General features: G+C 39.4%; 5 protein-coding genes across 12 annotated transcripts in view; 2 read left to right on the forward strand and 3 right to left on the reverse strand.

Moving 5' to 3' along the window:
- The first annotated feature begins 1,579 nt into the window (after positions 1-1,579).
- On the forward strand, positions 1,580-11,049 carry LOC144044514 (uncharacterized). Of its 3 annotated transcripts, none has more exons than XM_077558978.1 (11): positions 1,580-1,753; positions 2,864-2,919; positions 3,026-3,132; positions 3,206-3,297; positions 4,768-4,945; positions 5,921-5,964; positions 6,045-6,120; positions 6,206-6,592; positions 7,906-8,385; positions 9,091-9,143; positions 10,615-11,049. In XM_077558978.1, the coding sequence occupies exons 1-11, from the start codon at positions 1,643-1,645 to the stop codon at positions 10,621-10,623; spliced, it is 1,593 nt and encodes a 530-aa protein (XP_077415104.1). In that variant the 5' UTR covers positions 1,580-1,642; the 3' UTR covers positions 10,624-11,049. The 3 variants fall into 3 exon arrangements, with proteins under 3 accessions (XP_077415104.1, XP_077415105.1, XP_077415106.1); XM_077558979.1 differs by having other exon boundaries at positions 4,771-4,945; XM_077558980.1 differs by having other exon boundaries at positions 1,581-1,744.
- Positions 11,050-35,493: 24,444 nt separating this feature from the next.
- LOC144043355 (rho GTPase-activating protein 12-like) lies at positions 35,494-74,878 on the reverse strand. 5 transcript variants are annotated; one of them, XM_077556897.1, is made up of 18 exons: positions 74,662-74,878; positions 71,082-71,898; positions 52,227-52,490; positions 50,718-50,924; positions 50,504-50,584; positions 49,042-49,170; positions 47,197-47,271; positions 45,550-45,611; positions 45,392-45,473; positions 45,202-45,303; positions 44,186-44,284; positions 42,944-43,040; positions 42,585-42,704; positions 39,800-39,898; positions 39,618-39,695; positions 39,415-39,549; positions 37,744-37,849; positions 35,494-37,082 (listed from the first exon to the last, which is right to left on the reverse strand). In XM_077556897.1, exons 2-18 carry the CDS (start codon positions 71,835-71,837, stop codon positions 36,908-36,910), a joined length of 2,667 nt encoding a protein of 888 aa, XP_077413023.1. In that variant the 5' UTR covers positions 71,838-71,898; positions 74,662-74,878; the 3' UTR covers positions 35,494-36,907. The 5 variants fall into 5 exon arrangements, with proteins under 5 accessions (XP_077413023.1, XP_077413025.1, XP_077413024.1 ...); XM_077556899.1 differs by lacking the exon at positions 50,718-50,924 and having other exon boundaries at positions 74,662-74,877; XM_077556898.1 differs by lacking the exon at positions 47,197-47,271 and having other exon boundaries at positions 74,662-74,877.
- Positions 74,879-76,580: 1,702 nt separating this feature from the next.
- Positions 76,581-104,281, reverse strand: LOC144043024 (kinesin-1 heavy chain). 2 transcript variants are annotated; one of them, XM_077556212.1, is made up of 26 exons: positions 103,895-104,281; positions 95,746-95,833; positions 95,602-95,675; positions 95,422-95,526; positions 95,300-95,348; positions 93,761-93,816; positions 93,606-93,693; positions 93,404-93,528; positions 93,221-93,325; positions 89,722-89,867; positions 89,481-89,629; positions 87,331-87,518; positions 86,864-86,932; positions 86,578-86,784; positions 85,694-85,837; positions 85,420-85,608; positions 85,231-85,348; positions 84,280-84,335; positions 84,091-84,200; positions 83,915-84,016; positions 82,621-82,681; positions 82,469-82,540; positions 81,982-82,086; positions 81,675-81,891; positions 80,392-80,533; positions 76,581-79,652 (listed from the first exon to the last, which is right to left on the reverse strand). In XM_077556212.1, the coding sequence occupies exons 1-26, from the start codon at positions 104,018-104,020 to the stop codon at positions 79,649-79,651; spliced, it is 2,895 nt and encodes a 964-aa protein (XP_077412338.1). In that variant the 5' UTR covers positions 104,021-104,281; the 3' UTR covers positions 76,581-79,648. The 2 variants fall into 2 exon arrangements, with proteins under 2 accessions (XP_077412338.1, XP_077412337.1); XM_077556211.1 differs by having other exon boundaries at positions 85,420-85,611.
- Positions 104,282-107,045: 2,764 nt separating this feature from the next.
- pold3 (polymerase (DNA-directed), delta 3, accessory subunit) lies at positions 107,046-114,396 on the reverse strand. The gene is made up of 12 exons (XM_077558034.1): positions 114,240-114,396; positions 113,739-113,794; positions 113,553-113,652; positions 113,441-113,480; positions 113,229-113,361; positions 112,256-112,499; positions 109,661-109,733; positions 109,377-109,509; positions 108,738-108,844; positions 107,578-107,651; positions 107,424-107,508; positions 107,046-107,359 (listed from the first exon to the last, which is right to left on the reverse strand). The coding sequence occupies exons 1-12, from the start codon at positions 114,312-114,314 to the stop codon at positions 107,166-107,168; spliced, it is 1,314 nt and encodes a 437-aa protein (XP_077414160.1). The 5' UTR covers positions 114,315-114,396; the 3' UTR covers positions 107,046-107,165.
- Positions 114,397-143,119: 28,723 nt separating this feature from the next.
- The window catches only part of LOC144043497 (contactin-associated protein-like 4), a 92,288-nt gene continuing 91,228 nt past the window's right edge, over positions 143,120-144,179 (forward strand). The window contains exon 1 of the mRNA XM_077557198.1: positions 143,120-143,285. Within this exon, the coding sequence (XP_077413324.1) occupies positions 143,204-143,285 (82 nt within the window). The 5' untranslated portion in view covers positions 143,120-143,203. The remainder of the gene's footprint in view (positions 143,286-144,179) is intronic.

A 144,179-nucleotide genomic window follows, 5' to 3' on the forward strand; every position in this document is an offset into this window, starting at 1 on the left:
TTGAGCTTAAAGTGAAGCTCAAAAAGTTCTTTTCACACTGTTTTTGTCGCTTTATTCTTTATTGGACACTAACATCATAATACTAAATGTTTGAACGTCGTATTCTTGGTACCAACGTGAACACATGCTAAACAGATGAATGGAAACAAGAAACAGGCCATCTGGCAAGGAGATGAATAATTCATGATGCATGTAATAAATGAAGCACATTCAGTCTAATCCAAAGCAAATGTATTTCCAGAGCACATTTAAAAACTACAGACCAAAGTGCTGTCAAATACACAAAATTAACTCCAATATTGTATTAAGACAGGCGGTTCAGAAAATGGATGGATGGATGAATTGTATTAAGAGTGTTTATATGTATAATCAAATACATGCACTGTAAAGTGTAAACACACAATCAGTAGATTTAACAGCATACGATTATATATTAATAGAATATTATATATAATAGAATATTAATAGATAACTTGGCTGGGTATTACCTGAACATTAAATGTAAAACAACATCTTGACATCTCGTCTCGTCACAATTTAACGCTTATCTTTCAGCAGAATATCATGTGGTCAGTGTTATAATGCTGTCATTAATGATCGTTATTTTTTTTATCGTATTATTTACTAATATTTACATTAAAAAAGTTACATGTATATGCATTAGATTATTTTTTTTTTAAATAAAATAAATATTTTTTACATGTGTGAAATAGAATAAACTGATTAAAGAACAGTGGGAGAAGAATTTACGTGACTGATGAAAAAAACAACAACCAACCAAACAAACAAACTTCTGTATCACATTATGACGTCAGGAATAAGCGTCCAAAAAGTTTTTTTTTTTTACTTTATTGCAATTCACAAAACAAACATGGCAACAGTAAAATTATTTTTTGCATGTGTGAAACCAACATAGGGAGATTGCCAGAAGAAACATCAAATCGAATCAATACAAGAATGACTTAACATCACAAAAGTGAAAGGATTGATTAATAATTACAAAAGCATCAATATTAGGAATTACAAATTACAGGAGTATGCAAACAAAAACAAAATGAAAACGAAATGAAAATAATACACAAGGGAGGAAAAAACATTTTGTTCATAGACATTACACAATTAAGTAGGGAATTATTTTAGATACCCATATATATATATATATATAGCTTTGGTATCGTTTACTAATGCCTAAGATGTCAAATATAAACTGAGTTCGCTTAGGAAAACAACAAACTTAGAGGGGAGGAGAGGATTATATTCTTATGAAAAAAAACTTGGAGGGACAGAGAATTACATTACAGAAGATTTCATAATCTTTATTTCCTAGTATCATGCCAAAAAACGTCCAAAGAGTTACCAGACGGGAACGTTATGATTACAAAACACACAATAACTGTATTCACACAAAAATAATTATTAAACTACCTTGTCATAATTGTCGTTGCAACAATACTTAATACAGAAATGTAATCCACAGAACAACCTTCGATCATCTATCCAACTTTCGGGTTTTGGGTCAGTTGCTGAAGAAAGACTACAACTCCCATGATGCATATCGTGAAGTGAAATGAAGCGTGTTCAAACGTAAAGTGAACCAGCCGAGCCTCCTCTTGGAACATTTCATTTTGATGCCCGGTTCGTCATGTCGTGCCAGGAAGACTCGTCGCTGCTCGCTCTCATCGTACAACATTTAAAGATGAAAGGCTTGATGGCTGTAGCTCTAGTGTTGGAGGAACATAGCAAGGTTAGCAAGGTAACAACTCACAAAAAATGGAGAAACATATTTGACATTTTTTAATATCCGTTTTGTGTGCATGCCATCTGCTCTCATTTAATTTAATGGCAGACAGTCGACGAAGAAGGAGGCTAGAAAAATAGAAATAAAATGTGAATTTAGAGTTTAAAAGAGGGTTTATGGAAGGAATAGAACATGAAGTACAGTTGGAGGAGGCGTGTTCCAATTCTCCCCCCCACAGACAGCTACTGCTAACGTTGACAAGCTTGACCAACCTTAATATGATCATCTTTTTTTTTACCCATGTGTACAGCAAGACAATATTTTATGTCTTGATATATAGCAAGATATTTTTCTAACATGGCAAGACTTGTTTTTAAAATGTTGTATTGTTTATAGAAAGACATTATTTTAAACATGACATGTTACATCTATTTGAAATGATTATGTAAGCATGTTCGTTTTGCAAATAGCAAAATTATGTTGTTCATTTTTACTCGTGTGTACAGCAAGACATTTTACATTACATACATCAGTATAGCTTATAAGCACACAAAAAATTAACCCTTGGTTTAAAAAACATACAGTTCATGTAACCAATATTTCCAGAGCATTGAAGTGTATTTAAAATCACTTAGAGAGGGATCATTTATCAACTTTATAATTCTGTTATTAGATCTACTAATTCTGCACATAAATGTATTCATAAAATTCCTTAACAGCACATGAAATGTTGGAACATTTGAGGAAACAAACAAGAGACTTGCACTCTCCCAGCTCGGATATTTGAACAGGATTGGGAGAGCATCATTATATGCAACCATAATCTTATTCATTTTCCTTTTGCTATAGTTGCGCCATAGATGTGGTGAATAGAACGAAGTAGGCTCTCTAGAGTTCAATTTTGACATCATCAGAACACACACTAAATTTGCGCGCAAGCATATTTGCTTGAGCATATACAGTAGCTTCGCAGTACGTCATCATCACCTTCACTTAAATCATCCCTCAAAACACGGGATCGTAAGAAGTTTAACAAAAAGAATGTGCTCGCATGTATGGAAAGGCATTTTTTTAACCGGAAAATTACTGTCATTTAGTAAGACCGTGTCCATTTTTTGTGTGCAGGTGGAGATGCCTAACATGAGCTTGAACCTACAAGACATCTACAACGGATGGCTAAAGTAAGCCAAATTTAAAAATGAATCTTGCAAACAAAATGTCTGCTGTCATAAAAAGCACCATTAATTATCGTCTTGTACGTTCCATTGATATGTTGCGTGCGTACAGGCTGTGCTCGCATACCCAGCATGCCGTGCAGCCAGCCGACGGTTCCGATGCGCCCAGCCAAGTTGAACCCCCAAGAGACGACAACATAGATGCTCAAGCTCTGCCTGGTAAGTTTGCTTGTTCATTTTTTTTTTATGGTCATGTTTGTGTTTTATTTTTACACGTTTACTTTTGATTTAGCCTCTAAGACAGATGGTGTGGAGCGCACCAATGGACACAACCACAATGGATGCCACTCGCATCAACCTGAAGAGGGAAAAAAAACACAAGAGGTAAATAAGGTCACCAGAAATATGATAGATATTGATAGATGTATGATGCAGTGCACTTGTACAAGCACAATAATTAACATTGGAAAGTGAAAACAGATAACGAATTGGATTTCATGGCGATGTGTACCTAATGAATGTGTAATGATATAAAATGCAATCGAATATGGATTTTTTTCTAGCATTTTTATTTATTTATTTTTTAAATTTTTTCCTTTTCCCATATTAGAGATTCATCAGCGTTTTTTTTTTTTTTTTTTTTTAATATATATACGTATAGTATAATAGTAGTACTTTGTATGCATAAATATCTTCTTTTTTTTTTTTTTACTGTGTATTTTAGTGCATAATTATAGTCAGATTTTTGCCATTCAACTGTTTATTTCTTATGAAGGATTATTGAATCAAATCAAATTGTATTGATAAATGATCTGATATCACATTTGATGAAAACCTGGACTCATTTGGCAAGTTCGTTAAAATATCTTGGTTTTATCTTTGTTCCGATAATTCCAATAAAAAAAAAAAAAGAAAAGAGTCAGTGCCAGTATGGATTGTATTGTTAAATTGTACGATACATTACCAGTTATAACTCATTCTTTAAGTTCTGTAAGATTGCAATATTGGAATGTATTTTGTTGTTTAAGCTTATGATACACTATCAATGGAATTGAATCAATTATTGATTTTGTTGCTGTTCGAGGTCACACTTCACAAAAATTTCAATTTTATCCCATGTACAGTGAGCACTTTGTATGGAGTGATGGTTGTTTTAAAGTGCTTTATAGACAAAGTTGAGTTGTTACTGGGATGATTTTTACTGATACAACTGGATCAAATATTGATAACGTTGTTGATGTAAATATTGAAATATGGATGTATTGTATAATTTATAGAATTTGCTGCTATCCATTGTGACACTACCCCAAAAACTGGAATTTGAAGTTGCAAAATAAATGTATCGTGAAGCCTGTTATGTGATATCAGAAAACAGATATCAGTTATGTGATATCAGAATTTGACGAGTTCCTCTGCCCAAAAGTGAAAGCTGACTGTCCACAAATGCTCAAATAACTTTGGCTCCGTCGGGCGGAAGCGGGCGAGCCCGAAAGTTTGACGTTCCGTTTGGTTGCACACGCATAGCTGCGCTCCACTGGCCGTAATAATAGCGTGTGTGTGTGTGTGTGTGTGTGTGTGTGTGTGTGTGTGTGTGTGTGTGTGTGTGTGCGTGCGCTTGTCTCAATCAATGACAACACGACACTTTCACACACGTCTGCCTCGCCTGTTTCCACTGCAGATGATCTGCTTTGTGTCTGCACGGATTATTGCAATCAAGTGTCACCTCACAGCAAATCATCATTCTGATGTCATGTTGTTTTTCAGGCTTTAGTACAACAAACACAAAATTAAATTCAAGCAGAAAGTTGTCAAGCAGCATTGAGTGTTAACTGGCCGGTCGTCCTCTTCCTCCAGCAGCCAGAAGTTGACACGGATGCCTCGTTGGAGTCAAGTGTCAATCAAACAGAGGCCACGCCCTTACCAACGGAAGCAACCAATGATTGCTCAGACGACACACAGGTGCAAGAAAGTAGAATCGGCTTGAAAGATGAGCAAGAAATGTTTTGCACCCATGACGTCCCGCCTCCTGCAGGTATGAGCGGCCAATCACGGCCCAGCAAAGAAGCAACGCATACACACAGACACACATTCGCACAATGTCCTCTTTGGCACTTTAGCGGCAAGACTTGCAAGCGGCTGTGAAAATGTCTCATTTGTAAACGGATTCTTTCAAATGAGTCCGTGCAACTTAATTCTTGCAAATTTATGCCATTTTATTGTTCTCCGGGAAGTAAGACTTTATGCTTGTAAGATTACATCTTTGTTCAGTCAAAATATACAACCATTTATTCCTTCACCTCTCCTCATAAACATATGACTTAAGTATTGGAAGAAATATTTTATTCTTCAAAAAAACTTTAATAAAAAAGGTCACATAATACTTTTTTCAAATGACTTTGTTTTTTGTTTAGTTTTTTAATCATTTTTTGCCATTTAAGAAAAATACTGCATTCCCAAAAAAGTATAATTTTATCCTATTAAGAATTATTTTACTACTTCCTTACCCTTTTAATTTTTTTAACTTGTTGGAATATTGTGCTTTTTCTTAAAAAACAAAACAAAAAACAAGGCTTTATTTCTTAAAAATAATAAATAAAATGTTATTCTGGAACAAATCCAACCAATTATTCCTTCATGTCCTCTAGAAATCAGACATTACTGTTGCATTATACCTTTTTTTTCCCTCCAAAGAAACAACTATTCTAAAAAGAAAAAACTTAATTCAGTCAAGATTGCAACTTTTCTTGGAACAAACCTGACTTATTGTTCCTTCCTTTCAAATGAAAAAAATATGCCTTAATTGTTTCCATATTATGCCGTGACTGACTTTATTCTTGAAAACAACCTTATTTGACTTTATTCTGGGAAAAGTTCAACTGCATTCTTGATAAAAGACTTTTTTCTGAGAACGTCATTATTCTTTGCAAAATACCTCTTGTTAAGTTTACCCTTAAATTGTTTTTTTCCAACCATTTACAGTATTCATTCACCTGGGCATTGTTTTTAGATGCTGACATCACGACTGAGCGGAACGACGATGAGGTCGCCAAGGTAACAAACACTTCTTAGGATGTAAACAAAAAACTACAATAGTGATGGCTGGTGATGACTTGGGGGCGTGTGTTGAAAAGATGGAGGTCAGTGATGTCACAGTGCAGTCGGAGCAAGAGGACAACCAGACGGGGGCGCTAGAGTCTCCTGATAACGGTTAAAAACAATTTTGGTGTAGCCACGTGATGATATTTTTGTACAGTTTTTAACCATTTCAAACCGAATGTGTGTCCTATTTTAGACAAGATGGCGGCGGAGGAGCGAGACCACATGGATGTCGCCATCACCCTCAACATCGACGTTAGCAAAACAGAAGTTTGTCTTGCCGAAGAAGCGGCAAGCCCTAAGAAGAAGAAAAAGAAGAAGACGGCTCCTGAGGAGGATCAGAAGACGGAGCGGGACGATCCGCCAGAAAACACAAAGAAAGGCAAGAAGAGGAAGAAGGAAGACAAAGAAAAGGAGCAGCAGGAGGTGGAGGAAGATGTGGCTGCACCGGTGGAGAAAAAGAAGAAAAAGAAGAAGAAGAAGGAGGAGGTGGTGGATGAAGGTCTGGGAAATGAGGAGGTGCAGTGTGATGAAGGAGCAGCAGGGGGCAACAGAGAGCTGCAAAAGAAGCTGGAAGCCGAAGGTACAAAACTGAAAAGCTGCTTATTGTTATTGTAAAAATATTTTTTCTTGAAAAGCAAAACTTAATTCTTGAAAAACAAATAACAAACACCCTTACTCTTGCAAAAACCTGACATCATTCTTAAAAAAGATGACTCTGTTCTTTGAAATAATGATTATAATACTTTGGAAAAAATATGACTTGTTGGGGGGAAAAAAAAGGTAATAAGAATGCTCATCAAACACCTGTTTGGAACATCCCGCAGGTGAACAGGCTAATTGGGAACAGGTGGGTGCCATGATTAGATGTAAAAGAAGCTTCCCTGAATTGCTCAGTCGTTCACAAGCAAAGATGGGGCAAGGTTCATCTCTTTGTCAACAAGTGCGTGAGAAAATAGTCGAACAGTTTAAGGACGATGTTGCCCAAATGTACAATCACAAGGAATTTAGGGATTTTGTCATCTACTGTCCAGAATATCATCAAACGCTTCAGAGAATCTGGAGAAGTCACTGAATATAACAGTGACAAACATGACCATGTCCTTTTTTTTGTTTTTAATTCAGTTTTTTTTTTTTTATGTTGCAGCCATAACATTCTAAGTTAATGAAAATTTGCTAAAAGCAATCAAGTTTATCAGTCTGAACATTAACTCATTCACTGCCATTGACCGCTATAGACGTCAAAAATTTATTTGAACTATTTCTATTAGTTTAACTTTTTTCATTTTTGTTAATAAGAGTATGAGAACCTAGAATTTGTTTTTGTTGTACATTTACAACAGATATACAATTTGTCATTATTCGTGAATTAACTAGTGAAGTCATGCAATTAATTACAATTAAAGGAATTTAGTCGCCTGACGCCCCTAATTTTTAATTTATTAATTTTTTTATCGCGTCAGGTGATTAAAAATGTTAATTGTAATTAATCGCATAACTTCAATAATTATGATTAATTAAAAATGTTATATCTGTTGAAAATGTACAATAAAACATTTTTCTAGGTTTTCATATTCTTGTTAACAAAAGTGGGAAACATTTTAAACTAATAGAAATAGTTCAAATTAATTTTGGACGTCTATAGTCGTCAATGGCAGTGAATGAGCTTTGGAGTGTATTCAATTAAACAGAGGTTGAACATGATTTGCAAATCATTGCATTCTGTTATTATTTACGTTTAACACACCATCGCAACTTCATTGGAATTGGGTTTGTAGTATTTTTCGTAGCTTTTGCGCCGGTGGAACTGGATGTAATGGCCGTTTGCGCCGTTGTTCACCTTTTGTGGGACGGAACAAAGTCTTAGATGTTGCTGTTTCCTCTTCTGTCCTAAAGGTGGTGCCGTCACCAAGCTGTCCAATAGCAAGAAGCGACGTCTGAAGCGACATCGACGAAAGATGCTCCTCCGTGAGAAGCAAGCCACGTTGCTAAAGCAACAGCAGCCGGACGTGAGCGAGGAAGAGCAAACTCCGCCGCTTAAACCCTCCAAACGAGATGCGGATGACGCCATCTTGGAGGAGGACCCACCAAAGAAAACGATGATGATGATGCGGGATGAAAATCAGTCTCCTACCAGCACCGCCAAGAAAAACAAGAAGAAAACAGCAACCAGTGAGGAAAAGGTTGAAGATGCTGCTGACTTTTTGGAGGCCGTGAGCAAGAAGAAGAAAAAGAAGAAGAAGAGAGCAACCAATGAGGAGGCGGTTGAGGGAACGAAAAACGGCGGGAATGCTAACTGCTCACTGGAGGTGAAGAAGAAGAGAGAAGAGGATGATGAAGCTGCCCAAAACCATGAAACGCCTGTCAAGACAAAGAGTAAGAATCTATTTCAAAGTTTAAAATACATTTTTGTTCCAGGGCTAATTTATCAACTACTACCCAACTAGTTGCTGTCCAATTCAAAACCAGGAAGTAAACCTGATGAGTTTAAAATATATACATAAATTTGAAAACCAAGTTTTTTTTTTAAACTTGCTTAACAATCCACTTTTTCCCATTCTCTAACTGGAAATGTCTTTTGTGTTCATTCTGACTCACTTAACTCATTCACTGCCATTGACGGCTATAGACGTCAAAAGTTCATTTGAACTATTTCTATTAGTTTACAACATATTTTTTCCACTTTTGTTAACAATTGTGTCAAAACCTAGATTTTTTTTTATTGTACATTTAGAACAGATATAAAATTTGTGATTAATCGTGAGTTAACTAGTGAAGTCATGCGATCACCTGACGCCCCTAATTTTTTAATAATCTTTTTTTTTTTATCGCATCAGGCGATTTTTTTTTTAATTGTAATTAATTACATGACTTCAATAATTAACTCACGATTAATAATTTTTTTTAGATCTGTTCTAAATGTTCAAACATTTTATTGTTTAGGTTTTCATACTTTTATTGACAAAAGTTGAAAAAGTGTAAAACTAATAGAAATAGTTCAAATGAATTTTTGACGTCTATGGCTATCAATGGCAGTGAATGAGTTAAAAGAAGGTGAATGACTTCCTGTTGTTGTTGCAGAGAAGAAGAAGGTGAAAGGCAAAATGGTGGAGGACGAAGTCGCTCAACTCATGGTATGATGCAAACGCAACATCGCAGATCACAGCAGCACTTGAGCTGCCATATAAATCGGCCCCCAAGTGGCCATAAATGACATGGAAACGACCACACAGCTGTGTGATTGCATGTGTTGTCAACTTCCAGTGATGATGCTATGACATCATTTATTTGAACTACTTGCAAAAACTTGCTATTTCCCATACAATACGTGTTTGGTAGTGTTGGGAAAATGAAGTTTCATGAACCACTTGCAATATTTTTTTAACTTCTCTTGATGGTGCTCTTGATAAAGAAGAACATTTGAATTTGATTGCTAGTGTTCGGTTGTGATGCACCGAATATTCAGCCACAGAAAATGTTTGGCCGAAATGGCTATTTTTGCCATTTTCGGCGTTTGGCTGAAAAAAATTTAAAGCCGAAAGAATAGGATGTTGTGGTGACGCAAGTAAAAAAAACGCTGCAAGCAAGCGTCTGTTTGAATTAAACAGCGAACGCGGGGGTGAGTGTCCGCTTCACTTCTCACTGGCTTTTCACCGTGTGAGTTTGCATCGGTCGGTCGCAGCAGCTCCCGGGGTCATTGATAGGGGCGTCGCTTGGCGTACAACATTTAAGTGGATCAAAAAAAGACAGAACTGCCGTGTACTGCACTACAGGTGAAGCCACTCTTTTTATATATATATATAAGAGCCTCTTGAACGCTTCCACTTTTTCACCGGCATCCCGGTGGCCGTGCTGAATACTTAAGCTAATGCTAGCACTATTGCTAGCAACAGTTTTAAACTCGGAAACACTTACCGCTATCTCCGGGTGGCAACAGACCTGTACAGGACACTGTGTGTGACTTTGCAGTCCGTTCCCAAAGCTGATTAGCTGGTACGAACACATTTATTATTATTTTTTAAACGTTGGTGAATATGTGAATGTGCTGATGTTAAGTGATCACCCCTCGTTTGGTGTTTAATGTACCATTAGCCAACATGTCTGCGTTGTGGGTACATTTCAATTTATATTGTGCTTGGTTAAAAAGACAGTACTAAATAAATATTTTATATTAATATTATAATTTTAATTAATTATGATAAATGCAATGATAGTAAATGTTTTCGGCCAACATTTTTCGTTTTCGGTTTCAGCCAAACATTTTCATTTTCGGTGCATCCCTACTGTTCGGGCTTAACAAAAAACACTCTTCCAGATTGAGAAGCACATTTGGTCCTTTGATGGAGCTGGAAAGTGATCCCACCAAAAAAAAAAAAAAAACTAGTGCTGTCAAAGTTAAAGTGTTAATTGATTAATTAGTCACAAAAAATGATCACATTAATCATGAATTAACACAGATTAATCGCACTATTAATTTTAACCAGATTATCCTTTCGTGTGACAGCGGATGGCTTAGTTTAAGGTAGCACAGGTTGTTTGAGCAATGTGAATTGTCTCTCCATAAAAGGAAAAGATTGACCCTGACTTTGTGTATTCATGTTTCAGTGTGTCTAAAGACCAGCACATTGGACCAGAAAAACACAAGACGACAAAACTTATATCTTAACCACTTTCACTGAAACCTCTGATTGTCTTTATTCATGTTAAATCAAATGTGTCACATTACCTTTTTTTTTTCATGTTGACAGTTGGATACTTCCAGTGTGTCCATGTTTTTGTGCTGAAGAAATGCATTCCATTAGCCACAAATTGGACAAAGGTGTTGGCTTTACTGTTCACTTGTTATATTTTTCCTCATCACAATCGTTACATTAAAGGAGACATGTTACGAACAATCGAGCACCACACCACTGCATGACTTGCCAAGTGTAATTCAGTGGCTTGGAGATGAAATGTCGCATCCATGGAATCTCTCTAACACTCAACTTAAGTGAGATAACAACATTAGCTTCTAATAAACATTTATTGGATCACTCTGAAGTTGTGCCCACAAAAATGCTTTTATTATCTTCGCGTTGGCTTGTTTCACAGTCTTGCTCTGCTTCCGTTTACAAAGTGTTGTCTGGTGTGCTGTGCAGGCGCCATCTAGTGGTATGTGAGAAAATTTCAAAAATAATTAAATGTTACAGCGGCTTAATATTTTTTATCCTGCTCAGTAGAACAGCTTGTTTTCAGTTAAGAAAATAAATAAATACATTTTACTTTATTCTTTAAATTAAAAAAGTACAGTGCACATGTGCCTCTTATATTACCCAAAACATGCAGTAAAAATGTCAATTATTCTTAAGGCTTTGACGGAAGTATGTCACGGACGCTATTAAGACACTTGAGAACTCTTTAAACTGTGGGGAAAAAACATGTCTCTATTGAGTGCTTGCATCGTGCTACCATCAACGTGTGTTGAATTGTTTGTTCAAAGTGCTGGCAACAACTGTAAAGCTTTTTCAGTGAGTGAGGACAGAATGGCGGCTGACATTTAAAAGTGTTGCGCACAGACAAAGTAAAGTGCTGCATCGATCCAAGTAACATACCACCACTTTTAGGCTTAATGAGGGACAAAGAACAGCAACAATAGGTCATTGACTTTTCTTGGGGAGGGGGTTCAAAACAAGTGAGACATGCCAACAAATACACACACTCTTGATTTCATCTTTTTGTATATACTGGACAAAAGACTTTGGACACCTACAGCAACTGAAAACGTGGAGTGTTATCAAAAGTATTGGGACATATAGAGGAAGTTAAATGTAGATGAAAGTAATGGGACACCTAAAAAAAAAAAAAAAAAAGTGAAGAAAATGTGGAGTTGGGACTAATGTATTGGTACATAATGTACAGGAAGTGAAAAATAAAGAGTTTGCTATTTTGAAAGCAACAATTGGCATTCTGAACGCTCATCCACTCTGTGATTGATTCGTTGATTAACAGCTGTATCCAGATACTTTTGTCCATTTTCTGAAGAATGTGTGAGTGGAAAGTACTTTGGTCCTCATTGAGGACCCAGCAGAGCTAGTAACATCCAACAGGGGGCAGTGGCGGAGCGTGGAAGAGGAAATCATGCATCAGCCATGCAGGACACAGCAGAAAAAATGTCACTGTTGTACATTGTTGAAGCAAAAGCACTGTCTATTTTTAACACGCAATGATCAAAGGTCAAATCCATCCTTCCATGTCAAAGCAAATCTGTTGATTTTGAACGGATCTCACCAGAGATTAAATATGGAGTAGGACAAAAGTATTAGGACACCTATCTGATGTGAAAAAGAAATAGTGGAACTTAACTAAAAGTATTGAGACACAAATAGGAAGTGAACATTTGGATTAAAGAGCATAAAAACAAGTTAAATGTAGAATTTGGACAAAAACGATTGAAAATTGATTACTTTGATGACTCATGTATTGGAAGAAAAGCTCAAGTTTGGACAAATGTATTGGGACACCAACAAGAAGTTTTTAAAAAAAAGTTAAAATGGGAATTTCAGACAAAAGTATTGGACACGGTCAGGAAGTGAAAATGTGGATTTTTGACAAAAGTATTAGGACACTTGCAAAGTACTGGGACACCAATAGGAAGTGAAAGTGTGGAAAACTGTATATGTATTTTTTGACTTAAGATTTGGCACAAAGGACAGAAAATATTTATACACAAGTATTGGGACATTTACATAAGTCAAGCAAATATGGGAATTTGGACAACAGTATTAGGACACCAAGAGGAAATAAAAATGTGGAATTTCTGGACTAAAGTATTGGGACACCTAATGGGTGGAAACAATGTAGATGCTGGACATAATTATTGGGACAAAACAGGAAGTGGAAGTGGGGAAAAAAGTGATTAAAATGACACTTACTGAAAAGGTGATAAAAATGTGGACAATAGTATTTGGAACATCTTTTTTTATTTTTTTGCAATTAGGTATTGGGCCACATAAAGACAGGAAAAATTAAAATGTGGATTTAGGACAAAAGTATTGGGACAGGAGTTGGAACTAGTAAGTGAAAAGGTTTTGAAAAATGGACAAGATCAAAGTCCTTGACTTGCATATTTTCAAGCAAGGAAGCAAGACAACTATTGATCTTGGACATACCTCATCTGAGAGATGTGTGAGCTTAAAAAAAAAAAATTGTTCAAAGATTTTCTCCCTCCATGATGTGATTTTTTTTTTTTGGGCGCATGGAGTGAGTCACAACCTGATGTTTTCCCGAGATAAACGCTGAGCTGCCATAGAAGTAGCCACCGTAGCAGATTAGCATGCTTTGCCCGGGATGGCGCCACATGCCGGGAATATTTATGGGCTGCAAATGTGTTTTATTGGCTTTTATCAGCGCCTGGCAGACATTTCACTTACAGTAGGGCCGGGACTCGAGTCAATACGGCCGCTGTTTGTATTTTCTTTATTTTACGGATGAGCCTGTCCCGCCATTGTCGGCAGCTAATCAACCTCTCGCCGCTCAGCACACTCCAATCAATTTGGCAACGATTGCGGCGGCACAATGAAAAAATAAATAAAGAGACAGTGAGCGGCGGTGTTTTGCAGCTAAGCCCCTGCACAGGCCTCAAGGTTACAGGAAACAGGCGGGAAATTGCAAGTCGGCAATCGTGCGCAGACGACAGCATGTGTTGCGCGGTCGGCTCCTTGTTGGCCTCCACAAGGACAAAAATACAGTGAGACACTTCTGATACGCAGAAAGAAAAGTGAGTGAGTGAAAAGCGAGAAAAATATGTGGAGCAAAGAAAGCACAGAAAGTGAAAAGTGGAGTATGGACAAAAGTATTGGGACAAAGAAAAGCCAAATAGTGAAAAAAGCTAATATTGGGACAGCTAAAAGAAACACAATGTGGAAAAAATGGAACGAGGGACAAAATTATGGTTTATTGAAGAAGTGAAGTGTAAAGAAAATGTGGACAAAAAGGGGGGAGGAGACTAAAGATAATACAAAATAATCAAAAAGTTAACTTAATATAATGAAAGTGGATTGTATGTGAGCATAAATCCAAAAGTAAAAAACTTTTAAAATATTTAATTTAAAGTAAACTAAATACAAATAAGCAAGTTAAATATGTACAGAGAAATTAAATTAAATCATTAAAATTCAATAATTAATTTAATAAATACAATGAATCAACTAATTTCAATACAAATGAATAAACAACAATTACTACAAGAACTTAGAATTAATATATTTTTTTAAGGTAGTGACAATAAAACACAATTTAAATCATAGGTGTCAAACTCCGGTCCTGGAGGGCTGCAGACCTGCAAGGTTTTGGATGTTTCCGTTTTCCAAAACAGTTGATATATGATCAGCTCATCAGCAAGCTCTGCATGAGCCTGATAACGACCCTGCTGATTGGAATCAGCTTGTGTTGGAAGAGGGAAACCTCCAAAACCTGCTGGACTGAGGCTCTTGAGGACCGGAGTTTGACACCTATGATTTAAATCCTACGGAAGAAAAACGTATAGTAATAATAATGATAGTATTTTATGGCCACTTAAAAGCATAAACCTTGGTTGTTTGTTTACTACACCAGTTCTACTCATCTGCTGATGGGTGAACCAAAAGTATCATAACAATACCGGAAGAAAGTTTTACGAACACAGTTTAAAAAAAAGAAGAGAGAAAAAAGTTGCAAGAATATGACAAACAAAAAGGTCACAGGAATGTTTAAAGAAAAATCATAATGCGGGAGGAAAAGTGGTACACGAATGCAGGTGGGACAAAAAAGGTTGGAAAAAAATCCAGATACTGGAATAAAAATCTTCGGAATGCAGGGAGGAAAGTAGTAAGAAATGTGTGGAAAAAATAGGAAAAAAAAAAATCTAAATAATTCATCAAAAGTTGTAAAAATATGTATGTGTGTGTGGGAGGGGGGGGGGGGGGGGGGGGAATTATCTGACCGGGGCAAAAAGTCGCAATAAAGGCTTGGCTCGGTCCCTAACCTACATGGATAGCGAGGCTTCACTCTACTTTTTATTATGCTGCGAAACTGCTAAAATGTTTTATCTGCTGAGCCACAGCTGCTCTGTAACGAGTCCGAGTGAAATGACGCCGGAGCGTTCTTCTCAAAGTGTCTCGGCTAGCCACCTGCCATGCTCCGTCTAAATGTTATCAGGCGGAGGCACGGGGGTGTACAAATGGAGTGCTCCCGAGTAGAAAATGGGATTTGCAGGTTTAAGCTCACAGGGAGGACACGAGGCCTTCACAGAAAAAAGGTGCACTTTGAAGCCTCGTAGACACAATACACGGACATTATTCTGGCATAGCGTCGGACGTATTCTAGCTTTGTGCAGCACTGACCTCCACCAAACTTAAACAATCCCCAAACAGCTGCTCGCTCTTTAAATGCACACCTTGTCATCCCTTCAGTAAATAAAAAGTCCGCTTTCTCCTGTTATTTATGGAATCGTCTCCGAGTCCCACTAGATATTAAAGAAGCACCTCCATTGTGATTTCTAAATGCACAAAGGATCTCTGTGCAGTTTGTCACTTTTTTTTACCCACGAATGCCACCACTGGTCCAAAGCGTAACTGCAACATTGTGTCAGGCTCGTTCATGGTGCGCGTGCGAGTACGTGCACGATCTTAAAGCGACGCCCACAGTTGACACACGAAGATATGATTTCAAATGAGGTAAGAAAAACTCCGCCCGTCCCCTCTCCAAAGAAACAGTGGAGTGTGCAGGGTCCGCACGCTCTACTATAAAGGGAATATAAAAAAGTTAAAAAAAAAAAAAAGTAAAAAAGTCAGGGCTCTTCGTACTCATCTGGGCATTGGTGGAGCATGCATGATGGAGAAAAAGCTTTAATATTACATTTTTTAAAAGGCACAATGCACCTTTAAATAAAATTGATTGATTGATGTTCCCTCCCAGACCGGTGGGTGGTGGAAATACGCATTACAGCATGGATGTCATTTAACATACACGACAATTTTTTTGTACGCCAGAATGTACACAAAAAAGTGTATATTGCTCTACTAGTTTCAGCTAGCTAATTAGCCAGCCACATAACCTAACTAAGCAAACTAACCAATTAGATAGCTACCTAACTAACTAAATAAGCAAGTGATTAATGAGAAAGCTAACCAGCACAGCCTAACAAGCCATAACCCTAGCTAGCTAACAACAACAACTAACATGAGTGTACAAAAACAAAAGACCTAACAATTTGGCTAACTAAATAAATAAGCAAACATTCAGTTATATTAGCTAGGCACATATCCTTCATAACTAACCAGCACAGCCTAACTAGTCATAACCCTAATCCACTCTCTGTCTGTCTGACTGCCTAGCTATCCATCTGTAAGCTAATGAGTAGCTAATGACTATGTAACCAGCTACTTAACTATGCAACTGATTAGTTAGTTAACTAACTAACTAACTAACTAACTAACTGCCAGTTAAATAGCTAATGACTGAGCTAACCAACCAACCAACCCCCAAATTTGGTAACTAAATAATAAAGCAGTCAACCATACCAAACATTATCTAACAAAGAAAAGGGGGCGGGGACATACAGTACCTTGTGTAATTCATGCTTGGCCAATTTTTAAAAGTGCAATTTGTACTCCAACTCAATAGGTGGCAGTGTATCTGATGCACACAACAAGCTGCTTTGCGCCTAAAAGTGAGAGTGAGAGGGTGGCTTATTTTTTTTCTTTAATAAAGCAATCCCCTCTTAATAAAAAAAAAAAGAACCCTGTCCTGGAACATAAAAAATAAACAATGATGTGGCCGGGTGCCAGTCATTGTCAAGGCACATTTAGACAAACATTCACACAAACATAATTTTGAGTTTTCAATGAAGCTGACATGTTTTTGGAATGTTGGAGGAAAAAACACATGCAAGCACGGGACAACATGCCTAGCTAACTAACTAGACAGACTGACAAACGATTAGTTAGTTAGCTACTTAGCAAGCCGCTAAATCGCAACAATTGAATGAAGATTTATTTATATTATTTTTTGTTTAATGGTCTAAATGGTGAAAGAAAGAAACTGAATGGCGGCTTGACCTAAAAGCTGATTGTGGGATTTGGAGTTCATCACCTTCCCCGGGCAAGGCCGTCAATCACCAGCAGCTTCATCCCTCTGCGGGAGGGAAAATCTCTTCTCCACCTTCCCCATTTTTCTTCTTTTTGAATTTCTTCCAAACACGCTCGCCCGCTGACCCGTGTCAAGAATATTGTGTCTCCTTTTCTTCCTTGTTTTTCTTTTTACGACTCCATCTCCACGCTGATGAAATCCCCAAACGGCGGCGGCCCCAATGAGTGCCTTGCAAGTCACTTGCCACGTTTTATTTGCATGTGAAATGTGTTGTCTGAACACTTCACAACACAATCTGCGCGTCATTTTTTTTTCTATACTTGTTGAATTTCTGCATGGATCGCCACCTTACGGATTGACAATTTCCATGGAGAAGCACACTAACAAGCAATATTCACAAAAGCAAAGCATGTTTAACTCATTCACTGCCATTGGTCAGCTATAGACGTCAAAAATAAATTTTAACAATTTTTATTAGCATTATTTATTAACATTTTTTTTTCCATTTTTGTTAACAAGAGTATAAAAACCTGGAATTGTTTTGGTACATTTAGAACAGATATAAAATTTGTGATTAATCATGAGTTAACTGGTGGATTCATGCGATTAATTACTATTACAAATTTGAATCCCCTGATGCCCCTAATTTTTAATAACCTTGTCTTTAAAAAAAAAATGCTTTTTTTTTTTAAGAAAAAAAATATTTAAAAATTAGCGGCATTGGGCGATTACAATTTTTAAATGTAATTAATCGCATGACTAGTTAACTCACGATTAATCACAAATTTTATATCTGTTCTAATACAAAAAAAAATCTCTTTTTTTTCTACTTTTAACAAAAGTGGGAAAAATGTTAAACTAGAAATAGTTCAAATGAATTTTTGACGTCTATATCCATCAATGGCAGTGAATTAGTTAATATGCACATTTGGATGGGGACCAATGTGTTCCTCGGTGGACTAAATAGTTACACACAAATGTATTGAGTTATACATTCATCTGGTTTGGATAAATAGATTTTATATATATATATATAAATATATAATCGATTTAGCCAAAAGGATACATGTGATGTTAAAAGTAAACATTGGCGTAAAGAAACCAACAAGGTCAAAGACAAATAAATAAGCGAGGGTTTATCTTCCTGCTGCAGCTTAATTGCTTACACTGCAGCATCTGTGCACCCTGGACACATTTTTAATTCAACTTTTAACAAAGATCCAAAAAGTTTTTTGTTGTTTTAAATAACCATCTTTAAAGGTGATATAAAGCAATATAAAGCGTTTTACAACCATAATCTTTCCTTGATATGCTAACCCATGCTTGAAGCCTTAATTTGAAAACCTAGCTCTGCTTTGAAATCCTAACCCACACTTGGGGCCCTGAATTTAAAACCCGAACCAGGGTTTGACACCCTAACTCTGACTTATATCCATAATATTGAACCATAGCCTATAGTTGACTTTTAGTCTGATTTGAAACCCAAATGTTGCTTGAAACTGTAAACCTTGCTTGAAGCCCCCAATTCAGGCTTGACAAGACCCTATTTTGAAATCATAACACAGGCTTGAGTTACTAACTTGAAACACTAACCTATGCTTGAACTTGAAGCCCTAATTTGAACCCCTAACTGGCTTGAAAACCTGCTTTGGAAGCCTATCCTTTGTTCAGAACTTTAACTGAAAAACATTAACTTGAAAACAACCCTAATTTGGAATCCTAACCTTTGCTTGAAACCCTAATTTGAAACTTCAACCTGTGTTTATATCCCAACCTCTGCCTTGAAACCCTTCTCCAAGCATGAGCGGCTCATGATGAGCCCCTAACTTAACTCATTAACTGCCATTGACGGCTATAAACGTCAAAAATATATTTGACCTATTTCTATTAGTTTAACATGTTTATTCCACTTTTGTTAACAAGAAACCTAGAAATTTTTGTTATTGTACATTTAGAACAGATATAAAATTTGTGATTAATCGTGAGTTAACTAGTGAAGTCATGCAACTAATTACGATTAAAAAATTGTAATCGCCTGACGCTCCTAATTTTTAATAATGTTTTCTTCCTTTCTTTTTAAATCGCATCAGGCGATTTAATTTTTTATTTGTAATTAACTCATTCACTGCCATTGACGGCTATAGATGTCAAAAATTCATTTTAACTATTTCTATTAGTTTTAACATTTTTTCCCACTTTTGTTAACAAGAGTGTGAAAACCTAGATTTTTTTTAAAAATTGTATTAGAAAAGATATAAAATCAGTTATTAATCGTGAGTTAACTAGTAAAGTCATACGATTAAAACTTGTAATCGCCTGACACCCCTAATTTTTAAAAACCTTTTCTTCATTTAAAAAAAAAAAAAAAAGATTAAAAATGTATATAAAAAACTAAAAAAGAAAAGATTAAAAATTAGGGGGCATCAGGCAATTAAAATTTGTAATCGCATGACTGCACAAGTTAACTCACGATTAATCACTAATTTTATATCTGTTCTAAATGTACACAAAAAAAATCTAGGTTTTCATACTATTGTTAACAAAAATGGAAAATATGTTCAACTAATATGAAATAGTTCAAATTAATTTTTGACGTTTATAGCTGTCAATGGCAGTGAATGAGTTAATTGCATGAGTTCAATAGTTAACTCACGATTCATCACAAATTTTACATTTGTTCTAAATGTACAAAAAAAATATATAGGTTTTCATACTAAGCAAAAACCTTCATTATTACGACAGGCAGACTCAACCAAAGCTTTTTTTTTTCTGCAGCTAAAATCTTCTCGATAAGAAAGCAAGAGAGAGAGAAAGAACAAATCAATGTGCATTTGAATGTTCGCCGATATGAACACTGGCAGGCTGGAAACAGTTCTTAGTCTTAAATATACCCTAATCATCATCATTATCACCATCTTCATGTTCTTGGTGATCCGTTTTTCCCGGGGGTTGTTATTTTGCCGCTGCAGATGAAAGTGGTTATCTCCGGAGTCGAGGTGCTCCCGACCCGATCGACTGATTGCACGAGTACTTCGCTGGCGTCCTTGTTTTCACATTTTCCTTTACAATGGCAACCGAGGGATCGCGATGCGCAGCAGAATTTCGTGTCTCTCAGAAATCGGAAACGGTTTACTCCACATCACGGTCAAGGCTGGGTTTAAGGTGTCAAGTGAGCGTCAAGCCTAGATGAGGGTTTTAAGCAAATGTTAGGGTTTCAAACTAGGTTATCCAGCCAGGGGCAAAGTTTCAAGTTTGGGTGTCAAGCATGGCTTAAGTTTTTAAGCAAATGTTTGGATGCCAAATTGGGGATTCAAGCCTGGGTTAGGGTTTCAAATGTCAAAGTTTTAAGGTCAAGTATTAAACATTGACGTTAGAATGTAAAGACTGTATTAGGGTTTGGTAGGGTTTCAAATGATGGTTTCATGTTAGGATTAGTGTTTGTATCAAGCCTGGTCAGGGTTTTTAGGTAAACATTGGTTTTATGGTCAGTGTTAAGGTTTCAAGTCAGGGTAAAGATTCCAAGTGCCAAGACGGGGATATGGTTCCAAATGAGTGTTTCAGGTCAGGATTGAGGTTGCAAGCAAATGTTAGGTTTCCATAAAAGGGTTTCAAGTCAGGGTTGGGGTTTGAAGTTAGGGGTGAATCCTGGGTTAGGGTATCAGATTAAAGTTTCATAAAATGGTTAGGGTTTTATACTGGGGTTTCAAATCAGAATTTGAGTATCAAGTTAGGGTGTCAAGTCTGGGTTAGGGTTTCAAACATGGGTTTCAAGCTATGATTAGGGTTTCAGGTCACGGTCAGGATTTAAAGTTAATTAAGGGTGTCAAGCATGGCTTTCAAAACTAAGGTAGAGTATTTATTGGTCCTTTTGAGCAAACAATAATTTTTTATTTATTTTTAAATCAACCTTCACGGATGACTTTTGATTTGTGTCATATTTGATACATTCGGTCACAATGCTTTAAATTCATAAATTTATGACAATAAACAGACATATCAAACATATTAGTACTTCCAAAAATCAGAAAGAACATTTCCCACTATTGATAAGTATAGGTGTCTCGCCTTTCTCAATTTGGGCGATCTTGCAAGGTCGCTGGAAAAGCCATCAGCTGGGTGATACTGCCCTCTAATGGATTATACGCACAATGCATGCATCAGATCATGTGTGTCAGGGTTTTAATGGAGGGGGAAAATTATACTCAGGCTCAAAATATCTTGTATTTAATATGATACGTTTTGCGTTTTAGTGATAAGACGGGGCTGGGGTGTCATATTTGATTGTCAAGCCTGGGGTAGGGTTTTAAATTAATGTTTTCAATTCAGCGGTAGGGTTTCAAGCATTAGGGTTTGGCAGGGCAGCCATCGTCTTTCCATTGTTTACCCATCATGATGAAACACACGCGATGATGTTGCGTCGTTGTTTTGTTCTCTCAACACGTTTAGTCATCGCTGCCGAGCTGTCGCATTATCAGCTTGACGTTCCCCATCGGGACGCCAACGCGTCAGCGCCTTCTCAATTATTCAGCGGCAAAGAAGGAGAGCGTGAAGAGGAGGTGCGGCGCTTCCGGAGGATTTACAGCATTCACACCCAAAATGCGCTTTTGGCTGCAAGCTTTTCTTTTTTGGCTGACAAGAAAATCTAATGTTCAGCTTCTCTGAGGTTACGGGTATCAAGTGAGGGTTAGGGTTCGAAGAAAATATTGGACTTTGAAATGATGCTTTCTAAGTAGGGGTTCAAGAAGTAGTCCTTTATATTGTGTTTTGATGGGAGTGACATTTTTGTAATGTTTGTCATGCTCATTTGTGGAAATCATTTGTGATGCCAGGAAGAAAACAAAAGCAAATTCAACAACAAAGATATGGTTTAAGTAAACACCACACTTTATTAGTCACTTAGTAAGATTAAAAATCACCTTAATACATTTTTTGTTTAAGAAAGCATGTCTGACAAATTTTAGGGTTTCAAGCAAGCCCCTGCAAATGTATCACATTGTACCCCCCCAAAAAGCAGCAAGGCTCTCTGTTAAGAGACAATTTACCACTTCATAACACACACACACACACACAGTTCCACAAGGGCCGATGCCAAGTTTCAGGTGGAGCAGTTCTACTAATGAATCCATTTGTCATTCTTGGGGGAAGAAAAAAAGAGAAAGAATCATCACAGTAACAAGCAGACGGACGGACTCGCTGCATGAAACTTTGAAAAAACTTTATTTGCCAACTGCCAACCAAGTGACCATCCAACAGCCCAAGTAGCCAAGTGTTGTCTATGCCAAAGAAAGTAACCAACCATCTTAACCAATTAATCTGCTAACCAAACAATGAGACAACCATTGACCAGGTAAGGAGCCAACCGACTAACAAACATCCATCCAGCAGGCAAGTAACTAGCCATCTTAGTAACAAGCCACCCAAAGCTAACCAACCAACCAACAATATGATTTTAAGAAAATCAGCACCCAAGGCCAGTTCCAGGAAGCAACATGACATTTGGTAGACGTCAATCATACGTCGACCCAAAATCTCAAGATCTACCATTACACGAACAGGAAGTCTGCCATTTTAAACTCGCGTCTCTCGAACACAAACTAGCCTTTAAGATTTTGTCTGATTGTTACCAAATTGCCAGTTGACATCACTTGACAGATGGCAGAGGCTAACTTGTGAAACATTTGCGTTTCTGTCAGTGCGTGTGGGCTGCGCGCGCTGCAGAAGTTTCTTCTCCGAGTCAGTTTGAAGGCATGTATATGAAGAACGAGCATACACAAGGTCGGTGTGTGCGGCTTGTTCTGGTTCTTGCTTGATTGTACCGATCCGCTACCTGCTATCTGCTCCCTGTTGTGGTTGATGACGGTACAGATATGCGCTTTGTCCTCACACGACGAATAGACGCAGCAGGCGAGATGCGATAAGAAAAAGCCACCTCATATTTCATCACAGACGCTACACTGCATTATACATTACACACAAGAAAGAAAGAAAGAAAAAGAGAAATCGATGCAACTCCAGGGCAAAAGAATCCTGGCTCATAATAAGCCACCATCAAAAGAGATCAGACCTCCACCAAGGCCAAAAGAAATGCAGTCGTCATGCGCATGTCGCCTCAATCACAAATACAAATACAGTTGAGGGTGGACATTCGGACACAGTCTGTTTTTACACGGTACATTTCTGTTGAGTGCAATCTTCTATTTCTTACACAGCAAAATCGCCAGTGTTAGATTAACACTGAGAGTGTTCAATCTAAAACTAGAAAAGTGTTTATATGTGTCCAGTGAGTGTAAATCGGACACTTTTCCAAGTGGTACTTCTTTTTTTTCTTTTTTCTTTTTACACTTAACCAGTGTAACTCCAACACTGTATAGTGTTAAAAACTACACTGGTAAACACCGAGTAGTGTTGAAAGTACTCTACACTAGTGCTAGTTAAATATTTAATTCTGCCAAACTACACTTAACTCTGTTGTTTAAACACTTATGAGTGTATTGCACCAGCCCTGGTGAAGCCACGGAGTCCGATTTCACCCCTGTTAATTCTGCTACCCAAATAACATATTATTATTTTGGGACAAATTGAACTTCAAAAGTCCAGAGTGCCACTTCTGACCCCTGCATAGACCCATCTAGTGTACGAATATTAAACTGACATGAGCCAAAGTGACACGATGGCTGGCAACATGCTGTTTTGTTGAGCTGGAAATCTATCCAAACAAAATTTGTTCTTTTCTGCAAACCATCAGTTATCGATCCATCTTGTTAATCTATTTGATATTAGCTTGCAAAATGCCCAGAAGTACGTTTTATATATATATATATATATATATATATATATAGCACTTTTCACTCAACAGCATTAGCCGTTAGTAACATTAGCATCAGTGATCCGTGCAAATAATGGTTCACCTCAAAGTAACTCACGTAAATACATTATGTTAAATACTGAGATTTGCTCAAATAAATCACATTAGGCCACAAAAAGGTGAAAAATAGTTTCGAAATGGCAACATGACCAGAAACAACCCCCCCAATTATATCCAAATAACATCTACTCAAAAAGGCCGGTTAACCATCTAAATGCAATATGTTATCATTAAATCACTAGATTTGCTCACAAAAACAAGATTACACAAAAAAAGGAAAGAAAATGTGTATTTGTTCAAGTGAAACTGTCAAGTTTAAACAAGGCGAAGTGAAAATGTAGACTTTGGCCAAAAGTATTGGAGCACTTACAGGGCAAATAATTTAAGAGAATTGCGACAAAAATAATTGTGAAAAGTACAGAAAGTAAAAAAGTGTAGATTTTTTTTCTTCTTCAACTAGACAGTCAGAGTTCGGAATCCAGGTCCAGAGAAAACAAAAACCTGAAACTGTTTGACTTTAGCCACAAGTGCTTCTCCGAGCTTGTTTTTCTGCCAGTTAAGTAGTAGCACCTGTGGCTAAAGCCACTCTGTGGCAGGGTTTTTGCTTTCTGGATCTGGATTCTCCAACCCTGTAGACAGTAAGTAGTTTGATTTGAGTTTTTTAACCTGAACAACTGTTGTGCTATAAGTACGTCCATTATCATTCCTAAAATCCAAAATGATTGCTTCCATGGAAAAATAAGAGATGATGAGAGCATCAACTCAAAAGTCATGAGCCGTGATACTGATGACTATTTTGTGGGGATGCTAACAAAGTAACGCATGAAAGGAGTAAAAATGGTGGAAGAGGAAGAACCGAACAGACGCGGGAATAACAATCCTATTTCCTCGTGCCACGCTCCAAAAAGATTTGCTGACGCTGCAGACACTTTCTTCACCTGTGCACTCTTCTCACGGGCAGATGCTATTTTTCACTTTATGACCGTTGTCCCCCCGTCCTGTCCCAAAACAATATGCCGGCGGAGGGAGCGGCTGGAAAACATCCGTCATCCCGCCATGACTCTGCTTTTCCTCCAACGCGACTCATTTACGAGCCAAAATTGGAATGGTGTCGCGACGTGGGCTAGGAAGTCGGACAAAAAAAGTCAGACGACGCCACCCTGTTTGACGTCCTTTATTTTCTTTTGGGCTGGTCCTCAGCAGGTTGCCGGGTACTGAATGCATCTGGCGTGGGCCTATAAATGGTCATGTGGTCATGTTATAACTATACATAACATAATTCCTACACAAAAACAATATCCCGCAGTGTCTAATTCTAATATACTAATGTAAAACAGCTGACATGTTCTGCTAGGAGAACAGTTTTGATCTGGTCAACCAATCAGAAGACAGGGGGAAGTCAACCCCAAAATTTTCTATACAATAAATGTTGTATGTACCCACATGAGCCGGAACAGCATTATGACTCATAACGTGTTTGCAGAATATAAATTAAGCAGAAAATTTACCCATGTTTAATTAAACACAGAAAGCGGCCATTTTGCCATTTGCTGTCAAATGAAAATGACATCGAAGTGCCTAAGAGCTCAGGTAACGACGAATCACGGCTGTTTTCTGAATTTGGTCGTGATGTTTGCAAGCTCAGTCGTGATTGGTCGTTACCTGAGCCTTAAGGCACGTTGATGTCATTTTCAGTTGACAGCAGGTGGCAAAATGGCCGCCCCCTGAGATGGATTTAAACGGGTTTATTTTGCTATTTTATTCATATTCCACAAATGTAAGGCAATGTAGTTTGTCCTTTCTACTGTATTGGTTTTATGTCATTTTATTTTCTATTTTTTGGGGGGTTGCTTTTCATTGTCTTAGTTTAGTTTACTCTGCCCTGTAAAGTGTCCTTGGGTGTCTTGAAAGGCGCTGATAAATAAAATTAATTCAACCTGAAAACTAAGAGGCAGATGTGCTAACAGAACAAAATGTTGAAAGACCAAAAAACACATTGAAATAAAAAGATGTTTTTTTTGCTCGGTTAAAGTGCAAAGTTATTGCACAAAAGGGTAAACAAAACCTAAACAAAATGTTTTGTTACAAAAAAAACATCTTGAGTTTTAGACTTAATAAACAAAAGGTTAAATTAAAGACCAACTCATCAAAAACAGGTTGAGCTGTTGAGCTGACCAAACTTATCAAACAATGCTGATCTTAATACCAAGCTTACCAAACACAAGGTCAAGAATCAAACTTACTGTCAGGTAATGTCACTAAATGGCCGCCGTGTTTACCCCGGCGCCGCTGTCAACACCGGTATGAGTTGTTTACTTTTTTATATCCTTCCCCGGAAAGAGGTTGCCGGTTACCTTTAGGATTAATGACTACCGCCGCCGATGGTACGGAGGGGAATTACTTCTCGCGCATGCGCTGAAGGTACGTGTGACGGAGCGCCTGTGACTGTCCGCCACTCCCTGACTGGAGCTCGCTGCCTTCTAGCTGAGAGGAGCAGCCCACGTGAGCGCGCGCTACTAGCTCTTCGTTTCCGCGGAGACGAGCTCCGTCTAAACTGTTTTCACAAAGCCCACACAAATTCCCCCCGTAATTCGACACTTTCACAAACTGCTCACCTGCCGCCTGGACTCATTCTTTTCCCCCGTTGTTGGTGTTGAGTGTGAACCCTCGGCGCACGACGCATGACACGCATGCAAACGCTCACCTGCATTCTGCGGGGTCGTTGGACAATAAACACTGGACCAAATCGAAGTACTTCCGGATTCTCACTTAATTAGCGCTTTTGCCGGCTTTAAGTGTCACATGGCTATGGACTATACCACAAAAGTAGTTTGGTTTATTATTTAATGAGTTTGTTTGTTTTTGAGTGATTAAGTTATGGATTGTGATTGGAGGATTTTTGTTATGGTTAATATACGTTGCAGATATTATTCATTTACATGCTTTAGTTATTTTTGGTTACTTTTTGGTATTACAGTATACCCCATGATTGCCTAAATGGTTTGCCCGGAGGGAGGGACTGGGGATATTTAAAGGAATCCAAAATCATTTGTAGGGAGTGCTCAGCCAAGTGGGATGGTGAGTGATTGGCTACCACAGTAAGTTACGGAAAAGACTAATGGAACTTGTAAATATTGTTGGGATTGTTTTTGCACTGTAAATATTTTTTTTAATGCTGTGTTGGTGTAAATAAAAACACCTCACTGAAGTCTTTCGACTGCGCCATAATTCGGAAATGAACCTGTGACAGTACATAATAGTCAGTGTCGGTGCGGTGTGTATTTACGTCATTTTTCTACGCGCCGACGCCACGGGGTAGGCGTCCGTCATATTTGGCCGACGTCGGATTGGTGTATCTAGGCTTTAACACTTACCCAAGAAAAAGCTACGTCGAAGAGCAAACTTATGGGGTATATGCCACGGAGGAGGCGGGACTTCCGACGTTTTCACACATCAGCTTTGTTACCGTTTCCTGTTTGTGACATGTGGGTCTTGCGCTTCCGCCTTTGTGCCCCTCGGTTGCGCATTCCCGTTGACGGGTCCGAGTGTTGTTAGAAGACTATCTTTGTCTTCCGCGTGTTCGTTGTTGTTCGGGTAGAGAGTTCAATACACATGACGACAACCGGAAGTAGATAAGACTTTTTACACTTTTACAACATATCATCCAATACACATTGACTTCAACCCCAGACACTGGCCCATTGATATGGAAACAGACGAGCCCCCCGCCCAGACCTCATTCAATACACTCACCAAGCTCTACTGAGGAAATTAAAACAGTTATGACTAAATCTGGGCAAAAGACCCTCAACAGTGTGTAGTGTGTCTGTCTCAGTTGTCCGAAGCATTTCAGAGAGTTGAGACACCCGACTGTGGTTGGGGGTGCGAGTGCTGGAATGTGGCCGGAAAACCACGCTGATGTGTGGAAGTCGGAGGCATTGACCCCATAGCCTATCTGATGTTGGCTTGAACCCTGAATCCGGTATGTGAATTGATTGCATGCACCTGCACAATTTAATGAGGTCCAAAACGTAATATGTGACATTATCATTTCTGCCGGAGGTCAAAAAACAACATTCAATGCATTCTACATGTTTACTATGCATTATGCATATGGACATTGTTACTGCAGGATAAATTCACCACACACACAGATGTAGTTATCTATGCTGTTTATTCACCAGTTGACGTTCTTCTGAATTATTCGGATTACTTTTCCGCCACAGCGTCTTGTTTACATGCGCATGACACGCGTGTTTGAATGATAAGCGTGTGCGTGGTGTATACGTGTTGTGTAAGAGATGTAATCCCCTTTCCTGGCAGAAAATCCCCTTGTTTTGACGCATAATAACACAAGCAACTGGACTCACAGCAGGTTTTTTTTTTTTTTTAATGCCTTATTCAATCAATACGCTGCTAAAAATTCATGCGCGGCCACGCTGTGAATGCTCGATGCAGGTTTGTCTTTTAAGTCGTCTTTTCTCTCCAAACGGCAAACGTGTGCAGAAAGACGGAAAATCCAGCATCATCTGACGGCTCCTTTTATGAGCACACTTAAGCTGCTCTCATTGGAGTTGATTTATATGATTTGGATTCCTATAGAAAGCCAAGAAAATGCGGAGAAAATGTAGTGCTGAGATGCCTACGGGAAGAGGAAGTGTGGCGTTTGGACAAAAAAATTGGGACACCTACCTACAGAAAGAGAAAAAAAAATGGTCAAAAGTATTGGGACACCTCGAGGGACTAAAGTCTTGAATAAATGTGGAGTTTGGACAAAAGTATTGGGATGCTTACAGGAAGTGACGTGTTGGGATACCGAAAATAAATGAAAATTGAACCAATGCAAAACAAAAGGACTAAAAAAAAAAAACTAAAGGAAGAAAACTTTTGGACAAAAAGTGTTAGTATGCCAACAGGAAGTGGAAAAACGATGACAACATGGAGTTTGAGCAAAAGTATTGGGACACAATCATGCAATGCCAGAGATGTACATGTCTTACGAATACAGACATTCAATCACAGGTACATATTTCAAAAAAAAAAAAAGTAAACATCTGAAAATGGCTGGCATGAATGAGTTAACCCTATAAAGGTGTTTGTTCTCCTCATGGAATATCCCCACTTGAAAGGGATAAATTGTCTACTCGGAATTAGAAGTTGGAATTCACTCAAATGACCAGGCAGCCCCCCCCCCCCCCTTTATTTTATTTGTTTCAAGCCAAGCATTCGCCATTTGGTGAGAAACTGGCTGCCTCTCCGGTGTTTGTAAAGTAGTTTATCCGTGAGCATGCGAGCTCAGACCAGAAGGCAAGCACCCTTTTTCTGCTGCTGCTTGATTTCAAATTAGTTCCACCTCTGACAGATGTCGCCTTTTACAAGGTCAGGCGGTGCGCTTGTCCTTCCAGGTCACTGTAGTTCTCCGGCCATTTTTGTAGTTCTTTCAACAGCCCTTTGCCAACTGTCAGTTTGGCTTGACACCTATAAAGCCAAACTAATCATTAAATACAAGACATTTTGTGCCCTCTATTTTATGAGCATAATATTTTTTTCCTCCATTAAAACCCTGACGTATATGATCTGACACATGCATTGCACGGATAAACCGTTAGAGGGCAGTATAACCTAGCTGATGGCTTTTCCAGCGACCTTGCAAGATCGCCGCAATTGAGAAAGGAGAGACACCTATTCTTTCAGATTTTTGGAAATACTAATATGTTTGATGTGTTTGTTTATTATTATATTTTTCACAGTTATAAATGTATGAATTTAAAGCATTATGTATCAAATATAGTTGATTTAAAAAAAACATTTTTGTTTTGTTTGTTTTAAAAGGACCAATAAATACAAATAAAATGAATTTTCTCTCATATATTTCATGGTTCAGGCTTTTTAATTAAAGTGGAAAATGTGGACAAAAGTATTGATACACTCCCACAAGAAAGGAAATTTGGTGAAAATGTGCAAATCGGGCAAAAATATTTGGACACTTACAGGAAGAAACAAAAGTATTGGGACTGATGTAGTATAGTTGGAATTGGATCAAATACATATAAACACCTATAGGAAGAGAAAGTATGGAGAATTTTTGACACCACAACAGGAAAAAAAGATTCATCTTAGACAAAAGTATTTGGACACGTAAAGGAAGTGAAATGAAGTTTGGCCAAATGTATTGAGACTGAAGCCCCGTCTACACCAAAGCTAGTTTCAATGTATCCTCACAAGTTTCTTACCGTTTAGGCCGTTCGTCCACACGATGGCGCAGTTTCGGAGTTTGAAACCGATCACTTTTGAAACCGGGCTCCAGAGTGGAAAGATTTCAAAATGTGCCCCGTACGCGTCCGTCTGGACACCATATGCAGGATACTCCTCCAGCGATGACGTAATAGTCGCAGCTCGATGACGACGCATTGTCGCACATGATGACGTGTGCGCCAATTGTCGAACCGTCAATCTGTCAACAACAATGGCGGATAGCCGCGTCGTAGTCGTTTTGCGCAGCCTCCTTAGCTTGCTTATGCTTTTACAGCAAAATGTTTGGCTTATTTAGTCCCACGTTCAACAAGCGTTGTTGTACTTGAATCACCTGCCATCGTGACTTCTGTTGTGTTTGACTTTTCATGTTGTTTTGATACATGCAAAGCCATGTTTGTTCTGTAGATTGCAATAAAGTTAGAAAAAAGTGTTTGTCTTCTTCGCCGATTCTTCTTCTACGCATTCCATTAACTCCTTGTGGCTGCGCTACAGCGCCACTCCAGACTTGGCATGTACATTACAGTCATTAAACATACTCAGTGTCTTCTTTTGGACACACGCAAGTCTTGAAATGCTTCTGTGGGTACGAGATTTGTTTGAGGAACGAAGCTGGTTTTGCTTCTGTCTGAACGGGGCCTGAGACACCTACAGGAGTTTGTACCAAATTATTGGGACGTGCACAGGAAGTAAAAGGAAAGGAAACTTACAAAAAGTGAAAATGTTGCGTTTGGGCGAAAGAATTGGGACACCTGCAGGAAGTGGCAAAATGAGGAACACAAGTGTTAGACCAAAAGTGAAAAAGATTGGAGGGTGCTGACAAAAGTATTGGTATACTTAAAGGAAGTTTGACAAAAGTAGTGCAATACTAACCAAGTGCAAAAGTGGCCAAAGATAAAGGTTTCAGCATTTTAGAAATTCAAGTTGATTCAATGCAATTCACAGAAACTCATTCTCATCACACACCAGTGAGAATGACACAGTTTAATTAATGTGCTCCAAACAAAATGTCCGAAATGTTTGGCCATCCATTTTAAAGACTTATATAAAGCAAGATATTCTGGGAAAAGAAGTGTTGTTCAAACAATTTCAAATAAGTTTTTTTTCTTGACAATTTTAATGATCTGTTTTATTTAAGTAGGCGTTTAATGTTTATAAAAAGAACCATTACTACACGTTACTAAATTCTAATTCTAATTCCTATTGGCCACCTGAATTCAGATTTAGGGCCCATTCTCAATTCAATTCTGAATTTCGTACAGCCCTGCTGGACACCTATTGTAGAGGCAGAGTAAATGCTAATTAGCATTATTGGTATACGTATTGTGTATATACAATCAAATCCGGTGCCGCACGAGGAGTTTGACGTTAACGAGATGCGAAACGCGTCATTTTGCCGACATCAAGATGAATGCCCTCCCAGATGTCCTCCACATCATCACGTGCGCATTCCATTAGTGAGCCAAAATGACTGCGCATTGTTTTGCTTCATATCAGCCATCGCGGCCAGGCCGGGTCATTAATTCGTGCGATTGGAATCAGAGCGCAGCGACAAGCGGCAGCGGAAAGCTGCGAAACTGAAAAGGAGTCGCAGTGAGTGCGTTTGTGTGAGCTGAGCACAAAAGCAGCACGGCGGCGAGTGGCAACAAAGGAGACGCTCCTCAGCACGCTTTTGTGTCTCTGACTCAAATGTGGCGAGGCCTCAAAAGTGTCGAGCGCTGTCGTGTTGTTGGAGAAGAAACGATTTCTCGCTGGAGGGGGCGGGCGGAGAGAAAGATGAGAAGGAAAAAACGACGACAAAGTGATGGATTCTTCTTCTTGCTGTCTGACTATTCTCACTTCTTCCCATGAAAATACTTTTTTTTATTCGAGCAGCATGCAACGCTATTTGCCGATACACTTTAAAGCACACGTTCCTCCTCCTTTGTACATGTTGGGTTCTCAGACATTGGAAAGCAACTTCCTATAGCTTGATCAACGATGACACAATACAGAAAAATACTACTTGTAACGTCGCACACACCATAAAAGACATTTCCTTTTTTTTTTATGCCGCAGTGGACATTTTGTCTGCTTGACTTGAGCAATTTACCAGTGAACAAGCAGATTTTCTTTTCTTTTCTTTCCTGACACGCTGGGGGAGTCTGCGCAAAGGGCAACAGACACACGCGCTTGCACTCCCATTTCTAAATGAGCCACGAAGGAAACAAACGCACACACAAAGGTCACGCTATTACTACATTTTGTTGTTTGAAAAAAAAAAAAAAAAAAAAACCTTACTGGCTAAATGTCAACACTCGTGTTGCTCTTAATCCAGTGTGTATAAAGCAACTATTGCCTATTCACATATTTATTTTATTTATATTATCCCCGACTATAAGCTGAAAATCTCCCCTATTCATGGTTACTGTGCTCTTTCTCAATGTTCTAAGGTGTCCCAAATATGGCGCCAAAGCCCTGTATAATAGGAAAGTAGTTGCTCTCTTCTAAAATCCTCACTTCTGGTGCATTTTCATCACTACGTCAAATATAATAACCCATTTTGATCATAAGAGAATTCATTTTTTATTCTTTTAGTTCATTGCTTTAATTAATTGAAAGATGACACTAGCATGACATTTAAATATATTTTTATATATCTTCATGAAGTCAGTAGTGTTCATGTGAAGTTATGTCAAATAACAAAATGAATACAATAATCAATATAAATATAATTTTGCTGTCATGTGAAAAACACTTTATGACAAAAATGGACAGAAATGTTTTTCACAGGAAAGCGACGATATGTTTATAATCTTGTAAATTGTGTTTTGTCATTGACGTTTTACGTCTCTGTGGGGGTTGCTGTTGTCGGGTGACATCAAATTTAAACAAGTTGGTCGTCAGGGTACTTCACATCTTAGAATTTTTATTAAGCACGATTAAACGCTTAATTAAAAAGTCTTTTTTTTTCATCTACATTCTTTGCCCGCCAAATTTAAAGAGCACCTGTTACGTGTTATTTTATTTTGGACAGTTAATGTTATGAGGATGTCTTAAAAAAAAATATCCACTGCACACAATCATCCTTTTCTTTTTCTAATCAATTCATTACTTGCATAATTTTAAAATAGAGGGGGAAGAATGACCCCAATAGTTTGACATGAACAAATGTTCTAAATGTCATATGCAAACATTTATTAAATGCTTTACTGTAATGCATGTAGTTTTTTTTTTTTTCTTCTTTTTTTTTTTTTCTCAGAAGAGCTCAGTATTGTTCATTCGATTTGACATCATCATTGCTCTCCTTTTTTTTTTTTTTTTTTTTAAATAACAAATCAATTTAAAAAATTTTAATAAATGTTTTTTTTTTTTTTTTGCATGTAGTTATGTTTATTGCTCAAACACAACCTGTGCTACCTTTAACGTAACCATCCGCTGTAATCATCTGCGGTCAAAATTAATAGTGTGATTAATCTGCTTTAATACATGCTTTATGCGGGGGAAAAAATGGTGATTCATTAATTAGTTAACGCTTTAACTTTGACAGCACTACTTCCACTGTACTTTTTGTGGTCGTAGGTCGGAAAATTCCAACTTCCCATCGTCCTGGAATGCAGCATAAACCCAACAGCTGGGTGTGGAAATTAGCCGCGTTGTTAACTAGCAGCACTAATGAAGCCGAGTGGCCGCTTGACACACTTGGTTGGCTGCTGGTTCAAAAGGCTAACGAGCTATTTTAGAACCCCCCCCCCAAAAATAATTTTGATAAGATTCTCAATCCCTTTTCCCTCTTTTAACCTTTCAGACACTTTTTAATTTCTTTTTTAAAAATTTGTCCAGCACGCACGTTTGTTAAATAGCAGCGGGTCAGCAAACTCCTCTAGGACTAATTAGCCGCGGAATATGGTTAGCATTTAATCTCGGCTGGCCTGACCTCGGCAAAGACAAAAAAATCATAAAAGCGTTCAAGCGTCATCTGTTTGCTTTTTTAGTGCTAATGAACAAACGCTGACGCTGTTGTGTTGCCACTTGCCGGTTCAAAGTGTTAATTGTGAGTAGCGTGAAAACTCCTCGAGATGCTTTCCTCTCTCATCGGCTGGCCTGTAAAAATAAACGAGTTATTAAACGACTTCATATCAGTGTCGTAAAACAAAACAAAACAGCAAAAACAATATAAGCTCTGAAGTATTCATTTTATAAGTCAAACTTTTAAAGTCACCGCCACAGTGTTATCGCAGGAGTCGGCGGTTAAGCTAACGACATTAATTGTCACAATGTAGAAGATAGGCACATAAGCTCACTTTAAAAAAAAATATATATATAAAATGTCAAACCAATCAAAGATTTAAGACTTTCTTCAGATTTCTGATTGGCTAAAACTGCTCGTAACTGTTTGGGGTTTGCTATTTCGGCGTCTACTTGAAAGCATGCGACCGTGTACTTTCCTGATCTTGCATCTTGGAAACGGAAGAAAAACGGACTTCACTCCTGCAATGGAAAGCTCCATTTTGGACAAAATTTCTCTTGAGTTTTTATGTCCTCTTCAAACTAAAGGGGCAGAGTTCCTGGGTAATAAATATTTGATTTTTCAGATTTTTTTTTGCTAGTCTAAGCACGATGGGGATGTCTTCCAAATTTCATGTTGCTACGAGACATCAGCTTCGGGGCGCAATTTTTGAAGAATTAATGAGCTTCATTACTAGTGTTTTATGGCAAATTACACGAAAATTCCAAACGTTTGTAATTGAGGATTATGCACCTGTGTAGTATGTGCTTCAGGTTTGGTAGCATTTGGACAAAAATTGCTAGAAGTTATTTTAGGAAACAACTAAAATGGTCATTTCAAAACAAATTGCAGATCTTCTGTGTCTCACTTTTTTGTGTGGGGCCTACCAAATTCCATGTTGCTGGCTTTGAGGACATCATTTCTCAAAATCTCATGAGCTATTACTAGAGTTTCTTGTTTTATGGCAAGTCGTCAAACTTTGCTGCCAAAATGGCAGATGTCCTTGTGTCATTTTTTGCATATATTTTTATGACTTTGTGGGTCAACTCATGATAGAAATGTCTAGCAAATTCCAGCTAAAGAAAACTGGCTTCAGTGGCAGGGTTTTTAAAGAATCATTAGGGGCATTTGGTATATAATCAACAATAAGAAATAAACATCTGCCCATATTTTGAAAGATGTTTTTTCATATTTCATGACCCTTGGGGTTGTTTCGAAAATTTGCATTGTTTCTCCCTATTTTTTTTCTTAATGAAGCAAAAGTGCAGACCACTTTTTCAGACGTGTCATCAGAGGTGTTTTATTACCGCAATTTAATGGAACCAGCAGCACTTTGTTGTGATGACATGTTTAATAATGTCACAATTATTGATGTCACAATCATCTGTTGACTCAACAGCTAAAACGTTGACGGCCGAGCTCAATGATTGTTTTTTTGGTCTGGCCTTTTTCTTTTTTTTTTAACACTTTGGGCATTATTATTATTTTTATATTGAAAATTTCTGTACAGTACATTTCAGATCCCCTAACACGCCCAAAAACTGTACAAAGAATTCAGAGAAGTTGATGGAAGTGTTTTGAAGGTGAAATGGACAAGTGAGGCAGAAATTCCCGTGAAAGACAATTGATTCATCGAAAACTATTGTTAAAAGATAAAAAAGAAAAGAAAAATAGATAATAAAAAAAAAGAGATGATGGATGGAGTGTTTTTATTCAGACACATACAAAGCCAATTAAATACATCATGATGAATATAATTTATTGTGTTGTCCATTAATAATATTGTAAAATCTTTTTTGTTTTGTTTTTTAAGTATTTATTTAATGACCTTTTTTTTTTCTACTTGGCTCCTGGAATTTATCGTTATATAACGTTTTTTTTTATTACTATTTTGTGTTGGCTACAGTTGTGCTGGTGTGTAAACTTGTGAGCACAATTGAATGGTATTTTTTCGGTGGTTTAACCATTTTTATTGTATGACATTTTCATTAATTCATTGCATCTTTTTTGAAATTGAATTATAACATTTCAAATTAAATATCTAGTGTGTTTTTTTTAATGACCACTTAATGAAATGTATTCGTCATATAGCATTTTAAATTACTTAATAGACTCATTGAGTGGCCTTTCATTTTCACGATACCTACGTACTTATGTTCTTACTTTACTTATGTAATTTACTTATAATAATTTAATTAATTTACTTATAATTTACTTATGTACTTATGTTCAACCAATCAGATCCCACCGAGCCCAATTTTGACATACTCAGTATTGTCAGTAACAAATGTTATTGAGCAACTAAAAATGCAAAGAAATGAACTAATGCCATAAAATGTCCACTTTACATTTAACAATTAAATCAATTAATTATTGCACATTTTAATGAATTAATTCCCATCTTAATTATGTCTTTAATTGGCTTAATATGAGTAGAATTTGTCAGCAACTCCAAAAGGTGGAAGAGTTCCAGTAAATAAGCCGTGTTCCATTTTGCTCCTTTAAAAGTTCATCTGGAATCCTCCACAATGAGGATTTCTCTTGGTCTCAGTAGGTATGTGTTTTTTTTTTTTTTTTGTCCTTTAAGTTAGAATCCAGTGTTGGGAAAAGTACGCCAAAGTTAGTCCAAAGTGCACAGAGTGAGTGGTTTTGGTCTCGTCAGATCGCCAACGCTCCCCCGTCGTCCTCTACCGGCCGAATAGGTTGTCGTACTCCAGCAGGATGAGCTCCACGATCTGGTTCTGGTAGACCATGTGGACCGCTATGTTCCACGTCTCCATCTCGGGCCTCAGCAACGTGGGGCCGAAGACGATCGCCACGCTCTGGTTGGTCATGCGGTTCTCTTCGCCGTGCTCAATCACCCTGAACACGCAACACACGGATTATGTATACAATTCGGTCGATGGATATTTGGAGTGATTGTGATACAATTTGGATTTGGACCAGTTTGTAAGGAAAATAGGACCGGAAATATCCTTGTCATTAAATTTAAGACAAGGCTTTTTTTGTTTTGATATTTTCATATTTAAATTTGGTTAACTTGCAGTAAAAAGGCTGCTTGAACAGCTGATAAAGGGTTTTGTAGTGGGGACAAATTTATTCACTTGACATTAATGCCAATTAGAAAAATAATGATTTTCATATTTCTATTATTTATCATGGGGAACAGTTTTAAAAGCAATCCAGAATTTAAACTTTAAAATAAGATATTTTTTAAACCTTGACAATAAATTTGAAAACGTAAACATTTTTATTTAGCGAGAACACAATTTTTCTTGGAAAGGCTATTTGATAGAATCCATCGAAAGGTTCCGCTAATGACCATTTTTGCGTGATTTTGTTGTCAGTCCACACAAAAATATGTTCTCCCCAATCTGCCGCCATCAGAGTTCCTCAACATTCAGTAAGTGCATGTACGATAAGGAACAAAAGATCTGATCCAGATTGCACATGGTGTGCAATGTCAGTAAATAAAAAATGTAAAAGTCCGTGTTCAAGAACACATTGTATTTTTTTTTCTTACTTGCGGAGGTGTTTGAAGAGGGCCTGCATGGTGTCGTGGTTGGGCTCGGGTAGCTGTCGGACAAGTTCTTTCATGGCGTGGACCCGCTGCTTATAGTCTGGGATCTCTGCAAGCCGCCACCACCCAAGAACATGAAAGCACGATCAGTGGCTTGACCCATGGGGTGAAAACAAGAGCACTGTGTGTGTAATGATTGCAAATGCTGTGCTAATGATTGCGTTGACTCGCTTTGGTCTCCAAATTAGATGCTTAATTGCAGTGCAGCTCTTAAGTGCGTGACTTTAATGCAAGGCAACAAAATTTAAATCAGTATTAAGTATGTTATAATGAATAAAATAAAAAGTCTCCCTTTAAGCCACATGATATAAAAAAAATATATAATAATAAAGTCGAAAAGCAAGAGTCTAAGAATTATTGGATCCTAAATAAAATAAAAAAATTATAATATGGATGCATATATAAAGCACGGTAAAAAAACAATACATTTTTTGGAGACACACATGTAAAAAAAAAAAAAAAAAGGCCAAAAATGAATGAAAAACAAAAACATAAAGAGGATTTTAAAAAGTCCTATTTACCCATGTGAATACTTCAAGAGATAAAGTATTTATTATAGTTATTTTATCACTATGTGAGAAATAAGGGTGCAAAATATACTAAACTACAAAAAAATTATGTATAATATTTGGTAAAAAAAAAAAAAGATAAGCAAAATGGGTAAAAATAAATAAATATAAATATATTAAAAATAATATAATAAACAAAAAATATTTAAGTCCAAGCCACGTATAAAACATGGGAAAATGAAATATTTTAAAAATAAAACTACAGTCAAATTAAGGTAAATTGGGGGGGAAAAAAAGTAAAAATAGGGTCATACCTGCAAAATAGGATAAAAACAACAACAACTAGATATCATATAATAAAATTAATACAAATATTTAAAGCCAAAGATGCAGAACCTTGTTGTTACATAAAAAGTATAAATAAATAAATAAATAGAATCCAGTACATAATACAAAATACCATTTTAAAAGTAGCAACACAAAGAACATGCTTGGTCATAAAACTAAAACAATAAATACAATTCAATTAAAAGTATTGTTAAACAAATGAAAAAAATAAAATCAAATAAATCAGGAGCTACATATGCAGAAAATAAAGATAAATAAAAGAATACTTACAGGGGAATTCAACCCAGAAATGTTCTTGACAATAATATGTTTTCTGTAGGCCCACTCATCTAAACACGTTGTTCGGCGTAATATTGGGTTTGAGGAATATGAATAAAGCAGCAAAATCCACCCGTTATTATCCATCTCAGGGGGGGACGGCCATTTGCTGTCGACTGAAAATGACATCACAGTTGCTTTGGGCTCAGGTAATGACCAATTACAGCTCACCTCTTTTCTGAAGCTGTGCTGTGATTGGTCGTTACCTGAGCCCTGAGCAACTGTGACGCAACTGCAACTGTGACAAAATGGTCGGCCCTGAAATGAATAAAAATGGGTGGATTTTTCTACTTAACTCATATTCCACAAACACAACATCAGAATACCGAGTGGGGTCACATTCAACATATTATTGTTATTTATTTTTGATTAAAAAATATATATATTTATATGTAAACTATCCAATGCGAATGGTATATTTTTGGAGGCAAGCACTCACTGATGGCGCTGACAAAGTCTTGGAAGAGCGTGTAGGTGAAGAGCGGCTCGGGAAGCTCCCTGAAAAACATCTTCAGGGCTCCGGTGGTCACGTGGATGTCCTCCCACTTGCCGTCGGACAGGCTCACCTTCTCATCTGCGTCGCCACGGCAACAACCAGAAATAAACAAACAGCCGGACAAACAACAACACGGGGGCACTCACCGTGATTGACAGCATAGCGCAGCTTCTGGATGAGGGCCAAGTTCCCGCTGACTCTGTAGAGGCCGTCGATGTGCAGACCTGCAGAAAAATAAACACAAAAAAAAAGACAGGAAGAAGGAAAATCAAATACATGAAAAGGGTTGCACGGCGTGTCGTCAGGCAGGTGGCACTGCAGGACGCACCGTTGCTCTCCACGTGCTCAATGCACATCTTGACAAAGGAGGGCACCGTGCTGTTCTCCCTCTGGCACAGGTTAGACAGGCTGCCTCCAAACACCTGATCTGCGCACACAAACCCACACAGACTGCATAAGAAAACAAAAATGTCTTTGTTTGACTCAAGTTTGGTCAAATTCTCACCTTGTGCAGTTGACGATTAGACTTTTTTGTTTTATGGTGAATTATCAAACTTTGCCACCATGTGCCGACCACACCCAAAGACAAAAATACTTTATTTACATTGTCGGTTTTTCTCATTTATGTGGTTTAAATTGTAAAAAAAAAAAAAAAAATCTCTGGGAGTTGATCTTTAAAGGATGCCAGGAAATACACAAAAAGGAAAGTAAAACATCAGTTTGAACCAAAATTTTAATTTTATTCTTGAGACTTTTTCATGGGTCTGCTCATGATAGACACGCCTACCAAATTTTATGATGCCAAGTGAAACTGGTTCAAGCGGAATTTTCAAGATTGCTCAGCACATTAGTAGGACTCCTGGAATTTGCAAACGTGAGCCTAAAGCAGCAACTTCCATCCAAAGTGTCTGATTTCCTGTTTGTTTTACGACATGACTTCTTGGGACTTTTTCGTGCATCAACTTGTGACCGACAAGCTGAGCAAATTTCATGCTGTTACATGAAACTGGCTTAAGGGGCTAAATTTTCAGAAATGTAATGATTGATTACGAATGACAAATTTAGTAAGGCTCGTGGAAATTCAAGAGAATGGTTGAAGCAATGGTAGTTATTACAAAAACGGCCAGCAGGTGGCAACAGAATATAAGAGATCAGCCAGGGCCATGTTGCAAAAAGCTCTTTTTCCACAGTGTTTTAAACAGACTTGTGAATAATGATAAAACTTAGCTATATTCTAATGCTAATTGCTGCAAAGCACAAACACATAGAAATATACTTTTTTTCCCCCTGTTTTGTTTTCCTGAAAGAAGATCTAATCTAATCTCTAATCTTTCTTTTGGTATGTTTCATGCTTTTCTAGCAATAAAACACAATATTCTGTGTGGCTTGCAAAATCAGTCAAAATCCAGTAAAACAGCAGGAAGCGAAGGGGGTTGCTTCAGTGAAAATGTCTGGGAGTGAATGAGTTAAACATTTTGTGTTTTATAGTGAGTCGTCAAACTTCACCGCCATGCTCCTCTAAACTCCCTCGTGTCTCAAAGGGTTGGTAGTTTTATGTTGACCATATGTCTTAGTATACATGCTTCAAATCACACAAAACAAAATCTCCCTCCAACGTGGCCGTTTTGAACCAACATGATTGACTGCATGTTAATTTTACAATGTGGGATTTGGAGACTTTTTTGTGGGTCTACTCTTAATAATAGGTATGCCTACCAAATTTCATGAAGCTAAGTGTATTGAGGATTTTAAGTGGAAGTCAACCTTAAATATTTAATGACAATAATATGTTATATGTGATCTCACCTCACTAGTTCAAACATGACATTCTGATTAATACATTTGTGGAATATGAGTTATGAAGCAAAATCCAGCCATTTTTATTAATACCAGAAGGCGGCCATTTTGCCACTTGCTGTCGAGTAAAAATGACATCACAGTTGCTGAGGTCTTAGGCAACAACCAATCACAGGTCACCTGTTGTCTGAAGCTGAGCTGTGATTGGTTGTTACCTGAGATCTGAGCAACTGTGATGTCATTTTCACAAAACAGCAAGTCGTGGCGGCCGTGGCTCAGGGTGTAAAGACGGTCGTTCAGTAACCAGGTCGGCTGTTCGATCCCCGCTCTCCCCAAGTCATGTGTCGTCGTGTCCTTGAGCAAGGCACTTCACACACATTGCCTCCAGTGCTACTCACACTGACGTATGGAAGGTGCGAATGTTTGGTGGTGGTCAGAGGGGCCGTAGGCGCACACTGGCAGGGTAGCTGTGGCTACTTAAGTAGCTTACCGCCACCGCAGTGTGAACGTGTGAGTGCATGAATAATGTATCCATTGTGAAGCATCTTTGAGTTCCACGAAAGAAAAGCGCTATATAAATCTGATGCATTATTATAATTAGTGGCAAAATGGCTGCCTTCTGACATTGATAAAAACGGCTGGATTTTGCTGCTTAACTCATATTCCACTAACGCAATATTAACCAGAATATCATATTTAGACTAGTAGCGCTGCATAGAACACATTTTTGGGGGGGTTGACTTCCTCTACCTTGAAACCTCAGAAACAGCTAAAAGGACACTAAAATGGTCGCTGCAAAGTACAAAATAAAGTATTTTCAGACATGGCTTCTTGACTCTTCCCATGATATAAATGTCTCCCAAAATCCATGTTGCTCAGTGAAACTTAGCTTTGCAGGCTGCATTTTCCCAATATGAAACGAGGTTCATGTTTTAAGGCAAGTCATCACATTTTGCTGCCAAAATGGCAAACTTGTAGTGTCATTTATGGCATGGCTTCGTGATCCTTTTTTGTGGGTCTACTCAAGACAGACATGCGTAACAAATTTCATGATGCTAAGTGCAACTAGCTTCAGGGGCTGAATATTCTAGATTTTTGTGTTTTAAGGCCATCAAAATGGCTGACTTCCTGTCACATTTAAAGCATGGATTTATGAGTTTTTTGTGTGTGTGGGGCTACACATTTTCTTGATGTTACACACAACTGGTTTCAGGGGCTGAATAAAAAAAAAAAAATACGGAGCTGAGTTGTTATTGTTAAACCAGAACCAACAAAACACATTTGGCCCTGGCGGAGGTCAGTAATGGCAGCGGTACCTTTGATGTAGCCTTTGTCTCGGACTGCCTGCATGGTGGGCCGTCGCGTCAGAAACTTTTTCAGCTTGTGTTTGGTCTTCTTGTTGTCGGTGCCGTCCACGCTGCTCGACGTCTTCATGGCTGCACCGGAAGCAGAGACCAAAATCAGACAGCAGATCTTCGTCGCCATGACGATGCAACAGGAAAAAAGGCTGATAATATATTGTGAGACAATAACAGACATTTTGTTTCACGACACTTTCTGTCTCCTGTAGCTGGATTTTGCCTGAATGGCAACACAAACACAAATGCCGTATTTATGTTGCAGTTTTTCAGGCCCTCCATATGAAATTTCAAATTTGAAGTAGACAAACGCCTGCCTTTCTTGGAGTCTCTGCGTTCTTTCTCCTTGTCTTGCTTCTCTGCTCCGGGTGACTCGGGCATGTCTTCTTCTAAGGCTTCATCAGACTCACATGCCTGAAAAGCACACCAAATAATAGGCTAGTCACCTTTAAGTGGCTCGAAATCCATCACTTGACTTTCATAATTTTCTTCCTTTGTGAGCCAGTGGCCTGCAAAGTCAAGTTAATGCAAGAAAATGTGCTGAGTCAGGAGTCTCCACGAAGCACTGAATGCAATGTTTTACTTGCTTTTAGGGACTTAAGCTTCCATGGCAATGGAATGGAAAGGCAGGGTGTTAATTATCATAAAATACGTTATATGAGCTTTAACCCCTGCAGCATAAACAATGTAGTTTGTTTCCTCCTCTATCCTGGTAAGCTCAATAGACCAAATTAAACGATTATGTTTAAACAATGATGTTGCTTTTTTTGTGACTGTGATACAGCATTCTATTGTTACTAAAATCTGTATGTGTTTTTGTGTTTTCATTTCATCAAATAAATTGCCTTTAAAATAGGGCCTGACAGGTTCAGATTTTTTTTTTAGACCGATTCCGATATTTGGCAGGGTCCAATAACCACTTAATAGGCTAATTCATTTAACGTAATCGATTAATTGAAAAATAAACATAAAAATTACAAATAATTAAAACTGATTAATAAAAAAAATACTAATGATTACAATAATTTTTTGCCCCTTAACACAATTATTTAGTATTTGTTTAATTTAACAAGTGAGTGAGAAATCGACAAAATATGCCAATTTTTAAAATATTTATTTGAACGTGAATATTTGTCTTATTTTGTAATTGTATCTTTTGTTGTAATATGTTAGTAATAAAAAATAAATTTGGGGGGGGGGGGGATTTTAATATTTTTTGCCGATTTTGAAGTAGGGCTACATGGCTGTGCCTTACTTTAAAATTTTAAGTTGAATGTCTAATACTTGTGAGTCGGCAGCCTGAGCTCTGTTAATTTGTGAGTTTGTCAGTGTGAGTTTTGAGGCATTTTAACCCGTTTTGAATTATTTACTCACAAAAAGTGCATAAATAATTGTGCGTGCTTGCGAGTTGACAGCCTGTTTACAACAGCTCCATTGATGTTCTCCTTTATTTGTACTTTGCCCTCCCCGCATAATACCAAAAATGCCCGGCACATCTGAAGTTGAGTAGATAGGAATGTGTAAATGTGGGACTTGGATAGTTGGTGCATTGTTCTTACCGGACTGCTGATGGTGTCTCTTAGCGCTCGGTACCACTCGTTGACAAGGGCGTCATTTTCCGACTGGATCAGGAGTTCCGTGCCCTGCCGGGTCTTCAGCTGCGGATGATGTTAAGTATTAGCAATATCTTAAGGATTAAGAATTAGAATACACTTTAAATCCGATTTGTTGTATTACTGAATTAGCCTGTTTTGAAAGGGCAGTCCTGTCTCATGGTTCTTGATGTAGTTCTCGACTTGGTTTCTGGCTGGTTCTCAATGTATTTTTTTAACTTGTATTTGATCTGGCTCTTGACTAGGTTTTTACATCGTTTATGACTTGATTCTTGATCTGGTTCGTAACTTGGTTCTTGACCTGGTTAATGATCTGGTGCTTAATTTGGTTTTTGACATTGTTCGTGAGCTGGTTCTTAACCGTTTTTCTTTTTTACTTGGTCCTTCATTGGTTCTTCGTTTTTGACTGGATTTAAGTATGGCTTGTGATTTGGTTCATGTGCTTTTAACTTACTTCTTGACTATTTTCGACTTGGTTCTTGACTGTTTTTTCACTTGGTTCTTAATTATTTTTTGACATGATTCTTGACTGGGTTCTTGGTTATGTTTTATGTGGTTCTTGACTTGGTTTCTTATTGTTTTTTGACCTGGTCCTTGACATGGTTGGTGATTAATTTTTTACTTGGTACTTGACGAGTTTTTATAAAATATTATTTTTGACTTGGCTATTTTGCCACTTGACTCTTGATGTTTATTCTTGGATCTTAGCCCAGCCTAGCTGTCAAGTCATGGGCAGAAAATTTGGTGTGGGCGGTGGTTATTGTGTAAACTAACTCCACTATATCACAGAGGGTTGAAAATTTCAAAGGGCTCCCCCCTTTGAGACATTTTTAGATACAGGCAGATACATTTAGATTAGATAGATTTTGTTTCCTTGAAATTTCACACAACTGCATAGAATCATGAAAAAGTCCATTTTCGATGTCCCCTTCAAGTACAGTCTAAAGCAGAATGAAGTTCACCTCTATGACGTGTTTCTTGCTAGATTTGTCCTTGGAGGCCCAGTCCACCGAGCCACCCTTCAGGTCCACCGTGAACTCGGGTTTGGACTGACCACCGCCAAACTGCACACATGTAAAAGAAGATAGCGAATAATCACACACACACAGAAAATAATAACCATCAATTGAATTGAAGGCTTGATTGACGCACCCAGCTGGTCCCGCCTCCCTGGCCTTTGGCGAAGAGCAGTGTGGAGCCTTGTAAAACCGTCCAGGAAGAAGTCCAATTCTTCCTATGGTTAATAGTCCACAAAACACTGTTCAGATTTGCACAATAGAAAATAACAATGTACAAGAAGTTACACTCACCGAACTTTCTTGCCGTTTTCTGTGATCTTTGTTACATTGAGCACACCGCACTTCTCCGAAGGCTGAACACAGAAAAAAAAAAGAGTATACAACACAGCGAGGGAGCAGCTTAGACATGCGTCATGACAACAAGCATTGATCATCACAGCAGGACGGCTACATTTAAACATCACCGGCAACAGCAACACCAGCACCCAAACAAAGCATTGCAAATAAAAGCTTTGATCTTTGATCTGCATTCAGGAAAGCAGCTAAAACACAACACGTGTGATGTGACACACACACAGTACACGCACCAGCGGGAAAATTCAAGGAAAAGCAAGCACGCTTGAACAAAGACATGCAACGTAGACCTAACAACCACGATACACTGACAATCACACTGATCATACGCCATCAATTACAACAATACTCTTGATGCCATACAGTACACTCTGATTACATAACAATAAGATTTGATACGATTTGCCCCAAATACGCGATACAATCTGATACGATTCATAAATGTTGTTACGAGTCAATCCGTCTAGGATCCAACAGAATCCGATACTATTCACTCCTATTATGAGCTGATCAGATTCACTTTGATTACAACACAATATAATTGACTCTAATTCGGTTTCACTCGGATTATGATACAGATTGCATTCACTCCCATTACAAGCTCACTTGAAGTACGATACGATTGACTGCAATTACGTTAAGATTCACTCCAAATAAGTTTTGATGCACTCCATTTACATTACGATTCACTGTGTAAAATTTTACACAACATACTCCAATTACACAATCAATACAATTCACTCCAATTAGGACAGTAAGGCTTCACTAATTACAATCTGACAAGATTCACTCCAACTCACTACAATGCGATCTGATACGATTAATTCCAATTATGCTACACTCAATAGGATTCACTTTGATTACATTACAAAATAAGCATATACAATTCATTCAAATTATTTGACAATGCACTCTGATTACGATATTTAAAAAAATCTGATACAATTCACCCAACAATTAATAGGATTCACTCAATTTACAGTATAATTATACGATTCACTATTATTACAATAAGTTTTTTCCAATTACAATTCACAATAGCAATCTGATAAGATTCACTCCAAATATGATCAGAAACAATTCACTGTAATTATGTTACATACGTTCACTCAAATGAAGTTACTATTCAAGTTCATTTGATTCCTTTCAAATACAATGTGATTAATTCCTACACGTTACAATATGATTCACTTCAATTAGGATAAAATATGTTTCACTTTGACTTATAAAAGATACTTTTTACTTCCTTTATTGTCTTCAAATCTGTTACTACTATTCTAACAAAGCTTGATTAAAACACAAAAATCTGACAGCTCGCAGTGGTCCGATTTAGCCCAGCGACGTGTTGCTTTTCCTTTAATTTGTCACATCCCAGCAGAAACACTAAACAAGTCAATGAAAAGCTTCCATGTTGCAAAAAAAAGACCACACTCCTCAAGTGACTCAAAGAAGTCTACTAACAAGGTTTCCACAAGGGTTCTCGTCCATCTAAAGAATTTCTATTGTACGAATTTCTCAACCAATGTGGAAACTTGCATGAGGTGCACAACACAGAGGTTGCTATACAGGGGGGCTTTTACTAACGGAGGCGGAGCGCTTAGGAGATGAGGGGCTGGAGTCAGAGTCGGGTGTGGGGGACTTGGGACTCAGAGGTGTGTCCTAGTGAGGAGAAGACAAGGCGGTCACATGGGTTAAGAAACAACCAATCAAACCAGGATGATCACAAGACATAGAGGATGCAATTGGTTAGTGTGGGTATAATGTTGCCGGTTCTTAATGAATACAAGTTCTACATGTTTCAATCTCTTCAGGGTTCAGGGAAGCCAAATGGAATATGTATTTTTTCCCAAGAACTTTTTAAAACCCTATATGGCTCATTTAGGACCCGTCAAGGCTACAAGAACCTTTAAATATCTTTAGACTTTAAATCAAGTTATTGTAGGATCTTCTTACAACAACGTTTACGACTTTTAGTGACCTTGTTGGACATTTAAAGACTTACGCCGTATCCCAATAAGCAAAGTAGGCTTGTGAGGGTGCGCGCACACAGCGAGAGTTGCAAGTCTGCGCGGCTCAGTAAGGCTTTAGGGATCTTTTTAACACTCAAGAGCTTGTAAGCTCATTTAAGACGTCCATTTTAAGACCTTTTAAAATCTTTGTAGACTTTTTGTTACTTTAAAGAGCTTGAAGACTTTTAGAGACATTTAAGAAGCTTTTAAGACTCACTTAAAACATTTTGTAAATGCATTTAAGACCTTTTACAACCTTTTAAGACTTTTTTGAAACATTGTAGGTCTTCTAAAGATCTTTTAAATAAATCTAAGACTTTTATACCTTCTAAAGACTGTATAGGACATTTTAAGAACTTGTAGCTTTAATGACTTTTTAAAACCTTGTAGATCTTTATAAGACCATTTAAAGCCCTTGTGTGATCTTTTAATAACTTTTTAAGATCATGTAGCACATCATAAGACCATTTAAATCCTTTAAAATACTTTTTATGACCTTGCAGGACATTATGATGTTCAAAACCTTTTAGGACCTGTTGAGACTTTTTAAGACCCCTGTAAGACATTTAAAGATTTTTCATGACATAAGGCCACTTACAGTAATTTATGGCCTATAAGGCACACCTGACTATAAGCCGCGCCAGCTAAATTTGGGGAATACGCGGGTTTGTTACGCATATAAGCCGCACCCGACTATAAGCCGCAGGCGTTTTAATGTTACCTCACCGGGTTCCCGCTACTTTCTTTTCCATAATGAGGGTGCAAATTGTCTCTCTCTCGTTCTGTCTCTCCTACTGCATTTGGGCTCACTTGGTTTGTTTTGCTCTGCCTGATGCTCTTGCGCTTCCGTTGTAGTGAGCCCCATTGTGATCTGATGGATAAGCTGCACCTTTTATTAGCTGCAGGGTCGAATGCAAGTGAAAAAAGTAGCGGCTTATAGTCCAGAAATTACTGTAATCATAAAACATTTAGCAGCTTATTGTTCATCTTGTTTCATTTGGTTGCCTCCATGTGTTTTCTGTTTTCATGTGTCCTCAAATGATGCATCTATGCAAAAATTCTCATGGTGCAATGATTTCAAAAAGTCAGAGTTAGGAAGAAGATTATCATCATCGTCATGCGAGGTGATTGGTCACTGACAAAAATAGAAGCACAGGTGTGTTAATCCATGCACATGCTGACACAAACTGACTTGCTGCTTGTAAGGATGCGGGCGGGTGGAGCTTGTCCGGAATATTTTGAGTTTCAGTGTGCGCTGCAAAGCAACCAAACTACAACTGAATCCTTCATTTATTTCCCAACGCAAAATGCTGGAGCTGTGCAGCCAACGATGAATGCAACAAATGGGACATATTGCTCACTCGGCAGTCATCTATGGATCATTGGAAAAGCATTTTGCGGTCTTTTCTACACGACGCACCTTCTCGTTGGGTTCTTGGACATAAGCGCTGTGTCTCCACTTGGTCAGGACAATGGGCTCCACCTGTTTCCTGTCCAGACTGCGAGTCTTGGTGGGATCTGCGAGGTGCTGTGGCGGCAAATGGTTGTACTAGAGGGATAGAGCATGTGTCATTGTACACCCTTTGTCCGAACTGATCACGTTTCCTCAAAGCAGTTTTTTAGCTTGCGTTGTTTGACAGAAGCCTGGAATTAGCCAAAAATGAGAACAACTGGTGGCTAGAACCCTATAATTTAATAATTTCCTGAAAATGAAATCAAATGTGCACTTAACTATCAAAATGTAATAAAACCCAATAATGTAACAATTTCACCAATTTCGATAATGTAATACCTTATTACATTATTGAAGATTTATTCCATTTCCAAGTGGGCATTTATTTTTTTCAACTCATTAAAACTTGACAGATAATTTAATATATATGTATCTGTTCATTATAGTCCAAAGTTCTACAATTTGTGTTTTGAGAATGTAAGACTGTATACAATCGCAGCAAAAACTGGAGTGTTAATATTTTGGTGTTTGAAAGTGTATTTTTAACACTGATTTAAATGGAGGTTAGAGTTGATTTGTTTAGTGTTAAACCAGAGAGTTAATCATAGAAAGCTCCGCCCACTCGATTAGAACTGCTCTGCCTCAACGACTTCAGTAAAAATGTTACGACAATATCAGTCAGGGTTATTTAAAATTGCACAATTGGTGAAACTTTTGATTGAGTTAAGTGAACATTTTATTACATTTTCAGGAAATGATTACATTGTAGGGTGCTACATAGTGGCTTCCAACCAAAATGGCAAACTTCACGTTTGTTTTACAGCATGGCTTCTTGAGATTCTTTAATTAGCAGACTCGTATGTATTTACCGATTATGTTGCAAAGTAAAATTAGGTTTAGAATTAAAAAAAAAAAAAAAAGGTCTAGTGGTGGCCACTTGACATGACAACATGGCCTTGTAATTGCTGCTTCAAACTGAAGTGGCAGACTTCATGCTCACTTTATGACATGACTACCTGAGACTTTATAGTGGGTTGCTTCATAATTCCGTAGATATGCCTACCAAATTCCAGGATGGCATGAGAAACTGGGCTTAAAAAAAAAGCTGAGTTCTTACTATGGTTCCACGTTTTATGGCAAATTTTGGTGCCATGCTTCGCCCACAGGCAATGACAAAAATTCCTTTTTTTGATAATTCAGTTGTCCATCTGTCACATGTTTTTGGTTGGCATTTTGTAATGTTGCATCCACACACAAAATCAGTGGGTGGAATTTGCTTTTGAAGGATACCTCGAAATGGGCAAAATGGCTTGCTGCGATTTCATGTTTGGTTTAAAACACGTCTATCAAATTTAGATTGCTAAAGGGATGCTGGCTTCAGGGGTTCAATTTTGCTTCCTGCAGTTTTTTTTTTCTGGCCAATCTTTACCTTTGGCAGCTCCCATTCGGATCTGGAGCCATCTGCGCTGTAGTAATATGGCCGACCCTGCTCATCCACATGTTTTAACCACTGTTGGTATACAAACAGAAAATGGATGATTAGAGACCAAAATGATATTTGCTTTGGTTTGTCACAGCAGGAAGGCCAAATGTCCACCAAGAGCCAAGCAAAGCCCCAAAGACAGTGGAAGGAGTCAAGGTACCTTCTCGTTAGTATAGTCGCTGACATACAACGTGTGGCCGTACTCATCCATCCCTTCCGACCACCCGCGAGGCGGCGAGCCGTACTGGCTGTCAGACAAGCTGGAGTAGGCGCTGAAGCACGCGTCCTCCGAGCACAAGGGCCCCAGGCGGCCCACTGACAGAGACAGGAGGGGGAAGAAAGATGGCGAGAGCGACAGGGGAGTGCTCTGAGCGTGGAAAAAGAGAAGATAGAAAAAAGGGAGGGGAGTAGTCACCTTTCACCAATAGAGGAGGAAGACACCAGAAATGCAAACATGTACAGAGCCACAAACATGACATAAGGGGAATTTGAGGGTGGGGGATATAGTAGATAATGTGTACATTGTACATTTGTACATGTGTACATGAAATGATTTGTATTTTAAAGGGACACTTGACTAATTTAGCCATTGTACACGCAGTAAAATATTTTGCATACAATCAATTTGATACCATCATTATTTTTCCATGTAAGACTAATACTTTTAAAACACATGATTGGTTGTTACCTGTTTACTGAGCATGCGTAATGTCATTTTCAGTTGACAATAAGTGGCAAAATGTGTTTTTAAAGATGAAAACAATAATGTACACATTTTGGGGCAACAAAATACTAAAATGTGGAAACAATATAGTAATTTGTGGCCACGAAATACTACATCATGGCTACAAAATACTAAATTGTGGCCACAGCAAATGCTATTTTGTGGGTTCAACACAAATTTTATGGCATGTGTGGAGCTCCCTACAAATGCAACAGCAACAAAAAAAAAAAAAAAAAAAAACAGATGTGCAGTAAACGGAGTCAGAAAGCAACATTTTAGACAAGAAATAACTGTTTGCAATGTCGTTTTTGGTCTGTAGGGGGCACTGTGGCACAGTCATTGCAGGTTGTTGTGTTTGTGGACAAAATGGACAACAACAAAATTTGCTGTGCTTTTCATTTAATTTCATCTTGTACATTACAAGCTGCTGCTGCTTTTCTGTTTATTACCAGGATCATTCTGACACTTTCAGTCCAGCTTTGCACTAACAGCACTAAAGTGTTTCTCTTATAAAAATACTGTGGCACTGTTGTAACACCACATACTATCTCCTATTGGCCCCTTTCACGATACCCCTAAAAGCATTCATCCCCATGATGCTGTTCCGTGAAATCAGCACAGATGCTGTTAGGGAAAGGATCGAGGGATGTAACAGAGAGTCACTGTTCTGTATAATTGGCAAGGAGGACCAAGTGGAACAGACAATTCTTCTGCTTTGGAGGTAGTATCTGAGTCGAAAGAGAGGCTATAAGCTGCCTGTGTGTAAAAGGTATTCTAAAACGCAGGGACAGCGGTGTAAAGTTCAACATCAGACACTCACTTTCTCTGTAAGAATAAATGCATTTGAGATGTTTTTTTTCCCTGTGTTGCTATACTATTTTTAGATATTGCAAATAAAAGCCAAATTTTTGTCAATCTCTGCATGAAACGGGTGTTTTTCCTTACCTCGTTGCTTTCTCCCGTGCTGGTGTTCTCTCCACGCGATCCGCTGGTGTCCCGGGCACGAGGCGGCTTCCAGGTCCTCTCGTGGCTGCAGCGGTTGTAGTAGAAAAGGCGTCCATGCGAGTCCTTGTACGACTCCCAGTCACCCAGCACCTGGAGGGGAGTGCCAGCTGGGAGAGGGGGGGCCGCCGACTGGGTGATCTTCAGCTCCTGCAGGTTGCTGTACACGGGCGAGTCCGGTCGGCCGCGCCTCGACGACGACACGCTCTGAAATCACAAGAAAGGATATTTGAATTTTCCTTGAGCCACAATCAAGACAATGGATGTACGACTTGAAAAATATGAACATATCACATTGGAATACTATACACTGCATGAACATTGCGCTTGAATATAGGAAAATATGAACATGTTGCATGAGGTGAAAAGAGGAGAACAGAGGAAGGAAGTCAGCAAGAAGCAGCATCAGGTAGAATGAGGAAGCGAAACTGCAAGAAAGGCCTGCATCCTGAGGCGGGAACGCGCATCGGCCATGAAATTGAAAACATACTGTCATGCAACTGAACCTCCAAAGTGGTCCAATGTGGACCTCAAGCACAATTTTCAAAACTTGCATCATTATGCTTAACGTCACATGAGCAAATCTTGTGAGGCATCAACTCACTAAAAGTTCAAACAGGCAGCAATTCATTTTAATTTCACAAGGATTCATTTGAGAGTCATACAAAAATCACCATTAGGTGACAGTATTGTGACGTAAAGCATCTTCAACAGGTGAGTGGTTTTACTTTATTTTGCTTTTGCAAAACAAATGTATTTACTATTTAGATTTCTTCATTCCGTTTTTTGTGTGTGACAAAAGTCATTTAAAAAATACATACATAACATTAAATTTTATAAAGTATTTTTACATGTAAAACAAAATATTTTCTCATTTTTTTAAATGGGCACAATAAAATATGAAAAAGCAGAGTATTAAAAAGTATATGGATTTCACCAAAAATAAAAAATAAATCATATTTTTTTTTATTCATTCAAACTTCATTTAAAACTAGTTTGAGAGAAAGTAATTAAAAAAAATATGTACATATTTTTTAATTTACAAATGCTTTTAAAAGCAATTGAAACTAAAGAACTAATCCAAATATTAAGTTAAAAATAAATCAAAAAAGTTTTTAATTTATTCACAATTTTAAATAAAAAAACTAAAAAATATTTTCTTAAAAATTCATTTAATTAATTTAAAACAATGAGTGCTAATATTTCGATAAGACGATTGAAAACATTTAAAAAAATCAAAGTTTCTAATTTCCCTCTAAATGTTTCTAATAAAATTCAAATGATTACTTTTTTTTTTTCACATAAAACATTTATTCCCCCCCACCCAAAAAAAAGCTATTTGAACAAAATAAATAATAATAAAATACATTTGTATTGAAAAATGTTAACTTGAAGTCAACCAGTGCCACATCTATAAAGTATCAGAATAGACGACGGATCAAATTGCATAACTTTCTGTTTACAGAAGTGAAAAATAAACATACAAGTCTCGATATTTTCTGTGGTGTTGCAGAGCTGTTTACCGCTGTGACCATGATAAGTCCATTTGAAAAAGTTGCTGAGGCTTAAACAGTCCCTGACAAGCCACGAGAGCAGCCATCCAACTTGTCAATGTGTCCGACCCGCAGCACGGTTGGCGGGCGACTCGTCAGTATCGTTTCACGCTATCGCGACCGAGGGTGCAGAGTCATCAATAGCGGTGGCGGCCCGTGGCCTTTTTGTAATGTGCAATGATTTGAAATCGTTTACCTGTTCGTGCATAGAGAGTGCACGACGACTACTCCTCATTCGTATGACCGCCATCTTCCCTTACTTGACTCCTACCCGACAAGCGAGCACGAGACTAATGCAGGGGCACGCATCAAACGGGAAGTCTGGACCGTCAATCAACTGTTGAGACAGCAGGGGAAGACAGGATCGCATTTCGACTGCTACTGCGAGACCGCATCCTGCTGTTGAGGTTGTAAGGAAACTCCCCAAAAGCATACACATTAGGGTTTCCATTGAATTCTTGAAATCTTCTGAACATCCTGTATACCCCTTTCCCGCTGATCTGGTGTGACAGAGCACATAGAAGTATTTTGATCTTTATAACATAATGGCACCCATTTTCAAAGAACTGTTGCTAATTTGGACTTTAGCGCTGAACCAGCCATGGCTGGCACCAGATCAGCATGAAAGGGGAATGCACAACGCTAATTTAATTTTTTATTTTTTTTGTGGTCAAACATTAAAAAACCTGTGATAATTTTGTCTTTGTGTCAGTGTATAAGGAGCACAAGGTGGGTGCTTCCATATTGGGGAAAAAAACAATCTAAGAATCGATGCTAATTTTGGCTCTTAGTGTGAAAGGGTACAAGTGTGAAAGGGGAAAGTGGATGCTTCTGTGGTGGAAAATCAAGTAAGCAGTATTAACTTTGAGCAGTGGCAGAGGGAAAGGGGTTACCAAAATTGATATTTTTGTTGTGAAATCCCAGAACCAATACTAATATTGGCTCTCGCTCACAGAGAATAGAGTAGAAATGGGCGGTGCGCTTTTGCAGTGAATAATTACTTATCAAAGAACTGCTGCTAAAGTTGGCTCAAGTTCCCAACCACTACTGGCACCAATTCAGTGCGAAAGGGGTAAAAGAGAAAGTGTTATGTAATTTACGGCCTCATTAAAAGTGTATGGCGACACTGCGGCCTCCATGATGGCACTAATGACGTTTGTACATTAGCCAGCAGCTGCTACTGGCCGACATCTGCCGCTACCAGCTGATCAATACAGAGGTCAGTAAGTGTGGACGAGGCGTGGCGGGATGCTCAACATGTTCACCTGACCTCAGCGCTCGCCATGACAAAGTGGCGCTTTAAGGGAAAGTCACTGGAGGACAATTTATTACCCATCTGTCGAGAATACCAGGTTAAAAGTTGGAAGCAATTGTACAAAAATCTCCATGGTGAAGTTGTGTTTGAAGGAACTATGAAAAGCAGCAAAAATAACCTTAAATGGCTGCTCATTCCCTTTGCTCACAATTATACAGTTATAAAGTTGTTTCAATTATTTTTAGGAAACAACAGACATGCATAATGCAACTGTGACTTCATTTAATAACCTTCCTTCACAACGCTCTCACTGCCTTCAAAGGCATACATACAGTTAAGTATATGCCAAAGTCTCACATCCATCAGTACAGTATAACACCGCTGTTCAATTTCATTGTCTCAAATGGTTGAGAATACGTCTCTTGATGCTCAGTAAACAGTACACTACACAAGTTAAACTGTTACAACCTGCCTAGGGACGACAGATAACAATTAGCCAACGGCTGTAATCTGGCATTCTTATGTAAATGTTCATTAATATACACTTGACTGTTCCCCTTTAAATAAAATAAATACATAAATAAAAAATATAAATAATTATAATCAAAAATACAGTAAATAAGTTATTTAAATAGACATATTATCGGATAAGTCATCTAATGTTGTTTTTAAAACTCGCTGATCGGCAACTAGCCCCAAAAATCTTGATAGTGTAAATATCTACTTTTCAGGCACTTGTTCTAGAGACTTTTTGGTGGGTTTGCTCATGATAGACATGTTGACCAAATTTCATTTTCCTATAATATGAATTTGGCTTTGGGGACTTAATTAAAATATAAAATAATAATCTTGTACAAATTAATTTCTGAAGGACCTGGAAAAGGAAGAAAAAAAAAAGAAGCCAAATATGGCCCTTTTAAACCAAAATGTCGTACTTCCTGTTCATTTTACAGCATGGCTTCTTGAGACATTTTTGTTGGTCTACTTATGATAGACATCCCTACCAAATTTCATGGTGCTAAGTGAAATTGATTCAAGGGGGATAGATTTAAAAAAAAATATAGAGTGGTCCCTCGCTACTTTGTGGTTCATTTATTGCGAATTCACTCTATCGTGGAATTGTATCCCCCCATTTTCCATAGTAAGTACCCCATAACATTATTTATTTATGCTGTTATTTTTGCCTCTTAAAACAAAAAAAAAATTGTAAATATAAACAACGCTACGGTTAATCAAGAATTACAAAATATAACTCATACGACATCATCGCACGGCGCAGTCGCTTCCTGGTCTTCTTCTTTAAATTACTGATGGAGCGCATTTCTATGGTGTATACCGCCACCTACAGCGGTAGAGTCCCCTCTCAATATTCGCAAAATAAGAACAGATGTAACGGGCATACGTCGCATGTCCGTTTTAAGCATTTTCTGTAAATTTGCTTAAAATTCTGTTAAAATTAATATTGTTGATGTTATGTGTGGGTGTCCGTGCTTTCTCGTCGCGTCACAGCTAAGCCCTCAGATAATGGATAGATGGAAGCTTAAGTTTGAGGGTGCACCGGATATTGCTAAAACAACATTGCCAATGCAAACCTAAATGGCAGACTTTCAATTCATTATCCGCCATGGCTTTTTAATAATTTTTGTACTACGCGTGATAGACAACGTCAACCAAATCCCACACTCCCAAGTCTGTGCCGAAGGTTGGGTTGGGATTCCGCATTTTTTGCCCCATTTCCTTTCTGGTTTGTCTGTGACATGCAAAAACCTGCTGGGCTGCATTCCACACTAGAGTACCGAGCAAACACAACATGCGCAGTTGCGCACGCATACTTTTCACTCAGTGGCCGCATGCTTACACTTGTACAAACATGCCAGGGATTAGTCAAGTAATGAGAGAGTCAAACTCAACCAGTGAATTTTAGGATTCTCAGGTACTGTCAGATTGGGAACAGATGGACTGGGTTTGTCTAGCTCCTTTCACACTTCCTGTTAAGGGACGCTTTTTCTGGGTAGTTGTCTTGTGCGAATAGTAACCAACACAAATATGAGGTTCAAGTCAACCCACCAGTTTCCTGGCTTCTGTGGTAGTATCAATAGGTAGGACCGAGGCTATAGCGAATTGTTGTGAGAGTTACATTTCAAACCCTGATCCCTGCACTGTGGAATCCCCTCACACACAGGCATGACTCCCTTCCAACACCGGGTTTTGCATCAGTAGCTTTTCACTCTGGAGGGGCACTAGTGTGAAAGTGGAAAGCTGGGGAAGGGTTGTGAAGTTTAACATCTGAGACTCACTTCTCCTGCTATGACATTTGCTGAAATCCATTCAAAACATGACATGATGAGTCGTGTTTGAGCTGTCTGTATGCACACACATTCCAAAAAGTGTAGTGGTTTAACAATGTTATGTGGTGTGTGTGTGTGTGCTTGTGTGATTATGTAAGTCCTGTAAGGGGGTAGAATTTGGACAGGTGCAGACACATAATGCAACGTGATTGACTTAGCGGCATCTCCACTATAAAGGATTTGGTATAGCAAGCTATATAAAGTAACAACCTAGACACGCAGAGTATAATAGTCACTCTTGGGCTGCGTTCACACTGCAGCTCAATTTAATTTTTTCACAAGTGTCTGATTTTATTATGCAGTGTGAACGGTACAATTCCGATTTTTTCCACACCCAACCTGGGCCTCTTTCGTATGTGGATATAAATCGGATATGTATGCGATGCGTCTGCACTGTGAACGCTCATCCGCACGCATCCGATTCATACCTCATCAAAAGCCTGATATGCACTCTGAGCGTGCTTGGAAGGGAGACTACTGACACGTCTGTGAATATATACAAAGCTGTTTTGAGCAACAGTGTTACATTTTTATTTGTCTGTAATTTAATTACACTTGAAACATGAAGCATTAAGTATGTGTGGCGATAGTAGAAATTCAGCCCTGCAGATGGTTCATCACTAACGGTGATGACGCGACGTCATCTTCGGTAGACTTCCCAATAAAATGAGGAGGTCAAGGAGTGTCCACTCAGTTCTCCCAAACATTTCTATTACCTCTTCCAACTTCGCTACTCTGGCGACATGAGATGAAAAAATAAGTCTGACGGATTTCTGTTGCTGTTATGTAAACACAGCACATTCAAAACCGACGCACGAGGAAGCCGAGAACAGCAGCCAACCAGGAGCGAGCGTGAAAAAATCCACCAACCAGGAGCGTGGGCGTTCGCACAGCTGAATTTGCATAATGTATGCAGACAAGACAAATGAATCGAACTCTTAACACGTCCGCAAAACTAGTCCACCAATCTGTAGCGTGTGTTGGCACAGCTGAATTTGCATATGACACTGATAAAAGTCGCTTGCCACGGCGGCTTGGCTGGCGGTAAAACGTTGCAAGTCGGGTTACTTCCGTGAACGTGACACAGTTTTGGGTGCACGTCACTTGACGTGTGCTCTTTGCGCATGCGAGTCGCATCACGGGCGCATTGTGTTTACATTAGATGTCGCATTTGTTTTTGTAATGTGAACAGTACATAAAAAGATCGGATTTAACAAAAAATCAAAATTGGGCATCACGCCCTGCAGTGTGAACGTAGCCTTAGAAACACCACTGAATAAAGCCAATTGGGTAAACCTTTGCTCAGCAGCCAATCACAAACAAGTACAATCCTCAAAGCCAAGCAAGTCAGTCAAGTCATTCAAATTTTGATCTGTTGTGCTTCTACTACAGTAGCTGGTTGCAGAATGCCTTGCTCATGGGAAGATAGGAAAAAGCAGCATATCATACACTATTCTGACCAGCCTGATGTGTTTTTCATCTTCTCAAGATAAATGAGGCAGAGCAGCATGCAGCTTATTTTAATCACGCCCAGCCATTTTCACTGAAGCAACCCCCTTCGCTATTGGCTGTTTTACTAGATTTTCACTGATATTGCAACTTAGGTCCACAGAATATTCTGTTCTATTGCTATAAAAAAATGGAACCTACAAAAAGAAAGATTAGAGTCTAAAAAGAAAGATTAGAGTCTTCTTTCATCAGGAAAAAAGTATATTTGTATCTGTTTGCGTTTTGCAGCAATTAGCATTAGAATATAGCTAAGATTCATCATTATTCACAAACCTGTTAAAAACACTGGGAAAAAGAGCTTGTTGCAACATGGCCCTGGCTGATCTCCTATACTCTGCTGCCACCTGCTGGAAGTTTTTGTAATAACTACCATTGCTTTAGGCGATCTCTTCAGGTCAGAAGCTGTATCAAAGCCTTCGTATGCTCTATCATGAAAAAAAAACCCTTTTAAAAAAACAAAAAAAAACTTATATTTATAAGGTTTTTTGGGGGTTTGAATGAGTTATCATGCACTGGACCAAAATGTTATTTTAAATAATTTTTAAAATGAAATTTACATCTTGGAATATCCGTTTACACCTCGACCAGTCCAATGCTTTTTTCTCTCCCTCTCTTTGAGTTAAGAAAGTCTTAGCAACAAGCAGCATATCATGCACTCTTGTCTAATGAATGTTATTACCAAGATTGACAACAACGTATGTTCATCCACAGGTTGGTTACCAGTCCAATCAATTTCTCCCCCACCCGAGTTCAGTGTAACATACAGTAGTGTCAGGCAGTATATTTGACATGTATTGTCTTGACTGAAAGAATCTTGTTTCAATGACATCAAATATACGACAACACGTCAACCAGTTCATCGTCTTCCTTTAACTCACTCCTGAGTTCAGTGAGGCATCGCAGCAAGCAGCATGTTATGCACTGTTGTGACTAGACTGGTTTATAGTCAACTAATTGAACATTCTTGGAAGTGCAGAGGACCGAATAAAAGCTCCTGATTAATACCCTTAACAAAACAAACAACAAAATGTCCTCCATCCAGAATGAATATTCATGCATGCACCTTCCCTGGCTGGCACGACACAAAGGTAATTAGAAAAAACACGACAACACCTGCTATGCATAGGAAACCATTTGAGCAGAAGAAAAAGTTGAATTCAGGCACAAAGTTAAGGAGATTTGCAGTGAAAGAATGATATTTGGCAGCTTACTGCAGATTAGCGCAGAGGCGTTCATAGTTATCATGCTGATGACAATGACGAGGTGATTAGGACGGCTCGTGGTGTAATTACACTTGACAATGTGCACAAATGTGTCTGTGCAAGGTCAACCGCGCTACGGAGCGGCTGTGAGCGATTAGAAAATGCTTACAAATCGAATCTAAATGATATTTCATACATAAATGAGGAACTTGATCTCTGTATTGAGGACGTTGACCTCAATTCATTTGTAGTGAAAATATGTTCGCCTGTGCAGCCATCAAACTCCACCAATATAGACTACATTTTTTAGCAAATTAGTCAAGGCAGTACGTCACATGGTCCTTGTGTAGTCAAGACAGTGCATAGAATGTTGCTCGTCACTGAACTGGTCGTCGTGTGGATAGTGCATTTTGTGCCACTTGCTACTGTTCGTCACTGACCTCAAAAGGGCTAAGATATGTGGTAGTTGCACTTAAATGTCATGGAAATTTGGTTTGTTTGTCATAACAGTGCATAGTATGCTGTTTCTCACTGAACTCGGGAAGACAAAAAAAGACATAGGACTAGTAGACATGTTTAGCCATGATAGTGCATGATATGCCGCTTGCTGCTATGCCTCGCTGAATCCAGGAAGGCGCAAATATAAAAACATTGGATTTGTTGACATGAGGACAGACTTTCTTGATTCATTGTCAAGGAGTAAAAGTAATATTGTTTAGTCGAGACACTGCGGGCCTCCCCTTTGGATGGAGGGGATTTTGTTGTTTTGTTTTTGTGAGACATTCAGGAGCTCTTATTTGGCTTATTTTTACTTTTAAGAATGTTAAATTAGTGACTATGAACCAATATAGTCAAGACAGTGCATGGCATGTTGCATGGAAGAAAACATAAAGATTGAAGTTTTTCTAATAAATAAATAGCTCCAAAGAAGACTTGCACTATATTCTTCTATGGGTGGTGGAAATAATCATAAAATTATAATAATGTAAATAACATTGAATCATGCATATCATGCAGCATATCACGTAGTGTCTTGACTAAAGCATGTCACTTCCATAAAAATGACATTTGAGTAAGTTAAGCTAAATGACGACAATTCCAATGTTTGCTTAGCAAAAGGTAGCATACCATGCACTGTCCAGATGAAATTTGAAAACTGTGACACGACAGTGACATCAAACTATAACATGATCCAGTTTTGTTTTGTTTTTAAAGCTTTACAATTTTAATCAGACATATTAGCAAGTAGCATATCATGCACTCTCTTGACTACAAAAAATATAACTTTCAGGAGAAATGCAAAAGTATCACTATCCAGAAAGCGAACAGTCCATTGTTTTGTTTTTACGTTAGCAAAGCATAGCAGAAAGCAGTACATGCACTATTGGAACGTTAAAATATTATTTAATGTCAATGACATCACAGAACAACTAAGCTACACATCAATCGACTAGTCCAAAGCGACCTAAAGGGGCAAAACAGCAAGCAGCATATCATACGCCATCTTGAAATAAAAAACATTTTCCTGACAACCACATTAAAGTATGACTGATTGTTGCGCAATGTGTTCATATCAATCTCTATTTTGAAAAAATTGAACTCATCACTACTTGGCCATAGCAGTGACAAACTTCCAAGCCAAACAGTGAGTCTTTGATAATAATAAAAAAAAACATACACACACAAATAAAGGAGAAAACCCTCAAATCTAAAAATTCCTGCTACACCCTTTGTGGATGTATCGGAAACACGTTTTCCTGCGTAAACGTGGAAAGTAATAACCGGTTTGACTCCTTTCAGGTGACCTCATTCTTACAACTTAGCAATTTGTTGCCATATGAGGACACATCAATGCTGTCATACATATTTGCCATCTTTAATTTTTCCCCGTAAATGGAATAATTCAGGAAACATTGCTGAGATAAACTTAAAATAAGTAAAACAACTAAATAATAATAGTCTATGTATTATTTGAAATTGAATATCCAAACACACACATTTGGGGGGGATTTGGGTAGTGCTATATGTTTTTTCCGATTGGGAATACCATCAGTTCATTCATAGGACAGGAACTGGTCTTTCTGGTCTTGAAGGCTTTGGTTTCCTCAGACAACCACACACAAAACCTGCCGGGATCAAACCAGTCCAACAAGACAAAAGAACGACCAGTCCCCATGTTCCCAATCACGGTGCAACATGGTGGTAATAATGTGGACCAACGTGGCAGTTAAAAGTGTACAGTGAGTCATCAGGTAGAATAATTTCCATGTCTAAACTGGAATGGAATGATTGAAACAGGCTTGTAACCACATAAGAAAAGGTCTAATTATGAGAAAGCTATGCTTTGCTAGTTTTACAAGGAAGTACGAGATAATACAGTCCCTGACAAAAGTCTTGTCGCTTGTCCATTTTGTAGAAACACCAGCTTATAAACTGACTTTTAATTAACCCATTGGTTTTGGAAATGGCTCATATAAAAGCTAAAACCCTCCCAAATTATGTTTAATATACAAAAATAAATTTGCTTCACTGAAGAAATTTTGATCATTTAATGAACACAGAAAGGTCAGATTTTGGCAAGACAAAAGTTTTGTCGCCTACAAAAAGTCATGTGAAAATGGAACAAATAATTGACTTCAAATACAAAAAAAAGTTACATAACATCAGAGAATCAAGTAGTGGTGCTGTGAGATCCATATCTAATATATTGTATGACTTCCATGAGCTTGAAGGACTGCATCCATGCGGTTCGGCAATGATTCATACAATGTATTGATGAAGTCATCAGGAATAGCAAAGAAAGCAGTCTTACATGCCTCCCACAGTTCATCAAGATTCTTTGGTTTGCTCTTCCATGCTTCCTCTTTCATTCTACCCCAGACATGCTCAATGATGTTCATGTCTGGCCAGTCTTGGAGCACCTTGATCTTCTTCGCCTTGAGGAACTTTGATGTAGAGATGGAAGTATGCGATGGAGCGCCATCCTGCTGCAAAATTTGACCCCTTTTATGGTTGGGAATGTAAGAGGTAGCCAATACGTCTTGATATTTTAGTCTATTGATATTGCCTTCCACCCTGCAAATCTCTCGCACGCCCCCATACTGGATGGAACCCCAGACCATGATTTTTCCGCCACCAAACTTAACTGTTTTCTGGGTGTATCTCGGATCCATGCGGGCTCCAGTAGGTCTTCTGCAATATTTGCGGTGGCTGTGATGTAATTCAACCGAAGATTCATCAGAGAAATCCACCTTCTGCCACTTTTCCAGCAGGCTGTGGGCCTTGGCAAATGCCACACCTTTTTTTAATTGCCTTTTGTTTAGTGCTGGTTTCTGGGCACTGATTGGGCCATTTCGAGACAGAATTCTACTAACTGTTCTGGTTGACACGGGGACTTGAGGTGACCAGGCCTGGTGGAGCTCTGCTGCAGTGGAAAAGGGGCTGGCCTTGGATTTTCGAGCCAACAAACGGTCCTCCCGAGCAGTTGTCTTGTGGGGTCTGCCAGACCTGGGCTTGTCAAAAACATCTCCAGACTCTTCAAATCTTTTTCTTATCCTTTGTACTTGACGCTGAGACACATTGAAGGTGTCAGCCACCTCAGCAGTGGATCTGGTCTTCAGCCTCTTGATAATCAACGCTTTGGTGTCAGGGTGAATTTTAGGCATGGTGTCCGTGGTCAAGTTGCAGTTGATGTGAAGGTCTGGTGTGCTGGGGTTCTTTTTATACACACCCACTAATTGATTGGTCAACAGGTGAGGCTGGAATCAAGGATTGGGCGCATCGTTTGACAAGGCGACAAGACTTTTGTCTTTGCAAAAAGTGACTCAGTGAGCTTTACCAAGCTGTAAATGTTAGAATGCTTTTCAGCAGTTTCGTTTTGCACCAAGATATTATTTCAAAAGCTGTTGGGATTGAATTTAGCCATTTCTTGTAAAAAAATATTGATTAGAAATATATTTCAGGGGCATTTAAAGTCAACTTGTACCCAAGCGACAAGACTTTTGTCAGGGGCTGTATGTCTCACTAAGGAACATTTTAGAAGCAGTTCCTGTAAAGTTTGTAATTGAATTATCGAGAAATGTAAAATTTGCTAAATTAATGTAATTATGATTGAGCAATTTAACAAAGAATTATTAAGTTGAAGTTTTTCAACTTTGAAAATGAACAGCGGTCAGGTTCTTCTTTACAGCAGTGAAAATCTGCCCAAAAACAAAATTACAAACTCACAAACAGTGTGGGTACTAAAGATATAAATGATAATTCTTAAGTAATGAGAATAAAAATGCGTGTATGGGCAATACGTTATGCTTTCCCATCACAGAGTTAATGATTATGCAGCAAGAATGTTTTTGCTGGGGTACAAAGTTCAAAGAAAAACTGGTCTTTCTTGTAGAAGGTGACAAATGACACTGCACAGTTTTATGTAAGGGAGTACATACGGGCCGTGCAAAAGTGGACCAATGGCAAGAAATGCTATATAAATTATTTGAGCATCATGCTAATTGTTAAAGCAATGTTCAAAGTCACATTGCAGTTATATGCATTATTGCATTGATGTATGTAGTGTAGCGCTTCAAAACTAGCGCATTCGGACATGCCAGCGGAGTGCACCCACAGCTGCTCAATATGTCAACATTCGGGGTTACTGTCGTATCAAATGACGCTTAGATGATGTAGCGTGACAGGAAACAGCATTTCTGCTTTTCCACAAAAACATGTATTCAATGAACTGTCACTGAACTGTCACTGTTTGCTCGCTCACGCTAATTACAAAGTCGAAACCAGCTACATTGAAATGTCAAAATAACAAAAAGCAAACACTGTGATGTATTTTGTGTACATTGCGCCAGCCATGCTCTGTCTTAGAGGCGTAGCTCGGCTCAGCAGCCAGCTGTCCACACAAATTATGGAGCCACACGGCCAGCTCTTATGTAATGTAGCGAGGCTAGCGCCCTAGCACTTTAGCCGGAATCACTTTAAGCATCACAGGACGGCACAGAGTCCCTCGCGTACTTCTGTGTGATGGCCAGGAGGATTCATTGGCAACAATAAGCTAATGTTTAGCTTGCTAAATTCAGCTTCTTCTTTTTTTAAATGAGTTGAACAAGCATCTAAAACTAAGAGAATTTTTTGATTTTTTTCACAAATCAATATTACTGGTCTATCATCTGTGACTTTTAACAAGTTCTAATAACTATTGAACACCTGAACTGTCATGTAATTAAGCTCACTCATTTTCTCACTCAGCGGGAGCCGTGCAGCATGATATCACCTCAAGATTGACAAACTGGCAAAACAATATGAAAATGATTCCATTCAAGTTGTCTATTCTAACTGGGAATTAAAGTCACGAGTCACTTTTTTGAATAATAGTTGCTCGACAAGTCAGAAAAGTTGCTAAGTTGTCAACAGTGACTGTGCATTAGTAAAGTAGCTCCTCCATGTTTTCAATGTAAGCATGCACGTCTGCATAAGGGCAGCATTTTTAACTATGGAAGTCTCCCAAAAATATTTAAAAACTAAAACTGAAATTAAAACTAATCAATTAATTATTAATCAATCAATTAATGAAGTATTATTTATTATAAGTATTGTAATATTTAGTGTTATTTTCATAGAAAAAAAATAATGACATTTCTAAGCGGCCCTAAATTCATGAATGGACAGGAGTATGCATGTTTTGGTAAAAGGAACATTTTTCCAAGAAGAAGCACTTATTTTCACATCTGGGAGAAAGACAGATTTCTATTGTTTCTGAGGAAGTTGATGCAAGTTAATGCTGGGAAAAAAACTGCTTTAAAGCTTGTTTGGTATCAGGAGAAATAAAGCAAATCCCAGTAGGGATGCGGTGGGGCGGAGACAGCAAATCTCAAAAAGATTTTATTTGAAGGCCATTATGTTCCCCCATTGAATAATGTAGACAAAATAACAAATATATTTGTTTTTTAATAAGGTAAATCATAATCTGTAATTTTGTACTTTATTGGCATAATAAAATAGAATGTAAATAATTAAACATTTTTGTCAAAGTTTTTGCCTCATTTGACATTGTGCTGCTTCTTGGTGCGCATTCTTTGGCACACATACATACACACATGCAAATATACAGTTATGTAAATTTATGAGCGCAACTGTATACTGAGAAAAAGACTTAATACCTATAAAATCCCAAATACTATGGCAATTGTTTTGATATTTTTTTAGAAGTTGAAGTGGACATGAGTAGAGCTATATATGCATGTGAAATTTGGTGACGATTCATAGCATTTTTGTGTCAATAAGTGACATTTAGTTTGCATACCGGGGTATGTTAACTTATGAATACAATTGTACGTGAAGCCGGTGGTTCCAACTCAGTAAGCTGCAGTAATATCAGCCGTCCTTTACAAAGGATAAAGAAAATGTGCCTGTGATTATTGTTATATTGACTATCTACATGTGTTTATGTACTGCTTGTGCTGAAAGTATCTGTTGCTTAAAAGCGGCACTGGTTCTATTCTTTAGCCCATCTGTGGCATTTTGTGTTTGATTTTGTTTTTTGCTAGTAATAAGCTACACGGACTTATCTAAAGTCAAACTATGTGGTTGTTCTAAACCAGAGGTGGGCAATCTCAGTCCTCGAGGGCTAGAGACCTGCAGGTTTTGGAGGTCTCTCATTTCCAACACAAGCTGATTCCAATCAACAGGATCGTTATCAGGCTCATGCACAGCATGCTGATGAGCTGCTGTGTTGGAGAAGGGCAACATGCAAAAACTGCAGGACTCTGGCCCTCGATGCCCACCTCTGTTCTAAACACACAACATGTAATTGTCCTTGTTTTATTTTAGTTTAGGGCCGCAGCAAAACATAAATTGATTATAATTTAGTTACTGGTTTGGTCCATAACATATCAGAAAATCAGCAAAAATGTTGATCTACAGTCTGGTTTTATTGAGGACTAGAAAACTAATATTTACTGTTGAACTTGAGAGCCTCAAATCAGAGGTTTTGGACTATTTTAAGTTAAACAATATCTCTAAACAATTCATCATTATCAAAATAGTTGATGATTACATTGCTAATCGATTGTCGATTAATCGTCGCACCTCTAGTTCATTCTATTCAAAGCTCAACACTTGTCTGTAGTGTGGAATGCTTCCCACGCTGCTAAAAGCCCTGTTTACATCGCGTCACAATAACATCAGCGAGCGGAAAAAGTGCTGACTGGCTACGAAACGACTCGAGCGTGAAGCGTCTGTCCTACCTACCGTGCGGTTGTCATCTGGGTACATGATGATGTCCGATACCGTCCTGTTGTTGTTGCCGTGACCACTCTCTGTGTGTCTGACATTAGCGAAAATGCTACACACTTACACGGGCACATACACATTATTATTACATAAACACACACACACACACACACACACACACACACACACACAGAGCTAGAAAGAGAGAGAGAGATAGCAGTACTCTGCTGACATAATAACACACACACACACATCCACATCCAATTGAAACGCTTGTAAGGATTAAAAAGAAAAGCTCTGTAAAGAGAAGAACTGTGCCTCCTACGCACACATACACATACGCACGAACACACACTTGTTTCTGTCTAATCAAAGACACAGCAGATGATCAGATGATCCTCTTGTAATCACTACACAGAATGTCTATTATTCTGAGACTTCTTTTAAAGGGATCCCTGCGCTGGCTACACTGATATAAGTATTTTTTCGTCCTTATCCAGCTAGTCAACACAACAAGCAGCATATCATGCACCATCTTAACTTAGATAATCGTAGATCTGTAAAAATATCAAAGTGTGAGCGTGCATGTCGAACAGTTTAGCGCGTTAACATTTTTCTGAGTTGAGAGAGCAAGGTTGGCACTGGGTTGTGAAACCTTTTAGACAATGTAGCTAAACAGTATATATATATATATATATATATATATATATATATATATATATATATATATATATATATATATATATATTAGGGGTGTGAATTGCCTAGTACTTGGCGATTCGATTTGTATCACGATTCATAGGTCACGATTCGATACCGATTAATTCCCATGCGAATCTATAAATTGATTATCGCGATTTTTTTTACTCAAATTTAGAAAATACTCATCAGTAAACTTGTACATGTACACTGTAAGATTTGTATGAAAATGTATTTATTTATCTGAAAATTCAGGCTTATAACTGAGCCACTGCATTTAACAAACAGGTTGCAGTCTGTTTGATGTTTGAACAGCACTGAAATAAAATATTAAGGCTTAAAGTTCCATTAATATAACATTCTTCCATGCTTAATGTGTGAATCCTAACACTAAGTAAGACGTTTTGTTGAATATTCCCATAAAAAAATTGATGATTAAAAATCGATTCGGATGCATATCGAATTGATTTGAGAATTGCGCGCTGTAATATCGCGATATATTGCCAAATCGATTTTTTCTAACACCCCTAATATATATATATATAAATTGTGTATAGTTAACTACCACATCCCGCGTTTATGTGGCGGCGTTTTGCGGCCATGGCTTGATGGAAGAAACTTAGAAAGCAGACTAACCAATCCTTTTATCAAATGCCAATTATAACCATCTACACCACATGTGTCAAGATTCGGTCCTCAAGAGCCTGAGTCCTGCATGTTTTCAAGGTTTCTCTACTCCAATGCACCATGATCAGGATAATTATCAGGCTCCTGCAGAGCTTGCTGATGATCTTAAATATGAATTAGCTGTGTTGAACGTGGGAAACCTCTAAAATATTCAGGACTCAGGCCCTTGAGGACCAGACTTTGACACCACTGATCTACACGATGACTAGTTCAGTGACCAGTAGCATATCATGCACTGCCTCGACTATACAGTTTAATTTCCATGACAGTCATCAAAGATTGACTATTCACCATCAACCATTCCAATGTTTACTTTGGTATTCGACTTGAGTTCAGAGAGGAATTTCAGCTAGAAGAATATCATGCACTTTCTTGATATAACAATCCTACTTCCCTGACATCCATTCCCTACCACACAGACTGGTCTGATCTCTTCTAGTTTATTTTCTTCCTGGGTTCAGTAAAAGTTCACCAAGACATGACAACAAGCAGTAAATCCTACGATATTTTGACTAAATAAATCAAATTTCCTGTATATCACTGTGACGACTCCTCATCAAAAAGTTCAACGTGTCCTTTTCCTTCAGCAAGCATATCATGAACTTTCTTGGATGAACAAAAATGTTTCTATGAAGCTGACAAAGAACAACTAATCTGCATGTCAATACTACACAGTCTTATTTGACCTGAGTGAATAGCAAAAAAAAGATAACTTGTTTTAGCGAATACATGCTAATCTCACAGATTTTAATCAAGACAATGACTAGTTTGCATTAGTGTGTTTTTATTTATCATTTTAATATCAGGCACTTATTACATGTGAAGTTATATTTTGCAGTGAGTCGGGGTGGTAAAAAATCAGTAAAAGCCAACTTGGGGCTCACTGCACAAGAGCCCCGGAGAGAGCCTGGTGATTTTTTATGAAGAAAAATAAGCAGAGACAGCAAAAGGAGTGCACCAGCTGCCACAAGCCTTGCGTGTTTGTGTGCGTGTGTGCGTTCTAGGTTGAGATCCAGCGAGCCCTCAAGAGCCCCCAGGATTTCTTCACAACACAGCACAGACTTTTTGCCCCAAGTGAAGTGCCGTAGAGCAATCTCAAAACAAAAGCAAATCCACAGCAAACTCAACCAAACCATCCGACACCTTTGCTAGCTACAAACGACTACAACTGAATACTGATGCAGTGCTAGACAGCCACTAAATTGCTGTGGAATTTACAAGGACGCTGAATGACATTTTCTTTGGCCTTTAAACTGTCGTTCACGTCCTGTAGCTCATTTGTGAGCAAGGAAGGAAGTCCATTGTGGTGTTCACATAAAAGTCAGGTTATGAAAATGTAAACGTCTGTTTGCCTTTGGATGGCCTTTTCATCATTGGGACGCCAAGATGAGAAGATTAGCAGGAAGCTGGACTAAACAAAACAAAATATGTCTAAGAAGATGTGATGTTCTAAAAAGTCATTGTGAGGGCCGTTCAAAAATAATGGCTGTGGTCCAGCAAATATAACATTTGCAGTGGGTACAATTAGGATGATTTCATACTGACACCCTTAATTACATTTTGCTGCAGCAACATTTTGTTTTTCCCACTTTGTGTTGGTACATTTGCTCTGGTAGTAATGGAGACAACCCAACGAGAGAATATGTCAGGCCCCAAATTCAACTCTAAAACCAAAACCATCTGTCAACCGTACTAACCCCAAATTCAACTCTAAAACCAAAACCATCTGTCAACCGTACTAACCCCAAACCAAACCCTAAACTTGGACTGCTTTTTATATAGCACTTTAACTGCATAACATAATGCCCAAAGCGCTTTACAATGCCTCACCTCACATTCACACACAAATGGTCGACTGCTGCCGTGCAGGGTGCTGCCAAGTCCACTTGGAGCAAATCAGGGTTCAGTGTCTTGCTCAAGGACACTTCGACATGATCACCAGGGGTGAGGATCGAACTCACAACCTCACGGATGGGAGACGACCACTCTACCACTGAGCCATGCTGCCCTAACCTTGACCAATCAACTCCAAAATCCCAACAACCAAAACCCTAACCTTTTTTTTTTTTTAGAGAGAGAACTTGAGCTTCTTGAGCGCCTTCATTCGCAACAGAAGTTATCCTGTGTAGTAGGACAAGCAGTTTGCTAGCTAGCTACAGCATGCTGACACTCCAAAAAAGACGATAGAGCGAGTTTACAGAGCCCAGACTCCAAACATAACCACATCATTAACACTAGACCCTAACCCAAAACAAAAACCCTATCCATCCTAACTCTTCAAATCCATGAAGTCACAATGAGATAAGTTTCTTTACCTGGAGCTGTTCGGTAGAACTGCTGCTCATCTCATCTCCAGACTCTGAATCGTTGGTCCGCCGTTCCTCGCCTGCCGAGTGCGGAGGGCTGTCCAAATCCAGCGGGGCCCGGACCAACTCCGGAGATCGGGCCTGGGTGCGGGGAAGCGTGCTGCTTCGTTGGGAAGGCACGGGTACGGTGCTCTGGGCTAAGATTTCGGCTAGAGATCGCTCTGGCCCTGTGAGGGTGCCAGGGACATGCTGGTGATGGTTACTGTCCCGCCGCTGGATGGGCGGCGTCAAATGTGTGGACGAGGTGGAATGAGAGGAGGGCGAACGCATGGGGTTGGACTCTGGTCTGTCCGGGTTGGCCATGGAGGAGTCCTGGAGCGCCAAATCCAGATTGGCCGGTTTTACCCAGACAGCACCAGTGTTTTGAGGTGGGGTGTTCCCAGCGGAAACGGGTTGATGAGGCGGGGTGTTTCCAGCGGAAACGGGGTGATGAGGTGGGGTGTTCCCTGCGGACACGGGGTGGTGCGGCAAAGGCTTGGGAGGTGGCATGAGGGCTTTGCGGACCTCCCTGACGTACTGGGCGGGCACGTAAAAGGCTTTGCTGCCCTCCTCCCGGCGCACCTTCCACCAGTCATCGTTGGTCTTCTGAACCAGCATGAAGCATTCTCCCTGGTGGATGGTGATCATTCGGTCTTTGGACTTGTACTCATAGTCATACTCCACCTCGATGTAGACCTGGCCCGGAGCGATGGGCAGCTCTGCCATGGCGCCTCCTGCTGTCCGCCGGCTAGATTATACGTTGTCTGACATGGCTTCCACAGTCGACCTGATGGGAACAAGGAAAGAAATTAAGATTGAAGACCCAGATTGAACCCAGATGCACCGCCATCATCCATGATACACTCCATTTCAATGACAATGCACCGGCTTCGGTATCGTGACGCAAAGCCTTCAACATCCTGAATCCTTCATATGTGGATAGGGTATACAAACATATCTCTGATGTCAGGCCAAAACCTTCTATTTCCAAATCGTCACTTTTCAGGAGACGCCAACAAAGGCATGTATGCTCAATGTTTTTAGGTGTATCCATTTGGTCTTATCACATCTTCATTTAGTTCTTTTTCTGTCTCAAAGAAACGCACAAGAATTCCAATGTGCCTATACTGCTACGTCTTGGTGCAAATGGCAAATAAGGTCTATTATATTCTAATGCTAAATAAAATTTTAACTGAATATTTGTTTAATCGATGGACTAATTGGAAGAAAAATCTATTCTAAAAATATTCCATAGTGACCCCCTTCAACCCTGTGACATCCAAACACACCCCTTTCAAGATCGCAACAGCTTCAACATCCTGCCGCACCATGACAATTCCAGCGTACCCCGTCGCAACTCGCAACCCAAGGAAACCTTCAATCCCAACCTACCGACCCGTCCGGACACACCCTTTTAAACATCCCGAAGCACTCCCTTTAATATTCCAACATGACACCTTCAACATCCTGATGCATCACCAACAATTCTGTCCTCACAGGAAGTAGGTACCTCCTTCAAACCTAATGCACCCCCTTCAAAATTCTGACACCATACCTTCAACATTGTGACGTACCACCGATAATTCGTCACATACGATCAGAACTCGGAACCCTAATCCTTTCAATCGTGATGCACCCCCCACCCCTTTGACATCCAGTTCCACCATTTTCAAGACTCCAACATTTTCACCATTCTGACGCAAATGAGGTACCATTTCCCATTGTAACAGCCAAACACATCCCAATCAAAACATGGCCTGCTTGCCTTGAACGAACGTTCCCTTGTGAAAGTCCAGACGCACCCACTTCAATCACGACATAACACATTAAAGCATCCTAAAGAACTTTACTCAATTGCAACTTACGGTCTTCAGAATTCCAACACACCGTCTTCAATTCTACTAGCTAGTAGTGTACCTAATAGAGTGTCTATGTTAGTAGTTCATTAGACACTCTGGTTGTGTGTTAAACAACAACAACGCGGTAGACACAAAGAGCCTGTGTGTATTAGCCTTCCTAATATGGTCACAACCTGATGAGAGGAAGTGAATAAGAAGACGAGTAAATCCTCTTGAAAGGCAGACGCCTCGTGGGGATAGATTAAATGCTAACGCTAATGCTAATAAAGTGACTCACATTCTACCACGACGTCTACGCTCATGATACGTACAAGTCACAGCTCATTTGTCCAATGGCTCACTTAGTTTCCTCCTCAAGACACACACACGCTAAGGTGAGGCAATGAGTCAAATACACACTCAGCAACAGTCACAAGGACACCATGTATGTACAGTATAACTCACACACATATACGCACATACGCGCACGCACACATGAATTTTAAGGGTACTTTTTTAGACCAGGGGTGTCAAACTCATTTTTGACACAGACCCCATCATAAATAGTGTGTGTTCTCCCTTGGAGGGCCATTATGACGGCAAGCCCATATAAATTTATCTATTGTTATATTATGTCATACACAACAAATCCATGGATATGGACACAGTTTTGAAATCAGAAGCTAGTGGAAAAAAAGGTTTCTATTTCTTTCTCTTTTAAACAACAAAAAATTGCTTGCAATATCTAAATGTTACACAATTTGCAATATTTGGTATTTTAACAAGAAACATTAAGTCGAGGCACATGATTTGTCTTGGTGAGCCACATAAAATGATGTGGTGGGCCGGATCGGGCCCCCGGGTCTAGAGTTTGACACCTGTGTTTTATAAGCATTTCGACTAAATTAACTATTAACTCTACATGAGCATTAACGAATAAAACCAGTCAATTGATTTGTCTTTATCCATCGTGTCATTGAATGGCGACCAGATCATTGTCTACATGTGCCCTGAGACTGACTAGCGACCAGTCATTTGTTTGTCTTTATGTGACCAGATTGATTGCCGACTAGTCCATTGTCCAGCTATACATGTCCTATAATTGACTGACGATGTCCCATATATGTAATTTGATATTGAATTTATCAGCCGTCCACTGTTTGCCTATGTGTGATCTGACATTGACTGGTGACCAGACTGGTCCGTTAAAAAAAAAAAAAATGTAAAAAATATGTGGCATGCCATTAAATGCCCACTGTTGTCTGTCTGTCTGTGCCCTGACTTGGCGACCAGTCGAGGGAGTATCCACCTTCCCTCGTCTGAAATCATTTAGGATAGCCTCCAGCTCACCTGCGACCATGATTAGGATAGTGCTATATAAAAAGGTGGATGGACTCGATTTCATTATTGAAATAAACTATTTTACTTTTTTTCCTTCTTCGTTAAATCAGCCCAGCCCTGCTAGCCAACCTACTACCGTATTCCCAACGGGATCGTAACACTTCCTGAATATTCCACCCAACTTTTTCCGCCACCGGAATACCTTTTTGATACTTTATGATGCGTGCGGCTCTTGAAAGACCATTTCAAATAGTTACGTCAAAATGACATGGAATCAATACAACGTCGTAAAGCGAATTCGAGACTTGCTAATTAATTAGCATGGTGGCTAACTGGACGTCCCAAAAAAGTGTCCTGTCAAAGTCTCTTACCTCAAGGGAAACCCATCCCGATGGTCCCGGCTAAGTAATTGTTTTGCGGCAGTACTTAAATCCCAGATAACTTGACTCAGGTCAACGTGTGTGTGGATAAAGAAACCGTCCACTTGTCAAAGCTTGACGCCGAAAAGGAGTCACTTCCTGTCCGATACAAGTTGCTCAACAACTTGCCACCTTCCACAGCCCACGATTGCATGGAGTGCTACATTGTGTCACTCTGACGAGTAGGCTGACGTTCGATGACGTCACGCTTCCCTGCGCAAAACCCAGCGAGCTAAAGTTACCAATTTGAATATGACAACCTTTATTTAACATTTTAGGTATTGTTTTTGTTCGGAAGATTATCGACCAAAATGTAATTAACACAATTTACTGATTAACCTACGCAAACAGGATGGTAGCGCCTCCTAGGCATTACGACGTGGAACTACAACAACATCACGCGTCGTGATAGTTTTAAAGCAGGGGTGGCCAAGTTCGGTCGACGAGAGCCACTATCCAGCCTGTTTTCCATGTCTCTCTCCTTCAGCGCAGCTGAATCTAATGATCAGCTCATCAGCAAGCTTTGCCGAAGCCTGATAACGATCCTGATCATAAAGCAACAATCAGAAAAAAAGTCAATCGACGAGGCTTGCATGGAAGTCTTGCTGATCAAAGATGCCCTTCTCAACTTTGCCCAAAAATACCTGGACAAACCTGACGCTTTTTGGAAGTCCCTTCTGTGGACAGATGAGTCCAAAATTGAACTGTTTGGTCACAAGTGAAACAGTCATGTTTGGTGAAAAGTCAACACTGCATACTAGCAAAATAACCTTCTCCCTACAGTGAAGCAGGGTGGTGAGAATGTTAAATTCTGGGCTGGCTTTTAATCCTCAGGACCTGGACAACTCCACATAGTCGAGGAAATCATGAATTCAGAGGAAAATCCTGGATCATAACCTGAAGCCGTCCTTTGTGAAGTTACAGCCTGGTAGACGATGATCACGCAACATGACAATATTCCAAAGCATTCCAGCAATACAACCAAGGAATGTCTGAAGAACAACAAGATTCATGTTCTGGATGTGCCCGGTCAAAATACTGACTTAAATTCTTTCAAAATACTGTGGCGGGACCTGAAGCGGGCAGCTTATGCTAGACGCCCCTCTAACCTATCTCAATTGGTTGCATTTTGCAAGGAAGTGTGGCAAAAATTCCCCAAAGTAGATATGAAAGACTGATAAGTCACTAAAGAAAGTGGATGAAGTTATTGCAAAAGGAGGTGCAATGTCCGATTGAGAGGTTCACATACTTTTGCACCCATGAAATTGAAATCTGAGTTTTTCTAAAATCAACAACTTTTGCTCACTAATGAATGATAATATCATTATTTTTGTTCAAGTCCATTATTTTCAATGTCAGCATTGTAGATTGGGGTATGACTAAGGTTATTTTAATATTTTACACAAAAAATCTGACCATGCCTGCAGGGTTCACAAACGTTTGAGTAGCACTGTTTACATACACAAACACCCCTCCCCCCTCTCTATACAGGCTTAATTTCCAATAAACTAAATATTAACTTACTAGGCATTACAAATTTGATTTGTAATCAAAATAAGTTCAAACATATTCAACATATCTTCATAATTAAACATTTCAAATGGACCCACTACCCCACACAGAAAATATAAATAGTACAGTATTAAGTGCAAAAATATATAAATAGTTAGTATTAGGGTTAGTGTAATTACCATTGTTTGTAGGCTTCAAAATCAGGAACCATAAATCACCAGAAAAATGAGCAAAAAGTACATTAAAATAAATCGATTTAAAAAAAAAAAAAAGTCAAAGCTTTAAAAAAGGGATGCATTACCAAAACAAAGTAAATAATTTAAAAATGTGTATAACAGTTGTCCAAAGAAGCGCAGAGACAAGAGCTGAACGTGTTTACTGATAATTATTTAATCACACATACATTTACATCATGCAGTCAATCAAAAAACAAAAACAAAACAAAAACTGATCTCATCTGCGTCCATGTCAGAACTCCAAATTTGTGCCCCAGTTAGCCAGGAATGATCCAGTACCTTTTGTCCACTCGCATATTTTCTTCCAAAAAACAACTCTTTAAAAATGGAGCAACTATTACACAGTAATAAAAAAACAAATGGCAAATTTTCTTTACCTTTAATTTCAAATGAAGTTCAATGGGAGCCACAAATATTCTTTATTTGTAGTCATTTATTTAATTTTTAAACTACGTTTCCATTTCATATCCAGTTTTTGGTGGGAGGTGAAAGACAGGGGAAACATTTGTAGGTCCATGCTAGTCTACTTGATTCATCGGTGAATATTACAGAAGGGGGGTGGGGGTGGGCACTACACATACACGAGGGAGGGGTCACTAGAATCCCGCCTAAAGTGTGGCAAGTCCAAAACAGATGGTGTGCTTTCAAAGCTAGATGCTAAATGCTAGCTAGCCTGTACATATATGTATAGTCCATGTTGAAACATTTTCATCTTAAATAAGTGGATCATGTTTTCTTTTTTTGTCTGGTAAATGTTACATGAGGATGTGTGTGTTGTACAGTGTATTTTACAGTATATATTGCACTTGCACATGGTGTTAGCGTCCTCATGCTGGGATTACAACGCGCTAAAGGAGTATTTGGGCCACAACCAAAAGAAAAACAAGTATACACAACTAGGAATGTGAGAAAACGGTATCATTTTAGTAAGATAGTCACACTTCGATATGCTTATATTTTTCCAAAGCAAAGTCTTCTGTTACCCCAAGATAGTTATATTTTAAGTTATATTTTTTTTAAGGAAAAGTCATACTTCCTGTAAGGTTTTCTTCCTCAAGTCAGTCATACTTTCTATTAAATAAAAATAATTAAAACATCTCATTCTTTGCAGAAAGCTGTATTTTTCATGTTAGTCGTACTTGGTTTAAGAATTTCTACAGATGTGTATTTGAGAGAGGAATAGATAAAAAAAGAAAAGAAAAAATATTTAATTCTCAAGAAAGTGACTTTTACCTTTGGAAAAATCTAACTTTTATTCTTGGAAAGATGCAACTTCTTTTCTTAGAAACAATGCAACTAATTCTCTTTAGAAAATTGACATTTATTCTCAGGACTTCTCTTTTGATGCCACTTTTTCTCAAAAAGAACACCACAAAAAAAAATGGGGGAAAAAACTACTTTGGAAAGGTTGTATAACTGAAAAAAACAAACTTTTCCCTGAAATATGTATTTTAAATAGGTCTTTATTCTCACAATCTTGCAACTTGAATCATATGCATTTATCGTTTTCCTTTTAGTGTGAGCTCAATAGTCCTCTGTAACAACTCACTGGGGCTTCACTGGGTAAAGACGGGGGGTGGGGGGGATCAACGTAACCCAAAAACGTTAATAATAATAATAAAAAAGAAAGAAAATCCTACACCTTTTAATTGAATTAAATAAACCCTTGTGACAACTTGTGTTTGGAGTCAAAGGAGCACATAAGACGCACAAAATGGCCGTGATGGCTATAAATAGTCGTCATGATGGGTAAAAACACACAAGTAGCTTTACAGAGTGAGCCTAGCGGGCCTTAAAAAGCATAGACTGAATCATCGGCGTCCGTTCCTTTTCCTTTCCTTTGTGACACAACAAGTATACAGTTTTAAGTTAACCACAAAAACAATTGGCCTCCACAGGTGTCCAGTTAAATACATCTACAGTACACTCTAGCACATCTTGGCTTTTTTTTTTCTTTCTCTCCCTCCACCACGGCTGTGTGAGTGGCGCGCTTTTTGGACAATTTCTTTACAAGGAAAAAGAAGCACGACAGAAAAGTGAGGAGGTGGAGCAGCAGTTAGCTCCCGGCTTTCATGGATTTTAGATACAAGGCGGGACAAAAGGAGGCAGATGGTCACTTTCAATTCTTACTAGGGAGGAGGGTTTGAAGTAAGAAGGATGGAAGGAAACTGATGTATGAAAGGCGCAGGGTGAGGAAGGTAGAAAAGATGGAGGGAATGGGTGAAGGTAGAATGGATAGAAATCATGGGAGGAAGTGAAGGAAGAGAGGAAGGATGATAGTATGAAAGGAAAGAAGATATGAAGGGAGGAAGGAGGGAACGTAAGGAGCATAAGAAGGGTGGGAAGGAGGAAGTGAGTTAGGTAGGTAGGAAGGAAGGGATGGGATGAAGGCAGGACGGTAAAAGGAAAGAAATGTATGAATGGAAGGCAGGCAAGTAGTTTTAAGCAAATGAAGGACAAAGGAAGGAGGGAGGACAGGAAGGAAAAGCGGATGTTAATGTCATGAAATGAAACCATTTTCAATTGTCTACCTCCCATTTGGCCCGCCCTGTATACATATATACAATATCTATATTCATATATATAATGAGGTCATCCTTAAAAATCTACGTTCAGAAACCGGTGTGCTGCTAATATGTAAATGTACAGAGTTCGATTTCGCCTACAAAGCTACGCATCTGTCTGGCCCGTAGGACCTCTCCTTTTTGTTTTTTGCCTTTTATTTATTTTTTTATTATATTAGTGTTACATTCAGTTTGGGGGGCAGCAGTGCACAACCACTCGCACGATGACCACGATGACAGATGTGTGCAAAAAACAAAAAAGAAAGAAAAGAAGAAGGAAAGCTACACATTCAAGTCGCGTGCAGTTTTTGCTGGCCAAGGCTGCTGCGGCTGTTCAAGACTGTTTGGATATCATTGTTATTTATCATGTTTTAGTAGCTCGCATTGTAAACTCCATCTGTCATCTTTTTGCCTTTGTGGTGATGGGTATGTAAGCGGGTCAGAGCTGTACAGCCAGGAATATTTATATTTATATATATTTATAAACTGCACACTCACTCCTGAGCGGCTGTGAAGCTGTAATGGAATGACGGGGCCAACAGGGGGTGCTAAGAGTCGTAGAGGGAGGGGACAGGGATCGGATGATATCGGCTTCTTCTGTGGTGTCGTCTGTCTTTCTTGCTCGCTTCAGCTGCACGCAGGAAGGAAGACAATAGGAATTAATACACTGAGATGGACAATTATCAGTATCAGAAACTACGGTGGAAAGCTATTAAATACATTTTCTTCTATGTGTATAATGTTAAAGTTGAACATCAGTCACTAATGTAGACATATTTTTAAAAAACGATGCTGTTTTCTTCATGTCAAAATTGTGCATCTGTCACTACAGGAAAAAACTACACAAAAAACATTTCTTCTAGATGCATAAATCTGGATGTGAAAGTTGTCCATCAGTCATTACAGCAGACAGGCACACCTTTCTCTCTGCCCTTCACTTCAAGGCCTTTTGTCGGCCACTTTGGTTTTGAGGACTTTATTTTTATACCTATGACTGACCATAGGGTGGCAGCGTATGATATGCTACACTCACGTGTACTGGAGTGACAGATGCACAACTTAGACATCATGTACATAGGAGGAAACTGTTTTTTTTAATTTATTTTATTTTATTTTTTTTTTAATCGCTGTCTACTATAGAGACTGATGCATAACAGACAATGGAAATTGCTCTATAAATAGCTGTCCACTGTAGAAACTGATGCACAACTTGGAAATCATTCACATCAAGGAAATCAGCATCTTCAAACAGCTGACTACCAAGTGACCAATGCACAACTTTGAGACATGCTTAACGAAGAAAACAGTTTCTTGAATAGCTATAAGTGTAGTAACTGATTCACAACGTTAGGAGGCATAGGTGGACGTACTTCTTGTCCGTTTTGGTGGAGGAGGTGCTGCCGCCCCTGATAGACACCGACTGGCTGTTCTGGTAGAAACCTCCCCCGCTGCGGTTGATGTTGGGGTGGGTGGGGGATGCCACCGGCTGTTGCCCGGGCCTGATGGGTTTAGCTGCGGCGGTGTGAGGACGAGAGGAAGATGAAGATATTGTTGTGGGTTTCAGTTAGTGTGGAGTTGTACAAACAATTCAAGCAAAATGTTCAGGAAATATCATCACGCATGTCAATCGCTAAATTTAATAATAATAATAAAAAAAAACACATCAGGTAATTATGTTTGAAGGTTATTTTAAATTATATAAAATTTACTTTCAACACGTTTTTTTACACTTTTGGAACCAAGTTTACTTTCAACACTTTTTTTCCCCCACTTTTAAAACCATGTGTCAATTTTGAAGCCTATATTTAATGAAGCTAAACTCAACCATCCACATAATTTTTTCGTTACTTCTAGTACTTGTGATGTCCATTTTAAATTTACATTTTAACTATACTAATTTACTGGTAATTTTATTTCATTCATCTATCCATTATCTGAACCACTTATCATAAAAAAAATAAAAAATAGCACTACAAAAATAAGCCCCCCCCTTCATTGATATAAAATATTTGAATTCCCTAATTTATTAAATACTAATGTTGTTGAGAGTGAGAATGTATGTTAAAAAAAAATCCATTGTTTAATGACACTAATGACCATTTTTGGGATTCCTTTGCTAGCAAAAGTTTCTATTTTAAAGCTTATTATACATGGCATTAATTAAGTTTAAATTTATTTTTAAATCCTATTTTTTCATTGTATTCATTTACATATTTTGGGGCTTGCTTTGCTTTAAAAAAAAGTTTCTACTAATTTTTAATTATTATTTTTTGTCTTCTTTTTTTTTCAATCCGATGATAATTAAGTTTTTCTGGTCTTTTTTTTTTTTTTTTAAATCAATTGTCATTATACTTATTTTTATGTGTTTCTAGTACCGGTAATATTAAATATATATTTTCTTGTGCTTTGGTTTTCTTTGTTTTTAACCCATTTTTATGCAAACAAATTCTCCTTTTTTGAAGCTTATTTTTAATTCTAATATATGAATTATACATTTTCTTTGGTGCTTTAATTTATTTTTGCAGTACTGTACTTAAAAGTGGAAACTTCCACTTGGAACATTGTTTTAAGTACAGTACTCAAATATTTAACAGATTTTTTTTGTTTGTTTTTTGTAGCTGCATGAAATGAAAGATTGACTTTTCCCACTGACCGATCTGTGCCGAGTGTCCCCGCCTGGCCATGTTCTTGGCTCTGACGGCCTCCTTGATGCGGTCCACCTCCTGCTGGTAGCGCTTGCGGTCGCGGGCAGCGTTCTCCTTGGCTTCCTTCAGTGCAGACTCCAGCGCCTTAACCCGCTCAGCTGTAGCACGAAGGCGCTTCTCCAGTTTCGGAAGCTCACATCGAAGATCTGCATTGTCACGCACCAGCTGACAGAAAAAAAACAAAAAAAACAAATTGTTGAATTGTGAGCTCGCGCTAAAGAGGACGGCGGATGTGACGACTCTCAACTCTCATACCTGTTTGTGAACCTTGGTGAGCTGCTCAAGATTGTTCTCAAGAAAGGATATTTTCTGCTTCTGGGCCGCGCTCCCCCCAGTGTCATCAGAGTCCATCTCAGCGCTCTGCAAGCGAACAGAAAATAACTTAAGCTTCAGCATGCACACATGGGTGGTGGAACGCAGCAACTGCGGCATTCATGTGTTGCCGTCTCTGGCTAACTTGGACTCAATTTTGTTTTTTTCAGAGGTCAGATATGATTTCTATGTGCTCTGGGATAACAGGTACAGGTAACAGGTGGCATGCTAACAACCAGTATGGGCCATAATCAGGTTTTCCCGCAGCATTTTATTAGCCCGGCGGCGCACCTGGCTTACTTTGTCCCCCCCCCCCCACCGGGCTAAGCTGTACACCCTGCTAAGTGGCTCAGTAGATTGGTACCACTTCTGCTCAAATTTAAACATGCTGGCCAATAACCCGTACGCATCTAGGTATTATTTGTTTCACCTTTTTCACACGTGTGGCCAAGTCCTGGACAAAGAGCTTCCTCAGGTTGTGCAGCGTCTGCAACTCCTTTGCCTTAAAGGACAAGAAAATAAGAGAATGAGGAGGATAAATGCCTTTGAACAATGTTAAATGGGATCTGATTAACAACTTACGACTGTCTCCTCAAGACCTTTCAGGTCCTGCCTGGCCTGCTCCCGCCTGTCCTGCATCACCCTGGTTGGAGAGAGGATATTTTATAGTGTCCATGTTTTGTCGTTAAAAATGTTTAATAACCAAATGTTACTAAATGGCGAGACAAGAAGTGTAAGTGGCTTTCGCACTGTAGCCACACGCCTAATGAACTTCATTAGACAAAATGGAATGGTTTGGTTGACATTTTGGTGTTTGAAGATATGTAGGGTGGGGGAATGTATCACATTAATTCGTCATTTTAAAAATCAGTAACTTGGAAATTAGTCAAATTGTGAAATCGAGGTATTTGTAATAGCAGTAAATACACTGTTCTTTTGGATTATTAAAATTCGTTCATGTTCTTACATTCTGTTCCAAATGTTTTTGTGAGTTGTAATTTTGCACAAGTAGCAGAATGCTGGATAGGTGGTTTAAACGATATGAATAAAGTAACTACTAAGTACTTAATTGTGGCATTTAAGAACTTATGCACAGGCTATGAATAACCATTTTTTCACAACCTACTGATTTAAAATCAGTGTACATTATTGTTGTCTGAACATTTTGCACTGGATTTCCATCTATCCATTCTCTGAACTGCTTATCCTCACGAGGGTCGCAGGCATGCTGGAGCCTAAACCAGCTGTCAATTTATTTTTGAATAACTCAAACTGTATAACCTATAAATGTTTGTTGGGTTTAGTTCAATTAAAATTCAAATGGGCCAGAATTATACACACACACAAAAAAGTGAGATTTTATTTTTTGGCCATATTGTCCAGCCCGAAAATTATGTTTAGCTTATTCATTGCCATGGACGTCAAAACAGTATATGGTGCGGCAATTAGTAGAAAGTGTGTGTTAGGATCGTCCGAAAAGAAGAGGAAAACCTTGTATAAAAGCCAACAAAAGCCCCTTTCTCAGTCTTGTTTTTGTTGTTTAATAGTTTGAGGCGTCACCAAAAAAAAAGGGTCAATGTCAGTGTTCTGCTTGACATGTTTCCCTTCACTCTTTGGTGAGAAATTTGTGTTTTTGTTTTATGTTCTACTACTGATGACAAAACCCCCCAGAAAAAGCTAGGCAACAGAAAAGAAGAAGCTAGAAACAATTATTTTTCTGGTGAAAGAAGAGAGAGAGTCTGCTTTCTTTTGGTAGGTTCGGAGCTTATAGGTTCACAAAACACAATATTGTGCGGGTCTTCAAAAATCACTCAAAATACTCCAAAAAAGGCGACCTGACAATATGACAATAGAGCAAACTTCAACAGGGACATACGTGAGCTCATGGAGTTTGCGGCTCTTGTCCTGGTCGGTGGACTTGAGCTTCTCATGCTCCACTCGAAGCCTCTCTTGCTCCAGCATGATCTTCTGGTTCAGGCTAGAAAAAAATGACATAACTAATAAGTATCATATCTCCTAAAGGAGGGAAATGACGGCGTCGGATTGTCTTACTCTTGCAGCTCGGTGATGAGCTTTTCTTTGCTGTCCAGCTCATCCCTCAGGCTGCTGATTTGTTTCTGGTGAGCCTCGCGGTGAGAGTAGATTTGCTTCTCCACAGCTTCCTGTGACACAACAAATGTTACTTTTTGGGGGTGATAATTGGAGAGAACGAAGGTGATTGACAAGAACCGAGTCACAAACCTTAACTTCGTTGGCAGTCTGGATCTCGTTCTCCTTCTCCATGGCGTGGACTTTCTCTGCAAAACACAAAGGGAGCTATGTCACCACAACTAAAAAATGGCTGATATGGCATCTCCTCGACATGTGAGTGACATTAGTAATTATTGTTAAATAATTCATGATGCATGACGAGTTGAAGTTTCTTCCATTTTCTGTCTTTCTGCAGACTTTAGTCTATTTTAACCGAGATCCAGAAAAAATCTGAATGGCAGTCTAATAAACCTTACAATACCTTCTTAGTGCAGCGATCCACTTCTAACACCGTTTATAGACAAGGAGTATACACAGACAAGAAAAAGACTATTCATACACACAGGCTGTTCACACAAATTTATGGACTACTCATATACAGGTTTAAAGTAGGGTTGTGGATCCTATTTTGTGCCATGCGGAAATGTGTGTGTGCGTATTTAGATCCTTGAATTTTATATATAAATAAGAATACTGTATACTAAAATAACAGCAATTAAAAAAAAAAAGTTGTCGAGCATGTTGGCCTCTTAAGGGCAGTGTGGTGCCGCGCATGCATGGAGTACAGACTTAAAATGACTCTTGAACAAAATTAAACTGCGTTCATTCATTGGTCCAAGAATGAGCATGCGCACAGAAATGTTAACGAAGCAAAAATAAACTACGTTCAGTTCAGTGACGATGACACCCATACCCCTTCCCCCCCGAAGTATTTTCTCATCGGATCTGCACGATTCTCCTCGGTCACGTATTTTGGTTTCAAAATGGCAAATTTCACCAAAAGGTGAGTGACTTTCATGCCTGAAATTTGTATTTTGAGACATCATTCATTTTTGTTTGACTCTCCTGGAACATTTTGAGGTGGTGCCTTTTAAGCGCCAAGTATTTGCAACTTTCCAATAGTCTTGACTGCAACACAATTCCATGGCATGCTTGACATACCCTGGGCACTGAGTTTGACCAGCTCCTCGTTAAGTGAGTCCACGTTCTCCTCCAGCTGCCTCTTCTTGTGCTCCACGTTCTGCAGGTACTCCGTCAGGGACTTGATCTTTGCCTCGTGCTACAAAACGAGAGAAATCGTGTAATTAGAGGGCTTTCTCGCTCTGAGTCGGTGGTGGGTGAGGTACGCACCTGCGAGATGCGTAACTGGCAGGCGGCCAGCTCTTTCTCGTTCTCGTCGATCGTCTTGTTGCTCTCCGACTGGGTGCCCTCCAATTGCTTGCAGCGCTTCACCATGCTCTTCACCTCAGATTTCATCTTGCTGATGTACAGACGGGCCACCGTGAACTCCTCGTCAATCAGGCCACTGCCACCCTCATGCTGCTACAGACAGAGGGAAGATGATGAGGAGGGCGGCTGGGAAGAACCACAAAGATGGACATTCTTCTCTCCTGCTTCTCCTCACCTTGATGTCATTGCTGCCAACGGCGATCCCGATCTCGGCCAAGTCTTTGAGAAGTGATGACATCATCTCCGTCACTCTCTTTTTTTGGTGGTTGGACATCTCCTTCAGCTTCTGGAGCTCAGAGTCCAAAGATGACAGGATGGACTGCAGAGAAGACGACAAATACCTCTGTAACAACTCCAGGGGTCCTTGGTTAAAGGTTAAATATTGTGGAAAATGGACTTTTTAATGTTTGTACACATGTGTTTCTGGGGATTGACTGCATAGCAATCAAGTGTGAAATTACACACGTAAAACTTATTTGCCTGTTTATTAAAATGTGTGTGTAAGCAAGACTTTCTTAATTTCCACCTCACTGTTTTGAAGTTGTTTCCAGAGGCGTGTCGTCGCGGTATAAGGGCTGACGACGTGCTCGTCTATTCATAGTTTGTGAACAACGGCAATAGAAATGCCCCAAACTGTTGCGGCAGACGTCAGTAAGAAAAAGTCCTGAAGTCACGTTCAAGCTCCAGTTAAGAGCGCTAAGACATAATTTTGCTGACATTGTAATCTTTCTTTTGGTAGGTCCATGTTTTTATAGCAAAATCAGTCAAAATCCAGTAAAACGGAGCAAAGGGAGTTGCTTCAGTGAAAATGGCTAGGAGTGAATGAGTTAAGAAAAGAAAAAACATGTCATGTTTGGCCATTTCACATGCCACACAGCTGAAATAATGTATCTAACGACAATGCAACAGAATCTATGGATGCTCGCTTTGTGCGTGTGTGCTTACGCAAGTATAGATGAATGGATTTGCTTTAAACTGTGAAAAAAAAATGCTTCGTATGGCCCCTTTCAAGGTTAAAGTGGTCCAGTTCATGTTTTTAGGCATCCCCCACCCCCTCACCGATTTCTGGCTGAGCTCCTCGCTGATAACCTCGAACTCCTTAGTCTTGTCCTCCACCTCCTGGCTCTTCTGGTCGTAGTTGACAGCCAGCTCCTCCAGAGCCTGCAGCACCTCCTTCACCTCCTCCTTTGAGGCCTCATTCTCAGCCTGCAGGCGGTTGAGCTCAGCCTGGAGGTTCTCGTGGTCACGGCGGGACGATACCAGCAGCTGCCCGAAGAAAAAGTTTTGTTAAAAAAAATAAAAAGTAGAGGAAAAAAAACATTTGTTTCTGGACTACAGGGCTTACCTCCTCCTGGTCCAGCATCTGCTGCTTCAGCTTCTCGGCCAGCTGGCTCTGCTGGTTGATCTCTTCATCCTGCACAGACACAGACGTTCAGTGGCATTAGCATTCACGGCACGGCATCAGCATAGCGCTGCGGCCAAGGTACGAGGTGAGAGACAGCTAAGAAATTCCTATTCCAGAACAAGTCTTTCATTGATTCAGTGGCACCTGGTCAATAGAGAACGTCGCCCCACCACTGAAGGTGGTCACTACACTACTTTCCATGAAGATGAAAAATCATATTTGGAAAACTTACTTAAACGAGCAGGATAAATTATATATAGTAATGATGAGTGGTTTTGTTCATCGCTGTTGTCTGATTTCATGACATACAGTTGTACTCATAAGTTTACACAGATTTTTTTTTAGGCTGTTTGGGAGATCTGTAAACTATACCAGGTTTTTAACGCATATATTTTAAAGTTCCTTACCTTGTCATCCAGCTGCTTATAGAGCTTCGACAGCTCGGCCTCGCACTTGTCCTTTTCCACGTCGGTGAGGCGCACTCCGGGCACGTTGGGCGTGGACGCCGGCTTGTCATTGAGGATGTTGTCGAGAGCCAACACCTCGGCGTTGGCTTTCTCTTTGTCGAACTGCTCCTCCACTGGCACGCTCTCACCTGTGACAAGGTAAAGTTCACGTGAATATACAGAGATTTGTGAAACTTTAGGGAAATGACGTGGGACAGTGGAGCCAACAGTCATTACTACTCTGTGTTAATGAACCAAGTGTCGTCACTGGGGTGTAACAATGTGTATTAAGACAGATGGGCGTGCCACTAAAGGTGCATCAGTCGGGATCGGGATTGGCCCCAATTTCAGTCATTTTTGGGGATCGGCCAATCACTTAAAATAAAACCCATCTTGTCCGTCGATCTCCTCTCCTTCAGAGGTTTGAAAAAATCAGCTAATGTCATCTTTTGCTGATATGGCTAATAGGCTTTCATTTTTATTTGCAAGAACTACTTTATGTGCATTTAAAACAACCCATTTCTATTGTTTCACAGATATTATTCAATGTTTTAACATAAAACAAGATGAGGTGTATGCTGCTTATTTAAAAAAAAAACAAAAACAAATCGGGATCGGCAGGGTCATACTTTAAAAAAAATCAAGGATCAGTGATTGGCCAGAAAATTTCTATCTTCTAGCTTCCACACGTGCGTATTAGGTAAAGCAAAGGAAGTGTAACTCTTTACACAAGTCCTAACGTAAACAGAAACATTAGCTAGGCTTTTTTTTTGGGCTGTATGCACAACTTGTTTACGTCAGGTTCATCCTTTGGGTCCAACAGTCAAGACAAATTAAGACAAACCTAATGGTGCACTTTCCTAAGATTATTATTTTGATGGTTATTCATATTATTCAGGGTACATTTACATATCTCTTTTCCTACTTTTTAGGGCACTAGTAGCGGTAGCACTGGCAGGAGCATCTACATCAAAATCTTCAGCTCAGACCACAATTCAGCAGCTATTTGAGAAACAAATTCCCTATGCACTTACATCAAAACAGGCAAAAGAGTTAAACTGTGGCATATTTAGAGTGCATTCAACGAGGGGAAATTGAATTAAATATTTCACAATGATAGATTTTAGAGCTGTAAATTTCAATACTGCAACACCGCAATATTTTTATTTGCTATCATACGATATCATCATCATATGATATCTGATATTAGCCTGTGCCTATTTAATGATTAATTTTACTGTATTGGTATATTTGAGAATTTGACACATACTAGAGAATTGCAAATGTTTCCATTTGTGCTACCACTATAGAATATTTTTAGAATCTATAAATCTATCAATTAATAAATTGGAGTCATTTTAATTTTGCATTAATGTGTATTTAAAAAAGCATTTCCCCCCTGATTACCGTTTGATAATCAGTGATTGGTGTTTATTCCATACTTCGTATTCGTATATATATATATTTTTTTTTTAAAGGGGGGGCATTGATGTAGTACTATGTTACGGTTAGGTCATTGTACTCCAGAGTAAAAAAAGATGTTTGCAAATGTCCTATTTTGCTTACACAGAAGATAATCAGTCTTCTTTCATGAAGGACTACAGAAATCAGTCAACAATTACTGTTGATATGCTGAAATCAGAGGATTTGGACAGCTTTAAATTAAAAAAGGGCTCCAAAAGATTACTCGATTATTGAAATAGTTGTTGATTAATTTGATAATTGATTACTTTTGACAGCTCTAGTTTCCATTTAAATGTCTTCATTTTAAAAAACACACATTTTTTACAGAACCCCCCCCCCCAAACTAACAACAAAAAAAAATAATAATAAAAAAAAGTCAATTTTGTCCACATTTCATTAAAGATCTCAATTTTACATAATCTCGCTGAAACTCTCTCCATATACATATAAACTATATCAATCCATTCATTTATTGTTTGTATATCTTTCTTCAAACATTTCTCAGTCAAAGCTTACTGTCACCTTGAAACTAAGGTACACAGTAATGACCCCCATTACACTCCTAGTCCACAACATTAGGAAATGATTGTAATTTCTTAAGGAGATAAACTCATAACTGAGAAAAGAACAAGTTCCAATCATCTCACCATTCCTCCAGCGATTGAGCTCATTCTCCAGCCAGGTGACGGTGTTCCTCAGGGTCTTGTTCTTCTCCTTCTCCCGCTCATACTTTTGCTTCCATTGTTCCGCCGTCAGCTCGACGTTGACCGTCACTGTGTTCTTGATAGTCTTTGCTCTGTGCAGGACAAACAGACAAAAAAAAAAGAGAAGCCATTTCAGGTTAGAAATGAACGCTTTTAAAGGTGATTTTTTTCTTTTCTTGCGTACCTTTGTCCGAACATGAGCGTTGATTTGGTTTCAGACTCGTTGTAGGAGGAGGGTGAGCAGCAGATGACGATGGTGGTGCGACAGTTGCCACCCAGCGAGTCCTGAAGGATACGTGTCATCTTGCTGTCTCGGTAAGGGATGTAGGCCTTGATAAAAGCGCACATAAATAGAACATGATTAGTTAAGTTATGGACTGCTTTGTCAGTTTAGCCATCCTATCTATGCTTTGTCTATTGTAACGTTTTATATGATTGATTTCCATTGATGTTTTTTTCATACATATTCTAAACTATAATTTCATCCTTCATCAATGACAATTGGAGTGGTTAACTCCTCTTACATTTGTTTCTGATGTACTTTAAAAAAATATATATATACAAGTTTTAAATACAACTTAAATAAGGTCAGCCGAACTGGCATCCAAACATTTTATAAACAATTTCTTCTTTTTTTTTCCAAGTTTAACCAACATGGGCAAATTTGCGCCGCAGCATAAATGGACTGGCTTGAATTTATTATTAATATTATTTTGTTGTTTTCACATAATACTAGCCAACTAGTTAACTTCTGCTCATATTATTACAACAAGCAGGTTTTTTATCCAGCATAATTTGGTGGTTTCATTCTCAGTCTAATTTCTGGCCCTCTCCAGCTCTAAATCTTGAACACATTAAAAACTGTTATCTGTGCTGCGTTTAAGGTGAAATTTGAATGCAATTGAGGTATTACCTATTATATTATTTGTATCAGAAAAGGTCGGAAGTCACTCTTAAACTGTTGGCAAAGAAGCTGAGTAGCAAATGATTTCTTTCGTACTGCAAATGTGGCCGCTGGTTTCGTAAGGTAAGTATTGTGTCCTTTGACACCAAGCATCTCAGATTTCTCAGGGAATAAAAAGCATCTTAAACAAGCGTTAAGAGTTTATATGATTGGCTTTTCAGAGATATCTAATAATACAATCTTTTTCAAGGCGAGGTGGCAAAGAGGAGATTCACGACTGCATGTGAAATGGTGCAGCTGTAGCCATAGTATATAGTACAGTAGTCAAAAAGTTAGGATTCATAGTGATGAGACGTACTCATTTGTCAATTGTGAAATTAGTTAAGCTTGATAAAATAAGAGTGGGCCAATTTGTCAATGATCAGATTGGTGCCACCTCTGCCTCAATTTGAGCAAGGAAAAAAAACACTGTTGTTAGGGACTTTGAATTGTAACATTCTTTGTATAGTAACTGTTTTTATGATGGTGACAGTTTGACTTCTGGAAAACATTACCTCAAATATAAATGATCACAATAGGAAATTTAGCTTTGTGGTCGCTAACCCTGAAGGTCAACCAGTGTTTCCCACACCATGTTAATACATGGATAGGTAAACTGGCCACCACCCAAAACGTTTTCAAGAAAATGTATTAAAAAAATATGTATATTAAAAAAAAACGTGTCGTGACCAGATATACCGCATGTAATGTTAGTTCGCCGTCACTTTGTGGATCGTGAGGCGACGTAGTAAGAGGACTGAGAGAGACCCAAACCCCCCCCCCCCCCACCCCATTCCCGCCCGCCGTTGTCCACCCACCCAAGTAATTTCAAATCTGTGGGAAACACTGTAAAATCGTTGTACACTATTCACTTCAATGCGTCATACTGTGTGTATAAATCACATAATTCATTTTGGGACATGAGAAAGCTTTCTTAAATGTTGTTTTTTTAATGCTAATGTGTGTCAGGGGTCAGTGGATCTATTCAGTCTGCCAATTATATCATATTTGCTTATGCAGCATGACAGCTGCAGGGTCAGGAAGAGGTGAAGGACAGGGAAGACTACATACTAAATGCTGCTGAGGTGGACAAAAATTAAAGTGAAGGCTCACATTTTGAATTGGCTTATGCGTGTGTTGACATGTTATATGATGTGGTGGTTGAACGGCATTATTTGTGTCCAACCAATAACACACTACATTTGTTTGTATGGTGATTTCTGGAGTGCCCTGAGGGTGTGTACCCCAACAAACATTGATCAAAGTGAAAAGGGTGAAATTGAAGGAAATAGATTGCTTGGAGGAGAGGTTTTTTTGTTTTTTGTTATTAAGGCTGAGACGAAGGAGTGTGTAGAATGATGCTTGTCTGGACAGTGTTTTAAAAAAATCTTTGATGAAAAATTCCAAATCAATCTGACTAGCTCATCAGGCATAATTGTTTCTGAAACTGAAGTATTCAAAGGGAAACAAACTAATTGTGGTTCCAATAATAAGGTCAACTCAAATGAAATTGCCATTGTCAATCGTAAAATAAGCAAAGAATACAAACACGCATACACAGTATTTTCAAAACGATTGAAACAAAACTGTGACCTGTGTTCTGTACAAGAAAAAATGTCAGAATGGAGGGATTACAAATAATTATTATCATAATCCCTACTAAATACCTCGAAATTATGCACCCCGTGTATTGGATGCTTAATGGATGCTGGGACCTTCTTGTCGTGACATGGTTGCATTCCTGCCCAGGAGTATGCCCACCTTTTAAATTTTTATTTATTTTTTATAAGGTCGAAAGAGACACACGATTTGCTGTTTAATCAAGCTTGAATTGGTTGGAACAAAATACCTCTATCGCATGTGCAGGATTATGCCTGTCATCTTCGAGCAGAGTACACAGTAGACCCCCGCATATCTGCAGTTCCGCATTTGCCGATTCACCTATTGGCGTTATTTTGTGCGACCCTATCCCTCGCTATTTTTAGTATTTAATTTGACTAATCCCTGGGTTATTCACATTTTCGATTTCCTGCGAAAAAACAAACAGGGGGGGGGGTTCTGTTGATTTTTTTATAAAATGTCCAGACAAATTATAATAAACATCTAATAATTGCACATTTTTGCTACTCGCAGTAGCCTCGCCAGCCAGATTGATCATTGTGATTCACTCGATTATCAATCTACACTAGGCAGACCCGTTCGGGAAAGGCAGGGCATGCTGTAATACTTCAAGGCAACGGATGAAAATCGTGTCTTCCGTCTTGTCCTAGGGAGGGTTCTGTAGGGGGAACGAATATCTTTACCAGATAAAAATGCACGAAACTCCTCTTGCTGTTCAAATTCAACAAGGAAATGGTGAGTAATTCTGCAAGAACATAATTGCAGTATCCATTCGTCTGTTAGGTTTGTTTTCCCCCGCCATCGGCGCTTATTGGCTTCATCCTGCCTAAACAACGCTTGATTGGTCCGATCGAAAAAAGATCGGCTGCAAACGTATCAGCGGGATCGGTACAAGATTTATTGGCCGTAGTTTGTGAACTCACAAATACCGCGAGAATTCATCTTGCTGGCAAGGTTATACTCGCAGAGGGGGCCCAGTCCTTATCTTCTGCAAATAGCTAAACTTGGGCTTAGGCAATATGGTGGAGAAAATAGTGTCACGCTTCATAAATGCTCAAGAAAATACACACAATGGTTATCGTTTCTATCTTGTTAATGGCAATGACATCAAGGTAGTTACCGTTCCTTCAGCCAGAGCGGATATGACATTCCCAAGGGACGACAGCGACTTATTGATATTCTTGGCTTCGTCCAGCAAAGCTCCCTCCGCTCCTGTTTTGCTGACCTGAGGAAAAACTAGCATTAGCAAAACACGCTATTATTGGGACTCACTCTAGGCTCGCTTCTGCAAGCTCCTCCGCACCTTTTCGCTACCGGCCAAATCCACCAAGTAGAGTTTCCCGCTCAGCTTCTGCTCCGTTTGGGTGTTCTCCTGCTTGACGTTGATCAGAAAGATGCTGTGACTCCGAGAGCTGTGCTCGTTCATGTCTAGGGAGCAGAGAAGTCAGCTCAGTGCCTTCGCACCTCAACGTGCAGTTAACGTGGGAAAAAACTTGATGCCTTACTTGTGACTGCTACGTGTCTGTTGGATTTGCCTTCGTCTATGGTGTCCATGACCTCGTCTGGACTGCAGACAAAGCGCTCAGTGCAGCCCTGTGGACACAAGACCAAGTGCATTCAGTTGCATTCTCTTGCCGATAAATTCTGTAGTGTGTCTCACCTTCACATAGGGTACTCTGTTTTTGTCTTCGTGCACTGACAGATTGGTCTTTGACACTGGTAAGAAGACAAGAGTGTTAGAGGAGGACAAGAAATCTCAAGGTGAGAAATTTAAAATAGCATATGAGGAAAACTTTCCTCAATAACTACTTCTATGATATAAAAATCAACAAACACATTTGTAGTAGCCCATAAAAAAGCCCCACGTTTTGATCATGTTGGCATGAAAATGGGTAATTGTTTTTTTTTAAGTTAAAATTGTGTGTGGAAGAGAGAGTGGTCGGTGGTGCACTGCATTACAAAAAGGTTCTAGGCAAAAAATCTATGCCTTGAAGCTTTGCAGAGATTGTGTGTGTGTGTATGTTTGTCTCTGTCTCAATGGTCTGTGTGTGGTTTAAAAAAAATTGTCTAAATTTTTGTCGTATTTTGATCATGCAAGTGTCAGTTTTATGCTGATATTTACATGTACCTAAATAAATTACATGTTTATTATCTAATGAAAGAAATATTTGTTTTAATGTGGCAAAAATAATTAGGCTCATTGTAGTCTTAGTTGTGTAATTGTTTTTTTAAATGTACATCTATTTTTTTAAGTTAATGTTAGTAAATATACCTAGATAAGCTGGAGATAAGAGTCTGGGCTGCTTTCATTAGGTCACAAAAAAGGCGTTCAAGTACTAAAATTAAAATTACAACTAATCCTATATTCTCAATCCTTATTAATAACAATTTAGTACATTAATAGTTCTTCAGAACGTGAACAAGATTGGTGACATGGTCCTCTCTTTTATTTCCCTGGTACTACAAACTCAGCATGGCTTATTGAGTAATGACGGCTGATTTCTTGAGCACTGTAACTTTCTCTGTACATTTAAGACATGCTGGGGTGCACGTGCTCAACAAACAAATGAATAAATTCTGCTTCCTGTTTTTCGTCGGCAAAACTTCTCTTCATGGCAGGATTTGAAAAAGACATGACTCTTACTGGGTGACATGGTATTTTTTTCCCGTCAACTTGTGTCACTTCACAATTACAGAACACCCAGGGCAATGACGTAGGAAAGGCACGAACACTAAACTTTGATGTTAAGTAGAGGGCCACAAAATATCACTTGAGGGCCACGAGTTAAGAGTTCTACCCTAGCCACTGTTCTCCTATTGGTCAGAGATGCGTATTTGAGGTTGCATCAGATTGGTTGAAGTCAGATAAAAGCAAACAATTTCATGTGAAAGATATCATACGTCTTTGCGATAAACATATTGCACATGCCATTATCACAATCAATATGTTTTGACATCTTGTGCATCCCTAGTTTAAACAGCCTTTTTTAGGGGGTGCACCATCTCTATTGGGATGTCGAAGGGGGTACGTGGCTTAAAAAGTTTGGGAATGTAAATGACAATTGCATAGCTAAAATGGGCTTCTTCTTTTTTCAAATATCCTACTGTGCCCAGCATTTTGTGTGTGCTTTGCTTTGCAACCGCATGAAAAAATAATAAAGCTGGAGTGGAATGGTCTGGAAAGTCTGGCCCCACTTACCATCCAAGAGGTCCCGGATCTTATCTAAGTAAATTTCAAAATAGGAAACCTGCAAAGAGAAGATGATGATGAATGTAGACCTCATTTTAGCCAGCATCCGTGTAGCTCATCTGGCGACTTACTTTGATATGAAACTCTAGGTTCTCGTCCATGGAATAAATGTAGTTGAAGATGTCTTGCACTATCCTGGGGATGATGCCCATGCAGTCTGTGTCATGGAGATTCCCCTGAGGATCCACCAGAATTTAACATGAGAAAAAAATGGGAAGGTTTATTTACATGTTTGTTTCTTTTACACGTACCTCCATGGTGTGTGTTTTTCCAGAGGACGTCTGGCCGTATGCGAAAATCGTCCCGTTGTATCCCTCAAGAACATCTACAAAACAACATTAAAAAAAACAATCATTTGTATACCTACTTTTTGTGGAGTTGTATTAGTGGCTTACCTTTGACAATCTTTTGGGCGCATGCATTGTATACTTGCTCCTGTGTCGTGCTGGACTGAAAGACTCGGTCAAACATATACGGTTTGCTCTGTAAAACAAACACGGGGAATCCGTGAAAACTATGCGGGGTGCAAAAGCATCATTCACAATTTGAGAAAACCAACAATGGGGATGGAGTCTAAGAGAAGACTGATGTCAGTGACAAAACAGACCGGTACAGCAAAGTGATGTTGTGGCATATGACACTGCAGAGCCCACAAAGTTAAGGCATAGCAACCCTAGATTTGTTTTGCCTTAGGTTATACCAGATATTCCAACAACTTTGTTTCTGTATTTTATGGAGTAGTTCAGTGTTTTTTTTCTGTCAATCAGGGTCCTTCTCTATGAGAATTACTGGTGACTTTGCATTTCATCATTGGGGTTTGCTTGTTTGCCAGACGATCAGGTGACTGTGTTTTTGGTCTTTTACGGTTCCAACATTGTGGTGATTATTTTCTGTAATTTAGGGTCCTCATCTACCTGACTATCTGGGACTGGCTACTTTGTTTTCTGTCTTTAAGGGTCTACCAATCTGGTAAGTCTGTTTCTGTCTTTAAGGTCCTCATCTGCCAGAGAATCAATTGACTTTGTCTTCTGTCTTTTAGGGTCTGACATTTTAGTGACTTTATATTCCATGTTTAAGGGTCTTTGTTGAACAGACTTTCCTGTTACATTTGGGCTTTTATGGTCTATTAGGCAGTCCAGTAATTTTATTTGCTTGACCTTTAGGTGTGATTTCTGCCTTTCAGAGTCCTCATATTCACATTCAACTCTGAAGCAGAATGTCTTCCTTTGGAGGTTTAAACTCCATGTTGAGTCATCAAGTCCACTGAGCTGGGTGGAGTTCCAACTGCGACTTCATGCCAAAAAGTCATTCCGGTCAGCATGTATAACACTAAGCTACAAGTATGACATCACTGTCTGAAGTAAACCATGTATGACCATTTTCAATATGATGCAAACGTCATTATGTAGTGTCAAGAAGGCAGCCTATTCTGTATGTAAATCACTAGTCAATGATGACAATGTCAGCACTGAAAGCAGAAGCCAAATTGTACTGAAGCACTCTGGTCAAAATGGGAAGGCCAAATTAGCCATTAGCCTTTGAATTATTCATGTTTCGATGTTGTGAAACGTCAATACAATGCTTTGATGACAGTGAGCTTTGTGTAAACATGTAGTTCAACCTTGCTACCTATTGTTACAAGCCAACACTCTGCTCCCAAGTGCTCATTATTACTTGAAAGGCATCATTACATTGAGCTAGAAGCCGACAGCGGGAATTGCTTTCAACACAGTAGGGAGGAGAAATCAGCGTCAGGTGTTAAAACTTTACACCCCTGTCTCAACAGTGAGGAATTCTCTTGTGCCCAGGTTCTGTCTCACCTCTGATGCAACCTCCAAAGCCGAAAAATTGCCCCATCATCTTCGTCCTATATCAAACGTTAACATTTTCACTGGGATGGTGCTACACTGAGGGTAGGGGGACAGGCAGCACACTTTTTATTTATTTATCATTTTCTATTATTTTTCCAGGACTTTTTCCATCTACTTCAGTACAAGTCAAGTTATCACGACATACACCAACTAATACATTCCACCACCCTGTTTTTCAGTTTAAATTGTGCCTTGCAAGCATATCTCGACTTTAAGCTGATGCCATTTCTGGAGTTCCGCCGGAGTTCGAGTCGGCTTTGCGGATAGCGCCCAGTCGCTACACATCGCCAAATGGGCGGGGTCCAAACGGGGTAAACGAAATGAACTACAGGAGACAGGATGTCACACTGCAGTCTGGCGTTTCATTTGATCTCTTTTTATTCATTTTTTCATTCCATCTCCCCATTCGAATACATACAGCGACAACTCTCTTCTGCCTTCGCCGCCGCCACTACCCCCGTCCCTCCGCAGTCCCAACACAGACCAGCAGCCAACCAAGAACGAGCGTGAACCAGACCACCAATCAGAAACATGCATTGGCGCAGCAACATTTTCCCCGACGCTTGGCTTGAAGGAAAATGTCTCCGGAACTTGGTGCACATGTAAAACAAATTTAAGTGTGCCTTATAGTTTTAAAATACGTACATTTTTCTTGAAAACGTATTGGGCGGCCTGCTCAAGTATTAATATGGTGTGGGAATGGCTGGGGTCTATTTATGATAAGCAATGCACAATAAAACTACCACTAACTAACGTCTCGGCACTCTGGGCACGTCGCTGGCTTCCATTCCGCTTTTCGCCAGAGGGGTCACAAATCTGCAAAAATTTGGTAACTTGCTTCCGGCCCCTTCAATAATAAGCAGTAGCTATTTATTGAGATAAATTAAAACAATTTTAATACATACATTTAAATTGAATTTTGGATATTTTTTGTTCCTAAATTAATAAACAATATTGCTTGGTGGGTCGGATTAAAGAAGTGAGCCACGGGTCATATTTTGCCCACCTCTGGGCTAGAATTGTCCATTCTAAACGTATCCAAATCCTTACCACTACTCATATTTCACGTGTCAATAAAGTTTAGTGTAAACTGGTTTAATATTTAACTACAGTTGTGCTCATAAGTTTACATACCCTAGGGTAGATTTTTTCACTCCTGCTTCTTGAGAGCCGGATGTTTCCGTCCTCTGATTCTTAAGGCCGGGATTCATTATCAGGCTTCTGCAGAGCTTGATGAGCTGATCAGATGAATCAGCTGTGTTGGAGAACGGAAACATCTAAAACCTGCAGGACTCCGAATCCCGAGGACCAGAAGTAAGGAAGCCTGTCCTAGGGGGTATGTAAACGTATGAGCACAACTGTATGTCTGCCAACTAGTGGTGAATTATGCCCAGTTGTGCTCATAAATTTACACACCCCTAGACCGGTTATATGTAAACACTGTATACTATATGTGTCTTGCTCTTTACTGTTCACGACATGACTTGCATGTTGAAGACTTTTTGTATTCCAGACGCACCTTAAGCTAGTGTACAATGTCCTTGATTGGCACCACGCCTCATATAATCTCCTGTAAACAGGTGCTTACATGTGTAGCGCCGTTCGTCTTCTTAATAGGCTGATCATTCACTTCCTTGTGTGTAAACCTGCCGGCTGTCGAAACGCCACAACGCTATCGCTCACGGCAGACATCGGAGGCAAACAATAGCATTGCACCCATTTTGTCAACTCCTCATTGTCAATGTGGCCACTGGCCTTATTACCTACAATTGCGTCTTTATGGGATTAATGAAAATATAATTACAGCATCGAGAAGGAGGGGGCTTGTGTGAAAGGACTTGATGACTTTGGTTGGTGATACCGTTTAGGTTGCACAATGGGAAGAAATCTCACTGGACTGAAGAACACAACACTATAGCTCAGCTTTTTACAATGGTCTCACGTGGAAGCCGCACCCACGCGGCTAACTTTTCCCTTTCTTTCCTCAGTGGGCTATGCCTTTGACAGTATTAACTTTGGCTGTAATGATACACCAAAGTTGAGATTTTTTTTTTTTTTTAATTATTTCTACTCATGGTCAGATACATGATTACATTTTTTAGAAATAAATTAACTCATTGATCATTTTAAAACAAAGATCCCCATATTACCAACCATATTAGAGCATTTTGACTTATGCTTTTAAGTTCCACAGAATACTGTTTTCCAAACGAAAGTACAGTTTCTTCTTTCACCAAGAAAAAAAAAGATATTTTGTAATCAGCAACAGTACGTGGGATAATAGGACTTAAAGCAGCACTAAATAAGTTTTGAACCTTCAATTCATATTTTCATAATTCTGCTGATGAAACATTGACTTACAGCTAGATTAATGAAACCTCAGGGAAATGTGGTCAAATAACCTCTTTACAAAATTTTATGACATGATGAACAACATTCTGCCAACTACAGACACAACAATACACCCCCCACCCAAAAAAAAAAGAAGCAAAAAAGCTCATACAAGGTGACGTTTGGCTATTTAATTCAAGAACATGACCAAAGAGACCGTAATACCAAGTCAAGTGTGGACACTCACTCAACTTCCAGAAATAAGACCGTCACATTTTCCTAGAGGAAGCCGACTTAGAAGTGATGCAGCACTCCAGCACATCCTTGCCTGAAACCCTGCACAATAACAATCTATCTCTGCCAGGGTGGCTAATTTAGCATCTGACTGTATGTAGCTGTGACTGGTCAAACAGCTCAAGTGTTGTACTTGTCAAACACACACCACTTGCTCCAGTCACAAAGCACACGGCATTTTGACACTATGGCAGGCCGTCAGCAGCTGGGCCCCGGGGCTGGGCCAGCCCATGCTCGAAGGGCACAGATTGCAAACCTGTTATTGACGCTTCAAGTCAGCGCTATATTTAAGTCATCTCAATTTTTTTCACACTACAGTTTCATTCTAGTGAGGCTTTGATTTAATGACCCTCATTTCAAAGCATTTGAGATGGTGGCAGACAATTGACAAGCACCAAAGTCCACAACAGCATCCAATTCACTGAATGTTTAACCACCATTTTATAGAATGAACCAATGCCAAAACTTAGATCAAATAAAAAAAATCTACACCTATACCTAGGCCTGTCACGATAAATTTTGCTTGACGACAAATTGCCCCAGAAAATATTGCAATTAAGGATAATATTGCTGTTTTCATATATATATTTTTCTATAAATGGAAATTTATATAATGAAAAAACAAATCCGGTAGAGGACATTTTTTGTTTTTTGGGGGCGAGTTCCGCTTTTCCGGCACGATGCAGCTGGTCCGCAGTCGATCCACAGCGCATACGCAGCCGGGGTAATTTGAACAAGCTGTTAAAATGGAAACGAATCAGCTCTGCCGCCGGAGCGAAGCCGCAACGCACACACGCATGCGGTGTAATCCCGGGGTCAGAGAGACCACACTCCGCAAGCCTACCACCAATTCTTATTTTGCGCGAGCGGACGTGCATCTCGGCGAGGGACGCCGAAAGACAGAGCAAGCAGGATTTAGCCGGAGCAGCTAACAACAGCGGCTAGCGGAAGAAGCTAGTAAAAGCTTGCGAGAACAAAGCCGAAGGTGACAAGGGGATGCACGATAATGCTATTTTCAACCAATACCGATAAGCCAATCATTTAGAAAGTGCCGATGTCGATAAGCAGATAACTGTTTGCAAAATTAACTTGTCTTGAATACAAACATACTTTCGAGTGCTATTAACTCTTTGACAGCCAGACGTTTTCAGAAAAGGGATGCCGTGGGTGCCAGCCGATTTAAGCATTTTTGACTGATTTTTCATATCCACAGAAAATTATGTCTTTGGACTATGGAAACACACATACTACCAAATGAAAGATTGGACTCTCATCTTTCATCAGAAAAAAAAGTTTGTTTCTACCTTATTCCGTTCTTCAGTAATCAACAATAGAAAATGGTTAGTTTCACCTCTGTTTTGAAAAAAAAAAAAAAACGTATTTTAACGTCTTTGGCACTCCATAGGATTTTACTAAACGTTATTTAACGTTTTTGGCAGTCAAAGTGTTAAAAGTCTAACATACAAATACATTGAAACGTGTAAATTACCATGAAGCAGAATTTTATTGATATATTTGTTTCAAAGACAACCAGTAACTCATTTTGAGTTTGACAAAACAAAACAGTCATGTTTTAAAAATGCAACAAAAAGGCGAGGGTAACTTTTTGGATAGACACAGTAAAGAAAGCCCACACTGGCGACTGCCATGTCGCCATGATGCATCTTCAGTGAACACAAATATGCGACACTACCATAGGAGAGGGGTTGAGTTGAGTTGGGCACAACTTGAGCCACAACCACAACAGATGGACCAAAGTGGCATGTCTATTATTTTCGTCTGATTTCTTTATTATGTGGTTTATTTGTACGACGTCAAATTGGTCGATAATTGCTGATGATTATAGGCCACCAATATTATCGTGCATCCATAGTGACAAGCGACGGAAGCCCGAATCATGGAACTCAGCGACTAAAGACAAAGACTTCCTTGCAATACATGTTGGGGTTGCATAATAAGCTGAACTAGAAAAATACTACAATACCTAAGTGTCAAAAATTGAACGATACAACATATTCTTTACGAGTACTTCTGCGAAATTCGGCCCCCCCGCCCCAAAAAAAGATCCCAAGAGTGCTTGTTTCAAGCTCTTAATCACACGTGTACAACACATGAGCAATGATTAATCCATAACTGATCTGTCAAATTAATCGATAATTATTTTGATAATCGATTAATCATTTTAAGATCGTTTAATTAAAACTGTCCAAATCCACGAAATTTTACTTGCAACACATGAAGCAGCTATGAAAGACAGAACTCGAATCCACAATGTTAAACATCAGAAGTATCACTTGGCATTTGTCGAACAGTTACATATGCACCAGAGAAATTTCTGGTGCAGTTTTCTGAAATGAAATCCTCTGTAATCCATACATTTTTTTAAGGGTAATTTTACATGAGTTTGAGACAATTATAAAATTTTGGGGCAGTGAGTATCATGAGGGATAATCAGGTATGGCGCGGGAAATTATCCAATTTCACTTAACTTTTAAGTAAAAGCGAAAATAGCTTTAATATAACTTTTCAAGCATGACTTAAAAAAAGAGAGACTCAGAGCTGTTGAAGATCTGTGTGTCCTTCCGTACCATACTTGCGGTAAGTTTTTCACACCAAGGAACAGTGAGTAAATTGTGATGAGCTCATTATTTCACCATGTATACATTTTGTGACATTTGTTTGGTGATATGCCTTTTTTTAATGAAGCACTTTAACTCAAGGAATGTGAAATGCTGGTTTGGGGTACATTTATATTATTTGGGAAGAGGTGGCTTCAGTCACTTAAGGACTTTTAAAATTCTAAACAATCTTATGCTTATTGTGAATAACATCATTGAAAGATATGTAACAAACAAACAATCAAATTGATTCCATCACAGCATAGTTTAGTTGGATTCAAACATAACTGTTTATCTATAGGAAAAAAATATTCTGCAGAATGTACAAATTTACAGGGAATTATTGTCACATGACAGGGGACTCAACTCAACTTTATTAATCAATATCATGGCCTTTTGAAATGATAAAATATCCTCACCGAAACGCTTGAGAGGTTGTTTTTTTTAAACAAAAAACAGTGTAGCTCAGTTGCAATATGACATAATTTAGCTCGTTAAGAGAAACAATCACCAAGGTGCTTCCTTCTATTTACAGGTAAATGGTTCCTAGTGTCACATGACATGTGGCCTGGGTGTACTGTTAATATTTATCAATATTGTAGCCTTAAAAAAAACTACAATATTTACAACATAAATTTCTACTGAAATTGGACGTACAAATCGCCTAAGGTGCGTTCGATTTACAGGTATAGATATGATCCAGCGTCACGTGACAAAGGATCTGCGTCAAAAAGGAGACAATTCCACAGACGTCATTGGGTAATACAGATCAATATTATCACATTTTCTCCTTTATTTTAATTTTTTAAACACACACACAAAATACATTACTTTCACCAAGATTTCCATTGTTAAGTTAAGTAGCTGGGTCAGCTACGTGCTACATAAGCTTTTCATTAAATAACTGTTAAGACCGGTCAAGCTAAGCCCAAAGGCCGGCGAATACATACCTATCTGTTGTTGGCCATATCAAATCAAAGCTCGGCCCCTGACCATTTAAAATCAGTTAGCATTTAGCATTAACCACCACTTGTAATGTTTATTGTACATAAATGAATGTGCTCCAAATGTGATGTGCGCTAACGCGGCTAATGTGGCTAACTGGCACCGTGTTGGGAGGCTTTGTTGATTGACAGCTGGTTAGCCGTGGCCGGGGCGAACTTAGCCAAATGGGCTGACATTTAGCGTGACACCTCGCCCAAAAAATAGATCAGGTATTGGATTATAAAAGTCAAATCCAGGTGACAGCTCACCGGGCGCCGGTTGCTACTTCCTGGGCGGCGGAGGGGGTCAACCCTTTGCGCTAACAAGCTAAAACAGCTAACTTACCGTAAAGCTACAAGACAATTAAAATGGCGTAACGTTGACTTGAGCCCGGGGGCCCGGTTAATAGGGGAAACAAAAGTCGCCTTGGATGGCGTTTGACTCACCGAGATAATAACGGTGTCTTCCCCTTGGAACTTGGGAATGTATCGGTCTCCTCTGGTCACCTCAGAGCTGTTGAGAGGCCTAAAACGGCACATCACTTTGATGGTGCACTCCGCCGGGTCGGCCATCTTCCACCACCGCGGTGCTTGCCTGTAAACGTCGGGGGGAGTTGAATGTTCAAATCAAACAAAAATGATAAAAAGTCTATCCTGGGCGAAAAGCGAGGCCGAGCGAGCCCCACTCCTCGCTTCGGTGGGAATAGGGTGATAGCGCGTCGGGGCCTTGAAGACAAGCGGGCTTGTTTTCGCTCTCATTCAGTCCCCCCCGACTGTTAGGAAGCCATGACACCGGTGGATGAGTCCTGGCTGGCTGCTGCTGCCTGGCCACCACCTCGCCCCCGCCTCCGCCCCACCCGTGTGCGTGTGGATCGACATGACGTCACTCCCTCCTGGCAATGCTTGGACAGTATTGTTGTGGTTGGGGGGTGGGAGAATCAATATTTTGACCCAATGATGAAATAAATTACATTGTAAAATGTATTAAGAAATTACATTGTAAAATGTATTAAGAAATTACATTATAAAAAATCTCATGTTAAAATGATATTTGAAATATAAATTCATAAGTTTCATTAATAATAATTAAAAAAAAAAAACTATTAAGATGCTAAAAAATTGTTTTTTTTTAAATAATTACATTAATATAATATATAATAAAAAATGCATTAACATCATTTCAGAAAGTACATGAAGTATATGAACAAATTTAAAATAATTCTAATTTCAGGTGCAATAATTAATCGACAACTAATTGATAATCAATTAATCAATAATTATTTTTGATAATCAATTTATCCTTTAGATACCTTTTTTTGTTTTGTTAATTTAAAATGGTCAAAATCCTCAGAATTTCAGCTTCCCAACAGTGAATATTCTCTTGATTTCTGTAGTCCACTATGAAGGCAGACTGATCATCTTTGAATAAAAATAAAACACAAATATACTAAAATAAATCAAGTTAACCCATGACCTAAAGCACAGAAAATGGATGGATAACTCAATTTTAAAAATATGTACAGGTATATGAAACTATAACATAGCTAATATAAGAATAATTAAATAATATAAAATAAATGTAATTTTAAAACATGAACAGAAATATATGTACAGTATAAATAAAATAGCATAACATTTTAAACATAAATTAATCATTAATTATTTAATATACAGTTTATTGAAAATACAGGGAAAATCTACAACCTATCTACTATGAAATTAAATATTAACATGAATTTTAAATGATTTAATCCCATGAAAGGCACTATTTCCTTTTATTTAAAGCTATTTTATTAAATTTAATGTCGCGTTTTTGACAGAACATTATTTTGTTCCAGGCATATCCCACGAGCGGGAGGCCCGGGGATGACCCAGGACACGTTGGAGAGACTATGTCTCTCGGCTGGCCTGGGAACGTGGGTTATTTTTGACCCAACTGTTTTTAGTGTGTAGCCAGGTATCTATGTTAGTCCATTCAGAGTTCAGAAAAAAAAAGTAATTTCCTTATAATAAAGGGTTTAATCTATTATATTGACATAACCTCTCAATGTTCACTGCGTGTACTGACTTGTTTACATAAGCAGACTGGAAGATTAAGCTTGAACCGAATGAAGTTGATAATTACATACAATATAAAATTTACCCCAAATTACCAAAATGTCAGGTGGTTAAGTGAACGTTATTTTTACTTGAATAAAAATGTTTCAAGTAGGAGGAGAAGTGAAATACCAGGGATAGTGGTGCTATTGTAAAGAGCAAAAGAGGATCTTTTGCATGTGCTGTGACTCAGCTGTCTTTGGCCCAAAAAATTCAGCAGGCGACAGAGCGAGGGAGGCCTCTTCACATTTTTTTTTTTAAACCACTCCCTAAAGAGATCATTTTCCTCTTGGGAAAGACCAGTTCTACCAGGCTTGTTGTGTGTGTTCTTGGCTCAAGGGTGTGTCGAATGCTGCTGCTGCATGTGTGTCAGCTCCCAACCTGCAAATACGATCATTGTTGTCAATTGAAGCACAGTAGCAAAAAAACAAAAAACATGGATTGGCTCGTAATGTGAGGCGCTTTCACACGCTTTTATGTTATTGTTCTTTAGAGCAGACTTTCACATGTACCCTCGCCCTGCACACATCCTTGAAAAAGTAGAAAAGTTCATTTAATCACGTTCACATGATCAAAATGTAACAAAACGTCAGAACCAGGGATGGTGTAACCCCCCTTGATGACCCAGACCTTCAAAAAGGTCAAAACAAAGTTGATTTAATTTTGATGCCGCTGAAGTGATAACATCAAACAATGTTGAATTCGGATCTCATCCAGATTTGCCATCAATGTAAACACAACCCATAAAAATGCTATTGGAGTACCATCAGTAGCTGAGGATCATTTTAGGCATTGCCTTTTTTTTTCCCAGCGAGGCAAAAAAAAGAAGATATGTTTACATTAATAAATGTAGTTGGGGGGAGGGGGCGACTCTACGGGTACCGAACTGCGACTATGCAGGAGTCCATGCTAGTAGAGGAAACATATTTATAACCCCCCCGCCCCAAAATTTTTTGGGGAGAAAAAAAAAAAAAAAAGACTTTGGGGGGATTAATTGAGAGGCACTGTGAGCTCTGCTCATCCCTGATTGAACATACTTAATTTTATAATATTATCTATATTTATATAATATCAATATATTATAATATATCTCCATTGTGTTTTTTTTTAATGAATGTCATCTCATTGAACTTGACAAACAGTCATGTCATTATCATTTGAACTAAATTGGCTTTGAGGCTAGGTGTAATATGCATGTTGAATATAGATCCAGATCTGCTGTCAGAGTAAACGCAAGCTTTAAAATGACATTCATGGAAAAAAAATCTGCAAATAAGCAAATCTGCGGGTGGTCAACCGTGAGGTTCCACTTTACATAAAATGAATGACAAATATTACATAAAAAAAAACAAAACGATTAAATGTTGCAATATGAAATAATGTGGTTTAATATTAGTCATTGTCATTTCATTCAATTTGAATGAAATTGGCTTTCATGCTAGCTGTAACATTTAACTGTATTTAATCAGAGGCCAAGGGAAACGCAACCTATAAAATGCCATTGACTATCAACACAAACATTTTTTATTGAGTGTTTATTAGTTTGATCACTTCTGCATATAGCACCAGAAGCTTCTGGAGAATGAAGGTGTGTGTGTTTTGTGCATGTGTGTTTTGTCCATCACTTCTTTTGGAAAAATCCCATAATGGAAGCTTGTTTCGTCGTTTTGTTCTCTGTCGTTTTCTTCTGACTTTTCTTCTCTTTACTCGCCGCCGTTTTTGCTCTGACCTGATTTTTCGTCGCCGCTTGCTTGGCGGCGGGAGCGGCGCTTTCGTCTTCAGAGTACGACTCGCTTTCATAGCCTTTCTCCGTCACTGCAACCACATAACAGAATCAGGACCACAAACGGGAGAAAGTTGATAGTTCTAATTTGCTTACCAATGCAACCTTCTTCGTCCACGAAAGTTCGAGACTTCAAGACACGTCTGTGCTTGCGTATTTTAGTCGTCTCAGAGAATCCCAGCTAAAATGAAAGAAACATTTCTTCTTTGTATGAATTATTACAAGGCATAGAAGTCATTGTCATAATTACATGTGAAGCAGATTCCTTGGGAGGAGCTGGCGATGCTTCTCTCACGGCCGTTGTGGGCGGTGAATCTGGAATGACTGTGGACAATTCTTATTTTTAATGGAATATTTATGAATTTTGGACAATACAGAAAATGTTATATATCTCACCTTGGTGCTAGACAACTACATTGTAACCAGATGAGCATCCGATCAATACATCAGTATATACAAACATGATCAAGATCAGCAAGTAAATATAATTTTTTTTATACACCATTAGCTGGAAAAAAAATTGTTATAAAATATTTTACTTTTTAATTTAAAATGTTTGGGAATTTTTATAGGATTATGTTTTTATTTGTTAATGTTACATTTTATAAGGGCTGGTAATACAGTACTTTCAAAGGATCTTTTAGTTTTTTTCATTTTCATTCAATAGGCCCACCTTATAAAATTGATTAGAACACTATTGAATAGGCTTTTTCATGCGCAACCTTTTAAAGGAATAATAATAATAAAACGATTCTTAAAGAGCCACAAAGATAAAAGCCGTAAACCCAGAAATCGACAATAAAACAATCGGATCTAAAAATGGCAAGGTGAAAAAAAAAACAGCAAAAATAAATAAATAAATAAATAAAAATGAACAATGTTTTAAAACCATATAAGCAGCAGTCATCAAATTTCAGCACAGTTCCAGATAAAAAGCACAAATCAAGTGCTGATTAGCTGATCATTTGAGTCAGCTGTGTTGGGAGGAGGGAGACATGGAAAACAGGCAGGACAGTGGGCTCTCGAGGACCAGGGTTCCCGATCCCTGCCCTAACCCCTAAAGCCTGGTTCACACGGCAGGAGAATTTCCCCTCCGGACAATCATAAGGACACGATTCATACTCTCAATGCATTGTGGTCTATTTCAACCAATTGAGTGACTATCAACGTTCACTCCTTATCAAAGAGAACTTATCCATTTGGATATTTGGACACCCCTACAAAATGGCGTAACCCCTTAGTAGTGCACTATATGGGGAGTAGTGGGCAGATTCAGACACAGCCCTGGTGTTGCATTTGGCATCCATTTTGTGTTACGCACATGACAGCCACCTACAGGACTGGAGTGGAACAGTTTTACCCAATTAGACAGAAGGGACGAATTAAAAGACGGTAACACGTTATTCTTACCGTCTTCGTCTTCGCTGCTGTCGGGCACAGGCTTCTTGATCCTTCGCCGCTTTTTCTTCTCCATTTTCTCCTCTTCACTGTCAGAACTCTGCTGACGTTTGGTTTTGCTTCAGAAAGAAGAAGAAAAAATGCAATAAGCCACAAGACATCATAGCCGTAAAATAAAACCCTTTAGCAGTCACTTTATCAAGTACACAATCTTATGATTATTGGCAGTTCTGGAGTTTCTAAAGCAAGCACCAATTAACCAGGAACAGCATTGAATGCATTTTCCCTGTTGGATGCAGCACTTCATTACAAAGCTACAAAGTTACACTTTGTGTGTAGATCTGTGTATGTGGCTTATGCAGCAGACACCAGTCAACAAGTCCCCGCCAAGCATTACACTTTGGATTGTTGCTCGAAAGTGACTTTGGATCTTCACCAGACCCTAGCTTTGATGTCACGAGCAGATTAAGTCAGTTGGGCGGTTATATTGTCAATTACCTCCACTGTCCCTTCATTATTTGGTTCTGATCAGTAATTGAACAATATGATAGAACCTCAAAAGTAGAACACAATCTGGCAAAAAAATTGTGTTAGATCCCATTGAGAGGGTGACCCTAATCAATTGTCCGGTCATTGCACACTGTCACAAACCTTGAATCTTTCTTTTTGTGCTTTAGCGGTTCTGTTGTAACCTTTTCTTCTTGCTCTTTTTCCAGCGGTCGCAGTTCCGCTGCGGACTCCACTGCCACGACTTCCTCCTTCTTCACAGGTTTCTCTTGTTTCTCTGAAATAAACACAATTTACTTTGCATTTCACAAATACGTCACAGTGTGTGTGTGTGTGTGTGTGTGTGTGTGTGTGTGTTATGCAACAGGCTCTCCAGAATTTTAGTTTTTTTATTTCAACAGAATTCATTATTCCCTTTTTTCACTTACTAATGCTTTGATTGCCGAAGAAGTTCATCATGCGATTGGACTTTGCAGATGCTTTACCTTTGGAGACATCCACCTAAAAAAAAGAAAAGAAAAATAAATAATAGAACAGGCTTCCCAAAAAGAATAATATTAGGCAATATTTATATTAAAACTGATTTATATAAAGATAAATCTTGTTATTAATACAAATATTAATCATAGGAAGTGATCTGCCATAGAATTGAAAAACATTAACATTATACACCAACCTATATAGTGACGAATCCTCATTACAAGTTAACTTTTCCAGCTATGGTTGCAAACTTAACAATTTCCTTTTAAAATGTAGAAATCATAATTAAATCAATTAATCCCCCCCCCCAAAAAAAAAAAAAAAAAAACTTAAACTTGAGTAACTCATTGGCTTTTCAATGCACCAATCACCAGGAAGCTTCGCTGCGATTGGCTCAGGCCTCATAGAAAACGTACATGCTGTTCATTGGCTTTTGTGAGCCTCGTGACTGCGAAAAACTTTGTGTATTGGATCAAATCAGTGTCAATCAACGCATTGGGACTAGCTAATCCGTGCATGCTAACGTAAGGTTCGATCAAGAAAGGGTAGATCATTTGCTTATCTGATGGAAATTTTAAAAGTTTGCAACAGCAAATAACGTAGCTTTATGAATGTAATGCTTGGTGTGGACTGTGGACTAACAATTTTACTGGAATACGTTTACTGGACCCTTGTCGATGTAATAGGAAATGTTTTTATGGAGTTTGACAAATTAGAACTTTATGAGGCTGAAACGGTGAGTTGCATCTTTATTGTAAGTTTGCGACTGTATGACTTAAGTGATCACTGAGCCTGCAGTTATGATTGGGAAGTAGCCAAGGTGGTGACGTGACGTTAATCCCCTGGCTTGTTCTAAACATAGCAACTGTACCGCATGCGGTACACTGGAACGGTAACAGTAATAAATGCAAATAAAAATGTTGTGATTGATACGGAAGAGGAGGCAATTATTCAAGTTGAGTGATTCATATTCAAATGGATTCAATTTCTGGTGGCACACATATTTCAACCCATATTTCTGTTCTACTGTTTTATATCTAAGTGTTTACGAATGCATCACGCGACTCATGGGTAGGGAGGGGGGCGCGCGAGCCGAGTAGTAGAGGCAAACATTGGAGGTTGTTGCTTGTGTTGGCACTTTTGTCTGACGCTGTTCTTTTTTTCAACTTACTTGAGAGACATTGTAGAAGTGGGCGCCCGTCAATGTTTTCTTTTCGTCATTTGTCAGTCTGTGACCCGGTTATTGATGATTACTAGGGGTGTGAATTGCCTAGTACCTGGCGATTCAAATCGTATCACGATTCGATTCAATACCGATTAATCCCGATACGATTCTATTAATTAATTGTTGCGATTTTTTTTTTAACTCAAATTTAGAAAATACTAATCAGTAAACTTGTATATGTACACTATAAGATTTGCATGAAAATGTATTTATTTATCTGAAAATTCAGGCTTATAACTGAGCCACTGCATTTAACAAACAGGTTGCAGTCATGTTTGAACAGCACTGAAATAAAATATTAAGGCTTAATGTTCCATTAATATTACATCTTCCATGCTTAATGTGTGAATCCTAACCCCAAGTAAGACGTTTTGTTGAATATTCCCATAAAAAAGTGATGTTTAAAAATCGATTCGGCCGCATATCGAATCGATTCGAGAATTGCGCGCTGTAATATCGCGATATATTGCCGAATCAATTTTTTCTAACACCCTTAATAATTAGTAGTTCCAGTATATCCACTCAATTCAACTCATGTAGATATGATGTATTTGTGACCCAAATGGTGGTTAGTGTTTGTTTACCTTAAATAGTCATCGCTAGCGCGCTAATGGAAATTGCAATTGCTAAGCATTTAGCATAGGTTAATTTTGTTGGTGTTTAATAATGCGTATGTACAGAAGATAATAAATAATGAGTCGTTATATCCACTCAATTCAACTCACGTTCAAGCTTAGTGGATTAACCCCAAAAATAAATACATTTCCTGGGGCCAGCGTGCGGTGGGGGGCCGAATGTTTCGATGGAATAATTGATAGGATAATCGGTTGACAGGCCTAAATTCAATAATAATAATAATAATAAAATATTAATAATGCTGTGAACATATATCATGTGATCAATCTGTCACATTTAACGTAATTTCCGACTTTTTATAGGCAGTACAAACTGCCCAAAAATTGTTTCTCAACCAACCATTTCAGCCTTGTGCAACCAGGTGAAAGAGGAGATTCTGAAGGACATGAATTCCATCTCATTTTAGTCTGTCAATAACCGACAGTACGTGGTTATACGCGATGTTAATATTAGCTGAAGTGAATTGTTTTAAACAGTGCCTGAGTCTTTCTTGTTTATATTATTAATCAAAGATAATTATTTCTAACAAGTGAAAATACTTGAGATACGTTTGAGTAAACTTGATTTGTTAAGATTGTACCTGTAATGATTCAGTGCAGAAGGAAATGGTCAGCCACAAATGTACATTTGTGTGCAGATTCAATTACACTGTATTATAATAGGAGGTTAATTGTGGACAAACCTCACTTGCTGCTTCCTGAGGCTCTGACTTCACCTCTTTGCTGCCATCTTGGCTCTTAGCTGCTGCAGCTTTACCAGCGAACATTCCCATGATGCCTTTGGCCGGCTTGGGTTTGGAAGCAGTGTCGCTGTTAGCGGAAGGCTTCTTGCTCTGTTGTGGCTCTGGAACAGGAGGCGGAGCTTTCTGTGCGTTGCGTTCCAGTGAGGACATTGGAATGGCGACGGAACATCGGATAGCGCTATACCTGCGAACAAGCAAAAGACAAACTTTGTTATCACGCATGCAGGTGAAAATCAGGAACTCTGAAATTTTTGAGGCCCGTTGCGTATTTTGGAGCATGGCAACTTATGTCTACATTTAATTCTGTGGTCATTTATTATTAGGGTCAAAAGAAGACCCTGCTGGTGGGGGTAGCACTTTTGAGGGGCCCGGAAAAAGGAAGTCAAAAAATAAAGTATAATCCTACAAGAATAATATTTTTGGGGATCTTAAATCTAGTTTTTCCACAGAAAAAAACTTTAAAAGGTCATTTAGTCAACGATTTTTTTCAATAATCTTTGTACAAAAGGCACAACAGGAAGTTAGATATTTTTTCTGAGGGAAAATATATATTTTTAAATTTAATTAATATTTTAGACAAGAATAATTGTAATTAATTTTCAAATGGTTCCAATCATCTGTTCAGTGCCCTAAGGTCTCCAGATCTCTTTAAAGTATGAGGGTGGGCTGAAAAGTTCATAGCCTGACTCAGAAGGACAATCCTTCGTGACACTAATGGCATTTTTTTTTTCATATTTAGAAGCCCATGTGGTTGTGGCATTTCAAACAAATTTAAATAGGGTACTGAATCAGATAAAGTGTTAATTTAAGTACTTTTGCTTTCATTTAGGAAAATCAAGATTTACTTTTGCAAATTTTATTCCCATTAAGGAGCCCTGCAAAGTGGGCTCAAACCCTTGTGTGCTCAACCTACTTGCTGCAGCTGAGCAGGTTGTCTTTGACGGCGTCGTAGTCGACCGCGTAAAGTGGCCCACTGTCCCTCAGCAGAGCTTTCTGGACGCTGTAAACGTGTTCGCTTACGATTAAACTCATCTTAGATTTGAAGTCTGCAAAGGCAAAAAAATAAAATAAACGATGAATGCAGATTTGTATCTACAAGATTCATGAAATGTGGATGAAACGCACCTTCCAGCTGTTCCTCACGCACCAGTGACACCCTGTGACTCTGGTAAAGAAACGATAGTTTAATAAGTAATCAGACATAGCGCAAAACAAGAAGGATTTTAGTTAAGCGCACCGTGTGACCATTGTCCACACACTTTCCAGACACCAAGTACGTTGCGTGGAGCTGAGCCGAGCTCTCCTTCCTTTTGTGGTCCAGGTAGTGATAGAGCATTCTGGGTAAAGAAAAGTAAAATAAAATATTGCTTTGGTCATTTTTATATTAAATATCATTGTTTGGTTAAAGAAAAAAATGACTCACTGTTTAGCTGTGTTGACATGGACCCCAAGAGTGAGACTCAGCCATTTATATGTAACCTGTTCATGATTAAACAGACATAAGTAGTAAGTACTATTGTTATTAAACAATACCCATAATGGAAATATCAAAATGAGTCTTGTTGACCTTAAGTGGACGTTTAAATAAAAAACGTTCTACATTTTCATCCTAGTTCATTCAAATTCCAAGTCGTACTAGCTTGCAAAACAGCGTTTACTAGCCTGATACATTTTGGCGTTTAAGGTAATTTTCTATTGATTCTACGTCTTTTCAGATATGAAATGAAGCCGAATGGATTTAAATGGCCTGCAAACCAATATGATTTCGAACATTGTGGTTTACTTTGCCATATTAACGTCAGTTTATTGAGATTTACTTTAATTTGTCCGTTTTGTCAACAGACATTCAGCAACTACACACACCTCGACGCTGACCTAGTCGAACCTGAGAACGCGACGATAAGCTACACAAAATCATTCTTACGATCTTGTCGTGGTCGTTGACGTACTCGTCGATGTTATCCAGATAAAGCTCGTCCATTATGTTCAATAATTGCATTTAAGGCTCGTTTTGAAAACGCGAGACTGCGCGGGAAGAGGCTTTATTTACTTCCTGTACAACAGATGACGTGAGCGCGCATGCGCTCTTCCCACTTCGGCGGCATTGCATGCGTCCTGCCCATTTTTAAAATACAGTGCGTATTGTGCTGTACAGTGTTCTAACTATACAAAATCATACCAATACCATACCAATAATGATATAATGACAAAATAAGAACAATCAAAATGGTAAAGAGCTCTATAAACACAGTCCAGAAGATAGTTTGTTACTAAATTGTAAGCATAAATGTAATAAAATACTAGTTTGCAAAACGTGTTTTGTGACAAAACGTTTGTCATGTTCAACTATTAGATTAATAACTAAGACATATAATGGTAGCAATGATGGGAAATGCCATCATCAAGTGTTTTACAAAAGGAGAGCAATTGCATTTTTTTTTAAATGATTGCATATTAAACTTGAAAATGTGAAAACATTTTGATTTGTATTTTTTTTTAGATTTGATTTCTTATATTTATTTCGCCTAATAAATTATTGATTACATCTAAATAGTAAATACATATAGGCCTACTGTATACTGTATCTCTTTCTCATTATTGCTAGACACTCAATAGTAAAATAACTAAGACAAGAGGAAAAAACAATAAGAGTAAAAACAAAAATAATCAGAAAGAACATAAATAAAACAAACAAAATTATAATTAGAAAAAAAATGCCAAAAATAAATCAATAAAATAAAACAGCTAGAGTTGGTTGTTTTAAAACTATACTAAAACAAACATTTAAAAATAAAATAAATAAACAATAACAAATGCCATTCTAGTTGTTGTTTTGCTTACAATATAAAAAATTCACAAGGCATCTAACAATCCTTTTTCAGATTTGCTTAATTTGCTGAAAATGTCCACACTGCAAACGAAGCTAATGCACTCGGCTTGTAAAAAAGATGATAAATTGTCATCGCTTCTCCAATTTTAAAAGCTCACAGAGCAGCTGCTGCAATCATTTACGAGATCAACTTTGCTTGTTCATCATTTTCTGAATGTGTCTCACACGCACGCGTTTAACAAGAAGCCAAACATTTTCTGGGCCGTTTGTTCTTTCTATGCGGCTGCATCCGAAAAAAAGACCATTTGTCATAAAATGCTTCAGTCTTATCATCAATTTATTGCAGAATAACACTTCAACAATTTAAACCAACTAAACTGAGAATGCTATATACAATTTGACAGTTTGAGTATCTGGCATTTCCCATGGAACTAGATCATTTTGGAGGACTATTGTGTGTTTGTAAATGGAGAAATTCATTGATTCACTATCAAAGTTTGAGTATTTGGCATTTCCCCCGGAACTTTTTTTAAATTTTTTTTACAATTTTATTTCAAACATGTATATAAAAAAACAGACTCGTTATAAAAGTACACGTGTAAAGACAAAATATACAAAACATATAAATCACAACATTCAAGCAACGAAAGCAACATAAGAAAGTTTCACAATGTTTCACCCAGTCATGAGCCACACATTTACACATACTGTACATGTTTGAAAAGGAGTAGGAAGAAGTATAAACTCATTAGGTCCTACCCCTTTTAACATACATTATACAATAAATAGTAGATATGTATAGTAGACAAACAAAAAAAAGGCTAGTATACAACTAATATATCTTGATTATTAATAACAAAGGTTATTATAGTAATTATTAATAGTGAAAACATTGAACAGTGTGCCTTATGCATATATTGTAATACTTTTACATATACATACAGTATATATTTTTTCCTCATCAATAGCAACAATGCTACTACTACTACTACTACTCCTACTACTACTAATAATAATAACAAATATAATAATAATAACATCAATCAATGTCATTTTTCACTGAAAAACACTTCTTCCCTATACTTTTCAAAAATGTTGATTTTTTATTTAATTTTTTTTTAATGTTAATTTTTATTTGAACTGGTCTATGTTTGGACATTGTTGTAAATCAGTACCCAGCCTGTTCCAAATTTTCACCCCACTTACAGATGTACAAAATCTTTTTAGTGTTGTTCTTGAATATTTTGTCTTTAAGTTATGAATTCCCCTCAAACCATAACCTCTCTGAAAACATATTTTCAATATTGCCCGGCAGTAGCTTATGTCTAGCTTTATACCCTAATTGTACAGTATTGAGTTCCACAAGATCAAATAATTTTACAGTTTAAGATTGTAGAAGCAGTGTATTGGTGTGGTGGAGATATCCTATATTATGGACTGCTCTTATAGCTCTTTTTTTCAACAAAAACAGAGGATGTAATGATGTCTTGCAAGTGTTTCGCCAAATTTCTGAACAAAAATGTAAATATGGTAATACTATAGAGCAGTACAGAATGTGTAATGATTTCTGGTTGAGAAAATGTCAGACTTTTGTCAGAATGGAGATGCTTTTAGAAAGTTTGGATCCAATATACTTAATGTGTGGTTTCCAGCAGATTTTATTATCATCAACAATTACAATTAAGCCTGGACCTTATGAAGGACTATTGTGTGTTTGGACAGGGAAAAAGTATTTGTCTCGCTATATCTGCCCGCTGCAGGTCGAGGTGCCCAGGAAACTGAATCTCCTCAGGACCTTACTGCAACAGCCTCAGTTTGCTTACTGCCGCCAAGTCACCTTTGCGAGTAGGATAGAGGAGAAGTGGCAGTAAAACAGGCAAACCCCCATCTGTCTGGGGATGAGGGAGGCCAAGAGATTAGTTGAATGCTAGGTGTTTTAGCCAAATGGAAGACAATAGAACTAAGTCTTATGTTGAGTTAAAGTATTCTATAATTTCCACACGAAGGGCTTTCCAGAGTGGCTGAAGAATGCTCTAGAACTTAATTTTAGCAGCATGTTGTGAGCGTAATGCTCTCGATGTAACATAACGTACCACTAAGTAAGCAAGAGGTGGTAAGCCATGTAATAGTTTGCTACTTTTTTGGTCTTTCAGCCATTTCATGGTATCGTCATTGCTTACCTACCTGTATAGGTGCTTGCCTTTGAACAAGGAACTTCTGGAAAACCATTGTGTCTTTGGACAAAGGATGTATTGTCAAAATTCAGTTCCTGGTTAACTTGGGTAAATGGTATAAATGGACTGAGCTTATACAGTACAGCGCTATCTACAACTATATGGTGCTCAAAGCACTTTACAATATGTGACATTCACCCATTCACACACACATTTGGGGCCAAATCTCTTGTACTTGGTCGAGGAACCTACAGCCCTGAACATACCTAATTAACTAATACCTAGAAACATTTTGTTCCAGGAATTCCAGCTACCAACTACATTCTTAGCGTTTGAGGTAAGAATACACGTTAAGTCATTGCTATTTTTTCTTTAATTAATTATTGTTAGTGAATGGCAATTTGGGGGCCAGAAGAAGACCGTGTTAGGTGGGGTAGTACTTTCCAGAGGTCCAGAAACATTGGCGTTGGAGACTGCTGCCTTGAATATAAGTGGAAGATTTTTGTTCCAGGAACCATAAGTGTCAACAACTGATGGTTGTTAGAATTTCAGGTAGAAATGCATCTGCTATCATTTTCCAGCCATGACAACGCTGCTCTTTTGTTTATGATCTTGCCTTTGACGTATGAACTTTTGAATCATAAGTACACCTCTGCAGAGGAGGTAAATGGTAATACTCCTTGACAGGGTTGGGAAATCCAGGTCCAGAAAGTAAAAACCCTGCCACAGATTAGCTTTAGCCGCAGGTGCTTTTACTGAACTGGCAGGTAAATAAACTCATCTCCACCTGTTGAGTAAAAGCACCTGAGGCTAAATCCAAATTGTTTCAAGGTTTTTACTTTGTGGACCTGAATTCCCCAGCCCTGCTCCTTGCGCACTCTCTGACAATGTGAGCGCCACTGCCATCTACTGTAGTGGATGTGCGATTACACTTTATTCTAGTAATGCAAAAACACACACAAAAACGCACCGCTCCCCCCACGGGGGGCTGACCCCTAAATGAGAAGGATTGCCCCAGGGCTTCATCCCAGAACTATGAGCAGTGTATGTTTAGACCGCATATACTATAGTCTAATTTTAGGTCCTGGGTAATTTTGAGGCTTAAAAAAAAAGACCGTGCTAGGAGAGATAGTACTTTTCGGAGGTCCAGGAACTTTGGGGTTTGGCACTTTGTAATGTTCCAGGGATGGAATTCGTGCACCACTTCATGCAACACTGCCCCCCTAACCCCACAAAAAAGTCAATTTGTCACAAAACTTTTGAATCTCACCATCGGCTTACTGCAAAATTACTGTGAGACAATTTACTACTTTTTTTAATATAATGGAGGCTTTGAAAGAGCTAATTCCATTCCACGTTGTTGTAAATTGCATACGCCAGCAATTACTTCCGCGTCACCGCAGTCAGCCGAGCAAAAAAACACGACGGCGGCAAATTAACAAGGCGCGTGAACCTTGAAATGATTCCGTTGGAAAAAAAGAGGCGAGAGGGAGGACTAGGGGGGTGTTTTTATTGCAATTTCCACGGCCGCTTGTTAACGTTCATGACTTATTCACTCGGAATCGCCGCTGTACTTTTTCAACAGTATTATTGGAGGCGAGGAGGAAAATGGCACCAAAGAAAGATGATGAGATGATTTGACTGCGCGGGACAGGAAATGAGAAACCAATGTGGTGGTAATAAAGTCCATAAAATCTCAAAGGCAAAGATTATTATCAGTTATTAATGACCATATTAGTAGAGTTGCAATTCTAATGAGCCACCCGCGCCCATTTATTCATCATCAATTGCACTGGTTCTTGCTAATAAATGATCACCTCTGCGTTTTTCTGCATCAGATGAGAATCATTATGAATAGAAATGATTTCCCCCCCCCCCCACCAAGAAAATGAACACAAATACTCAATCTTTTGACAATTTAACCTATATTGATTATCTGGTTGTATGGTAGGTCAGAAGGGCTCCTTTTAAAAAAGTGTAAATAAAAAAAAACAAGATAAAAAACAAAACAAAACAATGTTGTATCATTATGAACCTTTGGTTATGAATCAGTTTTTAAGTTTTTAGGGTAAATTTTGACCAACAAGAGCTAGCCTGTTATGTACTGGATCAAATTGACCCATTTTAATGCTTTAAGACCCAATATTAACAAAAATTTTCCAATAGTATAAATATTTGTTGATTTTGATCCCTCCTGGTATACTGTACATTGAGTCAAATTGGCCTTTTTAGTTTTTAAAACAAGAGAAAAATGATGTTGAATCATTTTAATGGATAATAAAGCGGGTCAAATTGACCCACAAGTTTTTTTAGCTTGCGGGAAAAAAAACCAATACATTTGATGAAATGATCCTCTTGTTTTGTAGCGGGCCAAATTGTCCCGTATTAAAGTTTAAAACTCAAGAGAAAATATATATATAAAATATATATATAATATATTTAAAAAAAACAGGTCAAACTTATCAATTTTATAGTGTAAAACACGAGAGACAAATTAATAAGAATACATCAGTTCTCAATAGCTATCATGTTATGTAGCGGGTTAAATTGACCTGTGAAGATGACCGCATAGCTTTATCCCAAGCCTACTTTTTCCTGGGTTTGTGCGTATTACTTCTGTTCCACGTTGTGATTGGATGGCCTGCGATTCGGGGAGGCGGCTCAAGCAAAAACGTCACGTGAAGTCTCTAGAGTGCAGCAGGTTGACTGTCCGGTTCATTTGATCCATGCGTGGAAAATCTGGTCGCCGTCTCTCTGAGGGCCCCATTACTTGATGTTCTTTTCACAGTGAAATGAACTTTAACTTGCAGCCAATCAGGGGCGACATCATTGATCGCTTTGAAGTGGACTTCAGGTCTCACAACAGCTTTTTGGTGTCTTTTGTGACCTGAGTAATAACACAACCTCCACTCACTCAGCTCTCTGGAGCGCCAGCAAATCAATACCAAGGGGCCGTAATCATCCACCACCATACACACCATCACAATTATGACCTTTTATAGAATGAGCGGGTTGAAAGAAAAAGAGCCATACGTTTTTGGAGGGTTTTCTATTAAAGTTGAACAATGACTTCAACATTCTGTTCGAGTTTAAGCAAAACCCTCCACATTATGATAACCATGTACCATGGACATGAAAAACGTGACATGAAAATGTAATTTATGTCCACTTTACGTCATGAATATCAGGTACAGGTAGGCTATATCTACTCTATGACCATGCAGGTCCCCTGGAAACTATGTATATCCTTTGTACAAAGTATAACAATGCACTGTCAAATTAAAACAACATGCTGAATATCCATTTCATGAAACTGTCCATTAAAGCGGAAGTCAATTTTTAAACATTTCTTCACAATAATATGTTATGTGTGACCTCACTAGTCTAAACATGGCATTCTAAATAATATTACATTTGTGGAATATGAGTTATGAAGCAAAATCCAGCCATTTTTGTCCATCTCAGGGGGCGGCCATTTTGCCATTTGCTGTCGACTGAAGATGACATCAATGTTGCTCAGGGCTCAGCCAATGACCAATCACAGCTTACCTGTTCTCTTGATGTCTTCTTTAGTTGACAGCAAGTGGCAAAATGGCCGGCCCCTAAGATGGATAAAAACGGCTGGATGTTGCTGCTTAACTCGTGTTCCACTAACACAATATTAACCAGAATTACCATATTTAGACTAGTGGGGCTGCATAGAACATATTATTGTCCCCAAAATTTTGGGTGGTTGACCACGTGTGTCATCTTTATGATCATCACTATCTCATAAAAAAAAATCCCCAAAAGAAACTGTGAAATAATTGCTGTTTCTTCTGTCTTTGGACCAAATTATTTTTTGAGGATTTTTCATTTAATGTCGCATAACTTCACCCTCAACATGGGCGTATTCACAGCAATATGATTTGATCCTGGCCAAGATTAATTTGTAAATGGGCCGACTGGCCTCGGCTGTGCCCTTCCACTCTCACATGCGTTGAATTTGTTTGTGAAATATGGATTTAAGGAGGATATTTCGTCCTTGGAGCCATGTGTGTTTGAAGAGCTCCAATCCTCAAACTCATCAGGATGTTGATTTGAGGGATTCCGGCATGTGAAGTGCAGGGAAAATATGCTCCGCAATGGCATCTGCGGGTGGAATAAACCACATTTAACGTATTCATTATGCTTGTCTGGGAGGCAGATACCTGTTCTGCACTGACAAACGTCTTATCATCGCAGGCAGGGAGATTGTAAATGTTGACACCAGCATTTAAATGTGCAGCATAACATAAATGTTATTTATTTGCTTTTTACTGCCAAACGCCAACGCATCTCTCATAAAAGAATCCATCAAGGAAGATTCGAAATGTTTGAGGCAATCAGAATGTATCGCCGTCTGATGGAAAAACATGTATCTATAATTACTGGAGCAAGAAATAAAGCTTTCACTGCTACATATTTTATACAAATAACAGAACAATCAAATCATATTAAAGTGAAACTTCTAAGGGTGAACACAATCACGTCTGTCCGCTGTACAACATTTGTACAACGTGTGTTATGCATGAAAATGTGTCCACTATACTATATATCACCTGTATGCCCATTTTCTGAACATGTGGCTCCACATTATAACACTGCCCTGGCACCTGCAACCCATATACGTCCATTTCATGAAAAATATGTATGTACATTTTATGACCATGTACTGTCTCATAAAAATCATGTGTCCATTTAATTAAAAATATGAATGTCCGTTTTGTGACCATGCTCTGTCACATGAAAAACTTGTAGGTGACGCCAATAACAGCTTAATGTAGAGCAGGGATTCTTAACCTTTTTTACATTGGGGCCCAACTTTTCCTGTGAAAAGTGGCCCGTGGCCCATTCTAAAATTATGATTAATGTTGATTTATTATTGTTTGTATTTAATAACAAAAGTAAATCTAGTTAAGGTTTATAAAATAGGATACAATGAGATCATCAATGATCATCAATCAACTTTTCCGTTTTTGTGTGCATTCACGTGGATGTGTGTGTGTGTTTTTTTTTTTAAGCAAACGAGACAGTGTGACCAGATTGATGATTGTGGTTCACTCAAGGGAGTTCTTCACATTATCAATCTGGGACTGGAACTGCTCAATGGTGATTTTATTGGGAAAGGCGAAACATTCTGTACAATACTTTGAGCCGATTGGACGATGTGGCATCTTGTGCACGTTTGTTTTGACCAATCACGGCAACGGATGAAAATGTCGTCTTCGGTCTCGTCTTAGGAAAAAAAAAAGTATGAACATCTTTCCAGATAAAAATGCACGAAGCACCTCTCGCTGTTCAACATTCAGCAAGGAAACCGTGAGTAATTCTACGAGAAAGAAATAATTGCAGCGTCCATTACCCGGCGTCGGCGCTTCCTGGTTTTGTCACATATGCATGTCCCGCCCCTAAATAACGCCTGATTGGTCCGACCTGAAAAAGGGCGGTTGCAAACGGATCAGCGGGAGCAGTTCAAGATGGATTCTCGTAGTACAAATATTACGAAAATTCAGCTTGCCTTCGAGGTTAGAGGCAGTGTGGACAGATTTTTGTTTTTATACGAGGAGGGGAAAATATTCAAGATTAAAAATACCTTACTACATCTGTATAGAGCCTCAATTGAAAGTTAGCAGTTGTGGCCCAGTGGGGTCCACAGTTACAAAACGGAAATTACTTTGCGGCCCACAAGATGGCGCTCACGGTCCAATGGTTAAGAATCACTGTCGTCCTTGTAGACTATGCAATATCAGTTCTCAACAATTACAATGTAAGTCTTCTTTAGAAATATTTATGAAAATATTTATTATATTTATACATAATATGGCTATTCCTAAATTTAGTCACAGTCTTTCACACATTGTCTACATTTATCATATATATAGAGGTGGGCACTTCTGTCAATCGTCAATTCGTGTCAATGATGATGCTCACCTTTCGGTTAGTGTACAATGACGGGAAGCTTTGAAAAAATACACAGACTGAGTACCGAGTGAAGCAGGATTACTTCCACCTCTGCATATATATTCACAAAGATATTTAAATGAGTTTAAGACAGCGCTTATGATGGCCAGCAAAATGTTTAACAAAAATACACTAATAGCCTGGAAATCCAGACTCACTCGCCGCTTTGCCGGAGAGTGAGTCTTGTCAACCGTCATATCAGTCGCATTTCTGAGGCGGAGCAAATCTGAGCGGAGTTTTTCTTACCTTATATGAAGTCATGTCTTCGTTTGTCAACTGTGGTTGTCGCTTTAAGATCGTGCACGTACTCGCACGCGCACCATGAACGAGCTTGACACAGACACTGCAATTACGCTTTAGGCCAGAGGTGGCAGTCACGAGTGAAAAAAGTGACAAACTGCTCAAAGATCCGTTAAGCATTCGCACTTTGAAGCGTTGAGTACTGCCAGCGATGAAGACGCCTCGCTTTGTGAAGGTCCACACACTGAAGATCAAGAATTTAAGTGTAAATATGTTAATGTATATACAGTATTTACTAGTACATTTATCTTTCCAGAATTATTATTTACACATTCATACATTTCGGTATTTTTGTTTTTGCACAAGTAGCTAAGCTAATGTGTCGAATCTGCTGTACTCAGTCATTCACTTGCATTTACCTAAAGTATGCTAGCTTCTGATTGGTTAATGTTAGCCAGCTGATAGGGGGCCAGGAAGTGTTAGTAGCTGCTGTGTATGACAAGTAAAGTTTAAGGAGAAATCTGTCCTCATCCTGCCTTTTCATTTTATAAAGAGTGTGCCATTAACCACCAACGAATCCTTACGTTAGCTCCTGGGGGACGAAAGCACCTCGTCCAGACTATAGCTACACTACATATATTTCTTGCGAGTTTTCTTGCAAATCTGCAAGTTTATTTCTCGTATATTAACAAGTTTTTTTTCTCACAAGTTATAATGTCGCAAATGTGCTAATTTATTTCTCGTATTTTTTTTGTTTTTTTCTCTGAATATTTCCATTTCTAAAAAAATATATACAATTTTGAATTTATCCATCCAACCATTTTCTTAACCGCTTTTTCCTCACAAAGGTCGCTGGAGCCTATCCCAGCTGGCTTCGGGTAGTAGGCGAGAGACACCCTGAACTGGTTGCCAGCCAATTGCAGGACACACAGAGACAAACAACCATACTCACAATCACACCTATGGACAATTTGGAGTGCTCAATTAACCTGCCATGCATGTCTTTGGAATGTGGGAGGAAACCGGAGTACCCGGAGGAAACCCACGCAAGCACGGGGAGAACATGCAAACTCCACCCAGGAAGGCAGAAGCCCGGACTCGATCTCACGTCCTCTGCACTGGGAGGCGGACGTGCTAACCAGTCAGCCACCATGCCGCCCATCCGTCCGTCCGTCCGTCTTCTTCCGCTTATCCGGGGTCGGGTCGCGGGGGCAGCAGCTTTAGCAGGGAAGCCCAGACTTCCCTCTCCCCAACCACTTCAGCCAGCTCATCCGACGGGACCCCAAGGCGTTCCCAGGACAGCCGAGAGACATAGTCTCTCCAGCGGTCGTCCCCGGGGCCTCCTGCCGGTAGGACATGCCCGGAACACCTCCCCAGGGAGGCGTCCAGGAGGCATCCGAACCAGATGCCCGAGCCACCTCAACTGGTTCCTCTCAACGTGGAGGAGCAGCAACTCGACGCTGAGTCCCTCTCGGATGACCGAGCTTCTCACCCTATCTCTAAGGGAGAGCCCGGCTACCCTGCGGAGGAAACTCATTTCGGCCGCTTGTATCCGGGATCTTGTTCTTTCTGTCACGACCCACAGCTCGTGACCATAGGTGAGGGTAGGAACGTAGATCGACCGGTAAATCGAGAGCTTTGCCTTTCGGCTCAGCTCCTTCTTCACCACAACGGACCGATACAGCGTCCGCATCACTGCAGACGCTGCACCGATCCGCCTGTCGATCTCCCGCTCTAACCTACCCTCACTCGTGAACAAGACCCCAAGATACTTGAACTCCTCCACTTGGGGCAGGACCTCCTCCCCGACCCGTAGAGGGCACTCCACCCTTTTCCGACTGAGGACCATGGTCTCGGATTTGGAGGTGCTGATCCTCATCCCAACCGCTTCACACTCGGCTGCGAACCGCTCCAGTGAGAGCTGGAGGTCACGGCTTGAAGAAGCCAACAGCACCACATCATCTGCAAAAAGCAGAGATGCAATGCTGAGGCCACCAAACCGGACCCCCTCAACGCCTCGGCTACGCCTAGAAATTCTGTCCATAAAAGTTATGAACAGAATCGGTGACAAAGGGCAACCTTGGCGGAGTCCAACCCTCACCGGAAACAAATTCGACTTACTGCCGGCAATGCGGACCAGACTCTGACATCGGTCGTACAGGGACTGAATAGCCCGTATCAGGGGGCTCGGTAACCCATACTCCCGAAGCACCCCCCACAGAACTCCCCGAGGGACACGGTCAAACGCCTTCTCCAAGTCCACAAAGCACATGTGGACTGGTTGGGCGAATTCCCACGCACCCTCGAGGACTCTGCTGAGGGTGTAGAGCTGGTCCACTGTTCCACGGCCGGGACGAAAACCACACTGCTCCTCCTGGATCCGAGATTCGACCTCCCGATGGACCCTCCTCTCCAGCACCCCTGAATAGACCTTACCTGGGAGGCTGAGGAGTGTGATCCCTCTAAAGTTGGAACACACCCTCCGGTCCCCCTTCTTAAAAAGGGGAACCACCACCCCGGTCTGCCAATCCAGAGGCACCGTCCCCGATGTCCACGCGATGCTGCAGAGACGTGTCAACCACGACAGCCCCACAACATCCAGAGCCTTTAGGAACTCCGGGCGGATCTCATCCACCCCCGAGGCCCTGCCACCGAGAAGCTTTCCAACCACCTCGGCGACTTCGACCCCAGAGATAGGGGAGCCCACCTCAGAGTCCCCAGACCCTGCGTCCTCAAAGGAAGGCGTGTTGGTGGAATTGAGGAGGTCTTCGAAGTACTCTCCCCACCGGTTCACGACGTCCCGAGTCGAGGTCAACAGCACTCCGTCTCCACTATACACAGTGTTAACGGTGCACTGCTTTCCTCTTCTGAGACGCCGGATGGTGGACCAGAATTTCCTCGAAGCCATCCGGAAGTCGTTTTCCATGGCCTCACCGAACTCCTCCCATGCCCGAGTTTTTGCCTCAGCGACCGCCAAAGCCGCATTCCGCTTGGCCAGCCGGTACCCGTCAGCAGCCTCCGGAGTCCCACAGGCCAAAAAGGCCCGATAGGACTCCTTCTTCAGCTTGACAGCATCCCTTACCGCTGGTGTCCAGGCACCAACCACCTTACGGCCACAGCTCCGATCGGCCGCCTCAACAATTGAAGCACGGAACATGGTCCACTCGGACTCAATGTCCCCCGCCTCCCCCGGGACAATGGAGAAGCTCTGCCGGAGATGGGCGTTGAAACTCTTTCTGACAGGGGATTCTGCCAGACGTTCCCAGCAGACCCTCACAGTACGTTTGGGCCTGCCTGGTCGGACCGGCATCTTACCCCGCCATCGGAGCCAACACACCACCAGGTGGTGATCAGTTGACAGCTCCGCCCCTCTCTTAACCCGAGTGTCCAACACATACGGCCGCAAGTCCGATGACACGACTACAAAGTCGATCATCGAACTACGGCCTAGGGTGTCCTGGTGCCAGGTGCACATATGGACACTCTTGTGCTTGAACATGGTGTTCGTTATGGACAGTCCGTGGCGAGCACAGAAGTCCAATAACAAAACACCACTCGGGTTTCGATCGGGGGGGCCATTCCTCCCAATCACGCCCCTCCAGGTCTCACTGTCATTACCCACGTGAGCGTTGAAGTCCCCCAGTAGAACGAGGGAGTCCCCAGGGGGTGCGCTCTCCAGCACACCCTCCAAGGACTCCAGAAAGGGTGGGTACTCTGAGCTGCTGTTCGGTGCATAAGCACAAACAACAGTCATGACCCGTCCCCCCACCCGAAGGCGGAGGGAGGCTACCCTCTCATTCACCGGGGTAAACCCCAACGTACAGGCGGCTAGCTGGGGGGCAATGAGTATGCCCACACCTGCTCTGCGCCTCTCACCGTGGGCAACTCCAGAGTGGAAGAGGGTCCAGCCCCTCTCGAGAGGATTGGTACCAGAACCCAAGCCGTGTGTGGAGGTGAGTCCGACTATATCTAGTCGGAACTTCTCAGCCTCGCACACCAGCTCGAGCTCCTTCCCTGTCAGAGAGGTGACATTCCATGTCCCCAGAGCTAGCTTCAGTAGCCGGGGGTCAGACCGCCAAGGCCCCCCAACTCACTGCGCACCCGACCCCTTTGGCCCCTTCCACCGGTGGTGAGCCCATGGGAAGGGGGACCCACGTTACCTTTTCGGGCTGTGCCCGGCCGGTCCCCATGGGTATAGGCCCGGCCACCAGACGCTCGCCTTCGAGCCCCACCTCCAGGCCTAGCTCCAGAGGGGGGCCCCGGTGACCCGCGTCCGGGCAAGGGAAACGAAGATCCAAGGTTTGTGTTCGTCATTGGGGTCGTTTGAGCCATGCTTTGTCTGGTCCCTCACCTAGGACCTGTTTGCCTTGGGTGGCCCTACCAGGGGCATGAAGCCCCGGACAACATAGCTCCCAGGCTCATTGGGACACGCAAACCCCTCCACCACGATAAGGTGATGACTCACGGAGGGGACCATGCCGCCCAATTATTTATTTTTTTATTTAGTATTGAAAGATTCATTGCCAACTTGGAGGTATCAGCTGGCACCTTGCCATCTTGTAAAACCGCTTATGCATCTGTCCCATCTGTGACTTTCAAAAAAGTGCAAGTTCTCGCTAAAGCCTGAGATTCACACAAAACTTGTTCCTTTGTGGAAACTTTGAATCCGCAACAGCCAACCAACACCTCGAGTGGCTCACAAATGCAAATTTATGAAGAAACAAGTACTGTAGGCAGGAAACAATGTTCTTTTGTTTGGTGAGCAATACTGAGCGGCTGCTGATGCCATCTCGACGCTAACAGCCTGCGTTCTCAAATGAAAGCCGCTTCACGCTGGCCCGCGATACGCTTGCTCTCACGCACGTTCACGTGTCGTTAAGCAGGCTCTTCTGCATCGTTAAAACACACTTTTAAACACAGACACACATACGCGCGGACGCCACATGCATGATGATGAAGTGTCCTCGCAGTGCAAGATGCAAATCAACAGCAGTTGGCTCAATTAGATGCTTCACGGTGGTTACGAAGGACTCTTGTGGTCACGCTCGCTTTGCATCGGGACTGCAAAGCATTGTGAGACGAGACCTTAGAGTCCTTTTTTTTTTATGGTTGCAAGCAGGTAATGTTGTCAGACTGCCACATCTGCGGCATTCAAATTTGAGTTTTTGGATGGCCCTGAGATATAGATGGATCGATAGCTCCGTTCGTTTTTTAATCCAGATATGTGTGAATGGACAAACGGATGTTTACAGAATGTGTGGAATGTGGATCATGCTAAGTGATGAGAAGATGTGAGTGAGCGAGCGAGCGAATCAATGTGATTTTACCGTCACTAAGCGTCCTTTAAAATTTGTAACCTTCCAGTTGGAGTTAACTGTAAAACTAAACACACAATAAGGAGAATTACATACAGTGTGTATTTAAACACAAAACATGCTTCGCTTTTAAAACATCGCTAGGCTAGCGCTAATGCTAAAGAGCATGGCAGATCCCATTCAAAAGCTAACCGGAAGTTAGCATCAACTTTGGGCGTAATAGTCCTTCAAATAACGAATATTCACCCACAAATGCTGTGGAAACACATACCCACAGGTAAGATAACACTACTCCAAGGCACAAATACTTCCCAATTTGTGAAAAACTAGTTATTTTAATAGAATTAAATCGCAACTTTCTTCTGTTCTCACTGTAAGCATGTAAACCATGGTAGCACGGCACCACACTGCCCCTAAGAGGCCAAAACGCGCAGGAACACCCAGTATTTGTTTTGCAATTACTGTTTTAGTATGCAGTATTTTATTTAACTTTTGTTTTTTGAACTTTTTTTTCAAATTATTCACACAATTTTATTTTCCTCAAAATTCAAGGATGCAAATCTATCCAAGGACTTAAATCATACCAACACACATTTGCACGACACAAAATACAATCCCTGAGGTCCCAGAATACCCCACTATGTCCCCAGACTTGTAAAAAAGGATATAAGATAAAACAAATATGATAAAGAGGGTGATGTAATGCTTAAGTTTGAAAATGAATGATGAAAATGCAACAGGCTTGGATTTCACATTATTTTATAAGGTAATGTTACACTTGACAAAAAGAAAAGGGTTCAAGAATAAAGTGTTCAACATGGAGGGACGAATGGACTTTTGAATTCTTCATCTAGACATCGTCTCCTCTCACTCAAGCCATCCATCCATGTCAAGTACACAAACATAAAAAGCAGAAAAAAGGCAACCGTCACATCTCCTTCCATGTTCTGCTCTTTCCTTGTTGTTCTGATTTTTGCAACATGCTAGCTTCTACCTTATAATAATATTTTAAATAATTGAACCAAAAAAATATTTTATCGTGTATAATTGAGTACATTAATATTGCAATACAATACAATTCATGTATGTACAATTGTACTATGTCATGATATGTACACTTTGGAAGCAGCTTGCTTCGTGCTGTCAAACATTCACGCGTATGAAAAACCCGCCCAGTATCCGTGTGGGTGACATTTAGGATGCCGTGGAACCATCAATCAATGATCTAAAGCCATGTAGCTGTCAATCACTTCTTATCTAAAGCAATTATCTTGCTGCCGGATTTAGCTGCCTTTGATTGGCGGCTAATTAATGATATATGGAACAAAACATACTCCAACCAAAAAAGGAAAAGACTCAATGCCTTCAAAGAAAATTTCAAATTTGGGTTAATGAAAGCCTAGCAGTGATTCACGATTGTCTGTCGGCCTTGCTCTTGTTTTTTATCCTGGCCTGGGTGAGTGTGGAAGGGCGCACATCCAATGACCGCGACAAATTGGAAGTGGAAGGAAGATGACAGATTATTACTACTTTGCCACCACTTGCCATTAGCAGTGTTTCTATTGTTCTATTTGTAAACTTAGCCTCTTAACTCATTCACTCCCAGCCATTTTCACTGAAGCAACCCCCTTCGCTCCTGGCTGTTTTACTGGATTTTTACTGATTTTGCATGGCCCACAGAATATTGTGTTCTATTGCTACCTACCAAAGAAAAGATTAGAGTATGTGCTTTCATCAGGAAAAAAAGTATATTTCTATTTGTTTCGGTTTTGCAGAAATTAGCATTAGAATAGAGCTAAGTTTCATCATTATTCACAAATCTGTTTAGAACTGTGGGTAAATGAGCTTGTTTGCAACATGACCCTGGTTGATTTATTATACTATGCTGCCACCTTCTTGCCATTTTTGTAATAACTACCATTGCTTCAACCCTTCTGTGCATTTGAGAGGCTGCATCAAACCTTCTGTATGCTGTAGCATAAAAAAACATTTTAAAAAAACGTATAAATACATCTTTGGGATACTTAAAACATTTAAAATAGAACGTATGTTTTGGGGAGTAAATGAGTTAAAGACCAAATGTGAGGTAATTTCATAAAATGCCAAAAAGGGTCACAAGTGAAGTAATTAAACATTGTCCAAAAAATAAAGCATGAAAAAATAATTCATAGTTTGAATATTTGACAAAATAATAGTTTTTCCGAAGTTAGAGCCTGGCGATTGACAAACCCGGAAGTGATACGTCACACCGGGGACAACAATGGCAGAGCTCAATACAGAAAGTATACAAAGCCAGTCAAAAATGGATTCAGAAAGCGACATGTCGAGCTTAAATGAGGAGATCCAAGTGTTTGAAGAGTTGGAGGAGGTTGGCATGTTATATTTGGGACCATATATGTACAAGCCTCGTTCCCATGCGGCTCTTCAGAAATGATGCCGCTTTTGCGAAAGCTCCAACATTAGTGCAAGCATACACGTTTAGCCCAAGCTTGCACATCTATTCACAAATTGTGGTGTAACTTGCTCTAGTCGAGCAGTTCCATTACATGAAGCCAAAGCAATGACACCATACGTCCTACTATACAGGAAACCTGGCCCTAATTGCGGACTGGCACGCATGAGAACCCAATAGACACACATCACATGGCTGCAAGTCCTCAACCAGGGCTCCCGCAGACAAAAGCGGTGCATTTACGTTGCCTATTATCTTTTGGCCATTCGTACAACAAGCAGTAGACTGCCACACAGCGCCTTGTCATCTTACCGAATAACAATGCAAGGGGACGATCAACAATACAGTACAATGGCTGACTGACCTCACAATTCCCCTGTGTGACATCATTTTCAAAGATTTCCGAAGGTTGTCGAAGAAAAGCATTTTCGTTGTCAATAGCGTTGTTATGGATCAAACCAAGAACCTGGGAGGGTTGCGTTAAAAAAAAAACAATGAAAATATGCTTAAAATTGTTTTAGCCATTGGTATTACTCAAAAACATGGTTGGTCAACCTTACTTCACATTTGGTCTTTAAAGCAAGGGTGCCCACGTCCGGTCCTTGAGAGCCCCAATCCAACCTGTTTTTCTCATGTTTTGGGTTCAGGATGTTTTTTTGGTTTGGGTTTTTTTGTGTTCTTGTTTGCTTTTGGTTCCATTGTGGTCAGTTTTGTTGTGTTTTCCTTGTCTTCCCCTGGTGATCTTGTCCACCTGTCCTTGTCTACTCTCCCTCTTGTGTCAGCCAATCAGTGCCCCCAGCCATGTGTGTCTTGTCCAGGTGTCCCTTGTTGTGTAATTAGTGTGTATTTAGTCCCCTGTTTTTGGTTCAGTTCTTGTTGGTCCATTGTTTGTCTGTAGCTGGTGCTGTATGTCTCCTTGTCTTGTCTTGTTGTTTCGGCCCACGCCTTGCCACAATTTTGATTAGGACTTTGTTGTTTTGTTCGTTTTTACCTGTGCTTTGCTGTCTCCTTGTTTTTGTTTAATCAAAGAAACCCTTTTTGGACTCCACCTCTGTCTTCTCGCCTCAGTTTCTCTGCATTTGGGTCCTCCACCACCACATTGTTGACAGAACCTGACAGAAGACCAGACTCAGCGGGACGCTCTCGACGCCGACCGGCCCTCCGCTGGCCAGCCTCCAAGCGCCGTGAGCCTGCTGCCCAACCCAGTTCATTCCATCTAGGTTCCCCCTTGTCCTCTGTCTCCCGTTCACTCGATCCTCTTAGTGCACTTAAGTCCTCCAATACGACACCATTTTGTCACCCCACTGTTTTCGTAAACACTGATTCAGATTCAGTCAAGCCAAGCACAAGCCCCAGCTCAAAGGAGACGAAGAACCAGGCAATGGCAAACCAAGCTGCAGGCCCCGGCCGCTTCGCCTGTGCCACTGCAGTCCCAAGCCTCAGACTCTTGTCCGCTGCAGCCTCAAGCCAAAGACTCATGCCCGCTGTAGCTGCATCCCCTCTCCGCTTCGCCTGTGCCGCTGCACCCCCCTCTACGCTTCGCCTGTGCCGCTGCATCCCCTGGCAGCATTGCCGGTGCTGCTGCAGCCCCAAGTCACGGAGCCTCGTCTGCTGCAGTCCCAAGTCCCCATCCCTGCTCCACGACAGTCTCAAGTCCCCTCAAGTTTTGGTTTGGGTTTTTTGTGTTCCATTGTTGTCAGTTTAGTTGTTTTCCTTGTCTCCCTTTGTCGTTAAGTGTGGTCTTGTCCACCTGTCCTTGTCTACTCTCCTTCTTGTGACAGCCAATCAGTGCCCCCAGTCATGTGTGTCTTGTCCAGGTGTCCCTTGTTTTAGTTTAATAAGTTTAGTTAGTGTGTACACCTTGCCACGTTTTTAATTAGGACTTTGTAGTTTGGTTTGTTTTTACCTGTGTCTTGCTGCCTCCTTGTTTTTGTTTAATTAAAGAAAGAAACCCTTTTTAGAGTCCACCTCTGCTTTCTCGCCTCGGCTTCCCCGCATTTGGGTCCTCCACCTCCACATTCCTGACAGAACCTGACAGTTTTCGATGTTTCCCTCCTCCAACACACCTGACTCATATGATCAGGATCATTATTAGGCTTTTGCAACGCTTGCTGATGAGCCCCCTCTCACTCTTTCGCCTTTTCTTCATGAAGTTCATGCACTTATTAGACGCCCTTGATTTAAAGCAGGCATGCCAGCTTGTAGCAGTGTTTTTGTTTGCTGATGTGTTTGTGCGTAAGAATAAAAGCAAAGTTGAGGTCACTTCCCTTCAGGACAGCTTCTTTGTTGCTACGGCAACAGAGGAACAGCCCACCACAACGGGCGACCCATCCTTCCATGGGCGGTAAACGTCATCTGCCACCAAACTAGATGTCAGGAATTGTGAATTTGTGAGCAAGATGCCGTCCTGCAGAAAGTTGACTGCTAAATAACAAACTTATTTTTATTATTATTCTTGGCCTGCATCTTTGCTTTTTGCTTTTTGTACACACAATGACTGGCCCACATAGAAAAGTGCTGCTTGAATCACATTTACGCTCATTTTTATTGATGCTCCAATTGTGAGGAATAGCCTTTGTGTGTGTGTGTGTGTGTGTGTGTTTGATGAAGCCTGCAGCTTCCTTGAGGCAGGCAGCAGGTCTGCGACACGTTCGTACAGACCTTCTGTTAATCGCTGCTCAACTGGCACAAGAAAAACAACATAAAAAAATCAGTTAATCAAAAAAAAAAAACAATTTCTAATCTATTAGATACATTTATTCCCATCTTTTTGAAAAAAAATTTTTGGATTAAAAAATATTTTTTAAAAGGGAAAAGTGATGATTTAATTTATTAAAATGTTTTTTTTAAAAAGAAAAAGGTTCATTTTTCAAGGCAAAGGATAATTATTAAGTTGTGAATTTTTGTAGAAAAAATATTTTTGTACAACAAATGTTTTAAACTGATTTTTTTTGGGGGGGGGAGAAAAAGTCTTTACATTTTTTTAAAAGGGGGAAAAAACACTTTTCAAACATCAAAAGTCCTATTTCTCAAAGAAGGTAGTCATATTATTTTAAGAAAAAAGACTATTTAAGAAGTGTGGTGTGTCGGGGGGTCTTTCAGGTGTTCACAAAAAGACGAGAAGCAATTACCTTGAGTGTCAGAGGTCGTTTGCAGCGTGACACCAAGCTTCCTCACTAATCTGCAGAAAAGACCTCTTTTTCTCTTTGTGCGGCTTTTCAAAATCACACTCAGAGAACACAACAATGTTGCACATTTAACCCTCTGAGGCTCAAATTAAACGTTATCCATCCATCCATTTTCTTAACCGCTTGTCCTCACAAGGTTCGCGTGGGCCGCTGGAGCCTATCCCAGCTGGCTTCGGGCAGTAGGCGGGGTACACCCTGAACTGGTTGCCAGCCAATCGCAGGGCACACAGAGACGAACAACCACACTCACAATCACACCTATGGACCACTTGGAGAGTTCAGTTAACCTGACATGCATGTCTATGGAATGTGGGAGGAAACCGGAGCACCCGGAGAAATATTCCATGTTTATCAGCATGAATGGGAAAATGATCGGATCAGTCTAGTCCAGGGGTGGGCACACTCCGGGCGTTTGCCCACTACAAGTCTAGTCTGGTTATGATTATTATTACTATTACAATTATTACTTTAGATCAAAACTGCCTCTGATAGTGTGTAACTTCACTCTAAATTATTTCATTTCCCATGAGATATACCATCAATGACACCTCAATAATAATCAAACACTGGTGATAGGAAAATAACCCTAGTATTGATTGTTGCTCAAAAATATAGGCAAACCAATAGATAAAACATATGACATTCATTGGCACGTTACAAATCTGCAACAATGAAATAAAGCTGCCCATGGGGTAAAACCTAGAAGAGATATAACCTACAAATTACCATATACTCTATCTCTATATTCTTCTGAGTTATCTTATGCAGAATTGGTTTCAACATAAAGGAGATTGGTAGTGATACTTACATGAAATTGATGCCGAGAAAATCCATTTCAGTGAAGCCAAGAAGGCAGACATTTTGAAAGTGAGAGAGCTTGCCATCTAGTTAGCTACTGGGAAACTGCTTGTTGCTAATGCACAACGGAAGTCTGCAGTGGTACTTTTGAATAAAAAAGGCTGAAAAATATATGAATGTGGATTAATTAGGGGGATAAGCAATTCATTTTTTCAAATACGCAACGCCTGCCTGGAGAGGGTTAAACATGTCACCGCGGAGCTTTTGTCCTAACACTTTGCTCCGTCTTTCATGGCGGAATAAAGGGACGACATCTCAGGAGGGCGCCCGTGTGAATGTGAGTTGATAAACGTGGGAGAGCTGGCAAAAGGAAATCTCCCGCAGGGGCCTCGTTTTCCACATCAGCACTCACCTGTGCTCTGCTCTTCGGCCTCTTTCACACGGCCTGGAAAAGGAAACACTCTCCCATCTTTTTTTATGTCGTACGAATGGCATCCACACAAATGGGCATAGACTTCAATCGGGCTTTAAAAAAAAAAAAAAAAGTAGTATCATAAGTGAGGATGGGAACTGAAAAGTGATTCTTTTAGAAAAGCGGCTCCCAGAAATGTGATTCCTGGGAATCGTTTGTTACCTTGTCTGTAGGGGTTAGAGATTCCTTTTGTGTCGCAAATGGGTGATGACGCAAGATTTTGGTTCTGAACTTTTCCAACACGGTATCAAGGCAGAATTACGCAAAGATTTGGCTGTTTAGTTTAAGCCAAAAGACGTCAGTGGGGAAATATATTCTGTATTTTCTTGTCATATGGATTGATGGTTGATGTATAAAATGATATCTAACAAAAAATATCCACATCTCACACTTTTAGTACTTGGATAGGATCTGCTGCTTTACCCAGATTCCCAGCAAACTGAGTTTTTTTTTTGTAGATTTTGCTAAAGTATAGGAAAATTTAGCTGAACAGTTTTAGCGCAATTGAATGACCGGCCGACTAACTAATAAATTAGCCGAGCTGACTAACACACTTTTAACAACACTTGAAATAGATCTGCATCTTTATTAAGATTTTATGGATTTGTGCAACAGATTTTAAAATGTAGCTGAACAGTTTTAGCATAACTGAACAAACAGTGTGAACAAATGAACTAGTGAGCAAGCTGGATAGCTCGCTAGCTAACTAAATAACTACAAGGACTCCTCGAGTTACGTTGTACGCGACCTACGTCGTTCCGACTTTACGGTGTCACAAGGGGGTGTCTGTGAGGACTGTCAAGTCAAGTACAGGGAAGGAGGCAGAAGTGAAAAAAAATATGTTTTTCTTTAATTAATGAAAAACAAGGGGGCAAACAAGACAAAGAAAACAAAAACGGCAAAGTTCAAAAACTAGACCTGGCAAGACACAAACTAGACATGGCATGTTCAAACAGCTACAAGCAAACAAACAATGGACCAACAAGAACTGAACCAAACACAGGGGACTAAATACACATTAACTAATTGACATGACGAGACACACCTGGGCAAGACTCAAGTGGTAGACTGATTGCCCTAACCCTAAAATCGGCTCGCTATCAGCCACGTCACATTTCCATGCTTAAATGATCTTTGTGCAGTTTGTCACCTTTTTCACTCGTGACTGCCACCTCTGGCCCAAAGCGTAACTGCAGCATCTGTATCAGGCTCGTTTATGGTGCGAGTACGTGCACGCTCTTAAAGCGACAGCCACAGTTGAGAAAGGAAGATAAGACTTCAAATGAGGTAAGAAAAACTCTGCCCCTCCACAAAGACACTGTGGAGTGTGATAGTCCGCACACCCTACTATAAAGGGAAGATAAAAGCTGATAGGTGAACTCAGAGTAAAACAGTCTGGGCTCTTCGTACTCATCTGGACATAGGTGGAGCATGCATGATGGAGAAAAAGCTTTAATATTACCTTTTTAAACTGCACAATGCATCTTTAATTTGAATGAGCTCCGCTCTGCCGTCCGTCAGCAATGAATGCATATGAAACACGAAATATTGGTTCCGGCTCTTCCCAAATATGTTTTTTTAAATTACTGTACAAAGTATTTAAATGTAGATATCGACTTTTAATGGTGAAATCCGACTTAAGTCGAAATTTGGGTTACACCGCCAGTGTAGGAACGGAATTCGGCCTTAACTCGAGGACTCCCTCTAACTAACTAACTAACTAACATTGAAACACAACAAAAAGTCTAGATAGGATGTGCACTTTTTTCCAGAATTGTCTCCAAATTTCCAAAAGTTTTTATATCAAATTTTAGCACAATTTGTGGAAATTTGTCTAAGAAGTTTATACTGTTGTACAATTACGAAACACACAAAGAAACCAGGTTCCAGCCCGCTATTTTGCCGCTCAGATTGGATCTGCACTTTAACTCAGCATCTCACAAAATGAGATTTTGTTAGATTTTTGCAGAATTAGTGGAAATTTGCTGAAGCAGTTTTAGCGCGATCCTGCAAAACAACATTAAAACGATAACAAAAGACAACCATCACCAAAATGACGTTTTGTTTGGTTTTAGCAGAATTCATGAAAATTTGCCTCATCAATTTTAACGTAATCCTGCTAACTAACATCGAAATACTACAAAATGCCATAATCCGAAAAAATCTGAAAAAGATATCTGAAAACACATAGAAGAATGGGGATGCTCTGCACACAAATGCAATGATTTCCTAGCTCGTGGTCATAAACCCCCCCCCTGTTGTGTTTGTAATGGAAGTGGAATGTTGCGGGTATGGCACCAGATTGAGGTCAGACCATCGGGCTTTGTTGTCGCTGTCTGAAAGACATCAACATCTCGTCCTACTCCTTCTTCCTCCTCCTCTTCCTTGCTGATGGATGTTTGTAGATGGCGAAGGGGATGAGGCACTTGTCAGCTGTGACGGGAAGTAACCCAGCTGGGAGGAAACTGATGGCAGCGAAGGGACATGTGAGAAGCCAGAGGCTGACGGGAGATGGACACGCTGACAAGCAAAGGGATAGACTGACTGACAGCTGGGATGGGTCGCATAGGGAGATCCAAAATGAAAATAAAATGAGAAATTACCGGTAAACATTTTTACTCATCCGGATAAAAAAAAGAAAGAAAAGCAAACGAACAAAGAATGGTTAAAAAATGAAGTCAAAACACATTTAAAGCTATTGAAGTAAAGTGGAGCAATACAAAACGATACTTTGCAGTAACTTGTTGCCAGGCAGAGTTTGTACAGAAAGGAAGTCATTACATGCGATTTTGAAAATTGAACCGCCCCCCCCATTGTATAATCCATTTTGGATTGGTCTATTTCCAAATGCAAACCCCTCTAAATGCATTTATTTGTATTCATTTGCTACCAAATTTGCTGCCATGTATACTTATATGAAGGAAAATTTGATGGGATAAGGCATCGAAAATACAACAAAAATTAAAATGTACCATTCTTGGCGTATACCGTACATTCAAATGCTGACAAATTAAAAAACAAACAAAAAGAAATGTTTAACATGTCAAAGCAGAATGTATTTATTTATTTATTTTAGTATTTTTTTCTTATTTTATTTTATTGTTTACTTTTTTGCTAACATCAATGTGGGGGGGAATAAAATACAAATGTACCAGCCTTGGCATAAATCTTTTTTCTTTCTTTTTTTAAACGCAGAACCCTTTCCAAAAATATGTTGTTGGTTTTTTAAATAATAAAACAAAAAAGCACAATATTAATTTAAAAAAAATTGTTGCAGTTTGCAAGCAAATCAACAGCACTGTTAATCTATAGAATAGCCTACGGTCACTTGTTGCTAGGCAGAGTTCATATAGGACGACAAACAAATGACAGCAAAACGTGTTCCAGAACCTCAATTGACAGAGGTCTGATTTATTCGCATTTTGAACATTTTAAAATTGGAACATTTATTTTTGGACCATTGCTACCAAATTTGAACTATGGCACTTCTATATATAAATTGTGAAATGGTTGAGTTTTGTCATATGTAGATGAATTGTGGTGAAAAAAATATGATGACGTGTCATAAAACATTAAACTAATAGCTCAGCCCAAGAGTTTTTTGGGAAAATCCAGCCCCTGCAGTAACAATCGGAAATTTGGAAGGCATACCTAGAATGAGTAGACCCACCAAAAAAATGTCTCAAGAAGCCATGCTGCAAAAAAACACACACACAGAAAGTCTGCCATTTTGGCAGCGATATTTGATGACTTGCAATAAAACACCAAGCTCAAAATTTGATTACATTTTGGAAACCTCAGCCCGAAGCCAGTTCCATTCAACAATATGACATTTGGTCGAGATGTTTATCATGAATAGACCCAGAAAAAAATCTCAAGAATCCATGTCCAAAAAGATGCAGGTCTGCCATTCTGGTTTGAATCGACCATTTTAAGGTAGAATCTCACTGAATGGCGAAGGCTTGCGAGTGTTTGCGAGCGTAGCAAACATAAAACATGTTCAAAATTTCTTGCCGAAAATAAGAACTGTTTACTACCACTAAAACTGTTTGCAAATGCCTTTGCGTCCTTTAAAAAAAAAAAATCTTTAACGAGCCCTGACGAAAAAACTAACATTTGCTACGTTCGCAAGCTTTCGCCGCTCGGTGAGACGCTACCTTTAGGGTAATTTTCTGGGGATCCTTAAGGACAAACTTGACGGTGAGGTTTATTAACTCATTCACATATTCATATTCATATTATTTCTATTAGTTTAAAAATATATCTACTTTTGTTAACAAGAGTATGAAACCTATAATTTTTTATTGTACATTTAGAACAGATATAAAATTTGCGATTAATCGTGAGTTAACTATTGAAGTCATGCGATTAATTACAATTAAAAAAATATCGTCTGATGCTCCTAATTTTTAATAATCTCTTCTTTTTTTAATTAGGGGCATCAGGCGATTAATTTTTTAAATTGTAATTAATCACATGACTTCACTAGTTAACTCACGATTAACCACACATTTTATATCTGTTCTAAATGTACAATAATTTTTTTTCTAGGTTTTCATACTCTTAACAAAAGTGGAAAAAAATGTGAAACTAAGAAATAGTTCAAATGAATTTTTGACGTCTCTAGCCGTCAATGGCAGTGAATGAGTTAATTTTACATTTGAACCTTATAAAGTATAAAGATGGTTGGTGCTAACTGATGAAACGTGAGTCAGGTTATGCGTGCAGCATGTTAAAAAGTTTGGTAACTAAATAAGAAGTGTGTTCCCCGATTTCCCACCACAACAAAGCGAGTCCCTTGTTAAATTGACTAACACTCTTCGTCTGAATCATTATCACACGCGGAAAGCATCCACAGTGGTTCTTCCATTCACATAAAAGGAAGAATCTGCACACTGAGGGATTTCTGGATGGACAAAAACAGTCTTAGCGGCGTCTGATCTCAGATAAAATGCTAAGAGTGCAGCGCGGATAAAACATGGACGGCTTATCGCGGCGCAGACGTTCGGTCCACTTTGGAGGCTGCTGACGCGTCAGCTCAGATAAAGCCAAGCATCTTCATCGAGCCCCTCGGACACATTTGCACTCTGACTGACTGTTCAGATCCAAACGATTCCTTTTTGCAAATAGACAGCCAGTGCACAAACATTCCTCAGCTGGCGGAGAAAATAATCGTTTTTTGTTTTGTTTTTTCCTCCCTCCCCACCACTCAAACAAACAAAAGTCTTTGGATTGACTTTCAGCTGTTTTTTCTTCTAAAGCAGTAATTCCGAAGCAGAAGGGGACTCTAAACCCTTAATTTGACCAAGCAGATGCTAAAGTAAATTGCACAAAGCATGAAAAGCTCACCATCAAATGCATTCCTGTTTGCTGGCTGGTAAATGTCTGTGAAGCATGTTTAAAGAGTTGGTAGAAAGAATTGTTTTCAGTTAATTACCAGGGGCATTTAAATGTAGCAATTGAGTGTGGTCCATCTGTCTAGTATGCGTGGTTCCAATTTGGTAGCAGTCAGACAAAATTTTATATAGTAATATCTTTAAAGGATCCCTGGAAATGGCCAAAGTTACTTAAAACCGCCACATTAGAAACACATTTGCGGACAAAGACTGAACAAACCCTGGGAACTAATGCTGCATTCAGGGAAATCGGAATTTTCCGATTCCATATCAGGAAGCGCGTACAGGAACGCCCACAGACCGTGAATAACAAAACACAATTTAGCTAAGTATAAAACTAGATAGCTTTCTTCATTCAGAAATATTCGACTTCATGTAACACAATGTACGTGACAGTATGCATGAACTACTGAACTGTATGACATGCTCATGAAATTAGATATAGACATAATATTGACCTTATTCATCATTATTCCTCTTCCATTTGATTTATTCCGAGAAGGCAAGTCTGCTGGAGGTCAAAATGTGTTTTGAGGACCCAAACAAAAAACAATTGATCACTATCCGCCATTTTGGTTGCTTACTTTTGCCTCAAACACTTTCAGGTTGGAACTGGGAAAATCCAACTGGGATAAATCTGATTTCCGACTTTCCTCGAATGCAGCATTAATACAAACAAAGCCTGGACAAGACACGAGGGGTGAAGGGAGCTGATTGGTTGACAGGTTAACAGGTTGACAAGGAACATTGCTGACGAGAACAGGTGGAGACGAAAACCAAACAAGAGGAAACAAGCCAAAACATTAAACAGAACGACATCTTAAAATAGCCACTTGGAACCAAAATTGCAGACTTCCTGTATCTTTTCGGGCTTGGCTTTTTATGCGGGTCTACTCTTGATAGACATGCAGCGAATTACATGTTGCTCTCGGAAGCCAGTTTGGCTTCAGGGTTTGTGTTTGCTGCCATGCTCTGCCCTGACCAAAACTAAAATGCCTGGCAATTCAGCTTTGTCCATCTGGCCAGTATGAGGTCCAAATTTGGCGTGCTTCCCTTTTTCCCACCTTCTAACCTCACTTCACTCTGCCCCCACCTGTCTCTTTCTCTCTCACACACACCCATCGTCTTACCCTCCCCTCTCTCCTTCTCCCTCCCTCATTCTCTCCTCCTTGCTTCCTCCCATCTCTCCATTCTTGCTTTCTTTCTCCACCACTTTCTTACCCCTTCCATCTCTCTCTAACTCTCTTTTTCTCTTTCACTCTCTCTCTCGCTCTCTCTTACACACCTTTCTTCTTTGACTGCTCTCTTCTGAACCCCCTCTCTCTCTTCCTTCCTTCTGTCCCACCTTCCCTCTCGTCGACAAACCTTCCTTTGCTCTTTCTTCCATCCTTGCGCCCTCCCGTCCCTTTCTCTCTTCAAACTTTCTTCCTCTCACCATCTTACCTTTCCGTTCTCTCTGCCTGCTTTCTTCCTTCTCGCTCCCACCTTCCTTACATCCTTCTTATCATTTCTCTCCCTTCTTCTCTCCCTCTCTCTTTCATCCTTCTACCTACCTATTCCTTCCTTCCTGCCTTCATTTCCCCCCTTCCTACTTTTCCTTTCTCACTCCTACCTTCCTTCCTTCTTATAATCTCTTCCTCCCCCACCTTTCTTTCCTCTCTTCCACATTCTTACATTCCCTGTCTTTCCTTCCTTCCTTCCTTCCCTCCTTCCTTCCATGTCTCCTGTCGCATCCCCTCGCGCCCCTCTCCCACCTTCCCGATCTGCCTCACCCAACTATATTCTCATCCTCCCCTCTCATTTCGTCTTTCCCCATCTTCCCAAATCTTCTCTTTATGCCCATTTGATGGTCTCTTTCCTCACTCTCCTCTCTCTCTATCTCACTCCCTGCTCTCTTGCTCTTGTTTCTCTCTCTCTCTCCTCTCTTCTCCCCTCCCTCCATCTCCGGCTGCCCCTCACATCTCCTCCTTCAGAGCGCACTTGCACCACCAGAAGAGAGAAGAGGGGAAGGCACCATCCTCCTCATCTCGTCATCATCACGATGGATTCACCTCGAAGCAGAAGCGTGTGGATTTGTTTGTTTGCGCTCTGGCCGATGTTGTGTGCCGGGACTCGAGCGCAAGGTGAGCGTGCTCGTTGCTTTCATCTCTGCACTTTTTTCTTTCTCTTTCTTGCCCTCCGGTGGAGGACGGTAGAGACGCAGCGGAGCGCGGCCGGCTGCGGAGCTCGCTGGGCCGGCGTGCGCCAGCTGCGAGGCTCGGTCCACTTCGCGGTGCTGCTTCGGTGTGGCAAACTTGTGCATGCGTGCTTTTGTGTCCGGTGGCGCAATTTGTATGCGCAAATAAGCATGAAAGCGCGTTAAAAATGGAACGTGAGTGGGAAAAGTTGCAATTAAAATGTTAGACTTGCTCCTTTCTTTGATGTTTGATATGCAAATAGAACCTTGAAGCTTACGTCTTGGATCTTTAATGGAGAGAAAATATGTTTTTTTTTTTTAATCTTTTCATCTATAAAGTGTGAAGAAAAGATTATGATGAGGATGCATTTGATCTAATCGTCATCTTCACTCTTCGTGCATGCAGTGAGTCATCCTCAAGAGGGTCAGAAGGTAGCTCGTCAAGATGCAAAAAAAAAGTTGAAGGCATCTAGGACGCCATTTGTTCTCTCTTCATTTTCTTCTTTTCCCCTGGGGGTACATTTGATGTCTCCTCTTCTTCATCCTGAGTGTGAAAATGTGTCGTCAGCCTCCTCCTCCTCTCCCTCCTTCTCTTCTCCATCTGTTTCATCTTCTTGTTCATCATTTCTATGAGTGTGCGCTCTGGAGGAAGACAAAACATAAAGGCTGTTTTTTGAGGGCATGTGCCGCTCCCGTGGCCGCTAGGGGGCGACAAAGACAGCTAAAACTTTTCTTCACAGAGCGCGTGCTTCATCTGACAAAATGCAGCAAAAAGTTTTGATTTGCTGTCTGCCTTCAGGCTGAAATATGGACCAAAATGGTACATTTGGAACAATACAGG

Source organism: Vanacampus margaritifer, chromosome 2 (genome assembly GCF_051991255.1).
Source record: "Vanacampus margaritifer isolate UIUO_Vmar chromosome 2, RoL_Vmar_1.0, whole genome shotgun sequence".
NCBI classification, from domain to species: domain Eukaryota; kingdom Metazoa; phylum Chordata; class Actinopteri; order Syngnathiformes; family Syngnathidae; genus Vanacampus; species Vanacampus margaritifer.

Excerpts from the sequence above, each read along its gene's own strand:
- LOC144044514 (XM_077558978.1), top strand. The coding sequence starts at position 1,643 with ATGTCGTGCCAGGAAGACTCGTCGCTGCTCGCTCTCATCGTACAACAT. Across the intron at positions 2,920-3,025 it reads ATCTACAACGGATGGCTAAA|GCTGTGCTCGCATACCCAGC; the intron begins GTAAGCCAAATT and ends GCGTGCGTACAG. Across the intron at positions 6,121-6,205 it reads GCTAGAGTCTCCTGATAACG|ACAAGATGGCGGCGGAGGAG; the intron begins GTTAAAAACAAT and ends GTCCTATTTTAG.
- LOC144043355 (XM_077556897.1), bottom strand. The coding sequence starts at position 71,837 with ATGGCAGAGCTGCCCATCGCTCCGGGCCAGGTCTACATCGAGGTGGAG. Across the intron at positions 47,272-49,041 it reads TCCAAGAACCCAACGAGAAG|GACACACCTCTGAGTCCCAA; the intron begins GTGCGTCGTGTA and ends TCTCCTCACTAG. Across the intron at positions 45,474-45,549 it reads GAAAACGGCAAGAAAGTTCG|GAAGAATTGGACTTCTTCCT; the intron begins GTGAGTGTAACT and ends TATTAACCATAG.
- LOC144043024 (XM_077556211.1), bottom strand. The coding sequence starts at position 104,020 with ATGGCCGACCCGGCGGAGTGCACCATCAAAGTGATGTGCCGTTTTAGG. Across the intron at positions 95,527-95,601 it reads GAAAAACACACACCATGGAG|GGGAATCTCCATGACACAGA; the intron begins GTACGTGTAAAA and ends GTGGATCCTCAG. Across the intron at positions 86,785-86,863 it reads AGATGCTGGACCAGGAGGAG|CTGCTGGTATCGTCCCGCCG; the intron begins GTAAGCCCTGTA and ends TTCTTCGGGCAG.
- pold3 (XM_077558034.1), bottom strand. The coding sequence starts at position 114,314 with ATGCAATTATTGAACATAATGGACGAGCTTTATCTGGATAACATCGAC. Across the intron at positions 112,500-113,228 it reads AACCTGCTCAGCTGCAGCAA|GTATAGCGCTATCCGATGTT; the intron begins GTAGGTTGAGCA and ends GCTTGTTCGCAG. Across the intron at positions 107,652-108,737 it reads CAGCAGCGAAGACGAAGACG|TCATTCCAGATTCACCGCCC; the intron begins GTAAGAATAACG and ends AATTGTCCACAG.